This window comes from Podarcis muralis, chromosome 14 (genome assembly GCF_964188315.1).
Source record: "Podarcis muralis chromosome 14, rPodMur119.hap1.1, whole genome shotgun sequence".
NCBI classification, from domain to species: Eukaryota; Metazoa; Chordata; class Lepidosauria; order Squamata; family Lacertidae; genus Podarcis; species Podarcis muralis.
The window spans coordinates 44,798,485-44,913,176 of record NC_135668.1 but is presented as its reverse complement, the minus strand read 5'-3'; the positions used below and the strand labels follow the sequence as shown (position 1 = coordinate 44,913,176).

General features: G+C 44.3%; 2 protein-coding genes across 4 annotated transcripts; both read left to right on the top strand.

The window, feature by feature from the left end:
* The first annotated feature begins 56,450 nt into the window (after positions 1-56,450).
* LMTK2 (lemur tyrosine kinase 2) lies at positions 56,451-101,476 on the top strand. 3 transcript variants are annotated; one of them, XM_077918596.1, is made up of 14 exons: positions 56,451-56,867; positions 69,139-69,263; positions 72,082-72,226; positions 73,705-73,775; positions 74,910-75,028; positions 75,655-75,742; positions 84,212-84,345; positions 85,270-85,354; positions 86,997-87,118; positions 88,030-88,179; positions 88,543-91,435; positions 93,920-94,055; positions 95,147-95,395; positions 96,490-101,476. In XM_077918596.1, the coding sequence occupies exons 1-14, from the start codon at positions 56,726-56,728 to the stop codon at positions 96,516-96,518; spliced, it is 4,488 nt and encodes a 1,495-aa protein (XP_077774722.1). In that variant the 5' UTR covers positions 56,451-56,725; the 3' UTR covers positions 96,519-101,476. The 3 variants fall into 3 exon arrangements, with proteins under 3 accessions (XP_077774722.1, XP_077774721.1, XP_077774720.1); XM_077918595.1 differs by having other exon boundaries at positions 73,702-73,775; positions 95,147-95,399; positions 96,494-101,476; XM_077918594.1 differs by having other exon boundaries at positions 56,452-56,867; positions 73,702-73,775.
* Positions 101,477-104,718: 3,242 nt separating this feature from the next.
* Positions 104,719-110,874, top strand: BHLHA15 (basic helix-loop-helix family member a15). The gene is made up of 2 exons (XM_028707253.2): positions 104,719-105,020; positions 109,786-110,874. The coding sequence occupies exon 2, from the start codon at positions 109,870-109,872 to the stop codon at positions 110,392-110,394; it is 525 nt and encodes a 174-aa protein (XP_028563086.2). The 5' UTR covers positions 104,719-105,020; positions 109,786-109,869; the 3' UTR covers positions 110,395-110,874.
* The last annotated feature ends 3,818 nt before the right edge of the window (positions 110,875-114,692 follow it).

Below are 114,692 nucleotides of genomic sequence, written 5' to 3'. Positions count from 1 at the left end.
CACCCATTAGGCATTGGTAGTGCAGGCCCGTATAGGGCTTGCTTTGAGGGTGGAAGCCTCCTGGCCTCAGTCATTAGCCTTGGGAAAAGCACAGTGCTGTTTTGCTCTTCTTTCCTTTCCCAGTTGTCCCGAATGCACCTGCCGTGCCCTTCCACAACTCGTGTGCATCAATGAAGATGAATGTTGGAAGACTCAGGACAGATAGAAGAAAGAACTTCAGGCAGCATGTAGTTATATGGAACCACAGGAGGCAAGGATGGTCACCAACCTGGATAGCTTTAAAAGGATCAGACAAATTCATGGAGGACAAGACTATTCATGACTAGTAGCCATATTGGCTATACCCTGCATTATGCCACTCGATGCCAGTCGCTGGGATATGCAGACTGCTGTTGTGTTCATCTCCAGCTTGCAGGTTTCTGACAGGTTTCCAGCAATTGTGTTTTCAATAATATATGTGTTACAGTGGTACCTCGGGTTACAAACACCTCGGGTTAAAACACTTTGGGTTACAGACTCCGCTAACCCGGAAGTAGTACCTCAGGTTAAAAACTTTACCTCAGGATGAGAACAGAAATCGCGCGCTGGTGGCGCGGTGGCAGCAGGAGGCCCCATTAGCTAAAGTGGTACCTCAGGTTAAGAATGGTTTCGGGTTAAGAACAGACCTTCGGAACGAATTAAGTTTGTAACCAGAGGTACCACTGTATTGTGCACAGTTTATTTATTTTGGAACACATGACTTGGCTGGAGAGCTGCATTGCAAAGATGTTCAAGTTTCAAAGGATGGCTGTGTTTGGCACAGTTTCATCAAAATTTCTTCCCCGCCACGGCCCAATAGGGAGGTTAAACATAGTGCTGCGCTAAACATTTATTCCATCTTTATCACTGTCCATCAGTTAAGGAGAAAAGAAATTACAGTCAAACATGTCAGGACCAGTTCTGTCATTAGGCAGAGTTGAGGGGACCTATGTTGCGGGACAGAGGCAGCAACCCCCAGGCCATTCCTTCTGAATTCCCCAAGCATTGCTCTCTTTTGGAGGGCAGGGTTGTGTATATGTCGTATGACTTGTGCTGGGCTCCCTCAGATGTCTCTACCTAGAGTGGAGGGAGGACGCCATCTTGTCCTTTACCTCAGGCAGCAGAATGGCAAGGCGATGTGACCGGCAGTTGTAGTTGCTAAGGTTGCCCAGTTAACCTAGACCTGGTTTAGGGTCCACTCCTGATCCTGCCATGTCTGTTATGCTAACTGTCACCTGGTACCTGTGAGGGATGTGCCACCATTTTGAGAAAGGCACCTGCCTAGTCTTGTTCTGAACTGTTTTAAAATTGTTTTTGATATTGTGTTTTCATGTTGTAACCCACCCTGGGACCGTAGGGTGAATAAATAAAAATAGCCAGAAGCAGGAGCCGTGCCTCCCTCAGTCAGAACTCTGAGGTACTTTCAGGTCCTTCCACCAGGCAGCCTTCCACCCTTCACCAGCCATGTTTTCCTTGTCTCCTCAGCCTGACAGTTCTAGGGCCCTTGTTGTCTGAGGGGCTGCAGAAGCTCCGAGCCAAACTGCGCAGGGAGATGCTTTTTCTCCTCCCGCCGACATGTTTAGAGGCAAGGCTTCAGCTTCTTCCTGAAGTTCTCCTCCTCCTCCTCAACCTCAGCTTCAACGAGGTGCCTTTATGAGAGCTCTGTGAGGAAGCGTACGGTAAGAGAATCAGACAGGGAAGTGTCTAACATGATGCCCTATTTGGGTCTTTGGAGGAGAAGCCGCAAGAGCTGCTGCTGAAGCACATTCCTGCAGCTGTGTCTCCCTCCTCTCCCAAGCTCTGGCTAAGATTAGCATGTGCGCCAATGAGGGATGCCACCTGTTCAGCTTCGGCCGAGACAGCCCAGTGTTTAGCGACATCGCCCACAGTACATGGGACAGGATGCCCTATTTTCTTCTTACCCTGGAAGCTGCAAGGAGCTAGCGCCCAACCGGTCGCCTGGAGTTTAAATGCACATTACACCAAACACATGGCACAAAGTAATCTGTGCTGCTTCTTTCTTTTTTGGAAAATGTAATCCTGCAGATACAAGGTCTGCTCTGCACGATGTCAGAATCGAGCCTGTAGTGTGGAAGCACCCAACTCCCTCGCATTACATATCAGACAGGCGCCTTCTCTCTTTTCAACCACCCTACTAAAATCTTTATCCCAGTTGGCATCTGTCCTGGATCTGAACTGATGCATGTGCTGTAGTCTTCAACTGTTTTTTATATATTTAGAGTTGCATTTTGATTGGTTTTATATGCAATTGCTTTTAACTGTTTTTATATATGTAACTGTTTTAATATAGTAAACCGCCTCTTGGGAAACGATTCATAAATTAATTTAATAATTCTTATTATTATAATAGTAATAACCACAAGGCTACTCAGTGTTCACTGGACTGATGGTATGTGGGAAGGTTTTAGCTTTCCATCTCCACCAGCAAAAATTGTCCTTGCAAAGCAATTCACTTGCTTGGCAGCAGGACATCTGAAGGCAGCCCTGTTTAGGGAAGCTTTTAATGTTTAATAGATTATTGTATTTTAATATTTTGTTGGGAGCCACCCAGAGTGGCTGGGGAAACCCAGCCAGATGGGTGGGGTATAAATAATAATTTATTTATTATTATTATTATTATTATTATTATTATTATTATTATTATTATTATTATTATTGGAGCTTTTCACCAATTGTTGCAGAGGAACTTATCCTCATTGGGGTTGCAGCTGGGTAGGGAAGGGTTAAACACCTCCCACTCTCTGCATGCTGTAGCCCTGACGGAAAATTGCCTCTCCCCACCTCCTACTAAATCTTAAAACACCAAAGGTGAAGCTGCATACTGCACACTTAACCTAACACTCAGACCCCTGGATTGAAAACAAAAGGAAAACAGAAACCTTAGGTGCAACTCGTGAAGCCCACCAAAAGGCAAGAAGCTCCTATCTCTCCCCCATTTGTGTTCCTGCTGTTGGAGATTAAACAGGAACAGCTGAGGAAATGCTGTCACCCCCAAACAACTTCAGTGATCCAGAAAGTGCACCCTAGCATCAAAGGTGATGCAATAAAAGGAGTGGGCATAGCTCAGTGCGGTGAAAGCTGGCTCAGCCAATGTCTGTCCTTAGTGAGACGACCCCACCTTGAACAGGAAGTGACTGCTGGCTTCCTATTTCTTGGTCTCAGCACTGCCCTTGTTGAGTTCAGCAGGGAGGGAAATGGGGATAAAATTTAGAATCTGTTGTTCTGCCTGTCATTGGCTCTGGTTTAGTTTATCATTGGCTGTGTCTTGACCTACTGTTGGCCTCCCTGCCTTCTGCCCACTGTTCCAATGATCATCAGCCACCTCTGGCTCTGTGTTAGAGCAAATGCTTTTGATGCGGAAAGTTGCAGGTTCAATTCCTGGCATCTCCAGTTGATTATTAGGGAGAGCAAAATGTACTGGCCTAGAGACGGAATAATGACTTTCCTCTGTATAAAGCAGACTTATATGTTCGTATGACTATAGGGGTCCATTGATGTTCATTATACCAAGGATGGGAAACCTGAGACCCTCCAGATGTTGTTGAATTCCCATTCCCATCATCCCTGACCACTGTCCATGCTGCCTGTGGTTGATGGGAGACGTGGCCCACCAGATGTGGCTGTTGGACTCTACGTTCCCCACTAAACAAAAGCCCTTTCCAAATTCAAAACCAATTCAGACAGCAGAATGGAATGTTTTCTTCCCCATCGCAAAACAATTGAAATGAAAAGCTGGTTTTGTTTAAAATCCCCTGGGGAATAAAAAAATGGGGAATAAAATTCCCTGGGGAATAAAAAAATGTTCTCATCTGATGCCTAAAAAGATGACAGCATAGGTGCCCTTCAAACTTCTCTGGGGATGGAATTCCATAATTCTGGGGACTTACAAAAATTTGCCTTCCAAATGTTACTGGACTACAACTCCCTAACCATTGGCCATGCTGACTGGATTAACAAAATTTGGGTGGCATTAGGTTGCTACCACTCTACTACAGTGTTACCTAGGGTTACAGACGCTTCAGGTTACAGACTCCCCTAACCCAGAAATAGTACCTCGGGTTAAGAACTTTACTTCAGGATGAGAACAGAAATCGCACCACAGCAGTGCCGTGGCAGCGGGAGGCCCCATTAGCTAAAGTGGTACCTCAGGTTAAGAACAGTTTCAGGTTAAGAACGGAACTCCAGAACGAATTAAGTTCTTAACCCGAGGTACCACTGTATAACTAAAAGGCCTCTATCCCCACCCCCACCCCTTCTAAGATCATGGAATGCCTCCACTGTATGCCGTTGAATACCATTTGCTGGGAATCACAAGTGGACAGTGCTGTTGCACCCAAGTCTGGCTTTCAGGCTTCTCGCCGGCATCTGGTTGGCCACTGTGAGAACAGGATGCTGGACTAGATGGGCCTTTGATATGATTCAGCAGACTCTTCTCATGGTCTTACTGCCAACATTTGATCTGTACTGTTGAGAGTGTATTAACTTATGGTCTGTGTCTGTGGTTTGGGAGCTGCGCGGTCAGGGAAAAAACAATGCTGTCCAGGATTGTAAAGACTGCGGAGAGAATAATTGGGTGCACTGTCCCTACCTTGGATCAAATCTATGCTTCCAGGTGCCGTAAGAAAGCTGCAGAGATAGCGCAGGATAGTGCGGACCCCGGAAATGATCTCTTTCAGCTTCTGCCTTCTGTAAGAAGGTACAGGGTTATAAAGACTAGGACTAGCCGCCTGAGAAACAGTTTCTATCCAAATGTGATTTTGGTTTTAAACGCAGTGTCTCTATGGAAGTATATTGTATTTAAAAATGGGGTATCAGAGTTTTTAGGGGGCTAACCAGGTTGGGATAGCTGGGATAGCAGGCTTGTTGGTTTTTTAATGTCTTGTGTAGATTTTTCAATTTCGTTGTTCTGTATGGGACAATGACAATAAAGATTATCGTATCATATCGTATCTGAACATATTCAGCATAAAATGATGGCATCACAACTAGTTTGACACAGACTGATGTGGTGGGAAGTTAGGGCAGGTCATCTTTCCCTCATGTCTGCTACATGCTGGTTCAGTCATCTGACTTACTAAGTCCTAAGTCCCACACCCTGAACATAAATATTTTAAAATTACTGTTCATCCTTTGTCTTTTCAGAACCTAACATTGACTCAGGTTGCGTACACACACTATAATTTTAAAGCACATTCAAATAACATTTCTTTCCCTCAAGGAATTCTGTGCATTGTAGTTTGTTAAGGGTTTCTGGGAATTGTAACTCTCGTGCGTAGTAAGCTACATCGCCCAGAAATCTTTGAAGGAAAGAATGGCATTTTCAAACGTTCAAAGTCTTCACATACCTTATCTTGTGAAAACCCTGCCACAACTCTGTTTTAGTATTTGCAAGGTTACAAATGATGCAGAGAAACTGGATTGGAAGGAACAAACTTTACTTGCGTGGCAAGTTCCCGTACCCACCTGGGAAGTGGAATAAAGAAACATGAAACAGTATTTTAGGTTAATGGGCAAAAAAGGCCTCAACTTTATTGGTTACAGAATTTGAGTGGTATTGGCTTAGGCACTGATGACGTGCGCGTGGGGAGAGCTTGCTCCCAGCCCGCAATGACATCTCCCCGGGAACGGAAAATAGCTTTAGCAGTGTGCCGCAAACCAAACTAAATACAGTGGTACCTCGGGTTACATATGCTTCAGGTTACATATGCTTCAGGTTACATACGCTTCAGGTTACAGACTCCGCTAACCCAGAAATAGTGCTTCAGGTTAAGAACTTTGCTTCAGGATGAGAACAGAAATCGTGCTCCGGCAGCGCGGCGGCAGCAGGAGGCCCTATTAATTAAGTGGTGCTTCAGGTTAAGAACAGTTTCAGGTTAAGTACGGACCTCCGGAACGAATTAAGTACTTAACCTGAGGTACCACTGTACAAAATTGTAGCTAACCAGGTCTTCATAACTCCCTTTCTCTGCTGGTGTCACCCAGAACTGATTCCTCCCATACAACCATTTCTATATGACTTGAGTTCCTGCTCACATTTCACCTGTAAAGTTGGTCAATATTATTACTCTCAAGTTGCAGACGGGCAGCTGAGGCAGAGAGAGTGACTTTCCTTAGGCCGTTTGTTGGTGCTCAAGGAGTGTCTTCATCCCAGTCGTTCAGCCTCAACAATGAAATCTAGCTTCAAGGGCCTTTGAGAAGTGAGGCTACAGGGAACCAGGCAGAGGACCTTCTCAGTAGTGGCGCCCACCATGTGGAACGCCTTCCCATCAGATGTCAAAGAGATAAACAGTTACACAACTTTCTGAAGACATCTGAAGGTTTAATGTTTTATTATATTTTTATAAATGCTTGAAGCCATCCAGAGTGGCCAGGGTATAATAATAATAATAATAATAATAATAATAATAATAATAATATGTTATTATTCATGGCAAAAGGGGAGATTTGAACTAGAAATCCCCTGATTTGTAACCCAATTGCTTAGCCACAAGGCTGCATCAGCTCTCACCATGTCAAAGAGTCAATGCATCATAGTTTGGAGAAGCACAAAATATTCAAAAGGTGATGCAATCATTTCCGGTGAAAGAACACATAATTTAGCACAAGCTATTCTTTTCTTGCAGGAGACACTGGGGAATATCAACTGAAAAAAAATAAAATATTTTGCTCCCCATGGAGCTGTGGAAACCAATGTAACCTTCTCCCTCCTGCCCAGAGCAGTATTTCCGAATTGCGATGGAACAAGGCCCAGCATGTCAACCGTGGCTAAATAAAAAAAGCTGATCTGCATTAGCGTTGCCTCTTAACCCTGGCAGCTGGAGACAGAGCAGCTCCAAAATCTTTCCCAGAAACAATGTCTGTGTCGTGCCATTGCTGAGATGCAAAATATAAATTAGCGAGAGAGCTATTTAGTCATTAAAATAACTTCACTGTCTCTCTCCGGGGTAAGGCTCTGTTTGAGGTTGTTGCCGTGACAATTTCTGATATGGGATCCCTTATTCGCCTAATTGTAAATGGAGCACAAGGGAACAGATGTCTTTAGCAGGTGGCTCCACTTGAAGATGGGGACTGAGTGGGGAATTCCACAAAGGAACACGTGCAGCCCACAGGGCGACATGATTATTATGTCTGAGTAGTGCGTTGGGTGCAGGAGAGGCATGTATGGCGCACCGCAAAAGCTGTCCTTTAGGCAATGATTTCTGTAGTTACTTACAATTATCACTCAAGTAAATTCCATCACCAGCCCTTCATTCATTTACAAACTGGCAGAACAATCCTGTACACGAAAGTGAGTCCCCTTGAGCTGAATGAAGTTTATTCCCTGGAAAGTATGTTTAGGATTGAAGCCAAAGTAAAATGTAGAGGGATCTAGAAAGCTAGAATGTCTCTCTGGATGATTGTGGTGCAGAACAGGAAAGGGACAACTTGTGCTGCTATAGAAGTTGTTGCATCTTCCACCATCCCTGACTATTGGTCATGTTGGCTCAGGTTGATGGGAGATGTGGTCCCAACAGCATCTGAAAGGCCACAGGCTTCATGCCATTGGTTTCAGAAGCGGGTGTCAGAGGTGGGTCAGCAATAAATCACAGTAAGTGAAGTTAACTCTTTGTTAGAAGAAACAAGGGCAGCTCAGTAGTGCCAGGCCTAATGATCGCAGCAACTCTGCCTGGTAGATCTTGCCCCTATGAGGCAGTTGTGGGGACTAAAGGTCCTTGCCTTCCCACAGCTGCCTAAGCCCCCTCCTCTTCCAGGTCCTTCCCAAGCATTCTGAGACTCCGCCAGCACGTCTGTCTCTGCTCCTCCCTCTTCATCCCTCTTCTGGTTCTGGGAGATCAAGGAGGAGGGAAGCTTGTTGCAGCAGGAGGGGGGAGACACCCTGGCTTCTTCACCAGCCTGAATCATCTCTGGCCTCCCTTCTCTCCTGATTATGTCTCTGCTTCTGGACTTCTTTCTGCCACAGACTGCCTCCCTCACTAAGCCCTGTTAGCACTTCAGCTACCAACATCTCTCAGTCTGCTCCCTCTTCTCTCTCTGACCACTCATCCCACCACCAATCCCTGGGCTCTGAGTCTTTCCCCCTTGTGGGTTGCCCAGCTAGTATCTCCCACCATTCTTCTGCATTCAGCCAGTCCATGACAGTGGGCATAGAAACTTGTAAATTCAAAATTTGGGACTTCTCAACTCATGTAAAAAATTAGCAGATACATGGTGTTTTCATACCTGAAAGATACGCAGTATTTGTACCCTGGGTATATTGCATGTACACACAGCAGGATCTTAAGACTAGCCCCTTGTGTTCTTCTCACATGTTGCTAAGCAAACCACGGGTATTTTAAAAATTTTATTTATTTGAAGATACATGATCCTGACCTCCCGGTTTGTTTCCATTATTCACAGTGGCTTGCAATGAAACAATATAAAAACCAAACAAAGAGAAACAGATTAAGTAGATATAAAAACAGGATCTATGCAGGCTTTAACACCTGAAAGTCCAGCATGACTAAAGCTTGCTGGAGCCGACAGGAAGCATCGAGGGAGGGTGCCAAATGAATTTCATTTGGCAAAGTACTGTATTCCAAAATCTAGGCTCAGGCAAATGTGGCTCCCCCACAGGCAGAGCACGGAGAAATTTGCTTAATAACGGTTATCAACAAACCACTTAAGCATGTGCCTTCTACTCATGCCTAGTTTATTTGGCAGCCTAACTGCAGGAGAATTTGGGTCACCTCCAGATTGCCCATAGTTTGCAGGAGAGACTGAAGCACATAGCAAAAATGTAAGTGTGCACAATTAAAATAGATTGAAGCGCTACGTTGCCCTGGTGCAACAAATCACCGTTTTCTTCTTCATCTTTAAAAACAAACCAACCAACCAAACAAACAAACTCTGGACAATTTGCAGGTAGGAAAGTGATGGATATATGCACTGAAAAGTGTGGAATGAACAAATGATTAATGGGAAGGTGTCTCACCACCACACAAGCAAATCAGGACGAATAATCCTTGGATAACCTCCCAACAAACAACGCAGAATGAATGCTCAATAAACACTAGACAGGACATAGCCTAACCTCTGTGTAAGCTTCGTGCAAGGAAATAGGATGAATGTTCAATATACAGGATATCTGAAGGAACCCTTGTTTTGTTTAGTTATGGTGACTCTTTGCCACCATAAGTTTTGTTGCTACCCTGTGAGATGAGCAGGGAGTTGAATTGACCTGGGTTGCATGCACACAGTGGCGTAACGTGGGGGGTGCAGGGGGGGCCGGCCGCACCGGGCGCAACATCTGGGGTTAGGGCAAATCCACGGGTTAGGGGGCACAAATCCACAGGTTAGGGGGCGCAAATCCACCGGTTAGGGGGCGCAAATTACTTGCCTTGCCCCGGGTGCTGACAACCCACGCTACGCCACTGCATGCACATCACACATTTAAAGCACATGGCTTCCCCCACTCCCAAGAACCTTGGGGACAGTGGTTTACCTCTCACAAAACTATGGTTCCCAGCACCCTTAGCAAGCTATAGTTCCCAGGATTCTGTGGGAGAAGTCATGTACTTGTGTGCAACCTTGCAGTAGAATCTGTCGAGAAATAAACTGGGGATAAATGAATGGAAGAGAAACTCATCTGGAATGATTTGGATAATGTGCAAAGGAACGGAACAATTTATCTGGGGAGATTTGGTTAGCTTGTCTTCTGTGAGATCTAAATGTATACCTAGACATATAAGTTAGCATATGGAACTGTGTGTTTAGTGGCTGGTGCCTCAAACCTTTTACATACCTAACAACGCCCCTGGCTTGAGGCAGAATTCTGTCCCCGTTTCTAAAATTTATTTCTTCTTAGAAGTCTGAAGGATTTATTACCCTGCCTTTGTGATCCTCTTGGCTGGGAAAAGAGGGGATCTAGTCTCTCCTTTGGCTTGGAGCTAGCTGATATATCTATGTATATTTTTAAAGCTGTATACCATGTAAAGATTGTAGATTTCAGCATTGCAAAGGGGATGGTGTCGGATGAACCTGGCCAACTAGTCAACTTGCTCTATTTTTAACTCAAGAGAATGCATATGATATTTGCAAATGAAACAAGATGAGTGGCTGCATAAGTGAAAAGGGTTGGATGTGTTCAGTTTCTTCAGATTTAAGCAGAAACGGTTGACTTCCCCTTGCGGCTTCAGCAACAAACAATAAAATCTGCAAGGCTTCCAGGATGGATGGATGTAGGTTTTGTTGTGAAATTACTTGCTATATTCCCCGAAAAGACTGCCGGGGGGGGGGGGATTAGGAAAAAAAATATGACACAGTGTGCAATGCACACAGCAGTTTAAAGTGAATTCAATGCATCTCATGTGTGCAAGGTGTGTTGTTTTGTTTTTGCACCATCTACACAATGATGTCATCATCCAAGTGGCATCCCCCACTCTCTCCCCATTTAATTAAGATTTATTTATTTATTTCATAAAATTTATATGCTGCCTGGTTGTAAAAATAAACCTCAAAGCAGTCTACAAAACAATTCATGAAACAATTAAATTACTGGTGAAAACAATCAAATTACTGGTTAAAAACAATTAAAACAACTATTTAAAACATAGAAAATAAAATCAGCAATGAACTAAAAAAAGGGCACCAGCATTCTAGGTATCTGGGTAGGGTTATCGTTATGTACTGAGCTGAATCCCAGAACAACAAGGATCCAGAATGCAGCAGTCTGATTGGTCCACAGGAGCCACCCAATCCAGCTCTAGATGGAAGTGAATCAGCGACTTGATTGGCCTGCAGTAGCAGCCAATCAGGCTTCTGGAGGAAGTGAATCTGCAACCTGATTGGCCTACAGGAGCAGCCCAGAATTAGCCAATCACGTGGGGCCCATTGTGTAAATAATGTATATACAGTGGTACCTTGGGTTAAGTACTTAATTCGTTCCGGAGGTCCGTTCTTAACCTGAATCTGTTCTTAACCTGAAGCACCACTTTAGCTAATGGGGCCTCCTGCTGCTGCCGCGCTGCCAGAGCCCAATTTCTGTTCTTAACCTGAAGCACTATTTCTGGCTTAGTGGAGTGTCTAACCTGAAGCGTATGTAACCTGAAGCGTATGTAACCCGAGGTACCACTGTATAGCTAGACGTTTTGGGAAATGTTTCATCATTGCTACTATGGGCTGAATAAAGAGCTTGAAATTCACACCCGACTCTGCGTATCTTTCAGTTATCTAAACAAAAAAGTTTTTAGCCTTCACTTAAACGAGTGCAGTGAAGGTACCTGTCTGATATCAACAGGCAGGGAGTCTCAAAGTGTAGGTGCTGCCACACTGAAAGATGGCTTTTCCTACAAATGTTCCTGATCTGTTCATAATGCTGGATGTTGGCAGTTTCAGGACAGATAAAAGAAAGTAGTTCTTCACACAGCGCATAGTTAAACTATGGAACTCTCTTCCACAGCAGGGAGTGAGGGCCACCAACCTGGATGGCTTTAAAAGAGGATTAGACAAATTCCTGGAGGAGAAGGCTCTCCATGGCTACTAGCCATGACGACTCTGCTCTGCCTCCACAGCTGGAGGAAGCCATGGTTCTGAATATTAGTTTTTAGAAACCACAGAAGAATCCTCTCTTGGAGAATGAGTCTGCTGTTCATATATACAGTGGTGCCCCACAAGACGAATACCTCGCAAGACGAAAAACTCGCTAGACGAAAGGGTTTTCCATTTTTTGAGTCGTTCCGCAAGACGAATTTCCCTATGGGCTTGCTTCGCAAGACTTGCGAGTTTGTTTCCTTTTTCTTAAAGCCGCTAAGCCGTTAATAGCTGCTAAGCCGCTAAGCCGTTAATAGCCGCTAAGCCGCTAATAGTCGTGCTTCGCAAGACGAAAAAACCGCAAGACGAAGAGACTCGCGGAACGCATTAATTTCGTCTTGCGAGGCACCACTGTATCAGCTTTTGCCAACGTAGTGCTCTCAAGACAGGAACACAAGAAGCTGCATTGTACTGAGTCAGACCATTGGTTCATGTGCCTCAGAACTGCCTGTACTGACTGGAATCAGCTTTCTGGAATTCCAGACTGGGGGCTCTCCCAGTCCTACTGGGAGCTACTGGGGATTGAACCTGGGACCTTCTGTATACAAAGCAGATGCTCTCTACCATTGAGCTACAGCTTTTCCCAACATGTTTTGCCCAACAGCTCCCATCAACTCCAGTCAAATTGGTGAAGACTAGAGTACATGGCATTTTCTTTAGTAAGGTAAAGGGACCCCCGACCATTAGGTCCAGTCGTGACAGACTCTGGGGTTGCGGCGCTCATCTCACTTTATTGGCCAAGGGAACCGGCATACAGCTGCCGGGTCACGTGGCCAGCATGACAAGGCCGCTTCTGGCGAACCAGAGCAGCGCACGGAAACACCGTTTACCTTCCCGCTGGGAAGGTAGCTTGCACATCACGTGCAAGTATTTATCTACTTGCACGTGACGTGCTTTCGAACTGCTAGGTTGGCAGGAGCAGGGACTGAGCAACGGGAGCTCACCCCGTCGCGGGGATTTGAACCGCCAATCTTCTGATCGGCAAGTCCTAGGCGCTGTGGTTTAACCCGCGCCCCACGGCATTTTCTTTACCACGGAGATAATTCTGTCATATTCTATTCTCTCAATAACACCTTCACTTTTGTTTCATTGGCATGCAGTATTATTTCCTAAGGAGTGATGCTCCTTTTTGGTCCAAAGGCTCAGATGCGAAAGCTGAGGAAGAGCTATTATGATCAAACACCAACCACAGCACATCAGCTAATAGTAGCGTATGACCTGTGGTCGTGCCTTTTTAAACACCCTTCCCTGCTCTGCTGCTTATACTGTAAATAGCACAAGTTGCAATCATTTGTTGCAGCTTCTGCCTCCTCCAATCATTACAGTGGTGCCTCGGGTTATATACACTTCAGGTTACATACATTTCAGGTTACAGACTCCGCTAACCCAGAAATAGTACCTCGGGTTAAGAACTTTGCTTCAGGATGAGAACAGAAAATGTGTTCCGGCGGCACAGCAGCAGCAGGAGGCCCCATTAGCTAAAGTGGTGCTTCAGGTTAAGAACAGTTTCAGGTTAAGAACGGACCTGCAGAACAAATTAAGTACGTACCCAGAGGTACCACTGTATTTGCCTTGGTTTAAGGACATCATCTTTCCCTCCTAAGATATAATTTACTGTTTGTTCCTCTTTCTTTTTAACTGCATCCCTGTAAGAGTATTGTTAGAAAAGTCGGGTGCTTCCCCCTCTCTCTGCTGAGCAGTGGCAAGAGCCCATGGGGTTCCAGGCACTCACACCAGGGTCTGTGTTCCTTTGGAGAATTAAGACACAACAGAGACTGTTGTGCCTTTAAGAAATATAGTTTATTCGCCTATTTACACCTTCAGTCTGCATGGAGGGAATCCAGACCTTACAGCAAGGTCATTTCAAGAGGAGCTGGTCCCCCACAGCAGTGCAGTTGGCCTTCAGCTAACCTGCCCAAGATGGATCCCAGTCCTTCTTCCTGCTTCTTCTTCCCAGCAACCCTAGCTCAAGACTCTCATTTCCTGTCACTTCACATCCAGTTCCAAGGCAACTTTCCAATCCTCCAGTTTCAGGGCGGGGGGGGGGGGGAGGACAGTTCTCTTGTACTGCCAATAATGTCCCTAAATGGCCCTGTATTGTTTCAGAATGGCCCTAGCTTGGCCAGGACGTTTTGCATAGGCTAGCCCAGAAATTCCTCTGCAGCTTGTATTTCCCCCTTCACACCCCAAATAATCAAAATTTATTAATTTCTAGGGTTTGGGGGGGGGTCCCCTCAAATCTATAACAGTATATTGATGTGCTTGAAAGGCAGATGCCAAACAATGTTTTGTGGCAGGTTTTGAGCTGAGGTTCAATTTTTAAAGCATGGTGTGCAGAACGGAGAAGCCCGATATACATATATGTGTATGTAGGTACAGTTATACCTTGGGTTGAAGTAGCTTCGGGATGAGTATTTTCGGGTTGCACTCCGTGGCAACCTGGAAGTAACGGAGCGCGTTACTTCTGAGTTTCGCCGCTCGCGCAGACGCTCAAAATGACGTCACGTGCATGCGTATAGGCGGCGAATCGTAACCCGCGCACGCGCAGATTCACAGATGTGGGTTGCGTTCTCTTCAGGATGATAATGGGGCTCCAGAACAGATCCTGTTCGCATCCAGAGGTACCACTGTATATGAGACGATATGGCCCCACCCACTGCTGGCATTTAGCCCTTTAGAAGTTAGCATTGAGAGAATGCAGCGCTCCAAGTTGAAAAGATTCCCCATCCCTTCAGGAAGACTAAGATATTGTGCCAAAGACTTAATGAATAAGAAGATGCAAAAAAGAAACAGTCCCATTGAAGGAAGATTGGCAAAACTAAAACTGATGGAATATGCAGAGGTGGCAAAACTTACTGGGGGGATAAGAGATCAGGATGGGAAAAATTCATTGAATATATGTAAACAAATGGTAAACAATTAAAAAAGTTAGCTGGGAATTGTAGCTCTGTGAGGCGAAGAGGGGCCGCCTGACAACTCTCTGCATCCGTAACAAACTGCAGCTCCCAGAACTCTCTTGGGGAAAGCCAGGATTATTTAAAGTGACACGATAGTACTTTAAATGTATGGCATTAATGTGGCCTAAGTAGCCAGGCACCTGCCATGTTTTATCTCCTGTTGTTCAGTACCTGGCACTGGACACTGGCCATTGCATTGTTGAAGATCAAGCATGGCAACTGCCCAGCGTCAATCAAAACCACATAGTGGCTCGGCTTGGGACCCAAGACTGTGTTACTGTAAACCAGGTAAGCCGATCCAAGGGAGAAGGAGGAACTGGGGGTTGTGTTGCTGCCAGGGCCTGCATCACTAGGGTCCTTGGCGGTGGATTGCATTTGCTTGGGGGGTGACGATGACAAGGTCCCAGGCAGGATGTCAGCAGTACGCCACACTCAACTGAAGCCAGGCCTTACCAAAGGACCGAACTTTGCTGATGTATTTCTGATGGAGCCGAAGTGACAAATGCACCAAGGCCACAGGTGGAAGGAGAGAGAGAAATTGGCACCAGCCACCAAACGAAAAAGAAGTCAACAAAGCAATTGTAATGACAGTGGATATGGGAGCTTTAAGCCCTTTTAGAAATGAGAATTCATCTCGTATTTTAATGCTAAGCCTGGCTTAAAGCATCCACAATGATCCCATTGTTTAAATACTTAAAAGATCAAGAGTTGGGGGGGGGGGGGGATGAAAAAGCAGCAGCAGGAAATGCCCATCCGACACACGGCTATGTTTGTTTTTCATGGCAATTGTCAAGAATACTATATGGGCTGCACTCAGTGGTTTGTTTTGCTGGGGGTACGCAGACCCCTAAACATTTTGTGAATCTTTGTACTTTTGTCCATTTACTGTATTTATTTTCCACGATTTGAACTATAAAATGGTGGTTTTCTTGAGTCAAAATGAGAGTACCCCTTAACATCATCATCATCATCATCATCATTATTACAGTGGTAGCTCAGGTTAAGTACTTAATTCGTTCTGGAGGTCCGTATTTAACCTGAAACTGTTCTTAACCTGAAGCACCACTTTAGCTAATGGGGCCTCCCGCTGCTGCCACGTCGCCGGAGCATGATTTCTGTTCTCATCCTGAAGTAAAGTTCTTAACCTGAAGCACTATTTCTGGGTTAGCGGAGTCTGTAACCTGAAGCGTATGTAACCTGAATCGTATGTAACCCGAGGTACCACTGTATTATTATTCTAGAAAAAAAGCACTGGCTGCACTAATGTGAAGAGGGGACCTGAAGTTAGATGAAGTGGTTTGTATCTATCAGGGGCTTGTACTATGCAATAGTGTTTATTGGGGTAGTATGACCCAGGGCTTTTAAGTAACCCCCAGCAGCATTTCTGCAGCCTCATAGGGAGCAAGACAACCCAGAGCCCCCCCCCCAATGGCTTAACCTTGAAACAGTCACGGCTCCTCCAAAGAGTCCTAGGAACTATAATTTGTAAGGTTGCCGAGAACTGTTAGGAGACTCGCATTCCCCACCCAGAATGACAATTCCCAGAGTTTCCTGGAAAGAGGAATTTATCATTAAAACCGTTCTGGAAATTGTCACTCAAATGGGGGCTTTCAGAACCCTTAACATACTGCAGTTCCCAGGATTCTTTGGGGGAAGCCATGACTGTTTAAGGGACACGGGTGGCGCTGTGGGTTAAACACAGAGCCTAGGGCTTGCCGATCAGAAGGTTGGCGGTTCGAATCCCCGTGACGGGGTGAGCTCCCGTTGCTCGGTCCCTGCTCCTGTCAACCTAGCAGTTCGAAAGCACGTCAAGTGCAAGTAGATAAATAGGTACCGCTCTGGCAGGAAAGTAAACGGCGTTTCTGTGCGCTGCTCTGGTTCGCCAGATGCGGCTTAGTCGTGCTGGCCACATGACCCGGAAGCTGTACGCCGGCTCCCTCGGCCAATAAAGCGAGATGAGCGCCGCAACCCCAGAGTCGGCCACGACTGGACCTAATGGTCAGGGGTCCCTTTACCTTTTATGACTGTTTAAAGTGGTATGAGTGACGCGGGTGGCGCTGTGGGTAAAACCTCAGTACCTAGGACTTGCCGATCATATGGTCGGCGGTTCGAATCCCCGCGGCGGGGTGCGCTCCCGTTGCTCGGTCCCAGCACCTGCCAACCTAGTAGTTCGAAAGCACCCTCGGGTGCAAGTAGATAAATAGGGATCGCTTACTAGCGGGAAGGTAAACGGCGTTTCCGTGTGCGGCTCTGGCTCGCCAGAGTAGCTTCGTCACGCTGGCCACGTGACCCGGAAGTGTCTGCGGACAGCGCTGGCTCCCGGCCTCTAGAGTGAGATGAGCGCACAACCCTAGAGTCTGTCAAGACTGGCCCGTACGGGCAGGGGTACCTTTACCTTTACCTAAAGTGGTACGATACTCCTTTAAATGTATAATACAGATAGGGCCCTTGTTTTTCTCCCACCCCCAAGCTATGCTACTTATTGTCTCATTCACTCTACTTGGCTCTCTTGCCCCACCCCAAAGGTCTCTTTTTCGAACACTTGAAAATTGCAGAATGCCCCCTAAGGATTCCCTCCCCCCACTGCCTGTTGTAGCAGTTGAGAAGCTGGGTGCTTGGTGCTGTATGATTTTTAATTGTATTTGCATTGCATTTTAAAAATTTCTTATACATTGTGTTTGATTGTATTCCCAATAAGAATGCCATAGGATTCCAACAGTAAAACAGCATAAGTAATAAAAAGAAGCGATAAAATTATAATTTAAATCCAATGTGAATAGATAAAGAGATGAAAGGGCCGTCTCTCGCCGTCAACCACATATCCACAGACACGCTGTGGAGCACCTGAATGAAGCTGGTGCAAGTTCTGTACTTCAAGTGCAATACAGTGGTACCTCGGGTTACATACGCTTCAGGTTACATACCCTTCCGCTAACCCAGAAATAGTGCTTCAGGTTAAGAACTTTGCTCCTGGATGAGAACAGAAATCGTGCTCCGGCGGTGCAGCAGTAGCAGGAGGCCCCATTAGCTCAAGTGGTGCTTCAGGTTAAGAACAGTTTCAGGTTAAGTATGGACCTCTGGAACGAATTAAGTCCTTAACCTGAGGTACCACTGTACAGTGGTACCTTGGTTCTCAAAGTTAATCTGTTCCAAAACCAAACCGTTCCAAAACCAAGGCGTGCTTTCCCATAGAAAGTAATGCAAAATGGATTAACCCGTTCCAGACTTTTAAAAACAACCCCTAAAGCAGCAGTTTCACATGAATTTTACTATCTAACAAGACCATTGATCCATAAAATGAAAGCAATAAACAATGTACTGCAGTCACACAATCAATCAGTCAGTAGCTGAACTGGGTGCCACACAGTCACAAAAACAGAAGAGCCGCAAAAATGCAAAATAAAAAGCAAAAACAAACAGGCCTCCGCGTAACACTCAAGACAGAAGTGTGACACGCAAATCAGAAGCGTAACACTCAAAATGGAGCCCATTCGAATTCCGAAAAAAGTTCACATACCGGAACACTTACTTCCGGGTTTGCAGTGATTGGGTTCCAAGTTGTGTGAGTACCAAGGCGTTTGAGAACCAAGGCACCACTGTACAGGATTGAAACAGGAAGGCATCAAATTTGGGGAAGTAAAGAAATGGAAGGAGGCGGGGGCAGCCCACCCCATGCACCACCTGCCACCCCTTACTGCCCCAACTGAAACCTCGCTTACTGGGCTCGTGCGGCTGTGGCTTCTGGGTTCTGGTGAGCTCTTGCAAGAGCCCTGCAAGATCAGGGCCTCGCATGACCTTCCAGAGGCCCTGGTAAGGGAAGCATTCTGCCTCCCTTGCCAGGCTCTCAGGAAGGTTGCACGAGGCTCGACGTGATCTCACAGGGCTCTTGTGGGATTTCACCGGAAGCTGCCACACCCACTTCTCTGGCAATGGTCTCTGTGCCTAGGTTTCTGCTGACTGAGGTGGCTGCCTCCGTCTGCCTCATGGATGGGCCGACCCTGGGGAGAGGTTGCTCTTTTTAGGAATCCTTTGCCAGAGGGTAGAAAGGAGAGAAAATGAGGATCCTTTGGTGGCCCTGCATCTGGACACTGACTCAACACAAGAGTATTTTGGCACTGGCAAGCTTCCCTGATCACACCCTGGGCCATAGTTTCATATTTCCCAAATCCAGTATATTGGATCATTTTAAAAACATCAGTATATTTATATATCGTTTTCTCTTTGTCCAAAGACAAAGAAGGCCCCAATTCCCTGAATGCCGGGTTTTTTAAGGGCAGATATGTGTACATCCCTGTTGAGCCGAGTGTGAGGTGGGGTGGGGAATTGTTGTAGATGTTCACTGTTAAAGTGAGCAAAAGGATTTGCACTAATGCATCTCAATCTTGTACAGAGGCTATTTTGGGGAGGACCTCTGTTTATGTAAGAACTGCTGACTTGGAATGAAACAGATTTGACCTAACTGGTGTGATCTCCCCCTCCCTTCCCCCCTCCCCAATTCACTATGTTTCACCCTGCTTCTTAATTTAAGACCATTTCAAGCTGTCTGATGAATCTAGAATTTAGCCAGAGCTCTACTGTTTCAGCCAGTAAGGCAATTCCATCCAAGATCCGACAGATCAGATATCCTGTATCTCAGCTGACCCAAATCCCCCACGCCTGCTTTAGCACCATTCTTCAGGAACTTCTCAGGCCTGGATCCTTACAGACTTGTTTTCCTGCTTCACAGGGCAAGGATTAAGCAGTTGCATGTGAGACCCTTCTCCCTCCAAGGCAGGGATGGAGAACCTGTGGCCCTTGAGTTCTTGTGGGGCGCTGAAGTCCACCCAGCATGGGGCGAAACAAATGATAGTAGCGTGATAATCTGGAGGGCCGCAGGTTTCCCCCATCTCTGCCCCAAGCATTTTGGACATCTAAAAATGTTCACCATCAATTCCATCATGATGTTGCAAGGAAATCTATATCAATTGGCAACAATGCACCAGGGTTTGACTCTGCACTACCTACTCCCAAATGTACTGTCCTGGCTTCCACCCTTTGAGACAGTACTCAAGACTCTCGTTTTGAGGAAACCCCAAAGCTTTATTCACTAAATCAGTACACAGGCTCAGCATCAGTTCAGAGTGCATAACACACAAGTCAAAAGTCTGAGGTAAAGGTAAACGACCTCTGGATGGTTAAGTCCAGTCAAAGTTGACTATGGGGTTGCAGCACTCATCTCACTTGGCTGACATGATCTACATCCTGTACCCTTTTTAAAAATGCTGGCTATTTTGGAGTTTTTTATTGGATTGTTGGTTTTGTTTTGATTTTATGTATTTGATATTTTAGGTGAACCGCCTTGAGACCTTTGAGTATAGTGTGGTATAGAAATTAAATAATAATAATAATAATAATAATAATAATAATAATAATAATAATAATCTCGTTTTCATGCTGAGGGAGCCAGTGTTTGTCCACAGACAGCTTTCCGGGTCATGTGGCCAGCATGACTTCTGGTGCAACGGGACACCGTGACAGAAGCCAGAGTGCACAAAAACACTGTTTACCTTCCCTCTGCAGTGGTACCTATTTATCTGCTTGCACTGGCGTGCTTTCGAACTGCTAGGTTGGCCAGAACTGGGACAGAGCAATGGGAGCTCACTCTGTCGTGGGAATTTGAACTGCCGACCTTCCGATCAGCAAGCCCAAGAGGCTCAGTGGTTTAGACCACATCGCTACCCGCGTCCCTCTCTCTATAAGTAGAGCTCTAAGATACATGGCTAGACAGTGCTTCCCACCTCCCACCCCTAGAAAAATAGGTGCTGGTACTCACCATGAAGTTGTTGCAGTAAGTGCTGCACTTTTTAGCAACAACAAAAAAGAGGTGGCGGTAATGGGTACCCTTGAGTACCCCTGGGGAAAAAGCCCTGAGGCTAAGGTGTTGCCCCAACACTTTGGACAACTGACCCTTGGGCCCTTCCAACTATACAGTTCTATGATTCCATGCTTCTATGAATCTATGGGGACTTTTTAATAATGATTAAAAAAATCAAACTGATGCAGAAATGTGGAAAAAATGAGAAATGGCGGTTGAAACCAAAATGGACAAATTTGGTCATACCTAGTTGTAACCTTCTATCGTAGAGGAGTTGCGCCAGCCCCTTGACTGTATTGTGTATGATATTAACAGACTTATATTATATTATGGGAAACTGCTTTGCAAAAATAAAAAATAAAAAATGGGTATTTTAGAGAAAACTGCATACAAAATTTCTTAGGGGAAATCTGCACTAAAAATGCTGACAAATTTTCACAAATGGCAAATGGCAGCAGAAATGCAGTGAACTGAATTTAAGGCTGGAAAAAGAAACTGAGAGAACTGAAATGGATAGATCCACCAATCCCTACTTCAGAGTGAACACGTATTCAGTTGGTCCCTAAATACCCTTAAAATTAACTGTTAACTACCCATTTCATTTGGAACTAACTTCTGATAGCTCAGCCAGGAATTTGTAGCCACACCATCAGGTTTGCCCCTCCCCATCTCATATTCCAAGGGGGGTTGAGTTTGCAGCTCTGCATCTATACACACAAAAGTTCCTCCGGTAGCCCTCTTTTAACTATACGTTTTGGAGAAACAGCTTGTGGGTGAAAGGCTTGATTGTCAATCGTTTCACCAATGTTTTGTTGTCCATGCTGTTGTATTTGAGTCAACCTGGATTGTAACTTAGCTAGCTTGGTGAGAATGTCACTTTGCTCTTTATCTGGTAGGTTAATAAAATTACTCTGCAAATCCTCTTCTTCTGGGACTGTCCAGTCTGCTGAATCTGCAGGGAAATTTTTATCTGGAACTGCAGTAGATTGATTAGACCTCTTGAATTTTCCTTGCATAATCTCTGGAGTTGCTGATAGTAATTCTTCCTAATGACTGTGATCTTCTTTGGCAATAGGACAAAATTCAGCTTTTGGGTACCAACAGTGGCTTAAGCGATGTGTCTTCAAAATGCTGATAAGGGAGGACTCCTTTCTGGGCTAAACGATCCTTCTTTTTCACGATTATAGCAGGAATTCAATGGCTGTATCTCTGGGCTGTACTAGAAATGGGGTGAAACAATTTGCCCAGTTTAAAATTAGCTAAAGCCTTGAATTAAACCTGTTTGAATTGCAGCAGTTATATTACACAGTAAAGAAAAAACCCTACTAATGGCTATTCATTTTGCCAAAAATTCAGCCCAGTCTAAAAAACCTGACAGCAACTTGTAGACTGCTGATGGAGAAGCAGCATAGTGTTACATGCTTGTCAATACGGTTCAAGCTGAGATATACCTTCACACATAGTGAAAGATTAGTGCTATATTTAGCAAAAACATGGAGTTCTAGGCATGGTGTCTGCACCCAAATATGTGTTTGTGTGAGAGAGAGATGGGAGCCTCAGTTCGCTCTTTAAAAAACTCAGCCGAAATGTAGATGCTGTTGGACTCCAATTCCCATCAGGCCCAGCCAGCGTGGGCAAGTTTAGAATGATGAAAAGTGTGGTTCAGGAACATCTGGAGGGCCCAAAGTTAATTGTTGTATGAGATATTCGGATGCCAAACATAAAGTTCTTTCAGGACCAGTGGCTACACCTGGTATCCTCTGTCAGCTGTCAGGAGGACCCACTAACGATGATGCACTGGCTTTAGCCCAGCTCTTTTACCTCAACTTGGATTTACAAAGCGGAAGCAATGGGTGGTTGTTGGGAAGCAGCCATGTTGACATTGCCACAACACCCTGGAATGAAGTTAAATCAGCGCATTGTGAGAAATTCAAAATGGCGGGTGTCATAGATGCACCCATCGCATACCACTGCTTCTTCTGCTCTTCACTATGTCTCACCACCCCATAATAGGGTAGGGGATGGAGTCCATCAGAGGGCCCTTTCCCAGGGCCACCAGCCCAGGAGTTCTTTCTAGAACTTGAGGATTCTAAAATCAAGAGACCTCTGTTAATCAGCTGAAGTAGGCTGCTTCAAGTGACAGAGTTTGGGAGGAAAATCACAAAAGAGCACCAAACCATCAAATTATTCATCAACCTACCTTGCCTGGGAAAGCAATGACAAACCTAGACAGCATCTTAAAAAGTAGAGACATCACCTTGCCAACAAAGGTCCGTATATTAAAAGCTAAGGCTTTCCCAGTAGTGATGTATGGAAGTGAGAGCTGGACCATAAAGAAGGCTGATCACCGAAGAATTGATGCTTTTGAATTATGGTGCTGGAGGAGACTCTTGAGAGTCCCATGGACTGCAAGAAGATCAAACCTATCCATTCTGAAGGAAATCAGCCCTGAGTGCTCACTGGAAGGACAGATCGTGAAGTTGAGGCTCCAATACTTTGGCCACCTCATGAGAAGAGAAGACTCCCTGGAAAAGACCCTGATGTTGGGAAAGAGAGAAGGGGGACGACAGAGGACGAGATGGTTGGACAGTGTTCTCGAAGCTACCAGCATGAGTTTGACCAAACTGGGGGAGGCAGTGGAAGACAGAAGTGCCTGGCGTGCTCTGGTCCATGGGGTCACGAAGAGTCGGACACGACTAAACGACTAAACAACAATAACACCTTGCCTGGGAGCCTAGGAGCTCCAAAAAACCTAAGACTTTTTTGGATTTTCTGTCTCTGGCAAGGAAATATTTTCGGCTCTCTATGTGGGAAGCCCCTTACGTTTCATGGAGCTTTGAGGTTCCAAGGCAAGGTAAGTTCCCTTCATCTGAGATGTTCCCAAAATAGACGTGAAACTGGCAACTCTGCTCAGAAGCACTCGCTATGTCACTTCGGCCCAAGCCCACACATGAGACTGCAGCGTGAGATGAGGTTTCCCTTAGGGACAAATACGGTACAGAGTCTTCACAGTGTTCCCAGCCCTGAGCCAGGGAAATTCCATCACTTCTTGCAGGAGATAGTGGCTGTTGTAGTGAGAGCATCAGGGTTTACTGGGAGGGCAGGCAAACCTTTATAAATTATAGGCACAAATAGATGACGTTTGCTGACTAAAATCAAAGGCAAGATGACGCTCGCTCGCATTGATTCTGGCAAGACTGTAGACTGCTGTTTTTGAAATGAATTCCTCTGGTTAAGGATCAAATGAACAGCAGCGCAATATGCCCAGAGAACTTGTGACAGCGTTGGGCAAATTAGGCTGTATGCACAACTATATCTTTAAGGCACATGCAAAAGAATAATTCAAAAGAATAATCATTAAGTGATCCATCAAGAGGCTCTGCAGTTTTCAAGTGGTCCATGGCAGGGGAATATATTTGGAACTCCCTCTCAGTAGAACAGCAGCACGTAGCTATCCTTCAACCTTTTCAGAAGGACTTAAATACTCATTTGTACCAATAGGCCTTCTTCGAGTAATTTTGTGTCCCATTCACTTGATGGAGGTTGGAATTTTAAATTATTATATTGGAGTGCTGAGTTTGTTTTCATTTTTGTGAATTCTATCTTTATTTCTTGGTAGTATTGATTGTGTGTGTGTGTGTGTGTGTGTGTGTGTGTAATTTTTAATGTACCCCTTTCCCCCCTGAAAAGCAGTATATTTTTTTAAAAAAATTAAATTAAGGACAAACAAACAAACAAACAAATTTCAGACCTGATCAGCCTCAATTTGCCCTGTGGTCCATTCCCCTTGCCGTCTGGAAACCCCTTGCAGATGACCACAACACCTGGAGACAGGCCAGCAGTGACCAGAGGAGGAATGACCGCTGGTAGGGGTGCAGAAAGAAGAAACACCATGGTGCATCTGCAACAGCACAACCGGACGCCTTCATCTGCCCCAGCTGCAACAAAACATATCTCTCATGTTTTGGTCTCTACAGCCACCACAGGCACTGTAACTCTCCAATGGTTTGACTTCACCCTTGAAGGCACACTCTTCCATCGTATCCTGAAACAGACAGATGCTAACCCTTATGACTGTGTAAGCTAATAGAAAACAAAATTCAACTACTAGATGCACACTCTGAAATCATTAAACTCAGCTATTGGTCATTGCCTAGAAAATACCATACTTTTCCGTGTATAAGACGAGGGTTTTTTATTATTAAAAATAATTTGAAAAATTTTGGGTCATCTTATACATGGATAGTGCATTGTGGGGATGTGGGATTGGTTGCTGCTGCGAGCCGGAGATTGTCAGCGGGTATTGTGCGTGCTATTGGTGGCTGTGGCAAGGGCTGGTGTTGATTGGCTGTTGCTGAGGCACTTGTGCAGGTGATTGGCAGCTTCTGCTGGCAAGGGGACAGACAAAAGATGGCTTTTGCGACGTGTGTGAGTGGCAGCGAGTGAGCGATTTTCGGCAAACCCCCCTAAAAAATCTCTGGTGCGACCCCCCCCTCATTTTCTTAATTTGGAGTCCCCCAAAATAGGGGGCGTCTTATACACGAGGGCATGTTATACACGGAAAAATACGGTAACAATTAATGAACATGGCTTAATACAGTATTATGAATGCTAAACCTTCAACCAAGTTTCTGGCACAAGTGACATTAGCCCAAACTACAACATGGTACACATCTTTTAGTTCTTTTTAAAAATGTTCTTTTATATTTTGTTGGAAGCTGCCCAGAATGGCTGGGGCAACCCAGACAGATGGGCAGGGTACAAATACAAATACTATTACTAATACTAATACTTCCCTGTTGCCTCAATTATCTTTTTTTCTTATGGATTTTCCTCAGAGCATATCCTTACATGGCAGACATACTGGGTTTAACGGCCATTCCTTCTGCCTAAGCCAGAGATGGTCAGCCTGTGGTCCTCCATAAGTTATTGAACTACAGCTCCCATCTTTACTTGAGCATTAGGAACATAAGAAGAACCCTGCTGGAGAAGAACATAACAGGGCATCCTGTTTTCACAATGGCCACAGCCACATGCCTGTGGAGAGCCCACAAGCAGGCCAAGGGCGCAACAGCCCACCTATGATTCACAGCGACTGGTATACAGAGGAATGAATGATCACTGGCCATGATGGTTGGAGTTGATGCGTTCGACAGTTGTACTCCCAGTGTACAGCTCAGAACTTACTTGTCCTCAGTGCGAAGGACTGTTGTGAGCATATTGCAGAGAGAGGAAGAAGCCTGTGCCCCCATTTTGGACTCCTTGAAGGAAAGTAGGAGAGCTCAGTTGGTTATTGAGTGTGGTGCTGATGCCAAGGTTGCAGGTTTGATCCCTGTATGGAACAGCGGCATATTCCTGCATCGCAGGGAGTTGGACGAGATTCCACAAGGTCCCTTCCAACTCTAGAATTCCACGATTCTGTGAATAAACATTCTAGAATCTGAACTGTGATCCTTAATCTCAGGATGCTGGACCACTGTCCTGATCCAACAGGCTCTTCTTACGATCTTTACTGTCAGGGAAAACAAAGTATAAAGGAGGCAAGTCAATGGATTCCTCTAAAGGCCAAGGCACATTTTGAGCTTCTTGAATGGATTTGAAGGCCTTTTAAGGACACTTTGGGAAAGTGTTGTATATCAGCAGCATCTTAACAGGCCTATCCTGCCTTGTGCAGTGAAAAATAAATAAATATCCTGGACAGGTAACAAACTGTGCAAATGCGTTTGGGCAATTCTAAATCTGTCCTGTGGTATTGGGTTGCCTTCGGTTTAAGTTGCATAATGGTAAGCGGAGTAACTGGACCTGATCCAGTGCAAAGTGAGGCATGAAACCGGCGCTTCTCGCCACCCCCCAGCGGGTGTGAATTTGTATCAGCAAGAAACAGATATTCTAGCAACTACTGGTGAGGAACTGGAGAGATCTGTGCATTTTGATACCCACATTCTTCTGAAATGAGTCATTCTTTAAGGCAGACATAGGATCTCCAGCTTACGGAAGCTAGACACATGCAAACATCGGTCTGGTTTAAAGCAGGATCTGCAACGACTTTGATTTCTGTGCTTATATGGTCTCCGTCTCTATAGTGACCGAATGGTCACTGAGGCTGCAAGCATATAGCACATTACTCCAAGAAGCAAGTATCATAGTTACAGAAAGAGGAAGCTTCACGGGGGAGATTAGGCAAAATTGGCTATTTAATGGGAATTCATTCTGATTTGTTTGCAGGGAGGTTAGTTGATGTTGTGCCTATGGACAGATGAGAAATTTGATTCAGTACACCATGGGTAGGCAGACTAAGGCCCGGGGGCCAGATCCGGCCCAATCGCCTTCTAAATCCAGCCTGCGGAGGGTCCAGGAACCAGCGTGTTTTTACATGAGTAGAATGTGTCCTTTTATTTAAAATGCATCTCTGCGTTATTTGTGGGCCATAGGAATTCGTTCATTCCCCCCTCCCAAAAAAATATAGTCTGGCTCCCCACAAGGTCTGAGGGACAGTGGACCAGCCCCCTGCTGAAAAAGCTTGCTGACCCCTGCAGTACCCCTTTAAAGGTGAACCTCCATGAGTCCCTCTTTCCCAAACAATGCATGAACTGAAACACAGCTTTCCTTCGGAATTTGCACTTTTGCGAATTTTGCAATTTCTCCATTTAGCGTGTGCAAAAATGCATAGACTGTGGCAGAGTGTGCCAAAAAATGAATACAGTAGTAAAAATAAAATCCAAACATGCATTTCATTGGGGGAAATGGCTTTGCAAAAAAATGCTCATATTGGGGGAAAGTTGCACTAAAATGCAGATGAATTTTCATGTGAACTTTAGTGTTATACTGTACTTTGCAGTGCATTTCCCCATCACTTTCCTTGCTGCAGAAAGTCCAGTCTTTAATTGGCACCACACCCCTGATCACCCCAAATAATTTATCAATGGATCCTGCCCCAAATCAGTTTCACTCGCCTTTGCTTACCTCCTTCATTAACCTCAAATCATCTCTACATAAAGACATATTAAATTAATATGTTTGGTGGGCCGCTCCCTTTTCTGCCAACTCCATCTGGCCTAGGGGGCGGAGCCTGCACTCACCGCCACAGCATAAGAGGCCGGAGAGAGGCCTCCGGGACATCACTGCTGCTGCTGCTGCTCTGCTGAGTGTTTGGTGGGCCGCTCCCTGTTCTGCCAACTCCATCTGGCCTAGGGGGCGGAGCCTGCACTCACCGCCACAGCATAAGAGGCCGGAGAGAGGCCTCCGGGACATCACTGCTGCTGCTGCTGCTCTGCTGAGTGTTTGGTGGGCCGCTCCCTTTTCTGCCAACTCCATCTGGCCTAGGGGGCGGAGCCTGCACTCACCGCCACAGCATAAGAGGCCGGAGAGAGGCCTCCGGGACATCACTGCTGCTGCTGCTGCTCTGCTGAGTGTTTGGTGGGCCGCTCCCTTTTCTGCCAACTCCATCTGGCCTAGGGGGCGGAGCCTGCACTCATCGCCTCAGCTTGAGGGCCTCCATCAAGGCCTCTGGGACACTGCTGCTGTTGCTGCCTGCTTGAGTGTTGGGAGGACCGCTCCCTTTTCTGCCAATTCCATCTGGCCTAGGGGGCGGGGCCTGCACTCACCACTACAGTTTAGAGGCCTGAGCAGCTACCTGCAGCAAGTGACAAAATGGTTTTAAATGCTTTAACTGCTTTTAATTTGCTGCACCTTAAATGGTGGTGGTTGTTTTTTATAATGTTTTATAATTTTATAATTTTATTTCTGTTTGCGGTTGGTTAAGTATTTAGTTAGGGTGGGGAACAGTTTAATTTTAGCACTATTGTTTTTTGCTGTGCTTCTATTTTTATTCTGTTAAGTTATTATATAGTTTGTATTTTGCTTTTTAAGGGGTGGGGTCAGGGCTGCCTGGGAGTGGGCCTCAGCCAATAGAATGGCTGGGGCAGGTTCCACAGGAGGGAATGTATTGGGACACCCGATCTCAGTGATCACGGGCCGGAGGAGGAGTTACGCTAAGACCAGACCATGTCATTACCGAGGAGGCAGGTTTAGTCGTTGGTTGAGGACTATCCCTGCCTCCAGGTCTGGTCCTGACCGGAAGGATACTGGAATCAGCAAGGGAAACCCACATGACCTGAAAGTGTTGCTGTGCAATGCCAGGTCAATGATGAATAAAACCACTGCCATCCACGACCTGATTGTGGATGGAGGATTTGACCTGGCATGTGTGACAGAGACCTGGTTGGATGAGGCAGATGGGCCTGCCCTTGCCGCTGCTTGCCCACCAGGTTTCTCTTACGCACAGCAACCCAGGTCATGTGGGCGGGGAGGGGGGGTTGCAGTGATTTTTAGGAAGTCATTAGTCTGCACCAGGCGTCCTATTGGGAAGACCCAATTTTCTGAGTGCATGTTCTGGAAGTTGGGCAATAGGGGCAGTACAGGATTCCTATTGGTGTACCGACCTCCCCGCTGCACCAAGGATTCCCTGCCCGAGCTGCTTCAGGTCGTGGCGGATATGCTCCTGGAGACACCTAGCTTGGTTGTCATGGGGGATTTTAACATCCATGCCGACACGACCTTACAAGGGGCCGCTCGGGACTTCGTGGAAAGCATGGCCTCCATGGGGCTGTCCCTGAATAAGTTTGGCCCAACTCATAGCCGCGGACATGCCTTAGACTTGGTGTTTACCTCTACAGATGTTGGTGATCTGACATTATCTAAAAGCGAAACAAAAGAAGTGCCATGGTCAGATCACTTCCTGGTGCAACTGGACTTCTCCGCGACCCTTCCCCTCTGCAGGGAGGTGGGACCGATTCGGATGGTCCGCCCCCGCCACTTAATGGATCCAATTGGCTTCCAGAGAGTGGTAGGGGATGTTTTATCCCAAGTTGATGGCCTTTCAGCTGATTCCCTGGTGGCCCGCTGGAATGCGGAGTTAACCAGGGCTATTGACTGTCTGGCTCCGAAGCGCCCTCTCCGATTGCATGGAGCCCGGACAGCCCCGTGGTTTTCCCCGGAGCTGAGGGTGATGAAACAATCGTTGAGACGGCTAGAGCGCCGGTGGCGGAAAACTCATTCTGAATCAGACCGGACACGGGCTAGAGCTCAACGTCGAGCCTACCAAGTGGCAATGGCGACGGCGAAGAGGGCCTTCTTCACCACCTCCATTGCATCTGCAGAAAACAGCAGCAGGAGACTTTTTCAGGTAGTTCGCAATCTATCGGAACCACCTGCACCACCGGGGCCTGGTAGGGACCCCAAGATCTCCTGCAATGCTTTTGCAAAGTTTTTTGCAGATAAAGTCGCTCAGATTCAGAAGGAGGTAGACTCCACCGTGGGAGCAGGGCCAGGGTGGGAGAGTGCTAGAGTTCTGTCTGGTCCTGTTACATGGGATCAATTCCAATCTGTTACCTCCGAGGATGTGGACAGGCTGCTTGGACAAGTGAAACCGACCACCTGTCTCCTGGATCCTTGCCCATCCTGGCTGATAAAAGCGAGCCGGGAAGGGCTGGGCGATGGGCTCTGCGGGGTGGTGAATGCTTCCCTCTATGAGGGAGCCTTCCCAGACCCGCTGAAAGAGGCGGTCATTAAACCGCTTCTTAAAAAAACATCTTTAGACCCAGCCAATTTGGCCAACTATCGCCCAGTCTCAAATTTACCATTCTTGGGCAAGGTGATTGAGCGGGTGGTTGCCAGACAACTCCAAGCACGCCTGGAGGATGCAGACCATTTGGATCCCTTCCAATCGGGATTCAGGCCTCACCATGGGACTGAAACTGCCTTGGTCGCGCTGGTTGATGATCTCCGGCAGGCTAGGGACAAAGGTGAGAGCTGTTTCCTAGTTCTGCTGGATCTCTCAGCGGCCTTTGACACCATCGACCATAACATCCTTCTGGACCGTCTAGAGGGGCTGGGAGCTGGGGGCACTGTTATACGGTGGTTCCGCTCCTTTCTCCTGGGCCGTGTCCAGAAAGTGGTGGTGGGGGATGAGTGTTCAGACCCCTGGGCTCTCACTTGTGGGGTGCCTCAGGGTTCCGTCCTCTCCCCCATGCTTTTTAATATCTATATGAAGCCGCTGGGAGAGATCATCAGGGGGTTTGGGCTGGGTGTTCATCAGTATGCAGATGACACCCAGCTCTACCTCTCCTTTAAATCAGAACCAGTGAAGGCGGTGAAGGTCCTGTGTGAGTGCCTGGAGGCTGTTGGAGGATGGATGGCGGCTAACAGATTGAGGCTGAATCCTGACAAGACAGAAGTACTGTTTTTGGGGGACAGGGGGCGGGCAGGTGTGGGGGATTCCCTGGTCCTGAATGGGGTAACTGTGCCCCTGAAGGACCAGGTGCGCAGCCTGGGAGTCATTTTGGACTCACAGCTGTCCATGGAGGCACAGGTTAATTCTGTGTCCAGGGCAGCTGTCTACCAGCTCCACCTGGTACGCAGGCTAAGACCCTACCTGCCCGCAGACTGTCTTGCCAGAGTGGTGCATGCTCTAGTTATCTCCCGCTTGGACTACTGCAACGCGCTCTACGTGGGGCTACCTTTGAAGGTGACCCGGAAACTGCAATTAATCCAGAATGCGGCCGCTAGACTGGTGACTGGGAGTGGCCGCCGGGACCACATAACACCAGTTCTGAGAGATCTGCATTGGCTCCCAGTACGTTTCCGAGCACAATTCAAAGTGTTGGTGCTGACCTTTAAAGCCCTAAACGGCCTCGGTCCAGTATATCTGAAGGAGCGTCTCCACCCCCATCGTTCAGCCCGGACACTGAGATCCAGCACCGAGGGCCTTCTGGCGGTTCCCTCATTGCGAGAAGTAAGGTTACAGGGAACCAGGCAGAGGGCCTTCTCGGTAGTGGCTCCTGCCCTGTGGAACGCCCTCCCAGCAGATGTCAAAGCAATAAACAACTATTTTACTTTTAAAAGTCATCTGAAGGCAGCCCTCTTTAGGGAAGTTTTTAATGTTTGATGCTGTACTGTTTTTAATATTCAGTTGGAAGCCGCCCAGAGTGGCTGGGGAAACCCAGCCAGATGGGCGGGGTATAAATAATAAATTATTATTATTATTATTATTATTATTATTATTATTATTATTATTAATCTGTTGTCTTGCATACAAGTAAGTTCATTAGTAGGACTGATTTAAATCTAGCAGTTAAAATTGTACTAAGATAAATGGAAGAATAGCTAAAAAAAAATGGATTAAAGTAAAAAATGGAGTGTATAAAATTTAAATTAGAAAAGCAACCACAAAGGGCGGGGGGAGTCAAATATGCAATTGTATTGGAGGTAGTGTGTGTGTGTGTGTGTGTGTGTGTGTGTGTGTGTTGTCTCAAATAAATGTCCTACCCAGTAACCCAGATCATCATTTCTAAACCACTTTGAAACTTCAAAAAACAAAAAAAACCCACAATCAAGAAGTGTATAAAATTTATGAAACAAACAAACAAACAAACAAACAAACAAACAAACAAACAAACAAACAATTCCCCAATTCAGTTGCTCCTGAATTCATTAGCCATCTAGAAACACTTGGGGAATTTAGAAAAAAACAATTCAGAGCCCATGCCCCATCATTAGCAGAGTCCTGGTATATCGTCTACATCACTGCCATTTTAGCCCCTGCATCCCAATAATAATTATTTTTTGTGTAATTTAAAGTCTTTTAACTCATTTCCTTCACTCTCTTCTATCCAAGGCAACTGGCCCAAGGTTGCCATCTAGGGACCCAATCATTCAACACTCGGCTGCACCGTGCAGACAGTGGACTATTACTGGGTGCTTTGCTTATGGTGTCACTCCCCATATTGACACCCTCTATTGATGAACCCAAAGCATGCCTGGGGTTGGGAAATTTCATAGCTTGGTGATATGGCTGGCCCTATACTTGTGGAACTCTCTCCTGTCTCCATGCGCCGGTAGGACAACTCTGCTGGATGATAATGTATTATTTCACATGCAAACTCTTAAAACAATTTCACTCAGAACGCTGCTGGCTTGATCCTTTGGCTAATTTACAAGAACAAATTAACTTATCGTGAAACAATATCATCCTCTGTGAGGTATGTGTCCCCAGCATTTCGGCACAGAACTTGCCACGGGTCAGAGAGCAGAGAGCTCTGCTTCCTAAGCTGGGAGATTGTTCTCAGCTCACCAGCGTATAAATCTTGAAATAAATGAACTGAGAATCAGCTGATGACTGATAGGAGCAGAGACAACAGGACCGCCAACAAGTCTGTGATTCCTTGTTCCCTGGACTGGGAGCCACTCTGGCATTTGTTGCAAAGCATTTTTGTAGCTATGATTGGCATTAGATGGGGCTTGGCTAGTGTGGGGAAGCTCCAAGGCTGTGCAGCCATTTCTGAGTTGTGTCCTCAGGAGTCTGTCGTGGCACCAGCTTGGGAGCAGGGAAGCAACCCGAAGACCTGTTCTAATGGGACATTTCCGCCTGGAACGTGCAAGCTGTTGACGGATGGGCTTCATTTTAATTTGTGTCTTGAAAATGTATCCTAGAACTCCCAGCACTGGATGGACGAAAGAAACACAATCCTTCCATCACAGTGACTGTGCATAAACACTTACCGGTACATCTTTCAAGCACACTCGAAGCATGTTTCCCCCCTCAAAGAATTCTGGGTACTGTAGTTTGTTAAGGACTGCTGGGAATGGTAACTCTGTGAGGGGAAAACTACCATGACCAGAATTCTTTGAGGGAAAGAGAATGCGCTTTGAATATGCTTTATAGTCACCGTCATCGTAATAATAATAATAATAATAATAATAATAATAATAATAATAATAATAATAATAATAATAATTTATTACTACCCCGTCCATCTGGCTGGGTTTCCCCAGCCACTCTGGGCAGCTTCCAACAAAAGATTAAAAATACATTAAAACATCAGTCATTAAAAACTTCCCTAAACAGGACTGCCTTCAGATGTCTTCTAAATGTCAGATAGTTGTTTATTTCTTTGACATCTGATGGGAGGGAGTTCCACAGGGTGGGTGCCACTACCAAGAAGGCCCTCTGCCTGGTTCCCTGTAACTTTGCTTCTCAATGTGTACATAGTCCTAGTTTGTGCAGCAAAGAGTACACATGTGGCAATATAATGCCTTCTATTTCTGATGCTCAGACTAGGAGTGCTGTTGCTTATGTCGCCAAATGGCACCACCCACACAAAAGAGGCAACTGCCAGAGACCTTGGGGCAATGGCAGCTCTGTGAAGCAGGCCCAGCTCACCCATGAGGCAAGGTGAAGCAACCGGCTCAGGCGGCAGGATCCACAGGGACAGCAGATCCAGCCTCCATGAAACGCATCCTCCGCAAAGCCACCTCTTCAGTGGCCTCTTGGTGAATAGGAGCTGCTGGTGATCTCCCCCCACCCTAGTTCCTGATGGAAATCTTTATTCCTGCCTTGCTTGCGATCTTTGTTTCTGAAATATACTCGGAGTCGAGAGTGGATTTCATGCTCTTTATTCAGCTCAGAGTAGTGAGGAATGGAAGTTCCCCCGAAATGTCTGCTTTATATACATTATTTACACAATGGGCCCCACGTGATTGGCTAATTCTGGGATTCTCCTGTAGGCCAATCAGGTTGCGGATTCACTTCCACCTGGAGTTGGATTGGGTGGCTCCTGCAGACCAATCAGACTGCTGCATTCTGGATCCTATTGTTCTAGGACCAATCAGACTGCTGCATTTTGGATCCTATTCAACTCAGTACATAACAGTTTCCCCCCTTCTTCCTGATGTAGATCTTCACTCAGCAAACGAACATACACAGAAAAACTGTAATAAATAAACATACAAACTGAAACTGTATTCCCCCTCCCAAACCATTTGGTTCCAAGTTTTATATGAGAATAAGAACGTCCCATTTCTCCTAAGCAGGTAAGTGTAGCAAAGAGATAACAGTTTACATGCAAATCATCATACATATCGAAATATATTACGTGAATATATCAAAAGATCAGTCAACTTTATGGTGTACTAATGTGGAGCAGGAGATAAATCATTCATTTTATTATTAACAAAGCCAATGAAATCATTCCAAGCTCCTTCAAAGGAATCGTTCTTTGCTTATCCCCTAATTACTTTCAATTTTGATGTGAAGTTTTCCACTCAAGCTAACCTCCAGATTCTCTCATACCAGTCACCCAGCACTATGCAGTAAATGTTGCAGTAATGGAACAATGTCTGAACTGATGGGGAAAATATAACACGGTCATTTCTAGGCTAGTTTGCAGCTCATCAACTGAAGGAGCAAATCTGGAAACAACACATGTCTTATTTTAAGCCAACGTCACTTTAAATCATCACACTTCCACTAACGCCTTTTAAAAATTCCTCATCTCAGTCTGCCTGTGCCTGTAAAACTATATAACGGGTTCGCTGTGCTGCGTAGTGGGAAAAGGGCACTGAAACACATAGTTTGCAGTGGCTGAGGTGCAAGTTATTTGAAATAAGGGGCTACGGTGCTATGCCCAAATGCTACTGTTTGTTAACCTGCTGTGGGTGGCAACATCCCATAACACACAAAGATTGATTGCTTGGATTATCTCAATTTGCAGATGGGGAATGGACAAAGCTAACTGGCAATTCCTCATGTGACTGGCATTCAGGAACGGATCTGCAGGATATATCAGTGGCATCTGAAGATTCAGGGGCCTTTGCTGAGTGACAGCAGCTGCCCATGGCATTTGTAGGGATCGAGAGTGAAAACAATCTCATGAGCATATCCATCAGAGGTTGGACCAGGTGGTCCATTAAGCCTACTATACTGTCTCCGTCAGGAGTCAGTCGTGTGTGCTTCAGCAAGCACTGATTGGCAAGAATACTATGAGGTAAAAGCAGGTTTGTTTCAGCATGCAATGAGTGGGATCAAAAGAGAGAAGACAACCATCTAGGTGGCATGCCCCAAAGTCATTTGGGGCTGCTTCTTCTTCTTCTTCTTCTTCTTCTTCTTCTTCTTCTTCTTCTTCTTCTTCTTCTTCTTCTTCTTATTTATATACCGCCCTATACCCGGGGGTCTTAGGGCAGTTCACAAAATAAAATCAAGATATAAAACCACAAAGTACATAATAAAAATAAAATAAAAACAACAACCCAGTAGCCCCCCCCCCAAAAAAAAACATTTTAAAAGGGCATAGGATGTAAATCAGATCAACCAAAGGCCTGGTTAAAAAGGAACGTTTTTGCCTGGTGTATAATGAAGGCACCAGGCGAACTTCCCTGGAGAGAGCATTTCACAGATAGGGAGCCACTGCAGAGAAGGCCCGTTATTGTGTTGCCACCCTCTCAAGAAGGGGGCACATGAAGGAGGGCCTCAGAAGATGATCTGAGTATCCGGGGAAGTTCATATGGAAGGAGGCGGTTCTTGAGGTACTGCAGTCCTGAGCCGTTTAAGGCTTTATAGGTCAAAACCAGCACTTTGAATTGGACTTGGTCTTATACATGGAAAAATATGGTATATACATGTGGAGCTATTCCATATGGGGATAAACTCAGTGTCCTCTGTTGGCTGGAAGCCAACAGAGTGTATCTAGCTAAAAGCTGCTCCAATGACGGAGGAAGTCAAAAAGAGACTTGTCCCTTTTCTTACCTGGACAGATAAGGTCATGCCCACCTCTAGTCACATGCAAAGGAAGTATGTCTCAGCCAGGAGGAAACAGGAAGTTTTCGACTAGCTGGACCAAACATTCCCCTGCATGTCCACTCTAGGAAAACAAGGAATGTTGTACTTGACTGCTACTTATGTATCACATCCCACACAGTCCATTAGCAATGCCAGGCACTGATTCAGAACATCTCTATTTCTCAGTGACCCTGCTTTTGTTCTGCTTTCTCTTGGCACTCACTCCATGAGCTTGCTATTCAATGGAGTGACTGGTTAGAATACAGTCTGCATGTTTCCCCAGATGTCTGCACAATTAAACAGGCTTGAGCATTTTTTGATGGACTTGGAAAATTCGGAGAAGGGGCTTTGCATATTCATGAAGGAGCCAATCCCCCACACAATGTTCCCTGTGAGGCTACAGACCTGCTCAGGATTAAGATGTGAGTGGCATAAATACATTCATCTGGCTGATCTCATTTTTTGATAAGCAGTTCATTAAAGTTTTCATAAGGTGGGGTGTGTTTTTTTGGTACTGTATAACAGCAACTGTACCAAATTTGGTACAGTATAACAGCAAATTTGGCTCCTTGGTCCTCAGCCCCAAATCCACTAACCTCTTTCACAATGCTTGTCTTGTGTCTATAGACATGGAAGCATGGGAACAATTGTGGAACATGGATATAAAATTTACAGCGTGTTATGGTCTAAGAGAAAATTATATGAAAATGATATATCAATGGTATCTAACACAGATAAAAACATTGGCAGGATTATTGTAATAACCTGTAGTTTTATAAGAGTATGTATTTAAAGTAGATGAATAAATGAGCAAATTAAGTAAATTTGGATATGCAGAATATATTAAAAATAAATTTAAGGAAGCGCAGAAAGGGAGGGAAGGAAGTCGAGTTGGGAAATGTTAAAATGATTGTAAAATTAGTGAAACGTATAAAACTGGAAAGCATAAATAATTTATTTTTTTAATGGTTGTCTTATGTCTGTCCTTCAGCCCTTGATCAAGCTGTGCAAATAAGTAGACAGGTGATAGTCAGCAGAGTAAGCACGTAGGTAAATTAGTAGATAGAGGGTATTTAGTATTTCAAAAACAGATGGTTGGTTTATTGAGCAGTCATCCTGCTTTGCTTGTGCAGAGTTTACGTGGAGGTTAGATTATGGCTGTGTATACACCATACTGCTAATAACATTTAAAGCACACTTCCAATTCTGGGAATTGGAGCTACAATTCCCACCATGCTTAACAAACTACAGTTCCCAGGATTCTTTAGGGGTGGGAATGTGTTTTAAATATGCCTTAAATGTATGATGTGTGTGTGCAGTTTAAGCCTAGTCCCCAGGGAAGTTCGCCTGGCGCCCTCATTGTACACCTTTAGGCGCCAGGCAGAAACGTTCCTTTTTAACCAGGCCTTTGGTTGACCTGCTCAGCATAGTTAATAGTTTCTCTGAGTTATTCAAGCCCCTTCGCCACGGCAAGGGAGTGATCCATGAAGGGGATCCATGAAGGGGATTATGGTGCTGGAGGAGACTCTTGAGAGTCCCATGGACTGCAAGAAGATCAAACCTATCCATTCTGAAGGAAATCAGCCCTGAGTGCTCACTGGAAGGACAGATCGTGAAGCTGAGGCTCCAATACTTTGGCCACCTCATGAGAAGAGAAGACTCCCTGGAAAAGACCCTGATGTTCACAAGGAGAAGGGGACGACAGAGGACAAGCTACCAGCATGAGTTTGACCAAACTGCGGGAGGCAGTGGAAGACAGGAGTGCCTGGCGTGCTCTGGTCCGTGGGGTGGACACGACTAAATGACTAAACAACAACAACAATTGGTTGACCTTATCAACATCCCATACCCTTTTAAGATGTGACTCTTTTTTGGTGAGTATTACTGGGTTGTTGCTTTTATTTTTATTTTATATACTGTGATATTTTTATGTGAACCGCCCTGAGGCCTCCGGGCATAGGGCGGTATATAAATTCAAATAATAATAATAATAATAATAATAATAGTCTTTACTGAACAGTCATTCTGATCTGCTGTGGGAGTGTCTTCCTGATAGTCATTCATTCAACGCATTTCCCCATCACTCTTGCAACTGCAAAAAAAAGAATCCATTGGTGTTTTTTTAATTTCAAATTTTTCTAAAAGTGGTTTCTTGCGCTAGGGCAACTGAGGCCTTTAATCCACTTCAACTGCACAAATCTCAATTTCTAAATGGCTTGTATCCCCTGTGCAAAATAGTGCCAGCTTGGGGCAACCTTGAGTAGACACTGAAGAGTCACAAAAGCCAGTGGGTTGAAATGTAGGTTGGACAAAAGCTTCCAATTGCAGCCTAATTCGCCCAATTAACCTTAATTATGGTGTCTCGTGTGTTTATTTATCTTGGTGGGGGGCGGGAACTCGCCACGCAAAAGCTTCCAATTGCAGCCTCCTTGCTTCCTTTCGACATCACTCTGCAACAAGTTCTCCTGGGCATTCCTGCAGCGCCCGGCTGCCTCCAGCGAATCCTCAGAGGCTGCCTGCAACTGTGCACCACCATCTAGTGGCTACCTTTTGCTGCTGCTTGGGGGTAATGGGCTTCCTTCTGAGTCAGCAACCCAAGAGGGGAACGATCTTGTGTGAAATCAGTTCCTATATATAAGCTATAGAAGCAGCCTAATAAGGGCTATCTAGCAGACACACTTGCCTGCAGGCCCCTTTCCTGGGGACGTCGCTGTCATGTAATAATGTTGTAGGAAAGGCTTAAATTGTCACCGTGGAAAGTGCTGAGAGATACAAGAGCCGTTCTGCATTACCTAGGATGAGGTGGTAGAATTTGGGACCGGCTCACTTTGGCTTACACACTGCGGGAGAGTCATGTTTTTTGAATACTCCTGGTTTGCCGTACGTTAAATGTTTATCTGGGACATTGCTGGTACATTGCATGCAGCAAGTTGAGGGTTGTTGGGGTTTTTTGTTCCATGTGGAACAAAGGCAAAATATCATTGTAAGCAAATAATAATAATAATAATAATAATAATAATAATAATAATAATAATAATTTATTTATACCCCACCCTTCCTGGTTCAGAAAACCGGGATCAGGGCAACTAACAACAAATTTAAAACATTTATATGTGATACAACAAAAAACAGCATCAAATACAGTATAAAAGCATGAATAACAATAAATTCAAAGTTCTAAAATCAATTTAGGGGGAAATCCATCCAATAAACATTAGATGATCACTAGCTGGCTAAATTAGTCCTGAATAAATTACTATTCAGAAGGCCCACTGAGCTCAGTAGGGTTTGCTCCTAGGTAAATACTAGGTGTTATAGCAACTCTAAGGCCTCATATATGCTCATAAATCTACAAGGCAAACATATACATAAGTATATAAACCACGTGTCTGAAATAGTACAGGAGAGCAATCCTGAAGCCATTTTGACTCTCCCAAATTGACCTCAAATATTTCTCTGCAATTAGGAAGGAAATGGGAAAGCCTCCCCATTGTCTCTTTGCTCAAATCCTGTCTTAAGGGCGTATTTGTGTATGAATAGGGTAAGCCTGTGACCTGGATTCAGGAACTAAAGTACCGTATTTTTCGCACGATTGGACGCACCGGACCATAGGACGCACCTAGTTTTTTGGGGGGGAAATAAAGGAAAAAAATTTCCCCTTTATTTCCCCCCCCCCCAAAGCAGGTCAGGGAAACCGAACCAGGTCGAGGAACAGCGGGATAGTGGCGCTGCGCCTCCCTGCTGTCCCCCAAGCTTGTGGGGCTGGCCGATGTCTGTCCGGCAGGCGGGGAGCTCTGCTTCAGGGCGCCCCACCCGCCAGGCAGCAGGCTGCTATCCGCAGCGTGGGGAGCCTTGTGGGGAACTCCTGCAAGGCTCCCCACTCTGCGGATGTATGCCTTGCGCGAGGGGTGCTCTGCTTCAGGGCGCCCCACCCGCCAGGCAGCAGGCTGCTATCCGCAGCGTGGGGAGCCCTGTGGGGAACTCCTGCAAGGCTCCCCACTCTGCGGATGTATGCCTGGCGCGAGGGGCGCTCTGCTTCAGGGCGCCCCACCCGCCAGGCAGCAGGCTGCTATCCGCAGCGTGGGGAGCCTTGTGGGGAACTCCTGCAAGGCTCCCCACTCTGCGGATGTCTGCCTGGCGCGAGGGGCACTCTGCTTCAGGGCGCCCCACCCGCCAGGCAGCAGGCTGCTATCCGCAGCGTGGGGAGCCCTGTGGGGAACTCCTGCAAGCCTCCCCACGCTGCGGATGTGTTCCCGAAGCGCCTGGAGCTCTGCTTTCAGGGCGCCCGGCGCTCCGGGAAGCAGGCTGCTATCCGCAGCCTAGACACGGCTAGCGGAGCGCTAATCCCGAAGCCCCAAGCTTTGGGATTAGCGCGGCGCTTCGCTAGCCCTGGGAGAGCCACGCAACGTCGCGGGGCTCTCCCAGGGCTAGCGAGACCTTGCCGGCACCCAGAAGCTTGGGGCGCGCTGAGCTCCGCGCGCCCCAAGCTTCGGGATTAGCGCGGCGCTTCGCTAGCCCTGGGAGAGCCACGCAACGATTGGACGCACCGGACCATAGGACGCACCTAGTTTTTTGGGGGGGAAATAAAGGAAAAAAATTTCCCCTTTATTTCCCCCCCCCCCAAAGCAGGTCAGGGAAACCGAACCAGGTCGAGGAACAGCGGGATAGTGGCGCTGCGCCTCCCTGCTGTCCCCCAAGCTTGTGGTGCTGGCCGATGTCTGTCCGGCGGGCGGGGAGCTCTGCTTCAGGGCGCCCCACCCGCCAGGCAGCAGGCTGCTATCCGCAGCGTGGGGAGCCTTGTGGGGAACTCCTGCAAGGCTCCCCACTCTGCGGATGTCTGCCTGGCGCGAGGGGCACTCTGCTTCAGGGCGCCCCACCCGCCAGGCAGCAGGCTGCTATCCGCAGCGTGGGGAGCCCTGTGGGGAACTCCTGCAAGCCTCCCCACGCTGCGGATGTGTTCCCGAAGCGCCTGGAGCTCTGCTTTCAGGGCGCCCAGCGCTCCGGGAAGCAGGCTGCTATCCGCAGCCTAGACACGGCTAGCGGAGCGCTAATCCCGAAGCCCCAAGCTTCGGGATTAGCGCGGCGCTTCGCTAGCCCTGGGAGAGCCACGCAACGTCGCGGGGCTCTCCCAGGGCTAGCGAGACCTTGCCGGCACCCAGAAGCTTGGGGCGCGCTGAGCTCCGCGCACCCCAAGCTTCGGGATTAGCGCGGCGCTTCGCTAGCCGCGGCTAGCGGATAGCTTCCTGAAGCCTGGAGAGCGAGAGGGGTCGGTGCGCACCGACCCCTCTCACTCTCCATGCTTCAGCGAAAGCCTGCATTCGCTCCATAGGACGCACTTGCTTTTTAGGAGGGAAAAAGTGCGTCCTATGGTGCGAAAAATACGGTATTAACCATCCCAAAAGAATGGCCAGGCTGCCCAGGTAATGCAACCGGTGACCATTATGATGTATCCTGAGAAACAGGAGTTTTGTTGGAGACTGTCTCATCCTGTGATGTACGTATGATGGTTTGTGGGTGGTCTCTGGTGGGGAACTTCATTCAAGTCTATATAAGGGCTTGCACACCATTGTTCAGGGTTCTCCTGCTTCCTGCGTGTAGCAGTGAGCAGCCTGAGTCCTGGGGGAGATTTCTGTGTCAGTTCCTTGTGGCCCAGCCTAGAGCAGCAAAATCAATAATGAAGAAGTTGAGAGATCAGCTGATATACTGCCTCCAGCTAGTGTAGAAAAACATTGGCAATAATTATTTTTAATCCACATAAGCAGAGGATGTGGCTCAAGAGAAAATGGTCAGGGTCTGCATATTCCAACAGAGGGCTTATCTACTCCTCTGTTTGCTCTGCCATTTCCCCCTACCCTGGGGAAACCCGATATTTAGTGCTGAGTCGGAACAAACAGCAATCAGCTTTTTCACGGATTGCTGTTTGTTCCGATTGAGTGCTAAGGAGTAGGTTTTCCAGGGGAAAGTGGAAGGGCAAAGGCAAAACCGCTTGGATCTGTGCTTTTTTATGCATGGGACAAGCAGAAATGTGGACCATACCAGATTTTACACTGCAGGTCAAAATCTATAGAATCATAGAGTTTGAAGGTAATAATAATAATAATAATTTATTATTTATACCCCGCCCATCTAGCTGGGTTTCCCCAGCCACTTTGGGCGGCTTCCAACAAAGTATTAAAATACAGTGGTCCGTTAAAAGCTTCCCTAAACAGGGCTGCCTTCAAATGTCTTCTAAAAGTCTGGTAGTTGTTGTTCTCTTTGACATCTGGTGGGAGGGCGTTCCACAGGGCGGGAGCCACTACCGAGAAGGCCCTCTGCCTGGTTTCCTGTAACTTGGCTTCTCGCAGGGAGGGAACCACCAGAAGGCCCTCGGCGCTGGACCTCAGGTACCATGAGAGTCATTTAGTCCAACCCCCTATGATGCAGGATTTTTTTGCCCCATGTGGGGCTCTACTGACCATGCCATTCTCACTATGGGGCTGTCCTGCTGCACCAACAGGACTGTCTCTAAAGGAGTCTCTCAGGGTGGGCCGTGTGGCTGCAGGTGGACACTGTGATGGGCTTGCAGCAAAATTCGAACTCTAAAGCCAGTGAGGGGAGGGGGAGGAGACTCTGAGCTTCTAAAGATGTAACATCATGTGAAATTGCAAAAAAAAAAAAACCCCACCAAAAACCAAAACCAAACCCCAAATGCAAAAACAGTTGCTTTAAAAGAGTCTTCAAGCTATTTCTGAACTAAGGGGATGGGTCTGAAGATGACTCAGGTGGAAAATTATTGCTTTGAGTGCCACACATCCTCCTTGCTTTCTCCTCCTGTCTTGCATTATGTTAACATCTCGGAGAAAATTGGGTGTGATGCGCAGCTAGCAAGAGCTGTGAAAAAGGATAGAGAATATTGCTGGGGCAATAACAGCTGAAACAAAATGCTTCAGTTGCAGTCCTAAGCACACTTACCCAGGGGTAGGTCTCCTTGAACTCAGTGTGACTTACTTCTGAGGAGGCGCACCTAGGTTGGAATTCTGAATGCACTTACTAGGGAGCAAGCCCCATTGAGCACAGCTGAGAATGTATAGAATTGTATTCCCTAGCTCTCTAACTATCTCATGTTAATGATTCTTCCTAGCCATTTACCTGTAATTTGCCTAACCAAAGAAATGCCTGGCACTTCTTGACCAGTGTGGTTTTACCACATGATAAACATGAAGAGTTACACTCTTACACTCTTTGAGTGTGTGTATGGCAACCTTCAAAATAAATAAATTAATAATAATAATAATAATAATAATAATAATAATAATAATAATAATAAATTTATTATTTATACCCCGCCCATCTGGCTGGGGATTCCCCAGCCACTCTGGGCAACTCCCAACAGAATATTAAGAACACGATGAAGCATGAAACATTAAAAGCTTCCCTAAACAGGGCTGCCTTCAGATGTCTTCTAAAAGTCAGATAGTTGTTTCCTTCCTTGACATCTGATGGGAGGGTGTTCCACAGGGCGGGTGCCACTACTGAAAAGGCCCTCTGCCTGGTTCCCTGTAGCTTTGCTTCTTGCAGTGAGGGAACCGCCAGAAGGCCCTCGGCGCTGGACCTCAGTGTACGGGCAGAACGATGGGGGTGGAGATGCTCCTTCAGGTATACTGGGCTGAGGCCATTTAGGGCTTTAAAGGTCAAACCAACACTTTGAATTGTGCTCGGAAATGTACTGGGAGCCTGTAGGGATGGTGTCACAGGGTGAGGGCACATCCTCCCCCGCAGCATAAGACAAGCCACAGCTTGTCTAGCCGCCATGCCCACTCTTTGACCTTTTGTCTCCTCAGCAGTGTTCAGTACCCTGACCTCCTTTGCAAAGGTATTTTCCCCTGCAATGGAAACATGATGTGGTGGAGCAAGTTGTGTAGATAACTAGGCAACACCCAGGGGGCTCGGGATTGGATAAGTGTAAACGGTAATGCCCTGAATGTATCTTGCTGGTTTTGTATATCTTGCTAATAAAAAGAGGCTCTGCGTAGCTCAAAGTTAGCTTGTTCCTGCACAGCTCACTTGCATCCCAACTCCCGTGTTGTGTCTGTTATTTCTACAGGAGCCAATGTAGGTCTTTCAGGACCGGTGTTATATGGTGCCTGCTCCCAGTCACCAGTCCAGCTGCCGCATTCTGGATTAGCTGTTGTTTCTGGGTCACCTTCAAAGGTAGCCCCACGTAGAGCGCATTGCAGTAGTCCAAGCGGGAGATAACCAGAGTATGCACCACTCTGGCGAGACAGTCTGCGGGCAGGTAGGGTCTCAGCCAGCTTTGGGGAAAAGCATGTTCTTAGCATGCATTTCAGACCTGAAGATTGGCTAAGACACCAGTGGTGGGAATGTAAGAAAGTCAAAAGCTTCTGGGATGAAATCTATAATGAGTTGAAAAAGATGTTAAGGTATACCTTTGTGAAAAGGCCAGAGGCTTTTTTATTAGGTGTTATAGGGAAGGATATTAGAAGAAAATATTGTAAACTTTTCCAGTATGCGGTGACAGCTGCCAGAATTGTATTGGCTCAGAGGTGGAAGCAGGAGGAAATCCCAAGGGTAGAAGAGTGGAGAGCAAAATTAATAGAATATGCGGAATTGGATAAATTAACAGGGAAAATTAGATATACTAAAGACCAAAAATTAATAAGGACTGGGAGAAATTTGTGTGTTATCTGGAAAATAACTATGATGTAAATATAACGTTGGCAGGGTTTAAAGAGGCTCTGTAAAGAATTTATGAATATTGTTTAAATAGAAATAATGAGGAAAGGAGGTGTAAATGGCAATATGAAAGAATGGAATGTGTACTAAAGGGATAACTATGAAAGAATGTCAGTGACGTTGAAGGAAGTCCAAAACGGATATGATTTGTTGTATAATGGATAAAATGTATGATGAGTTGGAATTCAATAAAATTATAAAAGCAAAAAAAAAAAAAAAAAAAAAGGGGGGGGGGGAGAAGATTGGCTAAGACTGCAGAAAGGAGGCAGAGGGGCCAACCTGAATAAAATATTGGGTAGCCCCTGCATAATTGATCACAAAATGCAGTACACGCATAACATTTGAATAGCAGTGTCCATCAGCTTTGGGGGCCCGTCCCTCTCAAATATTTTATTGGGGGGGGGGGGGAGAAGGGATCTTGGCCCCTAGGAGTTGGCTCCTATGAATGGAGATGAGGAAGGAGCTCACAGGTGTATCGTTTGAATGCACCCTTGATGAAGGTTGTACAGTGGTACCTCTGGTTAAGAACTTAATTTGTTCCAGAGGTCCGTTCTTAACCTGAAACTGTTCTTAACCTGAGGTACCACTTTAGCTAATGGGGCCTCCCACTGCTGCTGCGCGATTTCTGTTCTCATCCTGAAGCAAAGTTCTTAACCCGAGGTACTATTTCTGGGTTAGCGGAGTCTGTAACCTGAAGCGTATGTAACCTGAAGCGTATGTAACCCGAGGCACCACTGTACAAGGCAGGAACATGGTCCGAGACCATGAAGAGGGACCTCACTCACGGTTAATGGGGGAGAAATTAACAATATGGGTCAAGACAGGGTGTGTGAATGAAGCAGTGTGGTGTTGTGGCACATGCTCCCCAGTGTGAATTTCCTCAGCACAAATAACCTCCTGCTGATACATTTGCGTGGTGACCTGGTGTTTTCAGAAGCACGTTGTGTGAGGAAGCTCACGTGGGCAGAATGCTAAAGAGGGTCTGAAGCTGAAATATATTTGTTCATGACGCAGAATGACTGTTTTCCCGAAGCATGACCATTTGGAAGCAGTTGCTTTGTAGCAGAGAGCTCAGTGAGTCCCTGTGCAAGAGGAGTGGAATGATAGTTTTCTCTGTATAAGGACTTCCGCTTGCCTTTAACAAAGAGAGGGCTGTTTCTCCCCTCTGCCCCGGGCTAATTTCTCAGTTCTCCAACCTAGTCAGAGAATACCTAGGGAAAACCAATCTTGCTTTGTAGGACTGCCCCCTCCCCCTCCAAATCCCTCCAAATCTGAGTCAGATTTGTTTCTTCATACCTTTGGGATTCACCAAGCAAGCACAGAAGGTCTACTCCTGCTCCCCCAAGCCCACACGTTAATACTACTACTATACTATTACTACTAATTTTTGTTTGTTTCTGTGCCACACATCTGAGTGGTTTGCCCCCAGGTGGCTTCCAGCAAATTAAAACATCAGTCATTAAAAACTTCCCTATAGAGGGCTGCCTTCAGATAGTTGTTTATTCCCATTTTGGCACCTTGATTTAAGGAGCCATTTGGCACCTAGCTTATATATCTGAGTTTCTAACACTGCCACCAACAATTAGCCAGCATTTTGTGCCCACTGGGCATGGCCAGCCCTCATGGGAACCCTTTGCCCTGCCTGCTTCACAGCCTGAATTTTGGAAACAGAGGCAATGCTGCTGCTGCTGCTTGTCTCATAACCCTTTCTACCATCATTTACAGGATAGTGTCAAATGCTCAAAACTGTGCCTTTTTCAATGCACAGAATCACTCGGTTCTGCTGAGGCATGCCAGACAGGAAATGAATATTTCAGCAAAGCCGCTGTCATCATATTCATTCCTGGTAGGATAAATGGCTGTCAGTTTAGAATGATTATCAATTTGCCATACACAGTTTCAAACATCACATCCCTTTGATGTTGTAACACAGATGCTATGTGCAGCTTGAATATAGAGGATGTGTTTCTACTTGCAATTAAGTAGTACACTCAGTGCTACAGTGATACCTCGGGTTAAGAACTTCATTCGTTCTGGAGGTCCATTCTTAACCTGTTCTTAACCTGAGGTACCACATTAGCTAATGGGGCCTCCCGCCGCCGCCGCCATGCCACTGCCTCACGATTTCTGTTCTCATCCTGAAGCAAAGTTCTTAACCCGAGGTACTATTTCTGCGTTAGTGGAGTCTGTATGGCAGACGAAATTAATCGACTATGCAGAATTAGATAAGATGACAGGAAGGATTCGAAACCTGCGGGACCAGAGAGTCTCAGAGGACTGGAATAAATACGTGAACTACTTGAAAGGCAATTGTAATCAACAGATTACGCTAGTAGGATTACAAGAAGTTTTGTAAGGGGGAACATACGAAATATTGCAAGGAAGGTTATGAAGAGAGTTACTAGTTAAGATAATTAAAAGTAACAGTGCAATTAAGAAATGTAAATTAAGTGAGAAAGATTGGAAAATTTTCATATGTGATTGATGGAGGTCAAAACAATTGTGTAAGATATTAAATTATGTTAAATGATTGTTGAAAATGATATTAAAATGATATTAAAATGATATTAAATGATATTAAAATGTTGAAAATGATATTAAAAATTAATAAAATATATATAATATAAAAGATGGAACTAAAACATCCCCAGTCCCCAAACTGGAAGCCACCTAGGCAGAAAGAATGACGAGGACCTCTCTTCTTTCTGTCAAGGTCATTTTTGTTGTTGAAAGCAACCAATTCAAATGAACAAACAAAAGCGATTCCCCTCTTATCAGCATCAAGCTTCTGCTTTGCATGTCAGCTATTTGCCTCCAGAGAGTTAATTCTTTCTTCTGAGTGTTAGGCTTTGCTCCTTGGCTTTCACTTTCCTGCCCTAGCCTGACAAAAGGTTTTTAACACGACAAGATTTATTTTTTTTAAAAGCCACAATGTTTTCCATTCTTGTTTCCAGGTGCTGTTTAGAATGGAGGGTGATTAAGAGATATATGGCCACATTCTGTGCTGACACGGAAAGAATCTAGAGAATGGCAGCCAACAAAGAGCCCTGAATTGAACAGCACAGTCCTATACATGTCCAAAGTCCATTGAGATTAGTGGCGCACGCTCCCAGGTAAGTGGGTATAGGATTGCAGCCAAAGATCTGGCTCCAAGTGCAGCCACACCCACACCGTATATGGAAATGCCACACCCACCAATCAGGGATGATGTTCTCATCCCAACCAAACACATGGAGAGAGCCAATGAACTCGCAGTCATAGGAACACACCTTCCTGTCCCACAGCCCAAACAAGCCATGCCAAAGCTCTTCCATCCCACAGAACAGAGAATGCCACCCCCTGCTGCTCCTCTTCTTCAGCTCCCCACCTCCATGCTGAAAGTGGTAGGGGAAGGAAGAGGAAGAGGCCAACCAAAACAAAAAGTCTATAAGGATTGGGGAATCTTTAAAGAATATTTAGAAAACTATGGAATAAAAGGAAACATCTTGGCAGAATTAGACTGATCCCTGTACAGTGGTACCTCGAGTTAAGTACTTAATTTATTCTGGAGGTCCTTTCTTAACCTGAAGCACCACTTTAGCTAATGGGGCCTCCTGCTGCTGCAGTGCCGCCAGAGCACGATTTCTGTTCTCATCCTGAGGCAAAGTTCTTAACCTGAAGCACTATTTCTGGGTTTGCAGAACCTGTAACCTGAAGCGTATGTAACCCGAGGTACCACTGTATAAGTTTGTAGGGAGGTAAAAAGAAATTATACAAGAAATATGTAACTGTGTGGTGTAAAGTAATGGATAGATAAAGTACAGTGAGATTAATTGGAAGTCAGTTTTAAATTTCTTCTCCATAGGTTTTATAATTGTGTTCAGTATCAGGAGTATATATGATGATAATTATATTAAACTTCTTGTATCTTATAGTGTGGTGGTTTGTTTGATTTTTCTGTTATTTGTTTGTTTGATTGTATGTTTGTTAACTTGTATGTATGTCTGTTTTCTCATAAATGTATTTATTTTAAATTAATAAAGATATATATATTTTTAAAGAAAGAAAGTGGTAGGGGAGGAAAATAAGGCCAGAGAGAGGCAAGCAGTGGTGGGTGCAGTGCTAGGTGCTGTAGCACTCATGGGAGGCCAGATCTACGGCCAGAGGTCACCACTTCACCACACTACATGGGCCCTGCCTCCAGGCTCACTGTCTTCTGCCACACACTGCTCATAAGCACTACTCTGGAGTGCTGTCTGTCTCGGCTGTTTTAGCTGAGATTCCTGCATTGCATAGATGACACTTGGAGTCCCTTCTGACTTTACAACTCTATGATTCTACAAGACATAATGGGAAGGATGGAGGAGTCACCCTACAGAGCGCCAGAGTGGCTCACTTGGTAAGAGACCTGCACAGAAGGCACACTTGTCCTTAGGACCAGGGTTCAAGACCCACCGTGGGGCAGCAGCCAGGAGAGAGAGATTTTTTTGCCAAGCAACCCAACGGAAGTGCTAGGAAACACACTGAGAGGAGCCATAACCGCACACTGACAACAATACCTTGTTCAACCCCCACCAGAGCAAATGATGGGGTTCGCAATTGTGTTCACCTTTCGCATGACAAGTTGTGTCAGGGGAGAAAGAGACTTGAAACACACACTGCAGGGATAGATATAAAACATACGTTCAAAAATACAGTAAAGGTTCCCTATCTATGCTAGCATTTGATTGACGTTGGAGTGAGAATGAGTCGAGAAATAAGACTAAGAGCACATATTGATATAGGAATGCATTACATAAAATGTAAAGAAATATACAATAATAAGAGTACAGTGGTACCTCAGGTTAAGTACTTAATTCGTTCCGGAGGTCCGTACTTAACCTGAAACTGTTCTTAACCTGAAGCACCACTTTAGCTAATGGGGCCTCCTGCTGCCGCTGCGCCACCGGAGCATGATTTCTGTTCTCATCCTGAATCAAAGTTCTTAACCTGAAGCACTGTTTCTGGGTTAGCGGAGTCTGTAACCTGAAGCGTATGTAACCTGAAGTGTATGTAACCCGAGGTACCACTGTCAATTCATTTGTAAAAATGGAATATACAACAGGATAGACAGGAAGTCTAGTGTGTTGGTATGTATATGAATTTTTGGGGGGGGATTGTTTTTGTTTTTTTCTCTTTTCCTGTTTCATTTTCTTTCTAGGTATATAAAATTTGTATATAATTTTTGTATGCAAGTTGGAAATTATATTGTAGTAAGTCCTGTAATGTAATATGACAACGTTTACCGATGTAATATAAGAATGTTAACAAATAAATAAAATGCAAATTCAAAAAAGAAAAGAAGAAAAGAAAAAGAAACACACATTGCAAGCAGACCCAGAACAGTTCTTCTAACCCAACCAACCAGATCTTCAAGAAAAGAAGTCTGACTGGACACTAACTGAAGCTCACTTCTGTTGGCGCAGAACTCACTTGAGTGCATAAGGCATCCCAAGTCAGAGCCCTACTCAGGAGAAGGATCGTGAGACTATGTGTTGCTAGAATCAAGGCCCCATTTGCATTCTAGAAGGGTTGGTGGAGCAGACAAGCTGAGGAGTTGAACCCTCAACTGCTGCTTGATTCCTGATGCTCAAAGCCTGCCGGTCTTCTGGACAGCTCCTTTTCTGCTCAGTGTGAGAGGCCTGTTGATGGCTGCAGCTGCTGCTGGACAGCTCCCCAATTTGGCTCCAAAAGCCAGTCACCGTCCAGCCACAGGGAAGAAGGGTGTGCTGCTGGAAACAGCAGCCCTGTGTGAGGTTCCCTGCTCCTTCCTGGTATTACCCAGTTCAACAGGTAGTTATTCATCAAGGCTAGACAATTATGTGGAGCCAGATATGAGTCAACAGGGTGATGCAGCAGCAAAAAAAAAAAGCTAATGCTGTCCCAGGTTGCATCAACAGAAATATAGCGTCCAGATATGGAAGAACTTGGATATGAAATTTACAGCATGTTACGGTTTAAGAGAAAAATATATGAAAATGATATATCGATGGTATCTAACACTGAGTAAATTGGCAAAAATGTATAAATCTAAATCAAATAACTGTTGGAAATGTAAGAAAGAAAGTTCTTTTTAGCATATGTGGTAGTCTTGTAGTAAGGTTAAAGCTTACTGGGAAATGATATATAATGAATTTAAAATAACGTTTGTTAAAAAAAACCCAGAAGCTTTTCTTTTGGGAATTATAGGGACAGAACTACCTAAGCTGTATAGAAACTTATTCATGTATGTTACTACAGCAGCAAGAATATTACTCAACTAAAAATGGAAAGAATGACTTTTTGGGTGATGCCATGCAATAGTGAGCTTCATAGCCAAGTGGGGATTTGAACCCTGGTCTTCCAGGTCCTAGACCAGCACTCTAACCACTACACTACGTTGTCCCTTGGAAAAGCTATTAATGGTGAACAGGGATAATAGTAGCACACTTCAAAGAACTTGTACCTATATTCGTATTTCGCATCCTAGATCACAATTCTGTAAAAGGGTATTGTTAAAAACTATTGAAGAAAAAGTAAAAGCATGCTGTTTCTCTGATCCAATTAACCTTGTCTATAAAAAGACTCTTAAAACACCTCCCACACACAAAAGCAGCAGAAGTAACGTGGTTGTGATAGCAGTGCATAATTAAGTAACATGCAGCTGTTCAGTAAGATAACCCATTTTTCTTGTACACACGCACCAAAAAAAATCAGCTCTTCTTGCATTTCTGTAAATATACCTGCTTGAAAAGTTTCAGTTTACATTAACAGTGCAATCCTGTTCAATGAGATTTGTTCCCTAGTTAGTTTGTGGGTGTGTATAGGAGGGTGGCTTAAAGCTTTTTTAATTTTAATTTTTTTGCATTCTGGCCTATCCTGTTAGCCTACTGTTCTTGCACCTCAAGGCTACCTGGTGTTCAAAGATTGTTCAGTGATGTATTTGTATATATGGTTTACGTATATCTTGTTTTTCAACTAGAGTCCTCAAAGCAGCTAACAACATTTATAAAATGTAACAGATATGTCAGTTTGCACTAGAGCTGTACTCAAAAAACCCAAACGACTACAGTGGACGCTCGGGTTGCGAATGTGATCCGTGTGGGAGGCACGTTTGCAACCCGCAGCAATCACAACCCACAGCGCTGTGTCTGCGCACGTGTGTGTTGCGATTCGGTGCTTCTGCACATGCGCAAAGCGCCGAAACCCGGAAGTAACCTGTTCCGGTACTTCCGAGTTCAGCGCGGTGCACAACCCGAAAACGCACAACCTGAAGCGTCTGTAACCCGAGGTATGACTGTAATCCCACTGTTCCTCAAATCTAATGCTCACCTTTTTCGGCCAAATTACATTGCAGAAATTGAAGTGTGCATTAGATTCGTTGAGAAGTATATTGAGAAGCAAAGCAGCTAGTAAGTCTGATCTTTATTAAAGGAACTGTTGCAACAGAGTCCCCACTCACCACACGCAGGAGGGAGGAGAACCCTGAACAATGGTGCGCAAGCCCTTATATAGACTTCTGAAATTGCCCACCCTGTAACCCAAGACCCCCCCCCAAAAAACCCCACATCCTACATACATCACAGAAGGAGGCAGTCTACAGCAGAAATTCAGTCTGCCAGGATACCTGATAATGGTCACTGATTGCACTACCTGGGCAGTCTGGCCATTCTTTTGTGATGGTTGATACTTTTGTTCCTGAATCCAGGTCACAGGCTCACCCTAATCAGAATAAGGTCCATTATCTGACTGTTGACTCGGGATCCTAAACTGTGCTTTTATATTTAATTTTCACTTTCTTCTGTGCATATTGTAATGTTCTTTTGCTGCTGTGGCCATTGGCTGAGGCGAATAAAGTTTCTATTCTATTCTATTCTATTCATACACAAATACACCCTTATCAAGACAGGATTTGCAAGCAAAAAGACAATGGCAAGGATTTCACCATTTGCCTCCGTTACTGCAGAGGAATATTTGAGATGTTTTGGGAATACAACTCCCACCATCCCTAGTTAACGGGACCAGTGGTCAGGGATGATGAGAATTGTAGTCCCAAAACATCTGGAGGGCCGAATTTGCCTAAGCCTGGAGTATAACTTAGTTGAATACAACCCACAATTTCTTAATGTGCATCTATCATCTATCTATCTATCTATCTATCTATCTATCTATCTATCTATCTATTTTAAAGGTAAAGGTAAAGGTACCCCTGCCCGTACGGGCCAGTCTTGACAGACTCTCACTCAAGAGGCCGGGGGCCAGCGCTGTCCAGAGACACTTCTGGGTCACGTGGCCAGCGTGACATCGCTGCTCTGGCGAGCCAGAGCCGCACACGGAAACGCCGTTTACCTTCCCGCTAGTAAGCGGTCCCTATTTATCTACTTGCACCCGGGGGTGCTTTCGAACTGCTAGGTTGGCAGGTGCTGGGACCGAACAACGGGAGCGCACCCCGCCGCGGGGATTCGAACCGCCGACCTTTCGATCGGCAAGCCCTAGGCGCTGAGGCTTTTACCCACAGCGCCACCCGCGTCCCCCATCTATCTATCTTAGCCAGTGCTTTTTTTTCTAGAAAAATAGGTGCCAGTACTCACCACGAAGTTGTTACAGTAAGCACAGTAAGCACTGATCTTATATGTACATTTTATGCATACTGATGTCTTCTTTTGTCATCTTTCTTTTGGTGATGCATTACTTCCTTTCTGGCAATGCATAACCGGCAACCTCATCTCCCCAGTTCCTATCCAAACTTCTATCCAGTGCAGCCTATCAGTTCTCTTGATCCCTGAGAACCCCACATGCTTTGAAGCTGCCCTTATTTACAGGTTAGTTAACCTTTAGAAGATGCTTCCATGCTCAATTGGCTCCATCAGCATCATATCAGAGGTATTTTGAGCAAGCTGCGGGAGGCAGTGGGAGACAGAAGTGCCTGGCATGCTCTGGTCCAGGGGGTCACGAAGAGTCAGACACGACTAAACAACAACAATCAGAGGTATATGAAACTTAGGCCTCTGTCTAGATCACATATCCAAGCTAACACATTTGGAGCCTGATAAACATGCTTTCAATACAAAGATAGCTGACATGTTTCTAAATACTGTTGTCAGCGTTACTATCCTCCCATTTTATACTGCAATTACATCTCAAGCATGGATGAGCATGGATTTGAACCCTGGTATCCCAGGTCCTACAGGGATGCGGGTGGCGCTGTGGGTTAAACCACAGTGCCTAGGACTTGCCGATCAGAAGGTCGGCGGTTCGAATCCCCGTGACGGGGTGAGCTCCCGTTGCTCGGTCCCTGCTCCTGCCAACCTAGCAGTTCGAAAGCACGTCAAAGTGCAAGTAGATAAATAGGTACCGCTCCAGCGGGAAGGTAAACGGCATCTCCATGTGCTGCTCTGGTTCGCCAGAAGCAGCTTAGTCTGGGCCACATGACCCGGAAGCTGTACGCCGTCTCCCTCGGCCAATAAAGTGAGATGAAAGCTGCAACCCTAGAGTCAGCCACGACTGGACCTAATGGTCAGGGGTCCCTTTACCTTTACCTATCCCAGGTCCTAGTCCAACACTCCAACCACTACACCACACCAGCTCTCCAAATCACTATAACTACAAATTCATGGAGCGTAAGTTCATCAGTGGCTACTGGGAGGCTATATGCTTCCTCGTAGATTGGCTCTGAATACTAGTTGCTGGGAAACAACAGCAGGAGAATGCTCTCATCTTTTAATACCCTGCTTGTGGGCTTCTCGTAGGCATCTGATTGGCTGCTGTGGAAAACAGGAAGCTGGAATAGGTAGGCTTTTGGGCTGATCCAACGGAGGCCAATGGGAGTTGCGGTCCAAAACCATTTTGAGGAAGGCTGGTCTAGAGCAAACTGAGTTATATGCAGTTATGCTTACTTAGAAAATTTATCTGACTCGGCAACTATTTTTGCATTAACAGAATTCTGATTTTAATAGTTTTAACTGTTTTCTGGGGATGGGGGTTTGTTGTCTTGAGTTACTTGTACGCTGCTTGGAGACAATGCTAATGAAACAGAATAGAAACTGTCAAATAAGATCCTAGTGATCAGCCATTTCCAATTTGAACTTTGGTAGTGTCATGTTTTGTATGGGTTAAAGGTGTAGGTAATGCATCCTTTCCTAACCTAGTGGCCTCCAGACATTGTTGGACTGCGATTCCCATCATCCCTGACCACGGTTAGCTAGGGATGATGGGAGTTGTAGTCCCAAAACAGCTGGAGGGCCAAGTTGGGCCATCACTGATCTAGTTCAAAGGTTGGGGGAAGCTGATATAGTGGTGTTTCCCACCTAACTAATGAGAGAACAGGTTGTGAGCACGAAGAGGAAGAAACACGGAAAATCTGGAAGAGGTGGGAACTGGGCCTGTTGGTAATGGCAGGACCTGAGGAAAGAGACATAAAATGCACATTAGAAGAGCTTGCTTGATCAGGCCATTGGCTCATCTAGTCCAGCATCCAGTTCTCAAAGTGCCCAACCACATGCCTGCGGGAAACCCTCAGGCACGACCCAAGTCCTCTCCACTCCTGTGGTTTCCAGCAACTGGTATTCAAAAGCATTATTGCCTCCAGCCATGGAGGCAGAACATCACCATCATGGCTAGCAGCCACAGATAACTTTATAAGCCACAAGGAAGTACTGTACAAAACAATTCCACCTGTGTCAGGTGTGGTTTGAACTAGGGACTCGCTGACTCACAGCTCACACTCTGAACTACTGCATGACATCACCTGTAAAGACGAGTCTGTTGTACACCACAAACCACTTGCTATGTCAAGGTAATATTAACCACAAAGATACTCAGCAGTGGCCATTCCTAAGGAGAAGGTCATGTTGAGTAACCTGCTCTGCTTGTACTGTACCAGCATGTTATTGTCACCAGACTGAGTTGCAGAATTGGGCGGAACGAGTTAAGAGGATTTACTACGTCATTATGAATCACACCTTCAGTTAATTCAATATTCAGAAAACCTTTGGTGGAAGAGATCTAAGAAGTGCAGACCAATCCAGATGATATTTAACAATGGTGGTTTTACTATGGTTTTACTATAGGTTTTTTACTTTAATGATGGTTTTACTATGAGGTTTTACTATGGTTTTACTATAGGGCTGGAGATTTCTGAAGGGAGAACACAGTCTTGGGGCCAAGATTATCTCCAGATTTGAACCCTTTATTTGGGAAGAGCAATCTGACTCCCTCACAAAGATAAGCAGGTGTGGGTCTCATCAGTGGGGCGTCGAAAGGGGGGGTGTAAATATTTTAAAAAGAAAGAAAAATATTGCCGGTCAAAGAATGCGGCTTCTTAAAGGTGCCCGAACTGCAGCACCCTTTTATTTATTTTTTTAGCATATCACGCACCGCTGTGGCAGCTCCCTCCCCTCTCTCAAAACCCACCCCATCCCTGCAGTCGCCACGATTGGCGGAACTGGCTGCCAATCACGGAACTAACGTCCTCGGCATATAACACACGGTGCAGCACACCTTCGCGAATATATATTTTTTAGACAAATGTAAAAGAGAGGCTTCATTGGTCGCTCCGCCTGCCAATTCCGGACCAAGCCCGCCCTTTGACTCCTGCGAATCCGATTGGCCGAGCCCATCGAGCCGGCTCGAGCCGACCCCGTCATCGCCGCCTCCTCCTCGGGAGCGGACCTGGCGCCGGTTGGCGCAGAGGCGTGCCAATCTCCTCCGGCGCCCCGCCCCGCCCTCTCAGGTAGTCCGGAAGATGGCGGCGACGAGAGGCGCTGTCGCCGCTGGTGTCGCCGGTGCGGACGGCTGGGCTGCGTGAGGCGAGCGGGAACATTCCTCCCCCCGCTCCTGCTGCTGCTTCCGCTTCTTTATCGCTGTTTCGGCGGGAACCGATGCCGGGGCCGGCCTTGCCGCGAGGGCTGAGGGGAGACGCGGAGGGTGCCGGCAGGCCTGGCGGCAGGCGGCGCTGAGGACGCGATGCGGGGCAGGCGCCGGCGGCGGTTCCGGGGGGCCAGCGGGCGGCTGGGCCGGCCTCTGCCCCCCTGGCTCGGCCTCTTCTTCTGCTGCTTCCTGTCGGCGTTGCTGGGAGGCGGCGAGGCGGCTCCTCTTCCGCAAGCAGGTGAGAGAGAGACCCGGGAAGCGGGCGAGGGGGTCGGATCCTGTTCAAGGCGCAGACCTATGGAACTCAATGGCAGGCCAGGAGAGGAGACAGGCGACCCCTCTGGGTTGGGCCCATGTTTGGGGTAGACCCACTGACGTTACTTAAAGCCTTCAGTTCAGCGGAGGGTTGAGTGTGGGGAGAGGGGCAACCTTTACGGTTGGGCCCAGACGCCCCTCATATTTAAAGTAGGTCAATTGCTGTCCGTGGGGCTTGAGCTGCTAAAGGCAAGAAGGAACATAGGAAAGGTGAGGGGGTGGGGAGACAGGGAGGGCTGCCTCTGGGCTGCCCCCCCCCTCACTCAGTTTTAGGGTAGACCTGCTGACATCAGTGAGGTTTCAGCTGTTAAGCTGCTGCCCCACTGGAAACAATGGGGCTAAGCCAGCCTTTAAGTCCAGCTGAATCTGGCTCCAGTTCTCTCTGTGTTAAAAATGATACATCATAAGATGAAACCCAGGTGATTGTGGATGTGATGCGGTGGGGTGCCTGGTGGCATTTTAAATGCTAATTGTTAGTAGCAGATTTTTCTTTCCTTTTTGGTGGCCTGGAGGCCTTGTAGCTGTGTGTGTGTTTTATATATTTATCCTCTTTCTCCTGCCATTAAGGAGCTCAGGGCAGCTGACATAGTCTTCTCTTTCCTCTTCAATTTTATCTCAACAAGAACCTTCTGAGATAGGCTAGGCTGGTCCAAGGTTACCCCACATAGTTAGGCAGTTTTAAACTCTGGAGCTGATGGCCCTATTGGGAAGGGGTGTGTGTCCCTCTTTAGATGGTATTGCATTACTTCAATCACTTCAGGATAAGATAACCTACCCCTCTTGCATTGGGGGGCCCTTCTGCTCACTTCTGCCCCCAATCTTGCCATGGTAGCACTGGCAGTGACTGTTGTGACTGAATGGAAATGTGAACTTGTGTCTTCTCAGGCCTAGTCCAACACTTATAATGGCACTGTGTAGGTCATTATTAATGTTTATACCTCATGATATTGTACCATATAACATTATTATTATACCTCAGTAGCATCGTTTATACTTAGATGATGCGCATAAGTCCCTGCTTCCCAATAGGGAAACAGAGGGGGAGAGAAGAATGTTGGAAATTCTGTCTCCGTCTCTGTATACACTTCTGTATCTCTCATAATTGCAATTGCACACAGGGATAAAGAAAAAATGAGGTAAAAGGAAGGCTGTGTTGTCAGCTGTTACTGTTAAGAATGACCACTGTTCTTATTTCATATGCAAACTTAGATCTTGTGTAGAAGTTTCACAGGCCTAATATGCCTCTTGCATTTAATGGTTGTATGGCCTCATTTACATTTTCTCTTGCATCTTCGTGTTTGGTATATAAATAACAGACAACCATGCCTCTGGAGTGAAAGTTCATGAAAACTGCTGCAGTAAATCTTTTACAGATGCAATAAGGCTCTTTCCCTGTGCTCATTCTGACTGTATACATAATGTGTCTAATAGCGTAGTTGAAGATGAGCTATAATGGCTCAAACCAAGGGTCCTTTTAATCCTTCAAATAAAGCCCACAAGGTGGGCATAAAGACACAATCCCTCCCTCACTGTTTGTTCCCTGCAACTGTCATTTAGTGCCATATAACCTCTGAACCTGCTGATAGACCTATCCTTCACAAATTTATCTAATCTTTCAAAAGCCATTTTAAAGCCATCCTCCGGAGCAGCCACTGGCCATTGCCACATCTCATGGCTATATCTTCTTCAGTGAAATTACACATTGTAAAGGAGTAATTTCCAGAGGTGTTTCAAATGTCAGTCTCTCCAAGGGGAAGAACTGCTTTACAGATAAGTAAGGCAGTTGGATCTGTTTTGCCCTTTTGACAGAGTAATCTTCTGTCATGCCTATAGCTGTATATCTTGGAAATTATAATTGGTCTGAAACACAGATTAAATTAAATATACATTTCTGCAAATATGTATGACATTTCCCCTACAGTTTTCCCCAAGCTATTGGATCTTTTTTTGTTGTTGTTGCTTCCAGCAAAAGTCATTCCACGCTTACATCAAGGTTATTGGAATGAAGTTTATGGAGAAAGAATGCAACACAGGCACAAAACATTTTATTGGTGTAAAAAATGTGACCACAGGTCAACAGCAGCTATTCACTCTGCTAGACAGGAGGGTTATCTATCAGTTTGAGATTAGCAGCACCCAGATGTGTTTCAGGGGTTTGTGTGTAGGCAAGAGAGAAGGGAAGCATGAAGCACGGGGTGGCAGGGCGGTAGCTTTCACTTGGAGCCTCTTGTGTCCACAAGGAAACAGGAAGTGCAGTTACCTTGAAACTGACAAAGCTGAGCTGCTACTTGTTTGTTGCCTGATAAATTTATTTCAGTTTTAAAGTATAATTTCCTTCTAACAAATTTTCCCTTAACTCTGTGGAGACTGGTCTTTTAGGGGGAATTGGGCACTGCCCCACCAACCCCAGTTTACTGTCAGCCAGCCCCTACCTGCCTGCCTGCCTGCCTTACTTACACAGAGGGGCCTTTACTGAAAACGTCATCCTCCTTAGTTTCAGTGTTCCCTTGTAGAACTCAGAAAAGAGGTGGGGGACAAAAGTAGCATTAGTTGGCTCTGCCTGTCATGGGTTTTAGTCCCACCTACTATTCGGGCTCCCTGCCTTCACTCCTACGGGTCCCAATGACACCAACCACCACTGCCTACGATAAAGCTCCAATTCTATGCAAACATAATTGGGAAGTGGGAGTAAGCCCTATTTAACACAGTGGGCCTTGCTTCCAAGTATACATGCATTGAACTGAGCTGCTGGTTTACAAATGCTAACTGTGTCACACTTGAGTAATTTAAGCTGTAAGAATTGCCTCTCTCCTGGTTCAGTGCTATGGGGATCAGATGCGAGGGAGAACAATGCCCCAGACCCTTTAATAGATATTTAATTGAGGGATTTTCAGCAGGTACAGTTTCTCTTACTTCTGTTTGGCAGTTTCCTCAGCTGGTTTAGCTTGTTGTATGTGAAGTTATACCTCTTGAACTTCCCTCTGGTATGCCACTATTACAGGCAGAGAAGCCTTGTTCTCCTTTTTATCTGGTCTGCTAGAAATAGTGCCTCCAGTCACCGAAGTGAACTACATTCTCAATTCCAAATGCTAGGGAAAGTCCATTCTGCTACCAGGTGGTCAAAGGGCACTTTCACATGACACAGAAAATCACCTTTGAGCCTTCTGTGTGTGCATATATATTCTGTAATGTGGAACAGAAATAAGAAGAGCTGTGTTAAAACCAAATGGTGGTGGGGAGGGTGTCTGCACTGTAGGAAATACTTTTTAAAAAATTGTGTTGGGCATGGGACTCCCCCATGTTTTATTAAGGGGCAATGATCCTGAGAGTGTTCCCAGGAGGGTGTGGTTATGGAGAGCACAGGTGGTAGAAATGTTGTGAAGAACTGTGGAAATACAAGGAAGGAATAGGTGAAGTAGCAGTACTGCAACTAAGCTTGTGCAGAATGCACAGCAAACATCTGAATTAGGAGGCAGAGCCTTCAGATCAAATATAAGGCTTCTAGGCAGGTTTGAATCCCATCATGGAAGTGCTAAGAGTGAAAAAAGTACTGTATATAGTCAGATCTTTGCCCACCTAGCTCTATATTGTTCATTGGTTGGTGTGGATCTCCAGGGGTTTCACATAGGAGTCTTTACCTGTCCTACCTTGAGGTGTCAGGAATCTAACCTGGAACTCATAGAATCATAGAATTGTAGAGTTGGAAGGGACCCTGAGGATCATCCCTGCAATGCAGTAATATGCAGCTGTCCCATACGGGAATCAAACTTGTAACCTTGGAATTATCAGAACCATGCTCTAACCAACAGCTTCACATGCAAAGCATGTGCTGTACCACTGAAGTATATCCCTTCTCTGATATGATTACATAGATGAAGAATCAATGGAATAGCTGTGCACAGGCTTCTTTTACAGTGGAGGTAGCTAACATGGTGCTCTCCCAGTGTTGCTGGACCCCAGCTCCCATCAAGCCCCAGCCAGAATGGTCAACGATACCTGGAGAACACTACTTTGGCAGCTACTGCCTTACAAAATGGGACTGTGGTGTGGCTGGACACAAAGTAATGTAAACTTCAGCTGGTAGGATGCTGTGTTTTGTAAGAAAGGGAATATATGTCCAGAAGCAGTAATCATCATTATTTCTTTCCCAGGTATTTCTTTCTCAGCTGAACTCACTTATGCACTCAGAGTTGCTCTGTTGTCTAAGGAACAGCATCATGTGTGCTGATCATGTGTTCATGGTCTCTCAAACATCACATTTATGTCATGCTGAAATAAATGTTATCCCTAATCTCTGTGTTACAGGCCTTGATGATTTGGATGGCTTCTTCCCAGATTTTAGTCATACATAACTGCTGTAACCTGCTGAGTTTGAGAGGCATGCCGTGTTCTTTCCATACTGTGACTTTAATTTTGGGCCTGGCACACATTGTACGTTGCAGAGTCCTTTCCTGCTTACTGTTAGTATAATCTTTTGTTCCTCTGCTGCTGCAGTTCTTTTGCATATCTTCTCTGCCACTTCTATTGAACTGCATCCTTTAAGCGTATTTTTCTCCTGTGTACATATACCTCTTGCTACATCATAGGCTTAATGGCTCAGAACTGGCTCTCATGTTTTCTTTTTGAAGGCTTCTGCCAATTTGAATTATATCTCCCCATTCCAACAATAAGCTTTAAAACCAAAAGCATGAAGACATTAAAGTATTCTATTTACAATATGAAATATTAAAACCTCATTAAAATGACTTGGTTGTGGCTATTAAAAGCCAGTCCAAGCAGGGTAAGTCTTATATCAGGGGTCGGGAGTCCCCAGCCCTCTTAAGTCCTGCTGGACAACACCTCTCATCAAACCTAACCAATGACCATGCTGGATGGTGCTGCTATGAGTTGTGGTCCCAGCATCTGGAGGGCTGCTGGATTCCCTAACCCTGTCTTGTAGTGTTGCTGGAAAATATTCACACTTGAATTAGAAAGGAACTTCCACATTTGTTACATAGCTACTGAGGGTCCCACATGTTCGGTCATGACATACAGGTGTTGATTAATTAGGAGAGCATCCTTAGTTCATCTTAAAGGTAGTGGTGTCTGTCTATAGTTCATGTACAGCTTTAAAATTAGGTATATCCACAGCTCAAGTTTTTCTGTGACTGTCATTGAGCAAGTAATATTGGTAACATTGCATCCCAGTTCTAAGAAACCACAATTTCCTTCAACTTAGGCAAGCCTATGTGAGCCTCGGACCCACACACTTGCACCTCCTTGTCTTTTGTGTGCTGCTTCTAAACCAGTCACAATTTTTTGAGATGTCAAAACCCTGGGTAACAGTGGCTTACTTAAACTATGCTTAGTGAAACAAGTCAGAATCAGTCCTTAGTTTCAGATCCTGGCTTGGTCTCACTGTGGTGAAAAGTTTACAGTGTACACAATTTACCATTTCCTGCATTTGGACATCCTGGGGAATTGTGGTAAATTAAAGGCAGGCGATTTGAGTCTCCTTCCATAGTACATGAAATAAGGGAAGGGGGAGCATGTGAGCAGAAGACATGTTTCTGCTGCTTCTGATCTGAGTCTTTGTAGCTGCTGGGGTAACTATTAGAGCTATCTTGTGGTTGGGGCATTAATTGCTCCCCATTCAGTAAACAAACAAAATATTTTATTATACCTATGGGACCGTCTCTCCTAGTATGCCCCACGGAGGACCTTACGGTCCGCAAATAATAACATCTTGGAGGTCCCGAGCCTCAAGTAGATTAGACTGGCCTCGACCAGAGCCAAGGCCTTTTCGGCCTTGGCCCTGACTTGGTGGAATGCTCTGCCACAAGAGACCAGGGCCCTGCAGGATCTGACATCTTTCCGCAGGGCCTGCAAGACAGAGCTGTTCCACCAGGCCTTTGGTCGGGGTCCAGTGTGACTCCCCCTCTCTCTTTATAAGAACTTGTATGAAAGTGCCCCTCCCAGCTTTTCTCACAGGTTCATATAAAATTAGTACAAACAGGCCAGTGAGCATTTAAGGTTCCCAACCCTAATCTGCTGTGCATTGCTTGGTGATTATTGCAATGTTAAGAGAACCATATGCATTTATAAACAAGGGTGGCAATGTGCTAGGGAGTCATGGTTGGCTATAATTTCCCAGTATGTTCCGTGTACACATCTCTCCAGATGTTCTGCTTTACCAAATGGCCATGTTGAAAACTTATTGTGGAAATTGTAGTAACCTTTAATTTTCTAGGCAGTAATATTCCTACTTCTGTATTTAAAGAGTTCATTTTCTTCTTTCTGAACAGTGTGAAAGTATTTTTATCTGTAGGTGTAAGAGGTGCATTGTTACCTTGCTGTTAATGCAGAATACTTCTTTGGTTTACCAGCTCTGCATCAACCTGATAATGCAGGGAAACCAAACTCTGAGCATGTTCTATAAACTGGGAATAGGGTAGCATGAGAGTCATGTTTCAATAAATGTAGTTTTGTGGATGCTTAAAAAAGAAATTAACTCCAAGCCTGGGTGATAGGGCATGTTACAAATCAAATTAACACCTTAATGGGGGTGTCTGGCTTGGCAAATTGCTTTTCTATTCTCTGCCAAGCAGTCTGTTCAGCAAGGCAAGCAGTTCTGGCAGGGGCTAGCAGCTCCCCAAATCCTTGTGACCATTTTCAAGGGCTTTTAAGTTGGTCTAGTGTACATTGTAGTCAAGGCTGGGTATACTCTGTGCCACAAAACTAGGAGCAAGTTATATACCATTTTGCATAAATCTTTTAAGTTGCATGAGTTAGTATCTGGATTTGTATAGAATTTAAAGGGGGAAAGTCAAGATGAGAGAGTGATATATGGGTTGTTTTGTAGGACCTGTGGGAGGTGCAGGCCATTCCTTTTGCCTGGTAACTTACATTTTTGCAAGTTACAGCAGTGAAGGCTTGCCTGCTATGTTACAGCTCTGCATTTCTCTAGCTTTATAGCTCTGCATTTTTCTAGCTATGTCGCAGGTCAGATTTCTGCTTCTTACCTGTATTGCTCCCTGCCCCATTCTGTCTTTGATTGTGCTGTTGCTGATATATTTTTTAAGGTTCAGTATATGGAGTGGGGGTGGGATTGACCTGCTTCTTCTGATCCTCATGTTCTGTTCACAGGAACTGGGAAAACAGAAGTGAAAATGAGCTTCAACTCTTCTGTGGCTTTCATAGCTGCTCTTGTGGCTGCTTGTGGTTAAAGATTTTAAAATACTGTTTTTTTGTGTGTGTATAAGATTAGGGTTTTTTCCTAAAAAATAATGTCAAAAATTAGGGGGCATCTTATACTCTGGGCCATTTCCCCCATTTTCTTAAATCTGAGTCCCCCAAAATAGGGAGTGTCCTATACATGGGGGCGTCCTATAGACAGAAAAATATGGTACTTTTATCTAAATTCTTAACTACCCCTGAAGATATTACAGTGTTTACATTAATTGTGTATATAATAATGAAGTGACTTGGCTGTCTCCAAAGCGCTGCACTATTTCAAGTGAAGGTTCCTGCATGTGCTGCTTTGAATTTGCTTCTTTATAGACATTGCCAGCTGGATAGTCATTTGGAAGCTGAAGTTAGTGCTGATGCAGAAGCTCTTGAGCTCAAGTTACTACACTGTTCAAGATACTACACAGATACTACACTGTTGTATGTTAATCATTGCTTGATGTGAAAAAATAAGAGTTACTGCCTGCTTTTGGAGGCTGCAGCACCGTTCAGGTGGGAATGAATTTAGAAACCTGAGTCCTGCTCAGATGATGGAGGATAAAGTGGACATGACAGATTGGAACCATAATTTTCTTGTTGTGTGTTTGGACACTCAACCCATGGTTGGGGTTCTAAATTATGTGTAACAGAAGCAGTGGCCTGGTGCGATATCTACATTTAGCCAGAGAGTTGGCCTAATTGCCAAAGTATATTGAATTAGTCTGTGCTTTGCATTAGCTTCACAGCAGGTTTCTGACAAGGTTGTTTTAGACCCAGCTGTGTGATGTAATTGGTTTACTAAATCCAGTAAAATGGTTGACTCAGGCTGCAATCATAAACACATTTATGATGGCGTAAACCTCAGTGAGCATGTGGCTTACTTCCGACAAAACATTCATAGGATTGCTCTGTCACATTGAGCTGGCAACCTCTGTGTACCTGGACTGTGCTACACTCTTCTACATTGTCTGGTATTATACTCTATTAGTGCATGTAACTCCTCATTAAATTCTAATGAATTTATATTAGTAAGCAAATTAGTAGATTTGGTTGTAATCTACACTTGCAAGTAAATCCAGAAATGTCAGTAGCCCACATTCAGTTTTTATTCCTGCTTGCCTATGTATAGAAATGTTTGACTACTGTGACATGATGATGGCGTGTGAGAGAAAACATGCACAGTTTAGCAAAGATCCTGGAGCCTCTTCACTTCCTTTTCTGTTGACAAGTGCCTGTTGACAAGCCTCTTGTGTTAAAATACAGACCCTGGGTTCTGTCCAACATCTACTCTAAGTGGCACTAATTGAAATTAATGCGCATTATTATTAATTTAGATATAGTAATTTCAGTGGTTCTACTGAGAGTAAATGTTAGCTGGATACAATTCCTTAGATTTAAATTGAAACTTCATATTCATGTCTGCCCTCATTAACTCAAAATTATCCTGAAGTCTATCTTACTGACTTAAGAAAATTATAATGCCTTGCTTATTTTGGAACTGTTGCCTTTAATAATCTTCCCTTTTTCTATTTTTAATTATGACTATTTAATGTGTTCCAGTCATTGCCAATGATGGGGAAGAAATAGGAATAGAAATACGTAGACCTAAATTTATTGTCTAATGAAGAAGACACTGAGACCAGGGAGTGATGGCGGGATGCCCATGGTACTCTGTGTTACCTAGGTGCCTCATGTTTTCCAGAAATATTTATTGGCATTTGAGCAGTTAGATATTAAACATCAAAGGGAGAGATCCAGTGGTGTCTGCCCTGCTCTGCACACCCAAAATCTTTTGTGGGGGATTGGAGAAGGGATGTGAAGAGAATGAGGAAGACTCATGCAAGTGGATGCTTGGTCACATGAGGCTGATGCCACCCAAGAGTTGTAGGAAGCTGTGTTGGTTCATTAGTATAGTAGCCTTACTGAAAGCAACAAAAAGCCATTCTAAAAACCCTTCAAAGCCCAGGAAAACAAGACATTCTTTTGTCCTAAAGAACAACAGGGGAACTGGTAGTGAATAGCTGAGGGACCACCACTGAGAAGGTCCTAACCCAGGTAGCCACCCATCACCTCTCAAAAGGGGCAGTAACTCGGTTGGACCTTTGATCTTAGTAACTGGGCAGGTTTACACAAGAGTTGACAGTTCCTGAAATATCCTGTTCCCAGACAGCTTGGGGACTGTGAAGCTCAAAACAAGTCAACTGTGAAACTCATTAAGTAATTTTGATATAGAGCTATATTGCTTATAGAAGTTGTGCCTTTTAGCTGATAGGTGTTGCAGTTTAGCTTCTCATCAGAGCAACCCTGATGTAATGTGCAACGATATTTGAGAGAATATTTGACCATGGTCAAATAGGTAACTGATACTGCTGAGCCACCTGACTTTGTTGACAAGCCTGTTTGATAAGTTAAACCTACCTCTTGTGTGTTTTAGGTGAATCAAGCAGTTGGAGTTCAGACTGTAAAAACAAATTAGCATGTACTCAGCTCTATTTGCAGTAGATGATGTTATTTTTGAAGATACTGGGACATACTTGCTAGGGTGGCAACTTTGTTCATGGACTGGTGAGAGAATCTAGTCTGTTCTTCCCTGCAGTTATCTTTCTTACTCCACGAGAGCTTTCCACATCCTTCCACATCTTCCAGCACGGAATAGCCTTTCCTTTATGGAAAGATAGCGTGCATCTTCAGAGTCTCTGGGGGTTTGTGTGTGCATGCAAATATTTTGGTAACTGCTCTACTTTTTGTCCTGAGTAGATTTGTTTTATTGCTTAATACACAGTGGACCCTCTGGATATGAACTTAATTCATTCTGGGGGTCCTTACATACCCCGAAAAGTCCACAACATGAGGCGCCATTTCTGTGCACGCGCGTGGTACGCAGAGCGCTTCTGCACATGTACGTGCTGTGAAACCCGGAACTATACACTTCCGGGTTTGCCACATTTGCAACCCAAAAGTTACATTACCCAAAGGTAATGTAACTCCAGGGTCCCCTAGATGACAGTTGAACAACTTTTGCTATAGGAATTACCAAAGTGTGTTGAAAGAGTGCTTTGAAATATTTGAAAATATGAGATCCTGTTGCTGAATACACTAAGACAGGAATGAAGGACTCCCATCATCCCTGGCTATTCACCACACTACCTACAGCTGATGGTATTTGGGGTCTAACAACTTCTAGGGGTTCACAAGTTCCTTATCCCTGCATTGTGGAATGTATCACAAGTTCTTCAACAATACTTTCAGGAGCTTGGTTTTTTATGTACATCTCTTTAAGAGTCATCTATAAATATTGGGCATTTTTCTGTGTGGTGTCAAAATTCTCTTGGCCTTTGTGGACACCTGCCTCTGTTTTCTTAGTACCTTCTCTGTTAGCGTCTTACATATGCAGGTTTAGACATGTTCATGCACATGTTGCTTTAATGCCTGTCTGTTCTTCAGGGTGGCTTTCTAGTAAAATATGATACATACTTGTGTAAGCATGTTTCCATGTAGTTTCTGCAGGCAAGGATGCCTTCAAGTGAAATGAGGTTTAAAGATAGATGTACTCTTTGATCTTTTAGGGTTGGCTGGTTGCTTTAGAATGGCAACTCTGTCATCTCACTTCCCATATTTTACAAAATCTCAGGGGCTTTGTCTTTGAAAAATGCTGATTGTAAGTTAATGTGACTCTTCTCATAGCTGAACTGATCTTGTGTTAAAACAATGTTCTGTTCTAGTGGTCTCTCCCCCTTCCACTAAAAGCTGCAGAAATATGTACCAACTTCCTCAAAAAACTGGTTGCAGTTTTTAACAACTTGAAATTTAGAGCAGTTGTGGGATCTTTCTAAGAATAGGTTGAAGTGTTAGGAGAAATGCAAGTAAAGGCAGAAATACTTTATTCCAGAGTGTCTTTCATCAAAGAATATTTCTGATATATGTATACCATTCTATGAAGAAAGTTATTCCTACATGGGAACCAATACTTGCTATTGGTTCCCATGTCAAATGTGATAAAACAAGTTCAGACTCATTTTATAATTTGAAATCAAGACTTTGTGGTTGCCTTTCCCTCTTGTTGAAGTATCTTAACTAAGTATTGGTTAATTAAGTGTTAGTGCCTTGGCTTTTAGATTGTGAACCTGAAAGCAGGGACTGTCTTGTTACTGAGATTTGTCACCCACTGTGGGACCCTTTCTTGGCTGAAGAGCAATGATAATCTTTTACCTTCGTATGTTCATTCTGAACTTTATTTGATACAGGAGGGCTTCAAGCTTTAATTGCACTACCTTCATCAATTAATCAATAAGAGCTTTAATAGCAGGTTAGCTTCCTCCACGAGAGGAAAAGATGTGAGTGAATGTGTTTAATGTGTATTTATACCGAGCAAGTAAGGAATTCAGCATATTTGATGTCTACATTCAATGACAACTCGTATGGCTGTGGATTGTATGTGCATGTTATCTCTTATGTAATGATATCTTAATACATGGCAGACTTGTTTTGCCAATACAGGGCCTTGTATGCTTTTCTATTTAATTTTGACTTGTTGACAACTGGGTAACCCTATATGATAGCTGAAGGTGAAACGTGTTAAAATACACAGCCAGCAATGCAGAACCAGCACATTCCAATGAAATCAGCATAGTTTACTTGAGACTATCAAAGTGCCATGGGGAAGTATTTGGCTTTTATTTTATTTTTTTAAGTTCAAGCTTTCTAAATGATAGATGTTTCAACAGTGTTTAAAATCCTGAGAATGCATGATAGTTTTGCGAAAAGGTAAAGGCAAAGAGAGAGAGAATGCCTATTTTTGGAGCCCCTAAGTCTAGAAATTTCCATAAAATCAATATCCATAAAACCAGAAAAATATAACTGGTACATCACAAATGTTATCGGCCTTACTGCAGAAGTATATAACTGTTCTGAAATTTCTCTCTTCTATAATTAACATGTTTGTGTTCCAATATATGATACCATGCTTATTTCAACCCTTTGTTTTCTAGGGGAAGCAGCAGTGACTGAAGTTCCCTTCGCGTTGGTGATTATTTCTGCCTGCAGCCTTTTAGGCTTGGTACTTCTCCTTGTGAACTGTGTATCCTGTTGTAAAGATCAAGAGATAAACTTCAAGGTGAGTACAGGAGATAATTATCTGTATCCCTTTAGTACTGGAATCTGATAACACAGACATATATAATTGTACTGTGCAATGCCAAACATTACTGTGGTCAGTCAAAATCAATGGTGTTTGAGGTGTCACAAGTAGCTCTCAAGTCTGCTTAGATGACCTACTGTTGCTGTGCAGTCCTGAGTAACTTATTCTGTTTGATGACTTGCCTTCTTGCACTTAACATATTTTCAGAGCACTTAAGTATGAACATGCAGGGGATGGGCTTTTCTGCCTGCTTTGGAGCAATCAAGTAAAAGGGGAAACTTTTTTAAGGCAAGGGTCTTGCCAGCCCGTGCTGAGAGCCAAACTGACAGTAACAAAAGGCCACAGAAGCCACACATAAATGTGTAGTGCTCCAAATGTCTAAGTACAGTGGGACCTCTAGTTACGAACTTAATTCGTTCCGGAGGTCCGTTCTTAACCTGAAACTGTTCTTAGCTAGAGGCGTTCCTGCGCTAATGGGGCCTCTTGCTGCCACTGCGCCGCCGGCACACAATTTCCATTCTTATCCTGGAGCAAAGTTCTCAATTCCAGGTAACTTCCAGGTTAGCAGAGTTTGTGACCTGAAGCGTTTGTAACTTGAGGTACTACTGTAACTTGTTCTTTCTTTCTAAGCTGGGAAATTTGGCCTTGAAATAGATGGAAAATACCCCTCTTCGAGGAAGTTATGTTATTTATTTATTTTAAATAAGCAACAACGCGCAAGTGTCATGGGGATTCAATTAAGAAAATAGTCTCTATAATATCTGTGAGACTATTTGTGACATCTTGAGACTATTTGTGACATGGCTATTTCAGATAAGTATTTAGTGAGGTTAGAGTCATAGCCGGAGGATGGAAACTTGAAGGTATGAATTGTTTTGGGGTTTTGGAATGTAAAGAATGAGACAAACAGGATATTGTTCTACAGAGCTACCTAGCTAAACAGAGCTTGGATGCTGAGCTTGAAAGAATCTCTTTATTAGTGGGTTGGGGTTTTTTTTACCTTGGATGTTAAACTATCCCTGTGGTATTCTCCTTCGCTTCCAGCTACACTAAGGTAGCTAAACCGCAGTGAAAGCTGACACTTCCTGTGTAGGAGGAAATCTATACTAGAGAATCTGTAATAGACTCACAGAAATACAAAAGAAATACTCTGATCTGTAAGTTTTTTCTCTTAGGAGGGATACAGGTGGAAAGCTTAGCAGAAAATTCACATGGATTTTCTAGGAAAGACCTGAGCAGGATCCAAAATGTAAAAAACACACATCCCAGTGTGACTCATTCTGGACTTCTGTTTTTGTTATCTGTCTACCTACAGTATATAGCCGTCTTATAAAATACACAGCAGTATATGTACACACAAACAGAAAACAGTGCAAAATCATTAAAATGTCTGGCTGATCGGAAGTTTAAAGAGCTGTGTGTGCTTGTCAGCATAAAAAGACCTTCAAGAGACACCTGAAAGTCAAAAGCAAGAATTTTAAAAAGATATTGAGCGATTGAGAAACAATAGCAGAGTTGCTTCTGTTAAGAATCCTGCTTAAAAGTATATCTTTGGATCCTGGTTCCGTTTTCAGATCTTAGTTTTATAAATGCACATGGATTTGTCATTTGTTCCCAGTTTTCCATGTGTCTGCTTCCATGGAGGATTGAAGCTTGCTTATGGCTCAGCTCAAAGCGTTCACCAAAGCTTTTAAAGTATATTTTCCAAGTTGTATTACTTTTTCAGTTAACAATTTTCATTTATTTATTCATTTAAATAGTGTGCATTATATTGGCACAAAATGCAGCAATAAACAGCATTTCAATAAAACAAGATCTCATAATTCACTCGTGGGCTGCTTTACATGGCTGAAAGATGGTCAAAAATAGGTTCCTTGGAGTATAGACCAGCAGTTTCTCTTTCTAGACCAAGACCAATTGCAAAGTATTAGGAAAACAATGTTGCTCTAGTTATTTCTTGCTTTGCCCTTACAATTTCACAGCAAGGTCATAGGTTGTGTGAGCTTCTTCTGCAGTTATAGTGTTACGTCCATGCAACTAACAGATCTTAACTTATGATTCAAAGAATTTTTGGCCGTTATCCCATGTACAGCTTAATGTGTAAACATGCCCTCCGTTCTGATAAACTTCAGCATAAATATATTTTTATGCTATGCTGAGCTGTACTTTACATCTTTGTGACCTGATTACAACTTGATTTCTTTTTCCCAAAACTGCTTTAATGTTTCTCAGCTTCTTCACCTTTTTAATTAAAAAATGTAAAAGCCATGACCTGTGAAACTGTCCACAGGAGTTAATTAGGGTTGCCATATTTCGAAAAGTAAATTTGTTGAGCTTTTTTTTAGGAAGACCCCAAAATTGTTAAGCTGTTTTTGGGAACAACCCAAAATTGTTGAGCTTTTTGGGGGAACCCTCCCCCCTAAATAGTGATTTTAAGCTTTTGGAGCTGTTTCCACTGCTTTTCCCATCGTTTTGCCATGCATCCGGGTATTCCCTGACAATCTGGCAAAATCCCCCACCCTCCAACGCCATTTATACACCCAGAACCCAGGACATGTCAGGAATTTTCCCGACGTATGGCAAGCCTAGAGTTAATGATCCTTTTCACAGCAGTGAGGGCTGTCACTTTGCTGCTGAAAATGTTGTTGGGGCAGATAACTTAAGTGTGATAACTCAAGTATTGTTTCAACCAATATTATGGGTCACATCAGGGACATGGAATAAATACTGTGCTGGTTTAAGTTTCTGAATCAGGCAACTTCTCCTTGTTCTTCTGACCTTGTTACTTCTGTAGGAATTTGAAGATAATTTTGATGATGAAATAGACTTTACACCACCTGCGGAAGACACCCCATCTGTCCAGTCCCCAGCCGAAGTGTTCACACTTACAGTTCCCACTGTTTCTTTACCAGCTCCATCACAGTTCCAGCTTCCTACGGGTAAGGCATTTCCCTACCCCATCCCCTCCACCCCAGGACTAGTTTCTGATCCTTGGTCAATGGCCAGTATTGATTCTCTGTCTTGTCACTGAAGCTTTGCTGTAGTGTTGATAGCAGAGCCAAAGCAAAATGTACATATTTCAAAGGGGCGGGTGCTTCTATCCTCTGACAGCTTGTGAGCTAGCCACATGAGGCTGAGAGTGTGACTTGCTGGTTATGGAAAGACTTGCACAGCTCACAGTTCAGTCTCTTAACTATAATGCTCTATACATTGTAGAGTGTAAGGATTCTATTTCTCCTGACATAACTGGGGTTTTTTTTTAATAGCATGGTATTGCCTATTATGTATTTTCCTGCTTTCCATGCCTACTTTAGATGTCCCTCCCCTCTGCCTTTTCCCCTTTTATCAGTCACCCACAGAATGCTATTCCGGTAGGATGATCTTTCGTAATCTTACTTCTAAAAATATATTAAATGGGAACAGTGAAGACTTGATAAAAATAGCTTTCATTTTGCTACCATTTGGGAAATCTGAACATTAAAAAATCTAAACTTTCTAAACGTGTATTTTACTTGGATGGTGTTGTGAGTGACTTTCTCTCAACACTGGGAGTAGGAAACAAGCAATAAGATTTTTTGCGGAGGCTTTGGGTAGGATTTGTATGCAGTTTATTTTTATTTTTCTTGGCTTAAAGCAGGGATGAGGAACCTCTGGCCTGCTTACCACTCTCGGCTTTCCAGGAGATCTAATTTGGCCTCCACAAACCATGCCCACCTGCCCATCAGCTGACATCACTGGTGACATCAGTTGATGGACTGTAGGGCAGGGTTTAATCCTTTTTGGCCGTGCCACCCTATTCTCAATTATTAGCATAAATGTAAATGTATGACTTGACAGAGCTACAGGGATTTTTTTTTAAACTGCCTGGGACCTTGTGTTATGGTCTTGTGCACATTTGAGAATAACTTATTGAACACTATCAGATTTTTTAATAGGTAAACAGGCGTGGAGCTGGACTGTAATTCCCATGGTTTTGAATTAAGGTGAAACCAGCTTTTTTTGTGAGAAAGTGTGGGCATGGCCTGAGGTTGGTTTCTCCTGCATTGGGAATCTGTTTCTCCATCTCCTTTTGAGTGGGACATCCTGTAATACACAGGGAGGGGAGCACAAATATATGTAGATGTACATAGCTATCAACATAAGTAGTCTTTGTAAATCTACACTATGTGGCCCTAACCATAGAAAGGGAATGGGGAGCAGGGAGGTGGTCCGCAAGAACTTTGGCCACGAGTGTATGCTCTCTCCACATGTAAAATGCAAAGAGGAAGTTTGAAAACACCTGGGGTTTTAAATATGTTTTTGTATTACTGTAGCAAACTATTATGCTTTTTTTGGGGGGGGGGAGCACAAAAGTAGTCAATCAAAAACAAGATTGTGGCCACTTGTTGATGTATTGTCTTATTTTGTGTAACAGAAGGGTTGAAATCCCAAGTCGTCCGTCAAAATCTCAACTATATCCAAGAAATTGGAAATGGCTGGTTTGGAAAGGTAAGAAGTCTGTATTGATTGTTGTATTTCTCCAGTTAATTTTCTGATTCTATGATGAACAGCTCTTGAATAAATTGTGGAGTGCGAGCTTGCCAATGTGTCGGTATGCAGCTTTAGGGGAGAACTTTCACTGTTGATATTTGAATTTCAAAATTCAGGTTTTGATGGAACCTGGTGCAACATCATTTCTCAAAACTCTTAACACGAAAGAATGTGTTTGCAGCAGCAATTAGCATATTATTACTGCTTCCCTTCAGCTCTTCACAATGTTTTGAGTGCTTAAACTGCAGAAACTTGCAGTTCGAACTATAGGATGTCTACAGTCCTTGTATACTGAAAAAGCATCCCACCAAAAGGCAATACAGTTTACAAGAAGTGGAAGAGAGATTACCTTTCCCCACCCCTTTTCTGGTTTTGGTAGAGTTCATGGGGTAGCCCTGAGATGCACTACTATCCTGAATTTGACTTCTCTTTTCTCAAAGTCCAGTGTTTCATTCTGGAAACTTGACATTTTTCTGCCAGCTTGAAGAGTGTAAAGTTTGCCAACTTCTGTAGCAGGACAGATTAGATAACAAATTAAAGATGTTGGAGAACAATTAAAGGTGCACAATAGCCATGCATAGTGGGAACTTTATGAGGCATAAGAACCCCTTTTCTTCTCCCCCTGCCTCAGTGTTGTGTATGAGCAATCCATGTACCAGACGGGTACAGAGGATTGGAAGTCTGTGTGCAGCTGTCTCCACTCTGTTTAGTCAGTGAAATGATAGTGATCTGGAACATCTAAGGAAATCTTTCCAAAAGTGTCCACTCTGGTGACCATGCTCTGCATGCATGAAACCCCAGGTTCAGCTCTTGTGGTCCTCCTGTTAAAGGAGCTATTGAAAAATGGGTCGAGGCCTTAGAGACCCTGGAGAGAGCTGCTGCAAGTCAGAGTAGGTCACCCCAGGCTTGATGGACACAGTGGTTTGACTTGAGACCTTACGGTTAATGGTGGGAAAATAATAACAACAACAATGGTATAGGCAAGTTCCTGGCCTCCTCCGTCTTCTTCACATGCCTTGTAGTGACTTTTATTTTACTTGTGCACACAGTGGCTTCCTCCGTGTTTTCAAATACCTGCTGCTTGTTTTTCAGGTTTTGCTTGGGGAGGTTTACACAGGCTCCAGCGTGGCCAGAGTTGTTGTGAAGGAGCTGAAAGCAAGTGCCAGTTCCAAGGAGCAAGAACGATTTTTGAGGCATGGAGAGCCGTACTTGTAAGTAGCATCTCAATAGCAGTGCAAAGTAGGAGGGCATGCTTAGCTTTTCGTGAAAACTCATCGTTACATATTTCTCACAATGGCCACCGATAGCCTTGTCCTCTATGGTGCACATAATGTGCTCATTGTGGAGCACATGAAAAAGTGAGCTTGAAAGAATAAAGTTAGGCTACCCATCAAGCTTTTATAGCTGAAGCAAAAGTCTGAACTCTGATCTTTTCAGTCCAGGTGCAGCATTCTGAATACCGTCACTCTGCCTCTAACCTCCTTCATGTATGCCAAGCTGCTGCATGGAAGGCTTGTGGTTGTTGGGAATCAAGCCTCTATCGGGAGAAGCTGGCAACTCTCCCAGGCACCCGGCTTGATCTCCGGTGACCTCCCTGGTTGCATTCCCCAGCAAACACAGGCTTCCTTGGGATTCTGCAAAATGTATATCCATACATAATGGTTCTGTCCCTTTCAATAGCCAGGAGCGGGGTGTCACTTTCAGAAATCATTTGCTCACTGAAGATGAAGTGTGCTGCTGGGGTGGGCATTTTCGAGATCCCCTTGACTCATAAACCTGGAAAGAAATGGAGTATGCCTGACCTGAAGAGCCTCTCTTTGTTTCTCTTTCCCTGCAGAATTCTTCAGCATCCAAACGTCCTCCAGTGTACAGGGCAGTGTGTGGAAGCCATTCCCTATCTTTTGGTATTCGAGTTTTGTGACTTGGTGAGTAAATGCCATTTCATTGTAGTAGCACAGAGCTTGATGTTTACTTGATTATTTGATTACTTGATCATGGGAGTTGTAGTCCCAAAACATCTGTAGGGCCGAGTTTGCCTATGCCTGACATGGATGATAGGAGTTGTAGTTTAGCGACATCTGGAGGGGCAAAGGTTACTCATACCTGCTCTAGGGCTTCAGAAAGCTTTTCCTTGTAGCTATATTTTTAAAAGATACTTTACTTCCAATTTTCATACCTTTTCATCTGCATTTATCTAAAGCATATTTATCCCCCCGCAGGGCCAAAAAAGGCTCCCAGAATGATTTAGAAATTTCAGTAATAAGTTCTTGCCCTCAGGCTTGCAGGCTAAGACTATGCAAAAGGGAAAGGGATTGGGGAAGAGGAGGGTGGGGGGAACCAGGTTGGGGAAGGCTGACCTGGAGACTTGTCAGGGGGTTAATTTGAACCAGTGCAGTCTTCTTGGAATTTGTAAAAATAGGCCCTGTAGAAAAAAAATCTGATATCTGGCCAACCATCCTAGCTCACACTCAATCAGGCACTGTTCAGGGGGAGGGGGAGGAGGAAGGAAGAAATCGTTCTAACACAGATTTCCTAATTCACTGTGTTGTTTTTACACATTTACACGCAACAGCTTTTACAATCAGCATTTGGCAGTAAACAGCTGTTTGCATTTCCTAGCATGGCCATTCCTGATATTCTAGGTTGGTTTTAATTTCATTTAAAATGCAGGCCTCACAGTCAGGTGTGTTGTGTGTTTATTTTACATGAGTTTACTCTAAGTTTAAGTGTCTGTGGTTGTCTAGTGCTCCTGGAACAAGTGTCCTTTCAGAATCTTAACGAATTAGGTGGATTGTGGGTCTGGCCTAGTTAAAATTTTTTGCAATAAGTTTCTTGTGTCCCTAGAGGTGTTCGGTGCTAATTAGTTTTTCATTTCATTTCTTGTTCTTTGGAGGTGGGGTGGGTGTAGGACATGACCTTTTTACTGTGAAAATCTTAAATTACTTGGCAGCTATTCAATAACTTACTTGTACCTACATCGTGTCATGCTTCTTCTGATGTATTTAATCGGTCTCCAGGAAGCTCCTGCATATTCAAGTTGTCATAGTTTATAGAATATAACTTGTTAATACTCCAGTTGCTTGAAGGCTTAGCACATCATGTCAGAAATTGTCGTGATTCTGTGGCATGTATAATCCAGGCGAGGATTTCGCTTGCCAGCATAGAATACATTTCTGTTGTAGCTGTGCAGTAAGCTTTTCGGGGAAGGAACTGGCCTTCATAAACTTCACGGCTAAATGATGGGCATACAAATTAAAATCCTGTTGCTACAGCCTGCTTCGATTAAACCAAACCTTGTCTTAGAAGTGGAATAATGTACGGCTTAGCGGCTGCAAAAACACATTGCTACTTGCAAGTATGTGAGATGTGCGTAACTTTTGTAAGTGAGGAGAGTGGGATGTGAAGCTGGTGTTAATTGCATGCTGTGCTACATAGCCCTGTTAACATAGGCAGTTATAGCCGCACTTACTTTGTGCAACTTTAATAAGTATCAGACAGTAAGTGCTTTCTCTGACCAACATAGATGGATGTTTTCCACAACACGTGTTTTTGTTGTTGTTGTTTTGCTGCACAGTTGGCTCTTAACAGGCAGTGAAAATTGTGTCTGGTGGTGGTTATAAACCTCTGCAGCATGGTGGTGGCTTTTTCCTCAGTGGTAAAAAATAATCTACCTTGACAACCAATGCATATAAGTTCTTCATTGAGACTGATTTTCACTTGCTTTCATCGTAATTCTCTGTACCTTCACCATTACCTACATGCTTGAATCCAAACAAGGACAATTGCATTGGGAAGATGCAGGTCTATACCTAAAAACCTGATTGTCTTAGAACCATAAGATTGTAGAGTTGGAAGTGCTCATCTAGTCCAAGCCCTGCAGTGCAGGAATCTCAACTAAAGCATATTGCCCACCGTTATTGCCTGAAATATAAAACAAAATAGAATTGATCCACAGTGCCTAAGTAGAACTGTGATGACATCTGACAGAATACTGTGTAAAATGCTCATGATCTCTCCTAGCCCTTCATAAGGTCTAGCTGCTGCTGTTTTCTTAAAACAAGCAATTACTCCTTAGTTTCCTCTTGTCTCAAATGATTGTGTAGGGACTAGATGGCATGTTTGTGGCAGTCCTCTTAATCTATAATTAACTAATGGTGTATCATTTCCGATCGTCCTGAGGTTGTACCAGGTTAAAAATAGGGTAGTAACCATCTTATTAACTGTAATATATTACCCAGCTGTATGTGGCCAATCTTCCGTCAGCGCACAGAATTATTTGTTGATAGCATGACGAATGAGGAGCAAAGAATCGCATTATGAAGTGGATGTAACATTATTATAGCAAGGCTGGCCGGCCGGCCTGTTAACTGGGTATGCTTCCATAGCAAGTAGCTCATCAGGAACTTTTTGCTCCAGAATGAGAAGAAGAAGTTGGCAGTTCCGGGCAGCAAGTGTGCACTCACTCTTCAGAGCATACAGTTTACCTTTAATCCTTCCTAGAACTGTGACTGCTTGATTCTGAATTTCTAGAAAAGAGAAGTACATAGACGGGGAAGCTTGTCTTGTGTTAAAAAAACAAAAGTGATGGGGGGGCCTTAAAAACTGACAGTCATACTGGCTCACATCAATTACTGTTTTTAACCTAGATTATTTTCTCCAGAGCTAAAAGAAAGACGCTAGAAGTCTATTCTAGGGGTAGCCAACATGGTGCTTTCCTGATGTTTTTTGGCTTCAGCCCCAGGAAGCATGACCCAATGGTCAGGAATGATGGGGAGTGTAGTCCTCCCCCTCCATACAGTATACTAAAGGTAAAGGTACCCCTGCCCGTACAGGCCAGTCTTGACAGACTCTAGGGTTGTGCGCCCATCTCACTTAAGAGGCCGGGGGCCAGCGCTGTCCGGAGACACTTCCAGGTCACGTGGCCAGCGAGCCAGAGCCGCACACGGAAACGCTGTTTACCTTCCCGCTAGTAAGCGGTCCCTATTTATCTACTTGCACCTGGGGGTGCTTTCGAACTGCTAGGTTGGCAGGCGCTGGGACCGAACAACAGGAGCGCACCCCGCCGCGGGGATTCGAACCGCCGACCTTTCGATCGGCAAGCCCTAGGCGCTGAGGGTTTTACCCACAGCGCCACCCGCGTCCCTTTTATACAGTATACTACTCTTAGATTATTTATCTACCCAACTTTCCATATGCAAGTGCCCCTCAGCCACTCCTTCAACCTCTGGTATTTTGCTGGTTTCTAGATTCTGTCCCTTACAAGCCCTTCCTTCTGCTCTCCTTTTCTGGATTAGCCCCCATTCATTTGCTCCTTTGCAATATATGTGATATACACAACCTTGATGGCAGAAAGTGAGGAGGAATTAAAGAACCTTTTAATGAGGGTGAAAGAGGAGAGCGCAAAATATAGTATGAAGCTCAGCATAAAAAAAACTAAGATCATGGCCACTGGTCCCATCACCTCCTGGCAAATAGAAGGGGAAGAAATGGAGGCAGTGAGAGATTTTCCTTTCTTGGGTTTCTATGATCACTGCAGATGGCGACAGCAGTCACGAAATTAAAAGACGCCTGCTTCTTGGGAGAAAAGCAATGACAAACCTAGACAGCATATCTGAAGTTGTTGATATTTCTTCTGGCAATCTTAATTCTGGCTTGGGATTCATCCAGCCCAGCCTTCCGCATGATGAATTCTGCATATAAGTTAAATAAGCAGGGAGACAATATACAGCCTTGTCGTACTCCTTTCCCAATTTTGACAAACCTAGACAGCATCTTAAAAAGCAGAGACATCACCTTGCTAACAAAGGTCCGTATAGTTAAAGCTATGGTTTTCCCAGTAGTGATGTATGGAAGTGAGAGCTGGACCATAAAGAAGGCTGATTGCCGAAGAATTGATGCTTTTGAATTATGGTGCTGGAAAAGACTCTTGAGAGTCCCATGGACTGCAAGAAGATCAAACCTATCCATTCTTAAGGAAATCAGCCCTGAGTGCTCACTGGAAGGACAGATCCTGAAGCCGAGGCTCCAATACCTTGGCCACCTCATGAGAAGAGAAGAGTCCCTGGAAAAGACCCTGATGTTGGAAAGATGGAGGGCACAAGGAGAAGGGGACGACAGAGGATGAGATGGTTGGACAGTGTTCTCAAAGCTACTAACATGAGTTTGACCAAGCTGCGGGAGGCAGTAGAAGACAGGAGTGCCTAGCGTGTTCTGGTCCACAAAGAGTCGGACACGACTAAATGACTAAACAACAACAACATTTGCTCCTTTCCTTAAAGTTGCTTGATGCTGGCACTTCACATGCCATAGTCATACACGTTCTCTACCCCCCCCCCCCCAACACCCTGCTTCCCCTCCTCACACTTTCCAAATGTAGCCTTAGAACAGGGAGATACTTCCTGGCTGTTATTCTCTGTTGCTATACATGGGGATTTGGTGTGTTCTCAGGATTTTCCTTACAGCTGTGAAAACTGATGCTTAAAGAAGCTGCTAATCTTGGAACCTTTCATACAGCTTAGTTTTCCAGTTGACTCCCTCTGTCACTAAGTCACTCATATCTCCTTTAAGGACTGCCCAAGGAAGTTTACATATAAACTCTGCAAAGCTTTGAAAGAATAAGACACCTACTCTGGTCCCCACCCTCAAAAAAATTACCCCCAAATAGATCAATTAGCTGCTGTAAAAATCACTCTCATCATGCCCATCAGTAGTAGCTTAATTCCAGCCAGTAATTCCAAAACCGAAAATGTTCCACTGCTTTATTTTTCCATGGAATTTTTTTCTTTCCTAAGTTCATGAGCAGCGGTGAATAGATACCAATTCCACATACAATATTAGCACAGCTTGGCTGTTTTAAAGATTTGTTTGCTAAATACAAGTGAAATAAGCATACTACATTAGATCACTCTCAAGGCATCAGAACATTTTCTAATGCAAATTAACCCTAATGTGCAAAGGAAAATGTTCCAGAAAAGCCATTACCAGTGATCCCAGCTACCTTAGAGTTGTGAGAGAAATGGAGAACCATAAGAGGAAATAAAAAAAAAACCTACTGGAGTTGGAACAAGGAGCATGCTACCTTCAAAATAAATGATTTAACAAACATTTTAAAACTTTTTAGAAATCTGAACAAAACATGTGAAGCAAATTTACAAACAGATAAACAAAGCATGTGTCTGAATAGATCCTCTGAAACAGAAACATTTTCAGCAGGCATCTAATAGAGTTACAGTACAAAGCAAAAGCATACAATGATGGTGTACTAAGATTACAGTTATGCTTGCTGCTTAACATCAATAGGCAGGGAGTTCCAAAGCATAGGCATTGCTATAGCTTGAGCAGGTGCTTTAAATATCTCCCTCCAGTGGTTTTCTCTTTGTTGCAAGTTAGTGGCAGGTAGTGGTCCATATGGGCAGGTAAGCCCTCCCCCTCTCCCCATTTGGGAAGTTTGCAATGATGTGGTGAAGGTTGCTGTGTGGCAAGCCATTACATGCAAACAACTGTGTATGCAGAGAAGGCAGCCACGAAGGAGGATTTAAATGGTTTCCAGATAGCAGCTCTTTTTTGCTCTGGTTTTCCAATTTGGTTTTAAAATTCAGTTGCTTGATGAAGCGGGGGGGGGGGGTAAGTCTCTTCGTCCTTTTGCTCCTGCATAACATTTGCATGTGGAAAAATAGTTCTTAAGAATCACTGTGTGTTAAGATGATGGATGTGTTATAGGAAGTATCCTCTTGGAAAAGACATTTCCTCTTCCCTTGAATTCAGGAAGAATGACTCTTCTGAGATATCTCTTTCCAACTGCAGTTTGCATAACTTACTAGTATTAAAGATATTTTCCAAAGCCTAATCTGCTAAAATTTAATTGGGAGTGTCTTGCTTGTCAACGTGTATTTCAGTCAAACAGTTTGATTAAATAGTTAAACTAGAACAGTAAACTATGGATCATTAGAGGGAGTTGGCTTTTAACAGTTCATACGACAGGAACCAAGGTAAGAGCAAGTCAGTCGTGCTACACTAGTGCCTTTTTCAGATTCAGTTTCCAAACCAGGTATTGGAGAAACCTAATGTATTAATTCCAGAAAAATTACTGTAGCACATTTGAAAAATGTCATTACTGTGTAGGTAATGAATATGAGCAATGAATAGTTCTAACTTGGCACCATTCCTGAAGGAAGCCTTAAATTTTCTGGGATGCCAGTGGTAGAAACTGTATATCCTTTCCTTCCTCTGCCTTCCTCTCTCCTCTTCCGCTGAAGAGACACACAGTAGCAATTTGGAATTGTATGCAGAAGCCCATGAATTTCTACTAAATCAGGGGTGTCCAAACTTTTTTCAAAGAGGGCCAGATTTGATGAACTGAACATGTGTGAGGGATTTTTAGGATTTCCCCCCAATTCTGTTGGGCTTTTTTTAGGATTGAAGTTGAAGTTGTTGAGTTTTTTTGCCCAGTATATAAACTGCCACAGGGGCCGGATTAAATCAACCAGAGGGCCGGATTAGGCCCCCGGGCCGGACTTTGGACATGCCTGTACTAAATTATTGCGTAAAGAAGCTTAAAGTACTGTATACTGATTCCTGTTACATCTTTAGCATTTTCTTTCTGAAGTTCAAAAGGGATTAGGACCACTTCACGCATAATATAGTCTTAACTGTAAATGGAAAAAATGTGTGTAAAGGTGAATGGAGGGCTGATTGAATGGTTTGGGAGCACTTGAAGTGGAGGCCTAATGAATCAGCTCGATGAGAGAATGCTGGGAGCCCCAAGTTAAGATCAGGATATAAAGAAGTTAGCTTATATTTTAACAGTATGAATGCAACATAATTCACATTTGCAACCATATTCTTGTCAGGGAGTTGTGGTTGGCCATAGTTTCTTGTTGAGTGTACCTTCAGAGGCAAGCTTGGGTTTGGGATTTTGCTTTGATCATGACAGCCCATAGTTGATTACTAATCTTGTTAGCTGTGAGTCTTCAGAAGCTATAAAAGGAAACTTACACTGTGTTATTCAAGTGCAAGTTCTTAAAACAAAAGAGTTGCAAATGTATGTTGCACACTAAATATGTTGTGCATTGCAAATTAACAGATGTATCTCCAGACTGTGCTAACCCATTATCCTCAGAACTATTTTGGCCACTTGGCAGCCTGCTGTTGTGCAGAGGAAGTGTTTAAGCAGTTTCCCAGTCAAGCTTCGTTCATGCCCTTCTTCATCTCTGCTTTTTACACTTGCGTTCTGGAAGGTGTGGGTTAAAGTACATTTCTGTGTGAGCTATTTTAGTGCAAATGAATTTTGAGTAGAAGCCCGTCCAGAAGAAATGGCTTCCTTAAAAAAACAAAATAACACACCCCCCCCCGCCGCAAAACATAGGGCAGTAGACTCATTTAACAACCTGTAATCATTTTTACTTGCAAATTGTTGGAGGTAATTCAGCAAATGGTGTCTTGCTGTAAAACAAACTTCTCTTATGCTGCTGTGACTTTTGCCTAATAGTTTGCTGCCATCTAGGGTTGGTGAAGCAGTTTTGCCTCCGCTTTGTGCACATGCTTCTGTAATGTGTTCGTGGGCTGAGGCATTGCAGGTTAGAAGCCAGATAGAATTGAGATGCTGCCTCCAACCCAATGCTTTTCAGCTGCGCCCAGGCATAACAAACATAGAATAATTGAGTGGTGGGCATCCATTTATGAATGAGAGATGTACACTTTGAAATTTACCGTGGAACTTGTGTTCCCTTCACCTGTCTGCAGTTTTCTTATACAGTCTACTGATAAGTGTCATGCCCTCTTGCTGCAATGAATAAATGTTGAAACTCAAGATTTGTAGTACTGTAGTATCATTCTCTCAGATCAATTTGTGTGATCCTAGTATAGTAGATGTGTTTTTCAGAATACTTGCGTGTGGTGTGAGTCTGCTTTAAACCAGCCCTTATGTGCAGGGCTGGTGCAGTGTAGTGGCTAATGTATATGAGAGAGACAGGTTCAGAAGCACAGCCACTTTGCACAGAGATCAGTGCTGCTATCCATCCTCCCATGCATTGTCATTCTTGCCTCTTATCCTCTTAGCCCATTTCTTTTCCTGTCCCAATGAAGACCTGTGGGTATAGCTTCCATTTTTCATTTCCCCATAACTTTATTCCAGATGAGTTATTATATTAAGTGCATAAATAAGTCCTGAATAGCTTTAAAACAGTCACGGTGTGTACCTCGGCTGCCTTTTTAAAGAAACGTTATAGAGACTTGAAATTTGACGACAGTGCTCTCTGAGTGCAAGCTTATTTATAACTAATATTTATAACCTTGTTGACTGGCAAGACCTAAACTGCGCTTAGCTGCTGCTTCATTAAATAACTGTTAAGTGCAACCAGCTTGAGAAGGCATTGATGACTGTTCTTGTTTTACAGGGTGACCTAAAAACGTACCTTTGCAATGAACAGGAGAACATTAAAGGAGATTCCCAAATAATGCTGCTACAGAGGATGGCGTGTGAGATTGCAGCTGGACTCTGCATAATGCATAAACATAATTTTGTCCACGGGTATGGCTTCCAAATGAATAATGCTTTTGCATGTACATTACAGAAAAGACAAAGACAAATCCCTTAGTTCTGAAATACTAGATTTAGTAGGTTCTAAGGCATGCTGGATATAGCAGCTTCCTTCTTATTTGCATTTCCAGCTACCCCTCGCCAGAGAATATAGAGACATTTGCAGTACTGTTTCTTGTTTTGCTTCCATCCATGAGTTGGAAGATCACAAAGTGGAGGTTGTGGCTGCAGCATAGTCTTATAAATGCACACATTTCTTCAACTGAATCGCAACCCCTTTTTATTTTACAGTTTATGTATGAATAAAACGTTGACATGAATGGGGCCAGTAACTGAACTGCCATTTATCCACTGAAACTCAACCCTAAGGAAATTGCTTGTAGTCTGTCTATGCAGTGGTTGTCTGAGGTTGCCCAGGATGACTTGCACAACAGTATTCGAAAAGCAATAAAAGTACATACTACATTATTTTTGCTTGTTAAGAAGTGTGTTTAGCTGGCTACTTTGGTTTTCTATTTTGAAGAAAAAACAGCTGCAGGACCCTGATCTAGACCCCTTCCCCTGTTTCCTGCCAAATATATCCCTCTTCCCCCCACCCTCCAGCTGCTGTTTGTTCACAAAGATGTCATTTGCAGCAGACTGGCCTAAGATCACCAAGTGAATGTTGCAGCTTCACTCATGCTTTCTAGCCAAAGTCCAATATTTGATCCATTTCACCATTCTGGTTCTCCAGGGCTCAGATAAACACATGTGTCTGTTCCATGATGATTTTTGAATGGCTGGTGCTATATTTAAAGCTGTAATCTAATATTGTGCTGTGTCAGATGAGCTTGGCTACATTATTGATTTTTTTTAATCAGAGGAGCTATTGTGAGCTTTTGTTCTCATTGCAGTATTTTTGATATTTTTCCCCAGTGACCTAGCCTTACGCAACTGCTTCCTTACATCCGATCTAAACGTAAAAGTGGGAGATTATGGAATAGGATTCAGTAGGTATAAGGTAAGTTGACACATTTACAGAATGGCAGTGGCTAAAGTTACAAATTACTGTTTTATGTGGGCTTGCCGAACTGTGAGCAGTTCTGTAGCTCGACAATGGTGCACATTGTAATCTCCATTTTTATACTGCTCTTTGATGCATCTGTTGGACTTGCTGATCTTATCCATCTACTCTTTGTTCTAGTGCAGTAATTTGCATATGTCAGTGGGATTGTGCCATTTAGGAGGTACTATATACTGCTGATATCAAGGCCTGTGCAATCTTGTGCTGGTAACTGAATCCAGTAGGATTAGGAACACTCTTTTAAAAATTAAAAGCAGCCTCTGGTGTTGTTCTGAGGCATAGAGAGGGCATGCTTAATCCTTCCCCTGGATGTTTTTTCTGCATCCTCCCTCCTGTCATTCCTCCAGTAAAAATGGCAAACCACTATTGACTGCTTCTCATTTAAGCAGAAAACTTGTTGGAGCTTCATTTGACCTTTGCTTGCACCATGTAGTGCATTTAATGAGCATCAAATGTACCTGAATTTATATCCATACGATGATAGTCAACACTGTTTATTTAGACTTGTTTGGATTAAATATATGGCATTAGAGTGAATAAATATTATCTCAGCATGTCACACAGCTAAATTTCTCATTTTTGGTAAACAATTTAAATTTGTTTTTGCATTATAAAACCTGAGTGCCATGGATCAATAAAATAAAATACTAGGTTCCACCTAAATGCTTTAATTTAGTGGTCTAGCTACCAGTCTGTTTCTTGAGCAGTCTACTTTAATGTGGATCTACATAAACCCATAGGAGACACTGTCTGGACATTCTGATTGATTGCCCCAATCTTATTCTTCCTGTCTCCATGCTACTGATTCTGCTGTCACCAAGGTATCTCTCTGGCCACAGATGGCACTGAAGATGGTCCGTGCACCCAACCACCATAGCACTGCTCTTTTGCTACAGGATAATGTTCTACATGCTGAGCACGTAGCTTTCGCTTTCCCCCTTCCACCATATAGCTTCCACAGTTCTTCTCTGCTAAGAGACAGTAGTAGGGAGGCTGTGCAACTAGCTCAGTTCCTACAGCAGCAGTGCTGAAGTTTAGAGGCAATTATTACTTGCCAGAGATGTCTAGGTGAGCACTGAATTGCAGGTTTCCAATGCAGAAAGGCTGGCCAAAAGCTACAGAAGCCAAAAAGAGGAAGCAAAGCCTCAGTTATACAGACTAAGTTAATCATTACTTATTGATTTTTCAGTTGAACTAAATCAATAGGAAATTCAGACATAGAATTAAATATTGGATTTTGCCCAATACATTTCAGAGTATTTCCACCTTCTTGGCCAAGAGATTTCTGATCATTTTTTGGTAGTGATTTATTTATGACATTTGCTTCTGAAAGACTCTACTCCAAAACACGTTGGGCACATTGCAATCCCCAATATTCCCTCCAACTTTAGCTTCATTTTGAACCTTCATTGCGTTTTTTTGGCTTTGGTTCCCTCGTGCTGACCCTTCTTTTTTGCAAAGGCAATTCAAGGGTTCTCTAATTCCAAGGAATCTGAGGCATGAGAGAACAAACAGCATTTGACAGTGTGTGGTTTTTGTTTGCCCTTTGAATTTTTTGTCTCTTTCCTTGATCTAATAGGAAGATTATATTGAAACAGATGAAAAGAAGCTTGTGCCTCTTCGATGGACTGCACCAGAGCTGGTGACTAGCTTTCAGGACAGACTGTTAACAGCTGAGCAAACAAAGTACAGTAACATCTGGTATGAAAACAATAGTCTAAGGCTTTGCTTAATTGAAAGTGTTTGGCCTGGTTTAGAGGGAGATCTTGGCCAGGGTTGGGACATCTAGATGTTGGATCACAGCTCCTGTCATTCTTTGGTTGTACTGGTTGGGGCTGATAGGAGCTGGAGTCCAGCAATATCTGAAGGGACCACCGTCACCCATCTTTGGTCAAAATCATTGATAAGTGATTGTAGTCTTGGGCTTTGACACTACCTTTCCTCTGTGTGAGAGGGGAAAGGGAAGAGAGCTTCTGCCTTCACTTAAAGCAAACTGCGGTTTGCTGCTTTATACAAACTCAAAGAACTCTGGTTTTTTAAAAATACCATACGTTAAAAATAAACCAGAGTTTTAAACTCTGGTTTCTTGTAACTGATTGTATCCAGAACAAACCACAATCCTATGAATTCATACGTAATGGCAAACTGCTGCCTCTTTCTAAAAGGAAAATGGAAGTTTTCTGTCCTTGCACACAGAGGAGGTAGAGAGAAAATTGGCAAGGCAGAGATTGTTGAGATTGTTTCAGCCATTCCTCTGACTGACACGAGTGTGTTAGAACTGTCCAGCAGTTCCTTTGAAAACAAATCTGCAGAGTGGATTGCTAGCATGCATATATAATATATATCTCCAAAGGCCCCATTTTAATTCTACTGAAAATGTAACAGGGTTCGGATTTACTATTGAGTAGTAGAACTGAAATAGGTTTTTGCACATCATTCCACAGCTGGGTGGTTTGAGCTTTTGGGGCTAGGGATCTAGACCTTGCTAGTGAACGAGTTTCACACCTAGAGTGTTTGGTATCCCTTTTGACATAGCTTATAGACTGAGTACCATGATGGGATAATTGTGTTGTGTTCTGGCATCTTGTTATTGAAGACTTTTATTTTTGCAGGTCACTAGGTGTAACGCTATGGGAGCTTTTCAGCGGTGCTGTGAAGCCTTACTCACATTTATCTGATGATGAAGTCCTGGTGCAGGTCATAAAAGAGAAGCAGACGAAGCTTTCAGAACCTCGTCTTGAGCAGCCGTATTCTGATAGATGGTAAAACTTGAGTATCTGAAGTCTATATCCAGTTATATTCCATTAATTTCATCGGTCTTTAAAATAGCTATTTAAGACTAATAGGAAAGGGCAGGTTGTGGCTCCCTGTGACCATCTAGTGGTATTGTGACTGAGCAGATATTGAATATTGGGAGGTCTGTTTTGTAATGCCAAAAATAAGTCACAGTAGTAAAAAGTTTGCAAGCACTTAATAAGTAGAAGTAAAACAATTGGCACGTTTCTCAAACTTAAGAAGACTTAATGCCTATTGAAAGGAATTGTTGTCCTGATACAGCACTGACTTTTCTTAATGGCCATTATTACCTACATTATTGAAAATGGAATATGTTGTTCTTTTCATAGGTATGAAGTTTTGCAGTTCTGTTGGCTGTCGCCAGACAAGAGAGCAACAGCAGACGAAGTGCATAAGCTTCTAACGTATCTCCGTATGCAAAGTCAAAGGGACTCGGTGATTGATCCTGAACAGTGGAATGATCTCAAGCCTGATACTTCAAACAGAGAGTCCTCTGGTAACTCTGCCTTCCCAATCCTGGATCATTTCACAGGCAACAGGTTTGGCCGTGAGATGGAAGAAGTTCTCACGGTAACTGAAACAAGTCGAGGGCTCAACTTTGAATGCATCTGGGAAGCAGCCAATCAAGACCACTTCGAATGCAGCCAGGCAAATCCTGATGAGGGAATGACTTACACCAATATCTTCTTCCCAGTGGAGGTTTTTGAGAACACACTTACGGAGCAAGGACCTGGGAATCAAGTTGAAAGTGGGCAGGATGTGCTTCGTGTCCCTGGCGAACTTCCCGTGTTTAATGCCCAAAACCCTTCTGTTGGAAATGACTATTACATCCAGTTAGAAGAGAAGAGCAGAGACAATAGTGTAAACTTTGATAACCAGGATTCTATATTGATGACTGACATGGACAGTCATGCAGTTGTAAAGGACAAAAACTCTCACTTCATAGTTCTTGGGGACTTTGCTGCTGAATCCACTACAGATAGGGACTCTCTCCATTACAATACATATCCCAAGGAACAGGATTTCCATGTTCATTGTCCTGAAAGTCCTTTCCAAGATATATTTAGTGATATCGACAGAATGGAACAATTTACAGATATGAGAAATAGGTTTGAGTTGGCTGATCTAAATGATATTCATGTCGAGCTTGAAGCAGTTTCATATTCAGGTCTTGAGGAGTCTGTAGTTGATCAGCTGCAGAAAAGAAGTCCCAGACATGCTTCTGAAAGTGAAACTGTTTGCTTGCAGGAGGATATCATAATGCAGTCCGATCCTAGCCTACTGACTTCAGAAGAGCTGTCGGATAACTTTCTTTTTCTTCAAGAGAATAATTTACTAAAGGGGGCACTGAGTAACAGAACTGGTGGTGGTGACTTAAAAAGAGCATCTGACAACACAAAAATGCCAGATCCACCAAATACAAACTCTCTGGGGGTTGAACTTAAAATGGATGGGAATTCTCCAGTCCATGAAGACGAACATTTTGTGCAAATGAGCACAAATGAAAACAAAAGTATTCCGCCCCAGCCCCTTATGCAAGGTCAAATGTCTCCTAGGTCACCTGTGATGGATAAGGAGCAGGTATCCCCCTTATCAGGAACTGAAAAACCCTCTCCTAACATAGAAGTTAATGATAACTCTGCCTGCAGTATTGATTACTCTTACCTTGACATGGATCAAGTCTCTGAAGCTGGCTTTAATGAAACGTTATCCATGAATGCCAAAAACCAAACTAATGGGAGTAGCCCCTGTCATAGCATTGCACTCCATGCTCAAGAGGAAGAAAGACAGCAGAATAAGCAGGAACTTAAATGCAATAGTAGTTCTTGGGGGGAGCTGATTGAGGATCTGAAGAATAAGCCATCTGGATTAGAGCAAGGCGATGAGTATATTCTGGAGCCAACTGACGAAGCTTTAACCAAGGTTCAGAAATGTAACAAGGAGACCCCGATCAAAGACATTGCGCTTTCATCTGTCCTTCCTTCAGACCGTACAAGTCACGACAGCCTACTGGAGGACAGTTTATCAGCTCCCACACAGAGTATGGGGCAGTCTGTTGATACACCGGACTCATTGGATTCATTAGATGTTATTGAGGTCTTAGAGTCTTTAGTGGGTCAGAGCCCTCAGAAACCTTTGCCACCTGATAAACCTGCTGACAGTGGCTATGAAACTGAAAACCTGGAGTCTCCTGAATGGACTTCACACCTTGTTGGCAGCAACTCCAATGAAGACATGGCTTTGTCCAGTGCTGGTGATGATGGTCTTTTGCGTGATAAGCCTATGATCATTCTGTCGTCAGATGTCAATACAGACTTAGACACAGCAAATACCATGGATACATTTGAAGGCATCTCTAAGACTTCTTTTGGTGGCATCCAGAATTCGTACAGAGATTCCGCCTATTTTTCTGATAACGATTCTGAACTAGATAAGAAATCTGAGGTTACAAATACATTGGCAGACACTCAAGTACGAACAGAGGGTGGTATGTGCAGTGACTACTTTGAAATAGAAGAGCATAAAAATGCAGAAAATCGGTCGAGTGATGATCAAGTAGCCAGTGACCAGTTCACAAAGAACTCACGCTTGCAGCTAGAGTTGGAGGAGAAGCTGGAGACCACTGAAACAAAGCAAGAGTATCTTCCTAAAGGTGACAATACAGCTTCATTGCTACCTGTGATAGAACTAGAGCCTACTGATGAAGATGACATTGAGATCATATATGAGGATTCCCCCAGAAGTGTCACTTGCACAGGCACTAACACAGCAGACTTCCTTCCTGAGAGCGATCTAAAGCTCACCCCTAACTTGTATGGCCCTGCTGAAGTGTTGGAAAAATCCTTAGTGTGCCACTTTGAAGGTCATAATAAGCTGAAAGAGCCAGACATCGAAGGAAAATACCTTGGTAAACTTGATGTTTCTGGGATGCTTGATCTATCGGTGGATGGGGATGATGCTGATGAAGAAGATGAGAACAGTGATGATTCTGAGGATGATATGAGAACTTTCCATTTGCATGGACTTAGCTCTGACAGCGATGAGGAAATTGTCCATCAAGTACCGGTGATCCTTACTGATAGGGATGATGGCAAACATCTAAGGAGCTTGTTAAAACATCCGAAGCCACCAGGGCAGAACAACCCTTCTGAAAACTTTATGAAGAATGAGAGGAAAGCCGTAACGTTCTTTGATGATGTCACAGTCTATCTTTTCGATCAGGTATCTGATGCTTTTCTCGTTATTTGTTCTCTAAAATGTAAGTGCCTGCTGGTGGTGGAAAGGTCACAATCAATTTGGAAACCTTGGGCTCACTGTGGCAAATGGAAGTTTGTGCAAGGATGTAGGGGAGGAGAAGACAGAATAGCCACATAATCTCGGAGGCCAGAGTTTTCATAATCTTACTTATGCAAATATTTTGTTGCAGAAAAAAAACCATAGAATCTAAATATTGTGTGTTTGTGGGAGTTCATGATAGAGATCAGAGAATCTGGGGAAGAGTGCTGTTAAGCTCAGGCTCTGCTTGTGTGTTTCCCATGGACTTTTGGTTGGCCACCGTGAGAACAGGATGCAGGGCTAAATGGGCCCCTGGCCTGATCCTGCAGACTCTTCTTGTGTTTTCAAAAGCTGTGCAAGTAATGGATATGCACACTGATCACAGTAAGCCATAAAAAGATGTGCTCAATTTGATCGTGCCCACGCTGCTGTCTCTGGTTTAGCACGATGTCCAAACTACAGATTGCGGTTCTGCTCTGATGAACCATGGTTCCTTTTGGAGTGAAACAAACCTTAAAAAGGTAAAGGTACCCCTGCCCGTACGGGCCAGTCTTGACAGACTCTGGGGTTGTGCGCCCATCTCACTTAAGAGGCCGGGGGCCAGTGCTGTCCGGAGACACTTCCGGGTCACGTGGCCAGCGTGACAAAGCCGCATCTGGCGAGCCAGCGCAGCACACAGAACGCCGTTTACCTTCCCGCCAGCAAGCGGTCCCTATTTATCTACTTGCACCCGGAGGTGCTTTCGAACTGCTAGGTTGGCAGGCGCTGGGACCGAGCAACAGGAGCGCACCCCGCCGCGGGGATTCGAACCGCCGACCTTTCGATCGGCAAGCCCTAGGCGCTGAGGCTTTTACCCACAGTGCCACCCGCGTCCCTTACACAAACCTTAGTTTGGGTGTAATGCTAAGGCCAGAGATCGTGATCTGTTTCCTCTTCATACAGTTTGGTGCTTTCACAATAAATCATTGCCACAACACATAAGCTGTGTTAAATCATAAAAGAAAGTGAAAAGCCTGGATTCCTGTTGTCCCACATGATTTTTAAGGGTTTGAACTAAGATGGATGAGTGGAGTTGATCGTTCATTCTAAAATAAGAGCATCATAGAACAAGTTTATTAGCTCCTCGATCTATCCTGTTTAGTCCATGCCACGTTTGTGACAGAGGTAGGTAAATACAATTAAATATAACTAAAATATTCAGATTACCTGTAATTTTCCTAGTCAGTGTCCCACTAAGATGTGGCCTTCTCTAAAGAAATATAGCATCCTGAGCCATGCTGCATTAACTGTATGAAACTCTCCTCCTGATTGCACTAAATGGCAATGATTTAAGCAAAGAAGCACACGGGGCTTGAAACAATTGGTGGTCACTGTAACCTACAGTTGTGATTGTGAGGAACACTGGGGTTGCCTGTAGTTCTTTGAGTTAGAACAGTTGTGTGTGTACACTCCCTCTCCCTCTCTCTGAAAATAGTTGACCTACTTTACAGAAGTCCAAGGTTGTGTATCTAGTTCCTACTTCTGTAATAAGATAGGACACAAGGTGCCTTTTATACCTTGTGGGAAAGCAAACTAGCACAGCAAATTGAGGCCTTTAATTATATAAAAAAGCAACAAAACATTAAAAAACCAAACCTCTAGAAATGAACGATGATTAGGTTTGCGGAATGGTGCAGAGTTTCTTAACTTTTGAGTGCTGTCCAAAATAATTGAGTTATGTTTTACCAAGATCTTTTGGTCTGTTGAGCCACACAAAAGGTTTTATACGGTAGGAATCTTTTTGGTACTTGGGGGTTATGTATTGTGGGAGCTGTGGTTCTTTCTGGAAGTCTGGTCACAGAAGATGTTACTGGCTGTTGGTAACCCTCCCCGTGTATGGTGACTCCCCATACCAAAAGTTTCCCCATCAGGCAATTAGGTTTGAAGATGCCTTTATTTTGAGGTGAAAGTGAGTGTATGGGATCCCCCTACAGACTTTCAGCTCTGGTTGCACCTATTTTTGCGCTAGCTCTGCCCACTTCAGGCTTGCAGCCCCTGGAAAGAAGAGTACGGTAAATGCCATGCAGTAACAACGGTAAACAATTGTAAAATGAAATGCATGATGATGCAGTTGCTAGCATAGATAGCTCAGTTGGTTAGAGCGTGGTGCTGATAATGCCAAGGTTGCAGGTTCAATCCTCATATGGGACAGCTGCATATTCCTGCATTCCAGGAGGTTGGACTAGATGATCCTCAGGGTCCCTTACAATTCTATGATTCTGTGAAATTGGTGGGTAGGACATCAACATCCCCACCCCTATCCCCCCACACCAAGAAAATCTGGGCTGCTTTGAAATACCACACTGTAGATCTTCAATATGGTTTCAACTGGTGAAGCATCACATGCATACGATAATGGAAGTAATAGTATTTCTTTGGGTTATTTTTTAGGAAACACCAACCAAAGAGCTCGGAAATCGTGCTACAGAATCAAACCACTCGGATTCTGATAATACTCCTGTTCCTGCTTCAGGCCCTGGTTACTTGAATAAATTTACAAATTCAGAAAGTTCTACAGATGAAGAAGGTACTTAATATTTGGCTTGCAAGTTTAAGTGTATTCCTTTATAAAATTAAGATGCAGAGTTCCCAGGCAAAACAAGTACGTTTTCTTCCACTCGTTTCTTTGCTTGAATGCTTGTTCTAACTGACCGTGTTCGTTGGTGATGTAGATAACTTTGAATTTTGTATTACGACCAATGATTAATCTAAAACCAAGCTTGCTTCAGTTTAATCCAATTGCAGTTTCCTCATAAAGATGTTGGTGTTAACAGTGATCTTAAAAGGAGGACCATGGCTTAGTAGCAGAGCTTTGCATGCAAAAGGTTTCTGGTTCAACTAACGACATCTCTAGATTGGATAGGGATAGTAATCTTGTCTGGAAGCCTAGAGAGTTGATGCCAGACAGTTCTGTGCCAGATATGCCAATGGGGTGTCTCCTTATGAGGCAGCTCCCTCTGTATAGATAGGATAACCGCCCTTACTTTCTTTTAACTGTGGTTTCCTTTCACTTGTGAAGCTTCTGTTGATGCCTTTAGAATTTGCTTGGTCACCCACTCTGTTGACTATCTGAAAATAAAGGACAAAGCTCCGAAATAACTTTTGAATGTTGATCACATGCTGAACAGAAATTCCACTTTTCAGTGTAAATATTCAGATTTAAGTTAAAATTTAAGGAAGTGTGGTGGTCTGCAAGGAGAAAACCAATCAGAAGAGTTTGTTCCTTGTATACCATCTGTCCCTAACAAAAATAATATATAAGGGAATCTGGTGACATACTCTGTGCTTCACTTTGCAAAAATCAGTGTAATGCATCACCTTATTTTTTTATAGGCCCCTATTTTGCTCATGTGTCTACCTAAGGATTCAAAAATCTGGTTTTGTGCTCTTAGAAGTAGGAAAATATAGCATGTGTGTGCTTCATTATCATATGTCCAATTTTGCATACAGTTCATCTGCTTCAGTTGATGCATTTAAAGATTTCTGATACTGGCTATAAACCTAATCCACAGAGAGAAGAGAATATTCTCTGAGCTAATTGCAAGTTCCATTCCCTGGAGATTTCGGCATTTTCTCCAGATTTTTATTTTATTTTAACGTGTGTGTGATTTGTTCTAGGTGGAGGTTTTGAATGGGACGACGACTTCTCTTCTCCAGAGCCCTCTTTCATAGCAAAGGCAGCAAACAGCCTCATTAGTTCCAAGCCTTCTCTTCAGACCTCAAAGTACTTCTCCCCACCACCACTGCCTCGAAGCTCTGAACAAAACTGGTCGAATCCTTTACCTTACTCCAGGTTCTCTATCTCTCCAGCAAACATTGCAAGCTTCTCGCTCACTCACCTTACGGATTCTGATATTGAACAGGGAGGCAAGTATTTTCCTTCAAGCACTAGTTTGTTACATCAGTATGGTTTTTCGAGCAATGCTTGCTCAAGCGATTATTAAAAGATGATAAAATCTTGAGTAAGGATAGTAGATCCTGTTCTATCTTCTGCCCATCCTTTTCCTAAATAGCTGCTGCCTGTAGTTGTTGTTGTTGTTGTTGTTGTTGTTGTTGTTGTTGTTGTTGTTGTTGATGGCTCTCCTTTGTAATCCCTATGTATTTGACTTTCCTGATTTATACCTACTACTTCCTTTTCTTTGGCGTCATATTGTAGCTTGCCTGTAGAAGTGGCTTCACTGTATTGCAAGGTGGGTGGATTTTAGGTTGCAGAACAGAGAGTAAAATCTCAGGTAGATATGTCTGGCCTAGGCAGCCCAGCCAGGTAGTTCTTTTGCCCAGTCTTCACTGGAAACGAATAGGAGTGGTGCAAGCCCTGAACTGACTCTGTTTTGCCCAAAAGAATTCCCAAGTCCTTTGGAATTTAAAGCACACCAAATAAGCAAGTTCACGACTGGCTAGATTATTATTATTTTTAATCATAAAACTAGGATATTTTTGAGCACTTAAATGCCCCTGGTGCTTGTGGGTCCTTGGTGTTTGGTATACGAGCTTATATTAGGTTCAGCAGAGTGCTGATTAGATAGGAATATTTGCTTGTTTATCATTAAGGCCAGTGTTTAAATAGTGCAGTTAGCTCTATTATGTCCTGACATTGAAGTGTGCGATTTAGACAGTTGTGCCTGACAGACTTCCAGCTGTGTCCCTGGGGTTGATTTCATAACAGGAGATGGATAATTCAGGTGCTTTTTAAACATCAGAACCTCACTTTTGGAGGGGGGGAAACGGCCCAAACTGCTGTGGAACTATTATGGTACAATCTGTATTTGATTTGCACAAAAATGCACCCGTGTTCTTGTCAATACTTTCACACCCGCCTGCTGCAATTTCAGCAGAGCTTGTCCAGGAAAAGGTCTCTGGGAAACAGGCCTTGAGAGGAATCCACAGTCTTAAGGAACTCATACTGGAGACAGAATATCCAAAGCCTCACCCTCTAATAATAGCCTTGTGTCTCTTAACAGGGAGCAGTGAAGATGGAGAAAAAGACTGAAGCTTCTTCCCTCGGTGAATGGTCATCGTTTGGGGGGGGGGGTCTGCTTTTTGCCTAACAGCCAATATTTTCATTTTCAAAAACAACGACTACCCTCTTGCATCTGAAAACAAAGCAGACCTGCTGAAATCCAATAATCAAGATGTTTGCACACCCTGAAGGCAATGTTAGATCAAGACCTGAACTTCAAGGTGGATGTTACTTTTTGTAGTGTACTGGTTTTTTTTTTGAAAACTGGTGCATTTTGCATTTCCTTTAAAAATATATATCATGTGCTAGCTTTCCCCTTCTCCCCCCTCTCCTACCCCCCAAAGTACTTGAAGTATCCTGCAGACAATTTGTAACAAATATGTACAAGTTATGCTCTGGTTTATATATAGGATTGTACCATACCCTTTTGTATTCTCAATGTATTATCCATATGAACATGTAAAATTGTACATAGCTGAGCAGAAGGTGGCTATGTCACTTGAAGCTGCCTGGCCTGAGAGCTGTTGTGTAGAAAGCCATATTTCAAAGACTTCACACCTTGCTTAGCTGCAGATGCACTAGTAACTGCCCTTCCCACTTTCCTCTGCATTGTACAAAGCCATTCTTCCTTGCTTCTTGATTGATGGAAGTTGTTGGGGTCCTTTACCTGCCTAACTGGTTTGCTTTGTGCTCCTGTGCCCCTTTTTTGCACAGCTTACTTGTTGGGGTGTACAGAGCTTGAGTCTTCCTGTTTTTATAATTTCTGGAGCTTTGTATGCTACCCACTTTTCTAAAGGGGCAATTCACTTTCTTATATTCCCATCTGCAGTACAGTGGTCGGCGAATTGACTTTTTAGTTATAGTTGGCTTAAAAAAAAATGTGGTGGTGTAACATTCTTCTGTTTACTTCCCTCTGCACCCAAGATGTCTGGAAGACTCAATATCCGTGTGTGTGTGTGTGTGTGTGTGTGTGTGTGTGTCCTTAAATGATGGTCTTGGTTACTGGGTAACTTCTTGAATCGCTCATCTCATCTTCAGGGAAGTGTTAACATTTCTGCGGATGCAATGCAAAAGGGGATGTGTTGACTCATGCAGTTGCTCTTTCTCTTTGTGTTTGAAGTTGGGATTCTCTAAAGAAGCAGCTTTAGCAGAGCAGGCGTCACCTGTGGATATTTGAGAACCAATCTTCAATAGGGATTTGGGTCTTCTGTGCCTGCTGTAGTTGGCACATACTGCAGGTTTCCATGCAAAACTGGTAGTTCTAATACCTTAAGGATGGCTAATAGAAACTTAAGGGCTAATTGGCAGTGTGTTGTTAGACCCAGATCTTCCAGAGCTTTTAAATCCCTTGCCGGAGCCCTGTTCTGCTAATGGAAAGCTACTCTGGCATTCATAAAATAGGAAGGGGTTTAGTGTATAGCTCTCCTAAGTGTGGTGAACTCCGAATATAAGCTGCAGGCCCCCCCCCCCCCGGTCTCACTCTTAAAATGAGCACTTGAGCTGTAAAATGTGTTTTGCAGCCTCAGCTTTGGCAGTGGAAGACATGTGTAAAAAAATGTTTTCTTTTGTTTTTTAAAAAATTAAGCTATCCAGCTGACCTGCACAGGTTTCTTTCTGCTTCATGTCTGAGGACATCTGTAAATGGCATGAAAATTGGTAGCTTTTAAACCTTCTCATCAAAGGATGTATGAAAGTATTGAGGGTTTTCCTTTGCCATTCTCCTTCAGCCAGGCTGGTTCTCATGAGCCCTGTGGAGGGCAGAAATTGAAGTGCATTAAAATTGTGAGTTATGGACTCCCCCATTACACAAGGAACTCGTTTGTCTAAAGAAAAATTAATAGAACAGCTTGAGACATGTATTGCTTCAAGCATTTGCCCGCAACATGATCTCATGTGCCAACTTTTCTCCAAAGCTATACTGTCTGTTTGGAGTATCCCGCAATGTTTGTTCTTGGAAGAGCAAATTTTAACGTGCACTGAATTAATTTTCAAAATACACATTACAACCTTGGGTCTATTTGGAATGGTTGTTCCTCTCTTGGACAGGCCTGAGTCAAGTAGGGAGATTTTTAAAGTTGGATTAGGTTGTTTCCCCCCTCTTTCTGCTTTTTCTTAATGTAATAAAATTAAAAGCAAGGAAACACAAAAGTGAACCTTCCCTACTGAGTTTTCAACAATATATGGAATTCTGCAGCAGAAAGTATAGACCCCCTAACTTTGTAGTTTATGACTTCAGACTTAGTTTATGGCAAGGAGATAAGCTGTGGCTCTCTAGATGCTATTGGACTCCAACTCCCATCAGCCCCAGCCAGCATAGCCAATGGTTAGGGATGATGGGAGTTGAGCCCTATAGCCTCAGGAGAGGAACAGCTTAGCCACCCCTGGTTTATGGAGTAAAGGGGTGCATTGGTAGTATTCTTTGCTTTTATCCAATATTTTTTTAAAAGTCTGAAAATTATGAATAGCCTAATCTCACTTGTGTGCATTCCTCATGACTGCATTTTCTCTGGGTGCCTGAGGCATCTTTCTGCCCCCTTTTGCCAAAGAATTGGCACTCCAGAGTCTCATGCTGCAGATAGAAGCTGGCTTGTTTTATCCCAGATTGGAATTCACACTGGGAATTCACACAGTTTGGAGATGCAGCCAGCCACAAGCCTAACATCTGGTGCATTGAGTGGCTTCAGCGCTGTCGGGGGGGGGGGGGATTAGAAAACACTTCCTGAAATGGATTCATACGGCTGGCACTAATCATGAGGGAGGCTTAAAAAAAAATCTCCACAGACTGTGATGGAACCTAACACACACTTGTTGCTTTGGCCATATGAAATGCAAACTCTCTATCTCTGACGCTTGCTCTTCCACTCTGTGGTGAGAACCCACAGTGCATTTGTGTCATTAGCAAGACAGAATTTCAAGAGTACATCCCATGAACACAAAACTCTCTCATGGTGGGCAAAACGATATTGTGAGGCACCTGTAACTAACCAAAAGCTCTTAAAACGAGTACATTTTAAAGCTCGCACACACACATGCACACAAATCCAGGCTAGTAGCCCTAACACGTCACTTGAAGACCAAATTTATACCTTTTAAACCATGTAGAAGTTTTTTTACTGTATGGTTCACAAGCTGACTTCTGTGTCCTTTTTTTTGCACCTTAGTTAGCCAGACGACAGTTGTGTGTCTTGCAAGATTTGAGCAGGTTAGCATTCGTTGTGATGGTTGCGAGTAACAGTTCTCTTCAAGGGGGCGGCAGGGTGGGGTGGGGGAGTTGTAGGTTTCCTTCAGACTTAAAAGCCTGTGTTTTTAAAGGAGGATAGTGACTTTAGGACCAGATGTGCAAATCCAAGAATTAAAACGAGGGAATCTTTTCCCAACTTTTGCTGCTGCTGCTGCTGCTGCTGCATGTGTTTAGGGTTCCTGCTTCTCTCCCCTTCCCCGCTGCCCCCCAGTAGATCACCTGTACATTTTAAACAGCTGCATGTTAAAACTTTTAGCAAGCAATTCCACCCTGACCCACACCCCAGTTTTAAGGATGAATTGCTAGGAAGAATCTTTGTTGTAAAGTTCTCCTTCTGTGTTTCTTCTGACGGCACCAGAGCCCAGCCAGAAAGTTTTGGCTGTTGAAGGGGTCTCTTGTCTTTGCTGTTCCAAGGAAGAGTCACTTGGGGAACAGAGCAAGGCGTTAGCAATAGCTTATTTAACACTAAATTTTGCAGGGTTGTTAAGAAGCCCTGGAACCAGGAGCAGCAGCGCCACACTTGCACCAGTGCAGCTGTGCTCTTGCTGTTCCCCTGCAGGGGCCGTGGGGCGTGCATGTGTTTTGCAAATTGGAGCTGGACTTCTCATAATGGCCAAGGTAGTGTAGCAGTTCAAAGAGGCTCAGGCTGAAAGATGGAGGGTGGTATCCAATGCCACTTGTACTCGGAGTAGACCCGCTGAAAGTCAGTCAAGTTCATTCATTCCAATGGATGTATACTCTTGAGCTGGGTTAGCTTTGGATACAACTCAGTAGGTCATACGTTCCCTCACCTAGATCCCACCCCTGTAAAGTAACATTTGCAATACAGCAGTTCAAAATGAAGAGAGTTTTAATTGATAAATAATTTTCCAAGTTCTGTGCACAAGTGAGAAGGGGAAAGCCACCGCTTTTATTGGAAATGAATGGATTCTTTTTTAAAAAAACACTTAACGAAGCACTAATGAGAGCCATTCATGCCTATTTTTAAAAAATCAGTATTTTAGATTGATTTATATGCAGTTCTGATTCGTTTGTCTGTTTTTGAGAGGGCGACAGCTTAGTTAGGAAGGTTTTTTGGGGAGGGGGTAGACACAATTAATTATGCACTCAGTTTAAAATTGCATTGCGGGTAAAATGGCTATTTAGATTGGAAGGTGGAATTGGAAACTTATTAGCCTTATAAGAAATAGCCTTAAAAATAATAATGGAGTGTAAAAAATAAAAATAAATAAATTCAGCTTTAAGTTGTATAAAATAAACTTTCTTTAAAAATAAGAATCAAGTCTTTAAGGGCAAATTGTTGAGATGAGAGTACAGAAGAGAGGAGAAAGTGTTCAGTACCACCAGCCCGGTTTTTGTTTTTATTTTCAAATGAAACTTGAATGAGTTTAAGATGTTTGGTTCCATTTAATAAATCGTCTGATCTTGCACAGTGGTAGCTGTCACCTAATGGTAAATGGTATCTGTGTGTATATACAATGTTTTACTCTATTTGTAAATGAGGAAATTTATGTTATAAAATCATAGGGGAGAGGTTTTCCTATTGGAAATTTAATACAGGTATGAGGTTTATGGCAATATTCTAGTCAATGAAATTTCAGGTCGAATTTGTCTTTAAATTGTGTAAATTTTAAAACTGTAATATTTCTACTGTACATTGATCATGCATAGTGTGATTCAAGACTGCTTGTAATTTAAAGAACCTTATTTAATATGCAAAATAAAAATAAAGGTATATATTTATAAATCCTGGTGTCCCATCTGCATTTCATACTGTGCCACCTAACCTGAGGCAACGTGAAGCTTTCACCAATGAGCTATGGTTCCTCCTTGCCTTTGGGTATATGTCAAGTGGGGTGATTGTTACAATAATGACGCCACATCTTTTTTCACTTTTTAAAAAATCTGTTGATGCAGGAGATTTTAGGATTAAGTTGTTTTACAAAGTACCGTCAACCAGTCTTCAAGGTTCGGGGGTGGCACAGACGTTGACAGCTTGCAAGGGTGAATAGAACAGGTTCTTCAATTATGGCATTTGATCATGGTGAAGGGAGCACAGCCAGATATCAGCAACAGGATTGACAAGTTTTGAGGACTGGCCCTGGTACAAATGGCATGCCACACGCCTGCTTTTTCCTCTTTCTCCTGGCTGTGTTGTGTCCCTTGGGTTTGCCATACCTGCTCTCGCTCAGGCCTGATGCCATTGCTGTGGTGGCAAACACTATCAACTGCTACCCAAAGGTGGGTTGCTTCTGCTGCGGTTGCTTTTTCTCCAGTACTCTGGCACGGATTGCTTGTGTCGGAGTTGAGCATTTGAGCTCAACTAGTTGCACATTTGGAGGGGACGCGGGTGGTGCTGTGGGTTAAACCACAGAGCCTAGGACTTTCCGATCAGGAGGTCAGCGGTTCGAATCCCCGCGACGGGGTGAGCTCCCGTTGCTCGGTCTCTGCTCCTGCCAACCTAGCAGTTCGAAAGCACCTCAAAGTGCAAGTAGATAAATAGGTACCGCTCTGGCAGGAAGGTGAACAGCGTTTCCATGTGCTGCTCTGGTTCGCCAGAAGCGGATTAGTCATGCTGGCCACATGACCCAGAAGCTGTACGCCGGCTCCCTCGGCCAATAAAGCAAGATGAGCACTGCAACCCCAGAGTCGGTCACGACTGGACCTAATGGTCAGGGGTCCCTTTACCTTTACCTAGTTGCACATTTGAGCTGCAGGGAGCATCCAGCTTTGTCACTGACAGGTGAGAAGATGTTGCTTCACCTGAAAGCAGCACTTTTTAATAATAATAATAATAATAATAATAATAATAATAATAATAATAATAATATTAGTTATACCCCGCCCATCTGGATGGGGTTCCCCAGCCACTCTGGGCGGCTTCCAGCAGAATATTAAAATACAATGATTCATCAAATATTAAAAGCTTCCCTAAACAGGGCTGCCTCTGATGTCTTCTAAAAGTCTGATAGTTGTTTATTAAGCTTTATTCAGCTTCGTTAAAAATTCTAAGTGGCTAATAAAAGATCAAAACACCCAGAGACCAGATACGAGAGCAGCCAAATTATATAAAAGAGCAGAATAAAAAAGGGGAACCCAATGCCTTTTCATGACTACATGAGTGTGTGGTGGTGTTTTCAATCTTTGTTTTTGTATATCACTTTTGAGCTCATTTTTGGGAAGGAAAAATGACTAATAATTAGTAATGCAGGTAATGTAGGTTTCATATACAGGGCGTTCTAGTGTATGCGACTTGGGGGAATGCAGTCAGTAATTTGCTCTCCTCCATGGTTCATCATTTTACTTGTGGCTCCGCCCAAACCACTGTATCTGGATTTAGATGGAACTAGCTAATAATAATATTTAAAAAATAATTAATTAATAAAAGATAGAAATAAATTATTCAAGCCTGAAGTCTGCTTACTCTGGAGTTGCAGAGCTCATCTCGCTTTACAGGCTGAGGGAGCCGGCGTTTGACCGCAGACAGTTTTTCCGGGTCATGTGGCCAGCAGGACTAAGCCACTTCTGGCACAACGGAACACCGAGACCAGAGCAGCGCATGGAAATGCCATTTACCTTCCTGCCAGAGCTGTAACTATTTATCTATTTGCACTGGCTTGCTTTCAAACTGCTAGGTTGGCAGGAACTGGGACCGAGCAACGGGAGCTCACCTCGTCACGGGGATTCGAACTGCTGGCATTCTGATCAGCAAGCCCAAGAGGCTCAGCAGTTTAGACCACAGTGCCACCCATAACCCACTTTACTTTAAGGTCCCTAGCTATTTAAGGCTTCACTGGAGGGGCGGAGAACCTATAACTATCCAGAGGTTATTGGACTCCAACTCCCATTTGCCTCTGCCAGCCTGGCCCAATGGTCAGGAATGGTGGGAGGAGGAGTCCAGCAGCATCTTGAGACTCCCAAGTTCCCCATTCCTACTTTACAGGTAAGAACAGGGCCTTGAATTGAACCTGAACAACCCAATGGATGGGTTGCCAACGAAGACCACGTTACCAATATGTTCATTCAATCCAACTTCAGGGTAACGCCCATTTCTCTTTACATATGTTGGAAGCACGTTGTTACACATCCGTATACAAATGTAATTTATAATAATTGTATGCCTTGCTTGTGATGGAAGAATGCATTGATGGCTGCTTCCACAATGGGCTAGAGCAAGAGCAGGCATGGCCAAACTTCACCCTCCAGATGTTTTGGGACTACAATTCCCATCATCCCTGACCACTGGTCCTCTTATCTAGGGATGATGGGAGTTGTAGTCCCAAAACATCTGGAGGGCCGAGTTTGCAGATGCCTGAGCTAGAGAGTAACACTCGTGTGTGATTTGTGTGCAGGTTCCCTGACAGTTTGCAGTTTTTCTATGTGGAAGAAAGCAAAAAGTTGTGTGTGTGTGTATCTTTCTTCCAAGTGTACCTACTTTCCAGGGACAGTCCCAGATTAACAAGCCATCCCAATTTTTGATCTGATCCTGGAATGTCCCACTTTTCCTTAGGACGTCCCTATTTTCATTGGAGAAATGTTGGAGGGTATGGAGTTATGCGACCCCCGAGCCAAGGAGATAAGTAACTATACAACCTTTAGAAGACATCTGAATAGAGTAGAATAGATGTGGAATAGAATAGAAGACATCTGTATAGAGGTTTTTTAATGCTTGATTTTTTATTATGTTTTTATATATGTTGGAAGCTGCCCAGAGTGGCTGGGGCATCCCAGTCAGATGGGTGGGGTATAAATAAGAATAAGAATGATCATTACTGCTACTCTTATGATTATTATTGAATAGGACATCCCTATTTTCATCGGATAAATGTTGGAGGGTATGGTGTGTGTGTCAGGCTGACCTATCCCTGATTGCTTCACTTGGTTGGCTGAGAAACAGCAACGCATTTCATGGCTGCAGGGCCACCAGCCTCCCCGCTCTGCTGCCCACTCTCTCTTGTGCAGCAAACAAAGGGGGGGTTGCCTATGTTGCTTCTGCGATCCCTGCCCACAAGGCATAATCCTTGCTTAGCTTTAGCCACATGGCGAAACACTCTTATAATTTCACAACGGCCACACACACCTCTTGGCTTATTTGCAAAAGACTTGACCGAGCCAAACTCCTCCTCTCTCACCTGTTTGTGCATTAAAGTGACGTGTCCTAGCCCCAGTAAGCAGTCTGCAGGAGGAAGAGGAATTCAAAGCACTTGCTCTCCTGCATGTGAGCACCTGGCTCACTGACCACGCCGGCTTGGAGTTAAGGATGCTGCTGCCGTCATCTGCCCCATTGCTGGGTAGGTATCCGCCCCATATTTTATATTTTATTCAGAACCGCTCACAATTGAAAATCCTGGTGGAAAGACTGGAATCTGAGCAGGAGAGCAGTCAAGGGAGGTTGATCACACACATGCTCTTAAAACTATAAGTGCAAAACGTTGCGTTTTTTAAAAACCCATTCTTCTTTTAGAACGCGTCTCGTTCTGGATCAGGAACATTTTTTACTGGTCCTAACTATGCCAGGGCTCAGTGTGTGGTGTAACTAAGAGGGACCAAAATTGCCAAGAAGCCTGATCTGTCTCCAAGCCTAGGCTACCTCACAAGGTTGTTGTGATGACAAGATATGGAGGGGAGAGCTATGCATGCACCCCTTTGGCTCCTTGGGGAGGGGGAAGTGGACTGTGAACAGGATAGTGAGGAAGAGGAAGGTCTTGAGTATGTAGCTTTTCGCTGGAGATCTTTGGGGATGCAGATGCAACAGCGTAAGGCCCCATCTACAGTGGTACCTCGGGTTACAGACGCTTCAGGTTACAGACTCCGCTAACCCAGAAATAGTACCTCGGGTTAAGAACTTTGCTTCAGGATAAGAACAGAAATCGTGCAGCAGCGCTGCAGCAGCAGCGGGAGGCCCCATTAGCTAAAGTGGTGCTTCAGGTTAAGAACAGTTTCAGGTTAAGTATGGACCTCTAGAATGAAGTTCTTAACTCGAGGTACCACTGTACATGATTCATTTAAAGCAGCACCATACCACTTTAAATAATCATGGCTTCCTGCAAAGAATCATGGGAACTGTAGTTTAAAGGTGCTGAGTGTTGTTCGGAGAGCCCTAGTAACCTTGCACAGCTGTATTTCCCAGAGTTCCCTGGGAAGAGGCAATGATTCTTAAGCCACTCTGAGAACTGTATTTCCGCAAGGCAAATGGGGGTTTCCTAACAACCCTTAACAACTCAATTTCCCCCAGGATTATTGGGGGGGGGGCCCTTGTAAAGTGGTCTGATGCTGCTTGGCATGTACAATGCATATGGGGACCTAAGTCATGAAAAGAGAACACTGCTAGCACAGGGAAGGGCTCAGTGCTAGGACACCTGCTCTGCATGTAGAAGGCCAATAGTTTAATTCCCCAGCATCTCCAAGTATGTTGAAGAATGTCCCCAGCCTGAAACTTTGGAGACTCGCTGCTAGTCATGTAGACAGGACTGTGCTCAGTGGAGCCTTTGGTCTCATGTGGCGTAAGGCAGCTTCCTAAAGAGGGGAGAGAGGGCAGGAGACATGCCCAACGGACTCCCTGCACCTTGTTCTGCTGCAATATGTGCACTCAGCAGGGAACTGCAGCCCAATGCAATTGCCTGTTGAATGTACTTAATACATACCTGAGTATTTGCTGTGCTCACGTGTTACATATTATCGAGCAAAAGCAGCAACCCAGAATGGCTCAGTCAGTACAGCATGAGACCCTTCATCTCAGGGTTCTGCGTTCAAGTCCCGCATTCCTGCATTGCAGCGGGTTGGGCTAGATGACCCTTGTGGTCCCTTCCAACCCGACAGTTCTATGATTTTATGGTGCTGTTTGGAGATAAAGAATAATGCTTGGGGGAGAGGGGCAGCAGACCCTAAGTTAAAGGCAACCTTGGAACAGTATGGGCAGCTCTCCTATCCTTGGATAGCTGGGGTTGGATGCCTCCTACAGCCGTCTGCTCACCTTTGAGGACTTAGGAAGTGGACAGCATATGAACTTGCCTGCTTTGTTTTTGTCGCTGCTAGTATTTAATCAAACTCTGCTGAGTCAAATGGTTTAATTGCTCTGCTCTATATAGAGAAGCCTAGCTTACTCCTCCCCCCCTTATTGGCATTTTGCCTCTCAAAGAGGTTGAGCATGGTCTGAGTTGACCTCCTTGCCCGAAAACCTCCCCTTGAATACCCAACTGTTTGGATAATGGGAATCTGCCTTAATACCAAGTCAGATCCATCCAACTCACTGTTGTCTACACTGACTGGCAGTGGCTTTCTAGGTGTTCAGACAGGGAGTCTCTCACAGCCTTACCTGGAGTTGACTGGGATTGAACCTGGGACCTTCTGCATGTGGGGCAGATGTTCTACAGCTTAGCTACAGCCCTCCTCTCAAATATAGCTGCTTGGTTTGGTTGTTGTTCAATGGTGAAGACCATTCTCTCCAACATGGATTCATATGTAGCAAATGTTTCCAGAGACCAGGCTTGGGTCATAGTAACTTGATGGCTCCATTGCTTCTAGAAATTATGAGTTCATCCATCTAGCTCTACCAATCTACCCCTTTTATGGATGCTGTTAGTATCATAGAAATAGAATGGGATCTAGACACAGCAGTGGGAAATCCACATCCCTCCAGAAGATTTTGGACATTGTCCCATCGTTCCTGGCTGTTGGCCATGCTTGCTGAGGCTGGTGGAATTCCAACCACATCCAGAGGGCCACAGGTTCCCCATCCCTGATCTAGAAAGTCGATAATATTTATCTGTCTCAAGATTACTCAAGAAAGTCTGCAAAACGTTGAGTTTGAGCTTTTCAGCTTCCAATAGTCAGTAGTCAGTAAGTCAATACCAGCTGCTGGAAACCGCAAGAAAGGCGAGTGATCTGGTGCTCACATCCAGCTTGCAGGCATCTGGTTGGCCACTGTGAGGGCAGGATGCTGGACTAGATGGGCCATTGGCCTGATCCTGCAGACTCTTCCCCTGTCCAGGTGTTGAATTAGAATTCTGAAATGCTGATCTGCTGCTTGCATTTTTCTGCTATTGCAATTTACACCCAGGCAGAGGGAGGTTCTGGTGCTAATCCTTCTTTCAGATTTCCCCATCTCAGCTTGAGGTTCTTTATGGCAGGGATGGGAGGGAACTGGTTGCCCCCCCCCCCAGTGTTCTTGCACTCCAACTCCCATCAGCCCCCACAAGCATGGCTAACAGTTGGGGATGAAGGGAGTTGCAGTCCAGAGATGCCTAGAGCATCCACAAGCTTCTCCATCCCTGGGTGAGAGTGGCGAGAGACTTGGAGCTGCTCATGTGGTCCAGCTTTCTGCTTGACCATGAAGCTCACTGGGTGGTTCTTGGGCAATTGGGTATTTTCCAACCTCTTTTACTTTGCAGAGTTGTGAGTGGGATAAATAGGATGAGCCCAAGTGTGTTGCCTGAGCTGCCTTTGAGGAATGGCGGGTGCAGATGAGAAAGATAAACATTGGCTCTGCATCTATTGTCTGCCTGGAGGTGGGATAGACGGCTCAGGGTCTGCAGTATTTTACTAGTATGAAACAGCTTTCTTCACCTGGGCTCTCCCAGCTCTTCGCTGTCCTGGCTTTCAAGGGCTGGGAGACACAGTTACAAGAGCATTGGAGGTACTGTACTGCTCTCAAGCAGGCAAGAGAGCTAGAAGGGGGAGGTTGCCATTTTTAATACTCCATGCAATAAATCCCTTCCAAATCAAAATACAAAGCATAGCAGGGGGACATTCTATCCCAGCTCCCTCTCCCTGCTTTTATTAGTTTTCCAGCTTTGGGTTTAATATTTGCATCCTGCTTTTCCAACAACCAAGTTTAGCTCAAAGAGGGTCACAGCAGCAGCAAAACATTAAAAAATATATATCACTTCCATATTTGACAATAATGAGGATGTGAGTCTTTTCATGTCATTCTCCCAGGCCAGTGGAATGCTGTGCCAAGAGAGGTTCAGCAGGCGCCTTCCGTTTTAAGCGCTTGCTGAAAACTTCTCAGTTCCTTCAGGCCTGTGCAGGCAATTAAGAATACACCTTCCCGCAATAGTGTGCTGATTTCTGATTTAAACTGCACAGTTTTATGTGCTGTTATTGTAAACTGGCTTTGATTTTTTTTATGGGTACTGGTTTATAAATAACAAATAATACAAAAGGAATATACAATAAAAGTACACACACACATACACAAATATGTGACTCCCCACTTATGTGGGAGTTACGTTCCAGGCCCCTACATATAACTGAAATGCACGTAAGTGGGGAGCACCCTGGAGACACCTTCATGCAGGAGTGGCAGCATGGCCCAGTGATCGTGGGTGCCCGGGGCTGTGGGTGCCATGCAGTGTGCATGGCCCTGTCATGGAAATTTGTGGATGACCGGCCCCTTCATGGGGGATTTTGTGGGTGCTTGGGTGCCCAGAGCCTCAGGGGGTTGGCACCTATGCCCTTATGGCTCATGAGGAGACCCTTCCCAGCGCCCAAATAGGACATTCTCTTCATGTTCCAGGGAGGGTCTCCTTGCATGCTGGAGGAGCATGCAGGATTCTCAGCTGATGCGCAAGAGAGTGGTGGCTGCTGCGCTACCCCACGTGTCAGCTGTTAGGTGGGGAGGCTGAGCAGCCTCAGCTAAGTCCTGCTGTGCCTCCAGCTTGTGAGGAGACCCTCCCTGGAGCTCGAAGAGGCCATCTTCTTCAGGCTCTGGGGAGGGTCTGTTCGTGAGCTACAGACTTTCCAGCTCTTTCGTGGCGTTTCCGGGTTCCCCGCGCCATGCATGTGTGCAGTCAGGCACAAGGAGAGAGTTGCCTGCATATAACAACAACAAAAAAGGTATGCAGTAAATGCAGCCTTCCCACCCACGTTTTTACATTCCAAAAGTCAGATCCACCCTTGCAGCCTGAAGTGACAATCCCTTCCACCAAACTCAGGACTCCACTGCCTCTATATCCTGAATATATAAACCAGACAGACCCCTCTTGCGTGACATCTGATAAGAATGCATTTTCCGGCTCTGTCGGCAACTAATTTAGTGTCTTCTTTTTCAAACAGCCCTTTGGTTGGTGCCAGGAACATCTTCCACAAGTAAATAAACGCAAAAGATCTAGGAGCCGGTTTCCTGGCGTCGCGCCGACGATGAAGGCCAAAAGCAAAGGTGCGAAACGTCGGCACGCGATCCCCGAAGACGCCTTGCGTCAAGAGCCAGCCCCTGGCGGGGAGGAACTCGGGAAATGCTTGCGGCGCAAAGAGAAGAGGAACAATGAGGGCCAGAAGAGCCCTTCCAGGCCCGCGAAACTGCCTTGGGGAGGGAGCAAAGACAGGCGCTTGCGGAGGCTGGAGAGTAACGAGCGGGAGAGGCAGCGCATGCACAAGCTCAACGCCGCCTTCCAGGCCTTGCGGGAGGTCATTCCCCATGTGAGGGCGGAGAACAAGCTCTCCAAAATCGAGACCCTCACCCTGGCCAAGAACTATATTAAGTCTCTCACCTCAACCATTCTCCGGATGTCCAACGGGCACATCCCTGCCGCCGAGGCCCCCGGTGCGGGGAGCAGGTCCAAACTGTACGAACACTACCAGCAGCACTGCGGGGAAGACGATGATCCCGCGGGGCAGCTGCAGAAGTATTCCACCCAGATCCACAGCTTCAGGCAAGGCAGCTAGAGGGTAGACAAGGGTCTTCGCTGGTTGTGTTTCCTGTTCCCAGGGTAAGCCCCAAAAGGGTCAACCAACAGCGTGGCGAAAGGATTTAGGGAAGGCTGTGTTTGAGCCCCTTTGTTTGTTTGAAAAGACCTGTGAATTCAGCAACCGAACAATTCTGAGGCTGGATTCTGCAATGGACAAGTGGGTTCTGCGACCAAACACATTGCAAGACAAAAGCTCTCCTGTTCTCCTCCAGAAGGCAATGACACTCGCCGCCACCTTCATTCATAGATTTTCTTTGTTTTCTTTTCTAACTAAAATTCTGCAGCTTTTGAACATACTCAGCCCTCATTGGAGTATAATTTTTGGGGTGATGGGAGGTGGTCCCATTCAGGGGTTTGGGGCTGGATTTTTTATTTTTTATTTGCATTTCAGCAAACCTTCTGAGCATGCCGACACACGAACATTTGGTGGCATTGTTTTTACCTCTGTGGTTCTGTTTTGGCACCTGCAGCCACTAACTGAGTTTGCCCTTAGAGGGAGTGTTTTCTAAATGCCTTAGGCACATCCAGAACTTTGAGCCTATCCATCTGTCCTGGAAACTGTAGCAAAGACCCAAATCTGGTGTAAATACAAGAGAAGTGGCTGTATCAGGTTAGGAACTGTGTGTGCAGTGGACATTTGAGGTTGCAGTTCACAGTAGCATAGAATTGTAAGGTTTGAAGGGTTTCCAGCGTTCATCTAGTCCAACCCTCTACAGTGCGAGAATCACAGCTTAAGAAATCCCAGATAGATGGCTGTATAAAAATTTCCAGCGAATAGCTACCACCTTCCAGTTGTTTTATCGTGCTAGGAATAAGTGCACGGAAGCTGCATTAGAGTGCGTATTTTTAAAATCTATATTTCCCTGTGTTGTATACACCTGTTCCTTTGGCCCGTCTCTCTCTCCCTAAGCCAGCTTTTAGCTCATAGTCATATTTGCTTAGTTTTCAACTCTTTTGGTGACATATTTCTTTTTCTTAAAAACAAAGAGACTTGTTCCTATGGTGAACTTTTTAAAAACTGAAATGAAAACCCTTTTGTCCTGCCAAAGAAGAAAAGAAAAAGAAGTCCAGGATGAATGTAAATATTGTGGCCCTTAGCAGGCCCAGCCCAGAGAGGCGCTAAGGGCCCAGATCCAATCCCAGTTTTAAAAGGTGTTGAGTGAGAATGAAGTTGGGGTGCCTGAGACTGCAGAGAGCTGCTTCCTGTCAGTGTGGACAAAACAGGTCAGACAGAACACTGGTCTGACTCTATGTAAGGCAGTTCCACTTGTAGGATCTTCCATCCATAGAAAAATGGAGTTGGAAGGACCTTTGGGGGTCATTTGCTTTCCCCCCCTGCTCGATGGAGGATCTATTTTGTAGGATACCACAGCAGCATCCTTGACAGATGCCCATTCAATCTCTGGGGTAGCATGGTCCCAGGTTCCTTGGAAAGCCTCTGCCAATCAGTGTAGACAATACTGGTTTGACTCAGCAGAAGGCAGCTCCCTATGCTTCTGTGCTTGAACACATCCAAAGAACACATCCCGCCACCTCCTGAGCCCACTGTCAAAAATCTCTTTAAGCTGCCTTAAAAACCAGTTATGACCATTGGCCATTGTAGCTCAGTGTGGTCTACCCAGCGTTTCTAACAAGGGTCTATCCCTACCATGCCTAGAAATGCCGATGTCTGAGCCTGGAACCTTCTGCACGCCAAGCATGTGTTCTACTGCTGAGTTTTGCATACAATGTTAACTGAATTAAAGCAACCAGGACCTTAACAGTGGGTTTTATCTGCCCTGCGGTCAGTTTGTGATGCTAGATAGGCCTTTTGTACTTACCTGTGTACAGCACCTAGCACGACTTAAGTCCTGAAAGTACAAGGTGCTCCCCTGTTTATAAACTGTAGGTGATGGTAAGTAATGCTAACTAGCGTTTTATTGCGGCTTCTGTGATCAGAAGAGGAATGGGGAATCAAGGGTGTGATTAATTAAGCTAATTCTGAGCCAGTGTTGTCAATAAATAAAGCCCTTTGTACTGTGAAGTATAATAAAAGGATGAAAGGAATTATTAAATCAAGATTCGGTTTTGTTTTCTTCTTGTTTTTAACTTGCCTTCGCTCTTTTCTCGAGTTAACTACGGATTCAAACTCTGCGCCAGTGTGGATAACAGAACAGGTTTATAGGCAGTTCTCCTTGCAAGTCCAAGCAGGATCTTCTCTAGTCCAGGGATGGGGAAGCAGTGGTCCTCCAGATTGGACTACAACTCCCATCATCCAGGGCTGACAGGAGTTGGAGCAGGGTCCTTGCACCCCCCTCCCCCATACTGCTGGTAGGGATGGGGAAATTTGTCAGGGGAAAAACAGATGAGAAAAGAAGAAGAAAAAAAGAAAAAGAAAAAAGAAAGAGAAAGAGAAAGAAAGGAAAAGGAAAAGAGAACTTCTGGTTCTTTGTTTATCAGCTATATGTACTAGTGGTAGTGGTAGTAGTAGTAGTAGTAATAATAATAATAATAATAATAATAATAATAATAATAATAATAATAATAATAATAATAATATGTCACCCATCTGACTGGGTTGCCCAAGCCACTCTGGGTAGCTTCCAACAAATTAAAACACATCCACTTGCTCACAAATTTATTGACAGCTGCACAAATTATGATAGCTAGGAAGTGGAAGGGGCAAGGAGAGTATAAAATGGAAGAGCGGTATAAAGAGGTGTGGGATATAGCTATTAATGATAAATTAACATGTGCCATTAAGGTAAGACGGGGAATGTGCGGGAGAAATGATTATGAGGATATATGGAGGGTGTTTGTAGAATTCATACTGTTAAAACGGAAAGGGGTCAAACCATCGCAAGAGGTGTTGAAATATTGGGAGGTTGGATAGGTACAACGGAACGGTCTCAGTGGTGGGGTGCACATTTTAATTCTTCTTTATTTATGATTATTACCTTGTCAAAATAAAAAAGAAAATTTTAAAAATGCAAAAGAAAAAGAGAGAGAAACACATCCATATGTTTACTGAAAATTCGCAATCCTTTTTGTTCCAATTTCTCCTAACATTCACGTTTTGGTAAAGCAATTTCTCCTAGTGCTGCTATTGTTACACCCTGACCACTGGAGTAATGAGTCTCTCTCCAAAGGTTCCCGCCCTTAGCCAGGGTTTCTTTGGAATGAAGGTCAGTGAGACTGTGGAGTCTTTGGAACATATGATTCTATCTCTATATGAGCATGGGGGCGTGGGTGTGGAGAGACTAACAGCATTATCCCCCCAACGGATCTTGCTCCCCCAAAGTCCAGTGCAGAGCAGCACAGAACTAAACACCTCTCTGTCTCTCTCTGTGTGTGGAGCTTCTCACGTTCACGTTTCCAGCTTTCTCTCTCAGACAACCCTCCAGTCCAGTCTCCTTTGGCTTATTGCTCTCCACCACTTAGCTGTAGCTGTTGCAGGCTTGAAAGGGGCACAGCGTACCATCCGGAATGACCCTTAGTGATACCAAGCACATCTGCAGGATTTTTACATTTTTCATTTGGTGCAAACCAATTTTTGTAAAGGTGCCTTGCTGGAAAGTACGGAATGCAAACGTGGGTGCACACACGCACAAACACACGCACACACATTTTACTGCAGTCCATGGAAAGTCAAACACAAGGCTAAACCAATTCTGAAATACTTTAATTGCAAAGTAAACAAACATGGGCTTCTTTTGAGGTAGAGAGGGGGGGGGGGCAGCTCTCCACGCAGCTGTTATTTTGACATGAAAGCTCCTCGGTTGAAAACCAAACTGGAATTGTAGCTGCGGTTGAGGCTACAGCCTGTTACATTTACCCTGGCTCTCTGCCTCATTATATGACTCTGTGAATGGGTTTGTCACAGTCATAGATTAATGCATCCCAGGGGTGGGGAACCTGTGGCCCACCAAGGATTGTCTAGTCCAGGGGTAGGCAATCTAAGGCCCGGGGGCCGGATCCAGCTCAATCGCCTTCTAAATCCGGCCCATGGAATGTGTCCTTTTATTTAAAATGCATCTCTGGGTTATTTGTGGGGCCTGCCTGGTGTTTTTACAAGAGCAGAATGTGTGCTTTTATTTAAAATGCATCTCTGGGTTATTTGTGGGGCACAGGAATTTGTTCATCTGCCCCCCCCCAAAAAAAATATAGTCCGGCCCCCCACAAGGTCTGAGGGACAGTTGACCAGCCAAGGCTGAAAAAGGTTGCTGACCCCTGGTCTAGTCCAACCTTCTGCAATACCTTACCATCAATAGCTGCTGGAGATTTTCCTTAGCACTT

Coding starts and splice junctions, on each gene's coding strand:
- LMTK2 (XM_077918595.1), top strand. CDS start 56,726: ATGCGGGGCAGGCGCCGGCGGCGGTTCCGGGGGGCCAGCGGGCGGCTG. Junction 72,227..73,701: donor ACAGTTCCAGCTTCCTACGG/GTAAGGCATTTC, acceptor TTTGTGTAACAG/AAGGGTTGAAATCCCAAGTC. Junction 85,355..86,996: donor TAGGATTCAGTAGGTATAAG/GTAAGTTGACAC, acceptor TTGATCTAATAG/GAAGATTATATTGAAACAGA.
- BHLHA15 (XM_028707253.2), top strand. CDS start 109,870: ATGAAGGCCAAAAGCAAAGGTGCGAAACGTCGGCACGCGATCCCCGAA.